The sequence below is a fragment of the Megachile rotundata genome, chromosome 9, assembly GCF_050947335.1.
Source record: "Megachile rotundata isolate GNS110a chromosome 9, iyMegRotu1, whole genome shotgun sequence".
Taxonomy (NCBI): Eukaryota; Metazoa; Arthropoda; class Insecta; order Hymenoptera; family Megachilidae; genus Megachile; species Megachile rotundata.
In genome coordinates this window covers 5,742,380-5,886,558 of record NC_134991.1, presented here as the reverse complement: position 1 = coordinate 5,886,558, position 144,179 = coordinate 5,742,380, and the positions used below count along the sequence as shown (strand labels likewise).

The window sequence follows — 144,179 nt, the reverse complement described above, 5'->3', positions numbered from 1 at the left end:
ACGATGCTCTTGGAAAAGAGAGAGAAAAAAAGGAGCTGTTGCGACGAGCAAACTGGAAAAGAAGGAAGACTTATTCCCGAGGAAAGAAGAAATGAAACCTTTGAATACTGCACTTCAGGTCGGTGCTACGTCGGAGCGAATTGCCGGAAATCGGCGGCTCCTGGGCGACGTCAAAGTCGGGACGTCTCGAACGTCGTCAAACGACGACAAAGACGTCGGAACGGAGGAAATCGAACGAAATGGGCGAAGGGAAACAACAACGAGGCGACGATGAATAGAAAGAAGACCGGGACGAGAAACGCGAAACACGAGGAAATAAATAAATCAACGACTACCGTGGCGGTCTCGGGGGGAGGGCGAAAATTGGGAGAAAAAGGGGCAAAAGAAGGAAAAGAGTGCGTTGACGGTAGTTCGCGCCAACGAATTCGAAACACGACCGTGTTCGTTCGCTCGCAACTTCCCGTCTACTCTTCTCTGTCCTTTCGGCTTCATTCAAATGTAAAAACTCGAAAGGAAAGCGCATTTTCTCTCGACGACTAGCGATCTCTTGTGCCGCGAGCGGAAATGGAAAAGAGGTCTTCTCGGGGACGCCATCGAGATACATCGCCAAATAGGCCGGGCTTCGGAGATATTTCCACGCTGATACTCGAACACGCGATATCTCGCCGTGCTCCTGCCTCACGACATGCACGATATCGTAAATACACGCATGGATATTCAGAATTGGTAATAAGCTAATATCTTACACGACAGAATTAGATGTAGCGTTACGGTAACCATACTGAACATACTTACACAAACATTACTATTTGATGTATTTCTATTTTTCATATCTTGTGTATTTTAGGTTAGGAATATTTTAGGTTAGTTTAGGTTTACATCATTTACAGACATTAATATACAAATTTTTATATATTTATTCATAGCACATAGTAACAAATAAAATTAATTATTATGAATGATAATAAAACAAAATTGCAAAAGTATACAAGTACCAATAAAGTATGCAAGTGTAGAATGTTATAAATTATTACAGAAGTTAAAATTACAATACAATGTGAAGTTCCATTATATTTTGGTGTTTTCATTATACTGTTATTATTATGTCTCCATAATTTCGTATAATATAAGACAGGTCCAAAGAAGGTCGAAACATTTTATAAGATCTTTTTCTTCGACTCACCAAAAGTGATCACATCCTTTCATAATATTAATACCGTTGATTATAACGTGTCATGCACCCATATTTCCAGCATGACAAAATGGTACACAATGAAGCGTGAAATACGATGAAAAAATTAGCCATCGAGGTAATGCACTACTTACATATGCTCTCAGTAGATGCGAACAGTTTGTGGTCAGCCATGTAAGGAAAACTGCGTGTGGTGAGACCGGAAAACCACATCGCGTGACGATCGTCTACAAAAATATATCTACTTTTGTAATCACCCGTGTTCTTTGTGCAAGAGAAAGTAATGAAAAGAATTAATTGCGCAATCCATTAACGATCACGCGTACAGATTACTGACTATAATCTACCGTGACTTTTATTAAGCGTCAGGTGAGTTAATACGAACAAGCCGATTTATCGTTGGGTGATAAGCTTGGGGAAGCGTGCGTTGACGGAGAAAGAAGGGATTTGTGGATGTGGGAATTTTTGGGATTTGGAGGTTAGGGGTTAGGGAATTTAGGAATTTGGGAATTTAGGGATTTGGAGAATTAGGGATTTGGGAAATTAGAGAGTTGGGAAATTAGGGATTTGGGAAATTAGAGAGTTGGGAAATTAGAGAGCTGGGAAATTAGGGATGTGGGAAATTAGAGAGTTGGGAAATTAGAGAGCTGGGAAATTAGGGATGTGGGAAATTAGAGAGTTGGGAAATTAGAGAGATGGGAAATTAGAGAGTTGGGGAATTAGGGATTTGGGAAATTAGGGATTTGGGAAATTAGGGATTTAGGAAATTAGGGATTTGGGAATGTAGGGATTTGGAAGTGTAGGTATTTGGGAATTTAGTGATCTCAAAATTTAGGAATTGTGAAATTTAGAAATTTGAGAGTGTAGAAGTTTGGAAATTTAAGGATATGATAATGTAGGGATTTGGAAGTATCAAATTTGTGGGTGCAGTAATTGAGCAAATTAGAAATTTAAGGATGTGGAAATTTAGCAATGTAGTGATACGGAAATATTGAAATTTGAAGATTGAGTAATAACAAAGTTCAGAAGTTTGTGGTTGCAGAAATTCCATAAATTAAAAATTTATATATTAATCCGGAAATTTAGAATCTTCAGAGTGCAAGAATTCGGAAGTCTATATTATTTGTTTGTGGATGCAGTAAATGTTTGGAAATTTGTAAATCTACATATTCAGATATTTCACTAATTAATTATTCAAAAGTTTGAACATTTAAATATTTAGAAATTTGTAAATTTAACAACTTCATGTTTAAATTCAGAGATTTTAATATCTGATCAACTGAGATTTAGAAATTTAAAAAATCAATAGTTTCAATATTTGACAAATTTTTTACCTTGAACCCGACGATTAGCCCAGCTAAAAACTTCCAATCGAAAACTAATAATTCGCATGAATGTCGTGTGAATGGTTAATACGTAAACGTTCTCCCGCGAAATCCGCCAGCAAGAGCGGTAATCGGGGCACGCTAAAACGAACTGGCCGTTATGTCAGAGGATTTACATATTAGAACTCAAGCCCCCGAGATTACACGAAATTTCGGGAGAACTAATTTCCATAGCTTACGGGTATTATTCGGTTATTGATTTCCGGGTGAAAATTTCGCGACCGAGAACAACGAGCGTTATTTATGCAACCCCGATACCATGGTTACGAATCTCTCTCTTACCTTTTTTTTTTTCATTTTTTACAAACACCGCGAAACGAGAAAACATATAGGAAACCGTGTAATAATCATTGAAAAATAGACATTCAATTTATATGCCGCTGTTAACTCGAAAAAACATTTTGGTTATCGAATTTCCACGAAGAAAAGAGAACCGATAAAAACCGAATGTAGTTTTATGGAATTTAAACGGTGGTAAAAAAAAATACTTTCGTGTAATTCGCTGGTTGGTTGATTAAATAATTGTTTTCATTGAATTTTACTTTTGTTTGTTTTAGAGTGACACATTTTTTAGAACGTAATTCGAACGGTGAAATTTCAACACTGACATCGGAGCGATGGCAAACAACGAACCTCTATCAAGGGAACGCATTAGGGAACAGCATGTAAAATTCAGAAGCCATCGAGCACTATGACGTCAATAAACTACAGTGTAAACCTCTGGTGATTTATCCTCCGTAGACACGCCGGCCATACACCTGGCGAGTTTAACGGCTTATGATCGGACAACGAAAATGTGCTATATGATCTGCGGCTAGAACCACTTTCTCGTTATATGAATTATATGTATAAAATAACAAGGTTATGACGGATTACACGGAATATTTTATTATGTAGATTTCTTTTTAATAATTTGAATACTTTCTATTAGTTTATGGAGGTTTTTCAATTATGAGGTTCTTGAATTATTTTTGGACTCTCAATTTATTCTTGCATCTATGGATAAGTTTTTTGGGGGTTCTTTTTGGATTCTTAGTGGATACTTGGATTGTTCGAATTTTGCGTAAGTAGATACTTTGTGGGATTTTTCGATTACACTCAAATTGCATCGTTTGAAAAATTCATAGTCTCCAAATTTTTACATCCCCAAATTCCACCATCTCCAAATTCCTATATCCCCAAATCCCACATTCTCCAATTCCCACATTTCCCAATTCCCACATTTCCCAATTCCCACATTCTCCAATTTCTACATTCCCCAATTCCCACATTCTCCAATTCCCACATTTCTCAATTCCCATATTCCCCAATTCCTATATTTCCCCATTTCCACATTCTCCGACTCCCACATTCGCCAATTCCAACATTCTCCAATTCCCACATAACAATTCCATCATCTTAAAATTCAGTCACCCCCAAATTACATCGTTCCGAAATTCCCACATCCCTAAATTCCAACGTCGCAAAATCGCAACATCCCAAAATTCAGTCACCCCCAAATTACATCGTTTCGAAATTCCAACATTTCCAAATTCCCACATCCCCGAATCCCACCATGTCAAAACTCTCCCACACCCAAATCTCAACGCCCCAAAATTGTAAAACCCTTCAAACTCTCTCCACCCTAAACCCTCCGCCCTCCAGACCCTAAAAATCCATCACCTTTAAATCCCACCCCAAAACCCAAACTTCCATCATCCCCAACCGCAAACAGCCTAAATTCCCAAAGTTACAACAAAACAAAAAACAGCAAAATCCTCTAAAAATCCCTTCTCACAAGCCCTTTATCAAGTAAATCTCCCCGAAACAGAGCAAAAGCGAATAAGAGGAAAGGAAGGCTTCGTTCAATGAAATATTCAAAACTCGGTTTTCCGATAACAAAAGCTTCTCGATAAAATCGCCCCGGTTCGAGTTATTCTCCTAAAACAATTTAGGAGAGAACTTCCTAAAACATTACTAAACATACTCCCTAAATTATTACTAAACATTTTCATTCCTAACCAAATCAGCGTCTCCAGCGAAATCTTTTTTGTACCGGTTGCTCGGCTAACAAGTACAGTTGCGTCTAGAGCTCATGTTGTCATTCTGTTTACGGGCTCTACGCACTAACTAGAGCGGAAACCGGGTGGCCAGCATTGTGTATCCGGGAGTGGCTTAACCCGTGCTGGCCAGCGGATTAAGTCGCCGCCGTTGCATACTCGCCGCGTCCGCGTTTAGCGAGCTTTCCGCTCGAGCCCGCTCGACGATCCCTCTTCCCCTGTTCCAGGCGAGTTAAGGGATCCATTCTTTTCCCTCTTCGTCCCGCCTCGTGTCTCTAAAAAAGGTAACAGGTGCGGAACGCCGCCGCGGTTTGTGCCACGAGAATCCTCTCCCTCGTTCGCTCGCCAACAATGCTAATTTATTGAGCGACTCGCGAGGACGCTTTTAAAGACGCCGATCCTAGACGAACCACAATACCGAGCCGACTTTGATATCGATGGTATTCTTCTCATCGCTCGATTCTTTTCAGATTGCGTTCGATTGAAACATTGGTAATTGAGTCATTTTTTTATGAAGGTTTCTGTGATGATACACCTGTGGTTTAAGGTGTTAGGTGGGTGCTTTGGATTTTTAGGTGGCAACGGTTTGGGATATTAGGTGTGGATAGCTTAGGAGATGTGGGTACTTTGGATTGTTAGGTGGGAACCGTTTGAGGTATTAGATGTGGATAGTTAAGGAGATGTAGACACTTTGGATTGTTAGGTGAGAACCGTTTGGGATATGAGATGTGGATTAGGAGATGTGGGTACTTTGGATTGTTAGGTGGGAATCGTTTAAGATATTAGATGTGGATGAGACATTGGGTGTAGTTTGGGAGATTAGTGAAACCTGTGGCAGTTGCACTCATGGAGGATGCTTAAGAAGGCAATAAATTATAATCACCGTTGACACAAGTCCTCACAAGTTAATTTACTCAAGAAGTAAGAACATGACATTTCGGAATTTAGAGTTCAGACATTTAACAATTTGGACGCTTACATGGACCAGGTAAAGAAGGGGTTACTTGTGCGGTTCAGCAAGTTTGGGGGTTTGAGAATTTAAAGAACTATGTACTTGCAATTGAAGGTTGAACACAGAAATATAGAAATAATAGGAATGTGACAATTCATAAACTACTGAATTGTAAATCTACACACCTGCAAATCTACAAACCTACAAATCTACAAACTTGCAAATCTCCAAACCTGTAAATCTACAACCCTGCAAACTTCCAAATCTGTAAACTTGTGAATAACCCTATCACCCAACCCATTACCGCTAATCACAATCGAAGTACCTGTACAAAATGTCTCCGTAAGCAAAAGATCGGGAGCTTTCATACCGTCGTTGTATTTTTTGCCCAGACACAATGAGACTGTGCGTGCAAAACGCGGCGGGCTGCTACGCCCTCGCGCATTCACAATGCGATCCATCTGGCTCGGTTCACGTCGGCAGATGCGTGAAGCTTGCTCGGAATGCGTGCCACCAGCGTCCGAGTGAGAGCTCCAAGGAAAGGAGAAATAAAAAAGGATATTTGATTGATGAAGTGCACAGCGACGAAAAAAAAGGAAGAAGAGGAAAGCCTCCGTCCAGCGCAATTACGCATTCGAACTCGCCATCAATCTTAATTACCGGTCGCGGACCAAAATAGTTCGTTAGAATATATTAAAAGCGTGCCCTTTCTTCTCGCGGGATAATTAAAAAGCGACGTTGATCGAGGGAATTTTTGGGATTATTGGTCGATGTTGATGCGTTCGACACGTTCATTGATCCTAATTTAATTCGGTCGATATTAAGGTTAAGATGGTTATTAGGGTTATATTGAAATTGTTGAATAATTACGGCAATTTCTTTGCAATTATATTTGCAATATTCTTTATGCAGGATACATATGAAGGATACAAGAAAGAATGGTACATAACCTCTTATCGAACATAACTTCTTATTGTTAGGTGTATAAGTCAGAATCATTTACAGTTACGATTTAAAAACGAATAAACAAAAATTATGCAAATTGTGATTGGCATTAAACTTCAGTATAAAGCATATTGAAAATTTGAATAAGATTATAATATATATAATAAATTATATGTATACATTATATATATACATAATACATTATCTAATGAATATAATATTAGTCATATACATACATAATACATTATTTAATGAATATAAAATTAGTCATAATACATACATACATATAATGAATATAATATTATACATATACATATATGTAATAAATATAATATTACACATATGTACACATGTACTCAATTATTACGTCAAACACATGTGTATTTCATTACATAATATTTGCAGACTATAACTATAGATTATATGTATTAGTAGACTATATACATCTTATGCAGTCATTAACACTTTCATGACCGGTGACACCAACGTGGTGCCATAGGCAGGCCAGTCGTTGTTGGCCGGTGACACTTATGTGGTGTCATTGATAGGCCGTTATTATTAGCCGTTGACTTGCACGTGATGTCAAAAATATTGCCGGCTCAAGGCGACGTTCCACTGCGCAAAGATGCGGTCGTGAAAGTGTTAATAACAAAGCACTTAAAACTACATTTTGCAAAGATCATCAGATAATTTCTAGTAAAATTGCAAAGAATCAGTCTCGCCGACGGTGCTCTAGACAATTGAAATTTACAGAGTAGCATTCTCCGAAGGTATATTTTCTCACAGTAGCATACGGTACAGGTGGCTATCCGCGACCCACATTTCCTATTTCGCGCAAGAATTTCCACGGCACGATCGCATCGACGTTATTATGTATGCGCATCGATGTATTTACGCGAAACACGTGTACACGTCGGGACTCGTTATTGGAAGAATTTAGAAAGTAAGCAGCAAATATGGCACCCCGCGAAAGAGTTCTGGCCGTACGCGGTGGAAGCGTGGCAATGCCGAATGTCGGCACTTGAAACGAGCTGAACGACGATAGTAATAAATAAATTCCGTATGGAATAAGCATGGAACGCTATTACGGCCTCTTTGTGCGAGAGTACCTCGCGATTGGTATAAATTAACGAACCCGGGCTGCTTTCAGCCCCGCGGAACACCGTGTCAACGTAAGATTTATCGGTTACCGTTGAAGAGTTGCACGCCAACCGGAACGCCGGCCTATCGAATTAATTGCCGGTTATCTTTCGCGTAATTTCCTTATCGAAACCTTAGAATGATATCGATTCCCGAAACGTTGCGGTTGGTTAATTTAGTGACGAGTTTCGTATCGATTTTTGTACTTGTATGGGAGTATTTCAGTAGAATTTAGAATTTGGGAATTGAGCTTTTAGAAGGGTAGACTTTTAAGAATGTGGAAATTGAACAAGGTGGGAATTGGACAATGTGGGAATTGGACAATGTGGGAATTGGTCAATGTGGGAATTGGACAAGGACGGGAATTGGACAATGTGGGAATTGGATAATGTAGAAATGGAATAATGAAGGGATTGGACAATATGGGAATTGGACAATGTGGGAATTGGATAATGTGGGAATTAGGGAACGTAGTAATTGGGAAATGTGGTAATTGGGGAATGTGGGAATTGGGGAACGTAGGAATTGGAACATGTGGCAATTAGGGAATGTGGGAATTGGAAAATGTGGAATTGAGGAATATGGAATTGGGGAATGCCGAATTGGGGAATGTGGAATTGGGGAATGTGGAATTGGGGAATGTGGAATTGGGGAATGTGGAATTGGGGAATGTGAAATTGGGGAATGTGGAATTGAGGAATGTGGAATAGGGGAATGTGCGAATTGGGGAATGTGGAATTGGGGAATGTGCGAATTGGGGAATGTGCGAATTGGGGAGTGTGGAATTGGAGAATGTGGAATTGAAGAATGTGCGAATTGGGGAATGTGGAATTGGGGAATGTGGAAATTGGGAAATGTGGGAATTGGAAAATGTAGAAATTGAGAAATGTAAGAATTGGGGAATGTGGGAATTGGAAGATGTGGGAATTGGAGAATGTGGGAATTGGAGAATGTGGGAATTGGAGAATGTGGGAATCGGGGAGCGTGGGAACTGAGGAATGTGAGAATTGGGGAATGTGGGAATTACTGAATGTTGAGATTTCAGTATGTGAAAATTGATAACATGGAATAATAATATGTAATATGTATTCGTAACGAAATATGTATTCTCAATAAGAACAATGTAAATATACCAGCAATAATTTCCACCAGCACGATTAAATTTTCCCTACCACCTATTAATTTGCTCCCAAAAAGAAGTAATAATTTCCAAAACAATTTAAGCATTATCGCAGCGCTTATTTCATACCCTATCACGAAACACCGTGCAATTGTCGTTAAATAAAACCTCATCGTGTAACGATCGCAATGGAGGCACCGTTCAGGGAACAGGTTCCAGTGGGTTCAGGATCGGCAGTTAAGTTGTACACTGTCGAGTGGAACACTTTGTACGACATGTCGCGCGTTCTTGTTCCGTTCTTCGATTCCGATAATTTCGATAATTCTTTCGACGAACCGGACCATTCAAACCCTCTTGTCGGTGACTGTATAATGCCCACGATAGTGGATGTGCTAACGATCCGTTAAGTTCGACGGCTAATTAGATCAGCCGCTCGGATGTAACTAATACGAACGAGCGAATGCAAATGATAGCTAACGAACGACTTCCCTCGACCGTTCTGACCAACGACAGAACGAAAATAAAGAAAAAAAAAGAGAGACGGAAAAAGGGTCGGTCGAAGTTTTTTCGATTACCGATTGGATTCGTGCGATCACGGACCCGCGGTCAAATGAACCTCGCATTTCGATTAGGTGCTTCGCGAGAGGTTTTATACATGCATTGTGGTCGACCGAAACAGTCCTACGTAAAAGTTTTTACTCGCTTTGTACAATTTACTTTACGTACGAATGTACAAGTGATGGGAAAAATAATTGGAGAAAATTTTGTAAATATAGATTCGATGTAAGCTTTTTTTTTAATAAAGTAGTTGATTAACTAATTGTAATGAGGGATATTATAGCTGTGCTGTGTAGGTAAAATTTTGGGACACGTGATGCAGGTGATTGTAACCCACAGCAATTGTAACGCACGTTGATTCTAACGCACGTTGATTCTAACGCACGGTACGACGTGCGTTGCAACGCGTGGCGATTGTAACACATGATGATTGTTACGTAGGAGTGTTTATGATGCGCGGTGATCACGACGCATAATGATTGTAACGCACAGCGATTACGTACGGCGATTTCAACGCGCAGCGAATACGACGCAAGGCAATTGTAACGCGCAGCGATTATAACGTGTGACGATTGTAACCTAGAAGTTGTAACGCATAGCAATTATGGTGCAAGTAATTTGAACACACAGTGGTTATTAAATGCGACGATTACGACGCACCGTGATTATAACGTACAGTGATTTGAACGTACGGTGATTCCAACGCGCGTCGAATACGACACAAGGCAATTTTAACGCACAGTAATTATAACACTCTGTGACTGTAAGAGAAAATTATACTACCTGGTAATTATAATGCACCGCGATTATAACGTACGTTGATTATTACAGGCGGCGATTTTGACGCACCGCGATTATAACGCGCGGTGAACATAACACGACGATTACGACGCAGCGTTACACAATTACGACACGTAATGAACCAAACACATGACAATATAACGCATAGTTATGACGGTGTGCGAGAAACTTGCAGAAATTATAAATGGCGATTATAACCTATAACGCATGGCGATATAACAAATGGTGATATTCCAATGTCCAAGTATTTTTTCATCTCCACAGATCTTCATACCATATTTATAGTCTTCATATACATTTCAATGATTAAATACATCAGTATGTAAATCAGAAATGTACTAATGCATATGAACACGTAAATCAGAAATGGCAATATAACAAAGGTGCACTATAATTCGTTCTATACACACCATGAACAACTCCAAAGCACATCAATTTTGCTCTACATCACGATTACACTCATCACGACAAATATTTATAACATTATTAATATTTTTACATATTTCACGTCCGTCCAACAAGCTATCTTCGGCAGATATCGAACTAGTTAACAGGGCAATTAAGGTGTGCAAGAGTCCCAAGAATAGCAATAAATAACGATATAACAACCTGTTGCAAATGAAGGACAAAAAGTAATTCGACAAACGAATCCTTACTTTGTCACGATCTGCGCCGCCCTAAATAACGTTGGTCTTGATACTTATTGGTCTTAACTGGTTCGTTATCTGGAATCGATCGATTTAAATGCCCCGCGTGAATTGATACGGCTACGCACGCTGGCAAGCTTCTCCGTAATGAGTACAATTATAGCAGTTATAAAGGTGGATTGTATTTTAGGTGTACGCGGCCCCAACGAAAGTCATTATGTCCCGCTGTCCGACAGCTACATATGTATAAATGCTCAATTTGCGCGCCAGCGCGCGAAACATTAATCTTATTATTTTAATTACAAAGGATTCGGAGGAAAGGGAAGAAGGGCTCCGTTCGGCGATGCCTTATAAATATAGATGTCGACCACAGGTTTTTAACCGCGTACAGTCCGCGAAAGTAGTTTCCCCGCTTCTTTCTTTCGTCCATTTTGCTCCGAGCGGGTCTTTTTTGCGAGACTCGGGTGCCGATACGCTTCTGTACGTGGATACATAAATTGCACGGCGAAGATCGATTACTGTAATAAGTCTGATTCTTTGCGAGATTTTTTAATTATTGAAATGTTGGTACATGAGAGGTACATTTTTGCTTCGACGATTTGTACTGAGATTTTAATGGAGGATTAATAGTGTGTCGTACTTTAGGATTACTATCAGTATTTTGGAATCAATGATCACAAATTCGTGGATCCACAAATTGCAAATGGAAGTTTTTGAATTATTTAATTTTGAAGTTCTCGAGTCACCTTTCATCCCCTAATTTTATCCCTAAATTCCTTAAAAATCGAGTCACCGTATTCTGAAAAGTGACTGTTGACAATATTTCAGTATCACGAATATCAACAGTGTATTTGTTCTATGGACTGTGGTGAATGCAGCATGTAAAATGTGATTTCCTACGGTGTATTGCGAAAAATGGCGACCGCGTTCGAATCGGTCAACTCCGGTGTGCGGTTTGCGAGACAATCCGCTTCGCAGCTGCGGTTTTGACGTAGGCGGCCTGGCGAGCGTATTACGAGCTGTCCGCTTCCTCGTAACCGCAATGAATATGACCGAGAATTCTACGAACGAGCATTCCGCGTTCTCACGCGTTTATCACCCGCTGATGAAATCGATCCGACGACACGTTGATCTATTTGATTCTCTATTGAGAAATGCGATTACACATTCTACAATTTCAACATTCCCCAATTACCATATTTTCCAATTCCAACATTCCCGAATTTTCACATTGCCCAATTCCAACATTCCCCAATTCCAACATTCGCCAATTCTCACATTTCACAATTCCAACATTTCCCAATTCCCACATCCCCGAATTCCCATACTCCTAAATCTCTACTCCCCAACTTTCAAAGTCTCAAATTCTTAAATTATCAATTTTAATTGAGATTTAAAACGTGACGTGAGTTTATATCAACCTTGGATTTATGTCAATCTTGGGTTTATGTCAACCTTGGGTTTATATCAATCTTGGGTCTATGTCAACCTTGGGTGTATGTCAACCTTGGGTTTATGTCAACCTTGGTTCTATGTCAACTTTGGGTTTATGTCAACCCTGGTTCTATGTCAACCTTGGGTTTATGTCAACCTTGGGTCTCTGTCAACCTTAGGTTCGTGTCAACCTTCGTTTTATGTCACCCTTGGGTTTATGTCAACCTTAGGTCTATGTCGATCTTCCGTTTATGTCAACCTTGAGTTATAGTAGTGTTAAAGTGTAACTGGTTTTTGTTTCAACCTATCGGTCGGTTTAACACACATAGATTTATAAGGTGGTACACGATAGCAAAGATTGAGTTTAATTCGCACGAAACAATGCTAGCTTCTTTTTTCCCGCGAAACCAGCTCGTACTTCTTCTTTCCTAACTACTTTACGGCATCCGGCAATGGGGTCCGTTCTCTCGACGTATAATAATCCTGCTGGTCAGAAGAATAGGTAACGCACTCGAGACCCCCAAGTGCTATTGTTCTAAAAGCCGCTCTTGCCCGTTAAAGTGCACCCGGCAATGCGGGCAAGTCCCTCGACCGCCCTTCAGTCGCGTCTTTCACCCTTTTTCCGTCTCTGTCTCCGCGGGGGGAGGAAAGTGTCGAAGTCTTGAAATCAAAGGAGCAACCGTGAGAACAGTGTACCCCGTGAACCACCAAATAATTGCTCCAGAAGTCTCTGGCTGGCGATATGACGAGGGTGGACTACCTCAATTTTTAAGTCTTTCGGAAAATATTCTGTTAGATAAAGAATCATATTTAGCCACGTTACGAAGGACATTATAATTTTGAATACTTTACATGAATCTCGAACTTGTATATTTTATAAAAATTTCAATCGTGATTGTTCTTAAAACAATCTCAATCTTGACTGTTCTTAAAAAGCTCACGATCCTAAACATTTTTGGAAACGTCTTAATTCTAAATATTTTTAAAAAGGTCTCAATTCTGGACATTCTCGATTTTAACCGTTCTTAAAAAAATCACAGTCCTGAATATTTTTAAAAATGTCCCAAATCTGAATATTTTTAAACAGCTCTCAATTCTGAACATTTTCAAAAAATGTCCCAATTCTGAATATTTTTGAAATTGTCTCAATCCTAAATATTTCGGGAAGACTTCACAATTGATTATTCAAAAGCACTGTCAATCTCGAATATTCTTAGAAACGTTCCAAACTTGAATATAGCAATGAAATTTAAAACTTGACTACTTTAAAAAGATCTCAATCTTGAATACTTTTATAAAAGTGTTGATCCTGAATATATGATTAAGATCGCGAACCTGAATATTTTAAAGCTGTCAGCCAGGGGTGAAATATTTGTTTTATCTCGAAGATCGTTTAGAAACTAACGTAGATTAATTTCTGCCGATGTTGCTGATGCTTCACGTAGCTTCCTGTCCTTCCTGCGTGCTATCTGAGCAGCCATGTCGTAAAACTATCTTTAATGACTGCGCTACGACGCGGATGCTTTTAGAGTTGTCCTCATCCAACTATATTACGACGAACCATACAGAATTGGACGGAGTTGATGGCTGGCCTCTACTTCGACCATGAATCGCCACTGAATCGAAGAAAAAGCTCGTTCGCCTCGAACAGAAACGCATCCGTTATCCGATGCGTTTTCACGAATTCTCCGTGGAAAACAACTTTACCTTGTTCGGAGGAAACCATAATGTTTCCGGTGATTGATGGCAAGATGGGGTGGGTGGGAACTCCGAGAAGCTCGATTGTGGGAAGTTAGGAGTTTCAAAAGCGAATGAATCGCTTTCGTAGTGTAATTATTGCGTTCGGAAATTTGAAAATTGAGGACTATGTTTCTGGATTCACTCAAGTTATGAAGGTAAAAGTTTTTCAATTTTTTAAAGTGCTGCACTTCTGGTGGGATAGGTGAAATGATTTGTGAAATGGCCAATTGCGTTAATTTTCAAATTCACCAATTCCACATTCCCCAATTCCCACATTTCCCTATTCCTACATTCCCCAATTCCTCATTTCCCAATTCCACGTTCCCCAATTCCTCATTTCCCAATTCCTCATTTCCCAATTCCACATTCCCCAATTCTACATTCCCCAATTTCCACATTCCCCAATTCCCACATTCCCCAATTCCCACATTCCCCAATTCCCACATTCCCCAATTCCCACATTCCCCAATTCCCACATTCCCACATTCCCCAATTCCCACATTTCCCAATTCCCACATTCCCCAATTCCCACATTCCCCAATTCCCACATTCCCCAATTCCCACATTCCCCAATTCCCACATTCCCCAAATCCCACATTCCCCAATTCCCACGTTCCCCAATTCCCACATTTCCAAATCTCAAGTTCCCAAATCCTCAAATTTTCAATACTCAAAGCAAGTATCTAAATCGCGAAACCTCCTATTCCCCAACTGCTCAAATTCCAAAATTCCCAAATCTCAAATCCTCTACAAAACCTAATCTCCCAAAATGCCTACCACATAGAACTTGACCCAATTCATATATCAGTATCTAAACATTTTCACTTACCAAGCTGAACGTGTTCATATAAAATGCAAATTAACGTATATGTATCCATGTATCCTCCATTACCGTCTTACAGACAAGCAGTAAAACGACTCGGTGAAATCAAATATAGTAGAATAATTCACGTTCCAACTAAGAAACCCATACAGAATGATGAACGAAAGGAGCTAACAGGTCAATTAGATCGCCAATGAAGATTTCAAGAAACGAACGCAAGCAGGATGAATTAGAGGATCTAAAAGTAGGCGGTTGAACTAGGTGTGCACGCGAGTTGAAGCAGCCGGGTTCGCGAACTCGCAGAGATTAAACCAGTAAAACGCAAGTGCTCATAAAACCGGTAAACGTTGCGCCCTCATCTCCAGGGCGCCGAGACGTCAGTTTAATGACGGAAATAATTTTACTTGTGACCCGACCGACCAGTCGCGACCAGGAAACCGGTTTTGCTACCGCAATACGTCAATAACGCGGTTCCGCTTTGGCCAAGACGAAATATGAGACAATACGAAATACGGGTGACAATTACAAGTGCGAAGAGCTGTTCGAAGCTGTTTCTTGGCTTCATAAAAATAAAATAAATCGAGGATGTTCATTAAAGATTGTGTACCAAAACAATTTTCTTGCTATATAATTTAACTTCGCATAAAATGCGGATATGTTCTCTGAATATGTTCGTGGGATCAAAATGAATTAATGAACTTCATTAGTTGTACTTCACATCAATTTTCATTGTGATGCTGCGATGTGTGATGGTGTGATGTGATTTTACTTTGTGAGGATTGAAGATTGTAAACGACTTCATTATCTTCGGCAAGGTTAGACGAATCGAGGATCTTCATTAAATATTATTCAGCGAATCAACTTTTCTTCGGGTAAAGTGGTTGTAACGGAGTCGTACTTGAACATCATCTTAGGGATAATATAGGTGGAGGGTCTTCGTTAAGGATCATATAGTACAATTATTTTCCTTGCACAATATAATTGTTCTTCACATAAAATGAAGATTAAAGCAGGGTCACACTTGGACATCATTTTAGAAGCAAATTAAGTCAAACTCTTCAGCCATCGACCATCAAAATGGTTTTACTTGTACAATATAACTGTACTTCACATAAAATGAAGAATGAAGCAGGGTCACACTTGGACATTATTTTAGAAGCAATATCAGTCAAAAGTTTTCATCTATGGACCATCAAAATGATTTTCCTTATACAACATATTTGTCCTTCATATAAAATGATGACTGAAACAGAGTCACACTTGGACATCATTCTAGAAGCAAAATAAATCAAAAGTCTTCAGCCATCAACCATCAAAATGATTTCCCTTGTACAATATAGCTGTCCTTCATATAAAATTAAGACTGAGATAGAGTTACATTTGGACATCACCCTAGGAGCAAAATAAGTAAGAAGTCTTCATCCATTGATCATCAAAATGATGTCCCTTGTGCAGTATAATTATCCTTCATATATACTGAAGACTGAAACAGCGTCACACTTAGACATCATCCTAGAAGCAATATCAGTCAAAACTCCTCAGTCGTCATCCATCAAAATAATTTCCCTTGCACAATACAATTATTCTTCACAAAAAATAAAATCTGAAATAGAGTCAAACTTGATCATCCTAGAAGTAAAATAAGTCAAATCTCTTCATCCATCCACCATCAAATAATCTTCCTTGTACAATTGATCTCCACATAAAGACCTCAACAGTCACATCTGTACTCAAAAACAAAACAACTAAAAACATCTGTTTATCCATCACCCACAAATTTTCCTTCCACAAATTATCCACATAAAACAAAGCCTATGGCACCAGAACCTTGCCACAAAAGAAATGGAACTTTAGAGCACGTTTAACATCCCCAAGCGATATGCATTAAAATTGAGCTCGTTAACGAACAGTCGATGCATCGAAAACAGCATCGAAGATAAGTCGAAATGTATAGACGGCAATGTATTAGAGGTTCATTAGCCGTGCGATCACCGATTGGGCTGGCATCAAACATTCAGAATCGTTTCCACGTAGGAGGATGGTTAATCGCAAGGGGGAGGCTCGATAAATCACAGATCGGCGCGGATTAGCCGACATTTCATGCGTGCGATTCGACATCGAATCGAGCTGACCGGCTGGAAGCGCAGGAAGCTGCGTAAATATACATGATTCTTGTAGGCAGCCGGGCGTACGCGTACAAACATCAATCCCCGTTGCTGCTTATGCCGGCGGTGAGGTTCTCTTCTGGTATCGGGCATCGATGCCGGCGTGTAATGCCGAGAGAAATACATTCGGCGGGCGTCGCGCACCGCCAATGCTCGATCGTGCATCCGGGCCCGGCATTAATGCTCGAATCGATCATACAAGCTATCGGTATTACGGGGTAAATCATTTGCCTTCGCCGGCGGTTGGCTACGCGATAGAAAGTTGTTGGCTGCTGGCTCGGTTGCTCGTGCACCGCCGGTGTACCAAGTAGCAATTGCCGCTCATTTGTCAGCCACGCCACTGAAATATCAGGCCTGAAATAGAGGCTGCACACCAAACCGACCGCGTTTCCCCGCTTGCCAGTATCGGTCACTTTACGCTTTGATCACCGTCCTGCATCCTGTACGAATTTCCTTAATGGCCAACGCCGTATCACCGACACTGTGTTTCGGCGTCAACGTACAATCGATTGCAACGTTTATTTCCTTTCGATATGCCATGTGGCACACCACAGGATGCCGATTTTGAGGGATACTTCAGGGTTTTCGGATCTTTCCAGGTATCATTTTCAGGTGTCTTCGAGTTTTTGAGTGACAAAGTTTGTCGGTTTTACTCTCAGGTCAACGAATGTGGAAGTTTCTCAACTTTACAATTTTTTTCATTTTCATGGTGCCAAATTCCTAAATCCACAGTTTGGACTCTCAAATTACTAAATGACCAAACCTGTAGATTCCCAACTTCATCAACTGCCAAATTGCTAAATACTCAAATCTCCAAATTCCTTACAACTTACACTCCCAAAATGTTAAATACCCAAATCCTTCCAGTTCCAAATCCTCAAAATTCCAAATCCCTCAAATCCACCAAATCCCCCAAATCCCCCAAATCCCAAATCCATCAAGTCCCAAATCTCTCAAGTTCCAAATCCCTCAAGTCCCAAATTCCTCAAATCCTCCAAATGCCGCAAATCCCACATCCATCAAATCCCAAATCCCTCAAGTTCCAATCCCGCAAATTCCAAATCCCTCAAGTTCCAAATCCCTCAAATTCCAAATCCCTAATGTTCCAAATCCCTCAAATCCCAAATCCCTCAAATTCCAAATCCCTCGAGTTCCAAATCCCTCAAATTCCAAATCCCTCAAGCTCCAAATCCCTCAAGTTCCAATCCCTCAAATTCCAAATCCCTCAAGTTCCAAATCCCTCAAATTCCAAATCCCTCAAGTTCCAATCCCTCAAATTCCAAATCTCTCAAGTTCCAAATCCCTCAAATTCCAAATCCCTTAAGTTCCAATCCCTCAAGTTCCAAATCCCTCAAATCTCAAATCCTTCAAGTTCCAAATCCCCCAAATTCCAAATTCTCCGAATCTTCCAAATCCCCCAAATCCCCAAATTCCCCAAATTTCCCAAACCCCAATCAACAACTTTTAAATAGCCAAAATATAAAAATTTCCAAACCTCAAAATCAATATATGAAGAGAAAATTTCATCAGCAAATTCTTATTCAAAGCACCCCTGAATCTTATTTTTCTCATCGCCCTTTAACATTGCGTGTATTCTTCAAGTGGCCTCTACTCTGAGCCCACTTTGACCAAGTCCTTATAGAGCTCTAATCCGTAGATAACTCTCCATAGCACTCAACCCTGAAGAGGACGAAGGATTTACCGTCAAGGTACTGAGTGTACCAAGCAGAAGGGAGAAAGACAGCGCAAAGAGAGAGGCAGAAAGACCCGAATGCCGTGTATTATCGCTTCAACTAAAAGGCATTATAGTATCCTAAGAAGTATTTATTCAGGCACTCTGGTAAGTAGTTTCATCTTCTTGTTCCAAGCCACCATTTAGTGGCGAATCTTCTCTTTGAACAGGATCATTTGTCGGAACAATGCGAACGATGTACTAGGAAACACTCCATCGTCATTAATATTCAAAATTAAGATGTTCAGATATCTATCTAGATATCTAGATATTCAGATTCTTGAAAGTCTATTACATGTAATTGAGACCTCAAAACACTTAGTTTCTCGGATCACGAAAACATTACATTAAATTCCAGTTCAAAGGAAATTCATCATAAGATCAACCAATGTCACCATGCTTTAAATAGTGATGGTCCAAAATATGAAATTAAAAAGTTAGGAGCTCATACTTGGAAAGTAATTATCTACGTCCACAATTGAAGGTGCAACATGTTTTGCTGCGTACGCTTCGCAACAATCGAGTATCAAAAACCCGTTTCTTGTAATTTATAACCACACAAGTGTTCGAACATTGTAGCAGCTCTGAAGGTCCAGCACATGTCCGGAGGTAGCTGGAGGGGCTCGAAATCAGGATCCAGGTTCCATTCCTTCGCGTCCAGGTAAGAACACGGTGATGGCATTTTGTTCAATGGAATTCCACCGTCGGATTCTTGGCCAGCAATTTGCCAGTTGCATTCGGATTTCGCGAATTCCTAGGCCGTGTATCAGGCCGAGAGGTAACCGCCATAGTCGATAGGTAGAAAAACGACTGTATAGACGCACGGACCACCCCACTTGACCGCGTCCCCGTTCATCCGTCTCCCTTTCCACGTTGCCCTGGACGAGGGCAAACGTTGCCACGATCTAGTTCGGCATTAACGTTGCAAATATCGAGAGGACGTATGTACGCGCGTGGACGCCGGATAACGTCATTGATTAATCGGTTGCCCGAGTCCGAATTATACCGCGTTGTTACGCGATGAACAGTGACGCGACGTTGATCGTCGACGTCCTCGTAAAGCACGCGACCCGATCGATCGTTTGTCTTGCTTGATCCAATTGCAAATGGAACCAGATCCGGCGAGCTATCGTTTCCCATAAATACAACGCGGCCCTTTTTTTCGCTTCGACAATGGTAGACGGCCAAAACAAAAAGCCTCCGGGCATCCAGCAACGAAAGTTCGCGACACAGAATAGCGTCGGATCGATTGTTTGTACCGTTTGATCCAATTTCAATCAGGATCGTGCTAGCCACCCACGGTCGTTTATCTTGCAAAGTTCCACTCCAGTTAACCGGTAACACGAATTTCACGATGAAACTGCTGTTCATATTTTACTTTCGATCGTGCTTTTAATCAAATCACTTCGGGGAGACATTGTGGCCCGCTAACTATGCTCGTTTGCAGAAGTATCCATTTTCTAATAACTATTCTGAACAATCGTTTATAAATAACCAACTGGAAGAATTAAAACATGAACCTAACCGCAAGACATTAAAACCTCGATATTTTCCTGCGCACGGGGCTTCAGGAGCGGGACAGAGTTACAGATCTTATTTCTTCTCGCGACTTCCTGAACGGAAAATTTTTCATTACTTGTGGAATTTTAAGTCCGTCAAATTTTAACTATGACGAATGCGTCACACGTGTGAATAACCCTTTTGCAATTCGAAACTTGTTCTACTTTCAGCGAGGTTAGAATCCGCGAGTCCTTAAGCGGCACAGGTAGAAGCACGCACACGCAAGCAATCGGGAGAACTAAGTCGAAAGGGTTATGATACGCGTGTCAAATCTGGACGGGGCCCCAAGAGACCGCCCACGCGGCCGAATGGAGAAGAGTGAAAAGCTGCCCCGGCCCGATCGGGGCCCAAGCGGCTCCTCGCTTAATTATCGTACCTACGCCACATTCGTGCGCGTAAATCACTTGACGATACCTCGAGACGTGAGATGCTTCTTCCCCTCCTAGCTATTTTTCTCTTTCGCTTCTTCGTCCTCTTTAACTTTACGCTTGTTCCGACTCCTTGGATTCGTTTTTTCACCCTTCTCGACGCTTCGTTTCTGCCAACTCGTTTTATTTCCATCTTTACCCCCTTTTCACAGGCTCCATGTCGAAATTTAAATTCTAGTTTCGAACTATCTGTAGATGTGCAACATAACTTATCGCACATGCTTGTAGATTATTATATCTAGATTGTAGATGGTCAGAAATGATTACGGATGATTGTCGATGATTGTAGAGGGTTGTAGATAATCATATATGGTCATAAGTGATCGTAGATTGTTATACGTAAATAATCATACTTGATCGTGGAGAATTATGGTTGATTATAGATGATCGTAAATCCGCGTAGATGAACGCAGATCGCACATAGTCGATGATTCTACACGTATTGGTGACACTAAATGATCCTAGGTGGTACTAAATTACTTCAGAATATTTTAGATGATCCCAAATGATCTTAGACTGTGCTAGATGATCTCGGATGGATCAAACTTTCCTCTAAATTGAATACAAAGTCATTTACAGGTAGCTCTAGTATTATAATCGCCCACAATCTATTTTCAATTATAAGGGAAACAAAGTACAGTAAAAATTCATGGAAGTCTGTCGGTGAGATCAGAAGACCAAGCACTGCTATTACAGCAAAAAAGTATAAAATCAAACGAACATAACTCTCCGGAGCGTCAAATTAGAATTCATATTTCGATCAGGGTATCTCCTACAATCTTCTCCCCTTTTGCGCTTTAAAAACACTTTCCCCCGTCCTCCCCACGAGAGCGTTTTCTCGCGGGCCGCGGCCCTAAAATATGAAGGGCCCCGAAGTTAATACGGCATTTAATCGGAGATGTGTAGGCACAACATCGTGGCGTAGCATGACGGAGGGCGCGAGTGGACACGAGGGTCCCACGTGTGCACAACGAAGATCGAACAGCCCGCGTGCTCGCACGGATAAACACGAGCGTGTGTATTCACGACGTACGGGCATCACAGCTAATTATGAAATATTGCGGGACCATTGGCAGACCACCGCCAGTCTGGGGTGCCCTCCGAACGTCCGCGCGTGTGTATGTCACGCGCGTGACCTCCGCGCCGTGCCCTCGCGAAAGCGTACGCGATTCGCACGCGAACCGATCCAAAGATGGCACCTTGTTCTTTTTTACGTCGAGCGACCATTTCTGCCCGTGGTGACTCCGTGCACAGGGTACTTCTCGGAAACTGTACGGCTCCTTTCCGGCCAGATACGAAACCAGCCGAGTTATAAGGGATTAGGCACCTACTTTGTTGGCCCGCGATATTTATTGGACTGGCGATAGCGAAAGCTCTTCTTCTTATTTCTTCTCACGCTCGTAATAACGATAAAACTCGATGCACTTAGCTCCGTCCTTTCGGGACCGCGAGCGTGATTTAAATGTGACCGCAAATTATCGAGCCGTCCCTTCACGGTTAATCAGAATTGTTGCTTGAAAAATCGTTAAAAGCGCGTTTAATAATTTATGTTCCACCCCGAGCTCCTTTTTCGTCCCTTCTTGCCCCTGATACGAAGAAGCGGCCTTATAACCCCGTGAATGGCACACACCGCGGAAGAATGATTGGGAATGTCGCCGCGGAATCTCGTTTGCGTGCGTGGAACGCATGCTTCCCAGAGAGCACCGTTTCGCGGAACGAATTTGATTTAACTCGGCCCGCGCGTACGCTTTATGGCCCCGGCGAACTTTCGGGGATAAAGTCGGATAAAAGCCAACCACGCGGCATAGCGGCGTATCTCTGCCTCGCTTCTTATTGCAAATTCTCCCCGTACTACCAAACGACATCGGTATAACGCTGTAATTGACTGGCGTCGACCGTCTTTCAAACTGACCGCCCGATAAACAACTGATTTTCTTGTGAAAACCGTGATTCACTAAACTATGCCTCTTCACAGTTTTTGCCATTTTGGTGGACTTTGGTGGGAAACTTTATTTTGGAGGGTCTTTTTGGTGGACTAATTGTTAGGTTATGTTTAAGCCTTCTTTAGAGTGTATTCATCCTTTTTTAAATTTCTTTTTAAATTTCTACTTTTTTAAATTTATCCAAATGTATTAGAGTTTGCTAGACATCACCTCCCAAAGTAACTGTCTGGTCTCAAACTCGAGTCACCGCTATTTTTATTGTTTATTATTTTACCAGTTTGGTATTTTCCTATTCTACCATTTTCATTAACCAGACTTAATCTATCTCCTTAGTAAGCTACCCCTTCAGTGTTCTCCCATTTTGTTATTCAAGATATTTAAACCACTCAGTACATTCAAGAAATCAGAACCATTCAGTATATTTCTTACTTTGTAAACCTATCATAATGATTTCAAAACAGCCTAATTGACTTTCCTCAACAATTATCCACATCTCTATGATACAGGTCAATGACAATTGACCTCAGAAAAATAACATAAATTTCAGACCTTAATGAGAATCCTCATCAGAGCTAATAATTAAACTTTTCACATATTAGACCATCAGCTAATTACAAGCTGCATCGAATCTCTGCTATTTGAAGATAAAAAAAATGATTATGACCTAAACGATGCAGCTGTACTTAGCAGGTGCGGTTGCAAGAAAAATGAGGTCGTAAGAGCATAATCCTTCTTATGGTATTCAACTTTTTCCTGCGCCACTTTTTTCCGTCATCAACCAAACAAGAGACACGATTCGCGTGACCCACTCTGCATGCGATTTTTACGATGGAAACAGCAGCGTACCAGCCGCAGCGTTGAATATTAACGACCACATACAAATGGCAGGAGGGGATCCGTCGTTCAAGATGTGTGCAACACATTAGTAACTTTCTTGCTACGTCTTTTCATTACCATAATGCATCGTCGTTTTAACAATACCATACATCTCCAAGGGAAAAACTGCGCTTCAATTACCGGCAATACGTTCAGACTATATGTGATAGGTCCTGAACGAATCGTATTCAATTATTCAAGGTGTGTATTATAACATACGAACCACCCAAAAATATATGGTCTCAAATTCGTATTCACAGTTTTATGAGATATATGTGTAAAATATACAGGGTGGGATACTTTTGGTTACTATTGATAGAAAGAATGGTAATTAATGAATGATATGAAAAAATGCTAAACTTGCTTGGAATCTAACCTTTTGTCTAACCTTCTGATCTATGTGTCTACAAAAAGACTACATCAAAGTATGCTTTAATGCCAAGTACATCGTTTAATGTACATTAATGTTTCCTATCATTAATAGCCATGTTTGGTCCGTTCCTACACATTGTAAGTGCACCCTTACAGACCCCATAAGCCGGCCATGGCTTTTCGAAAAGGTAACACGGCTGAACCGCAAAGCATTCGTTTGTACGTCACCGCGGCGACGATGTACGCGGGTTTGGTACGCACCGCAAAACCGCAGGTGGCACGAAATTTTCGGTGAGGAGTATTACTAAGTAATTTGTTCCCTCTCCGTGCTAAAGTCCATGGCGAGAGGGGATCTCGCGACGTAAGCCGCAACATAATCTCTGCCATACTCTTAGGTCGGAAAGAGAAAGACGGAGAGACGAGGAGATCCGTTGTGCCTCTTCGCGGCCACCTTTCGTGGCCGTTGGCCACCATCGACGACCAAGAGTAGGTAATTAAAGCGGACAATGTCTTACACGCGGAATTAAAAGGGCCCCGGCACCCCCCGGGTAGCGAGAAATACGATACGCGCGAGTTTGCACACGCGAGCTCCTACGAGGGCTCCTAACAATAAGTATACGCGAAATATCGCGTGCGACCCTGTACACGAAGAGGAACACGCGTGTACGAAGAACAGGGTTATTTGCGGGTAGGTGGCTGTCGAAAATCTGGTGATTAAAAGGTCAATGCTGATGTTTGTTTGGTCTCGTATATTGGTTACTGGTGGATAGTCATCTGTGCTCATATGTAATCATATGTTACTCATATGACTTCTAAGTTGCTAAGTTTTTATGGACTCCTATATTCCTAGGTAATAAATTCGTAGATCGCTAAACATACACGTCTCTAGATCCTTCAATCCATGTACCACTACTAATTTAATCTATGTTCTTCCTATGTGCATATGTGCTCATATGACTCCTTGTGTAGCTGAGTTCACCTGGATACACATATGAGGTCCCTGTATAACTTGGCTTCTATATGCCTAGATCCATATGTATATGCCTGAACTCCTATGTGCTCAGATTCCTATATGCCCAGATCTCTATATTCTCACATATCTACATGCCCAGATTTCTACATGTTCAAATTCCTATATGCTCAGACGCCTTATGTACCCATATCCCTATATGTCCAAAGCTCTATAATAATTAGATACCTATGTGGCTACATATCTATATGTGCAAAGCTCTATAATTCTTAGATTCCTATGTGGCTGCATACCTATATGTCCAAAGCTCTACAATACTTAAATTCCCATATGGCTATATCCTTATCTACTTCCCCGTACTCTTACATACCCACATACATATATTCCTATACCACCCATCATGAACCAGTAATCATTTGAACAACTCAAAATCCTGCCTAAATTAGCAAAACAGTTCTTCAACAAGTTCATCTTTGCAAGTATATCAGACATTCATCATCAAAAAAAAAAAACACAAATCGCTTAGAAACCGGCCCCTGAAAATCGAAGTTCTGTGCAGCGTATTAAATTGGATCAACGTTAAAGTCGTCAAGGTTCGCTTGTATCGTGTTTTCTAAGGAGGATCGTGTGTGACTTAGAAGAAAAAAATACGCTATGCTTGCCAACGAGAAAACAACGTCAACGCGTTACGAGATGTCGTTATCTGTTCCGAGTGCAGTAAAAGGATCTCGCCGGGTATACTCCTAACCACCATTATCGGGGATTAACGTCACCCGGCCAGACTTAAGCCCGATTTTAATTGCACGCTGATGTTTCGGGATGCCGTGAAAAAAGGACAAAGTCGATTACACACACGCAGGTACATGAGCTATCGGTGAACCGGTTTATCGGTCGAAGTTGAAAAGATGTCACTCGGAGGCAATTTCAGGACACTTCGAAAGCTAGCTACCGTTATCGAGGATTAACGTCATCCGAGAGGATGCGATTCAAATTAGCTTCCAGTCTTTTATAATTTTTCTTTGTATGACGTTCACGTAGTTCCAACATTCCAGTGGCTCTACGTGTTTCTGAAGACTTCAGAATTTTATCAGTTATGTGGACTTAATGATGTACTTTGGCATCTGCATATATGAACTATTTATATGAACTATTTTATTACTCTATTACAGTATTTCAATTTAATGTAAGATCAAAAATCTATAGCAACTGAAAATATTCATGACCGAAGTCATCACCCAAATTCGATCTTGAAGTAGCAACACAAAATTGAATATTAAAACTTAAAATGTTCAGCAATCTATCATCGTATTGTGATGTGAAAAGGTATTGTTGATGGGTACATAATTTCTTGAAGTGTCGAAACGAATATCGAGCGTCCCATTACCGGACATCGATGACCGTTCCCCGCAATTACAGACACGTCTCCCAGAATACGGAGTGAAGAAGGAATCATAGAAGACCCGCGGTCGGCTTTCATCTCAATCGACACAGTGGCGCGGGATAAAGACATAAAACGTAACGGGCGTCCGTGAAGAGAGTGCATAATGGTAGCTCGGACGAAACGGTCGAAAAGCGATTGGAAGGAAGGAAGGAAACATGGAAGATCGGGAAGAAGGTGCACGCAACGAGCACGGAGACGTCGAAAACGGTGGAGCAAAGAAGATTTCTCCTTTCCTTGTCCCTCTTCTTCTTCTTCAGCACCCTCTTCGACCGTTTCCTTTCCTCCTTCTTTTCGCATCTTCCCGTTGACCTGTTTCTTTCCTTTCTCCTTGTCTGTTGCCGTTTCTCCCTTCGCGACGATGTGTGTGGTCCGTCGTGGCAGCCGCCAGGGTCGACTCGCTAATAACACCCCCCCGGCCCTTCCGACCCCGCTCACCTTCTCCCACCCCTAGTCTGCTCATTCTTCCCTACCTCCCTTTTCGCCGTCATCAAACTGCGTGTATTTCAAACGTATGCTTATTCAAACGCTTTACGAAACTAGCGAAATGGATCCAAACGTCTTCCAATTGACAGGACTCACCGTTCACGACTTTGAACATTTTCAGTACACTATAACTGCATATTGTTGCAGTAGAATTGAAATTTTCTAGTTTTCAAATGTCCTAATTTCTTTATGCATTTTCATACGTATGTGTATCTCATATATCTCATACGTATAACATATATATACATATATGTATGTATGTGTATGTGTATGTATATGTATGTGTATGCATATGTATGTGTATGTATGTGTGTGTACATGTATATGTATGCACATGTATGTATATGTATGTGTATGTATATGTATATGTGTGAATATGTATGCTATGTATATGCATGTATGTATATGTATGTGTATGTATATGTATATGTATGTATATGTATATGTATGTGTATGACTATTCTTTGCATTAATCAATTTTATAACACATCTATTGTGTTATAAAATATAACACATCTATTGTGTTATAAAATATCTATTGTCATGCTACATAAAAAGAAGCATGCTAGTTCAATTCAGTAACTTGTGCCTACTATAATCCTACAAAATAATTTTGATAACATAAATAACATAAGTATACACATATGAAGTAACCAATACCTAATACCTAATAAAATACCCTCCTACCTAAAACTGTCTAAACTAAAATAAAATTGAATGAACATTTAAAACATCCTTTAAATTGTCATTACTTCAATTTGACCAATCCGCTATAAATAAAGAAATCGTCCCAATTTTTATTTTTAATCAGCAGCATTTCCAGATGTCCGGACTAAAAGGATAAAAAGGTAGCAAAGACTCAGGGCCGCAAATCGTCTTCTATGAATGCCTCCACGGAGTAGCCCGAGGCCCCATTGGCTTCCACGCAATTCGTCATCCTCGTCGTACCTTCGAGCGTGCCTCCAATCTTCGCCGTTCAGTCTTCCTATCCCTGGACGTAGCTGGTTTCGTGACTCCCTTTTTACAATGCGCTCGAAAACGTTCGAACGCGCGTCCACTTGTCGAGCTAGCGAATTTTTCGCATTCTATCGCTTCATTATAAAGACCGGGCTACCTTACACCGGCTCCCGATTTCGGGGGATCAAGACACTGGCCATGCAGTCGGATCACGCCGTCCTTTCAGAATGTACGAACCTGTTCTCGGGTGCCCCTTTACCCTCCACAAAGGGTACGGTCAACCTGTCCTTCGATCGTTCGTCTTACCGCGTATCGACACACAATTTTGCCACTTTTCTGCAACCAGGAACCGTTTCGTTTTTCGACGAATTCCTTGTTAGGGGCCTGTTGTGATTGAACCATGTTCAAGCTAATTAGCTCTGCATTTACTTATATATTTATATCAAATATTCTGTTATCGAGATTATTTGATCTGTTATTTTGATTCAATAACTGAGGTGAATTGGACTTACAAGTATACAGCTGAGGTGTGATTTTAACATTCAGATATATTTTTGTTCAATTTTCTTGAACCTAAGGACAATTTTAGAAGAAGTAGTATTTTGTAAAAATAACGAATGTGTGAAATTACGGCACGTGGCGTATCGGTGCGTGAAATTACGACGCGTGGATTAGCCAATGCGTGGAATTACGTCGCGTAGAATAGCCAATACGTGGAATTACGGCGCGTGGAGTATCGGTGCGTGGGATACTCAACCCGTGAAATTACGGCGCGTAGAATAACCAATGCGTGGAATTACGGCGCGTAGAGTATCAATGCGTGGGATACTCAACCCGTAAAATTACGACGCGCGGAGTTCCAACGCGTGGAAATTACGGCGCGTGGATTCGCAACGCGTGGAAATTACGGCGTGTGGAATTACGGCGCGTGGAGTTAAAACGAGTGGAATTACAGCGCGTGGAGTATCGGTGCATGGAATTATGGCGCGTGGAATATCGGTGCGTGGGATACTCAACCCGTGAAATTACGGCGCGCGGAGTTCCAACGCGTGGAAATTACGGCGCGTGGATTCGCAACGCGTGGAAATTACGGCGTGTGGAATTACGGCGCGTGGAGTTCCAACGAGTGGAATTACAGCGCGTAGAGTATCGGTATCATGGAATTATGGCGCGTGGAGTATCGGTGCGTGGGATACTCAACCCGTGAAATTACGGCGCGTGGAATAACCAATACGTGGAATTACTGCGCGTGGAATAGCCAACGAGTGGAATTACAGCGCGTGGAGTATCAGTGCGTGGAATACTCAACCCATAAAATTACGGCGCGTGGAATAACCAATGCGTGGAATTATGACGCGTGGTGTAAAAGCGTAAAAAGCGGAAGAAATTCGCGAAGAACAATAATTTATTGACAGCAGCCATTTTGAGGTTAGGTAGCTTAAAATTACCAAAACTTCAACTTTATAAGTCTAAACAAACTTATACCTCAATACTAAAATTTCCTAATTAGATAAATAATATATGGACTATTTTTCTCTTTAACTTGAAACGTATGTCTTTAATTGATCATACATGTACCTGCACGTTTACCAACATAAACGTGTACAAAAAGAACATTGCATTCAGTAGAGAGCGCCACAGAAAAATGATCGATTGATCAAAATTCAGATTCCATTGTTAAGTTGTCATCGATGAATCGTCCGTTCGCAAATGAAAGAACGCGAGATGGTTATGGGGGCTTCAAAGGTGCCGTTTCACGACGGCCATTTATACTTTTCATCGTTCTCCATGCAAGGACAAAGTAATAGCCGATTGTTCGCTGCCCTCCAAAATTTACGCCACGGTTTACGAGAAGTCTTCTCCAAAACGTTCTGACAGAACCCCGTTGACTCGAACGTCCTAAATAGAAGAAAATAAACGATGGTAAAAACGTTCGCCTTCGACGATTCCCGCGAACTGCCACCAAGCCGAATTCTAAGATCGAAATTTAAGACCGCAAGCTGTAATTTACTAACCTGTAAAGCATCTCGTTCGAAAACTTTTACGATTACGCATTACGGCTAATAAATTAAATTAGAGGTAAAAGGCTCGAGTTCCAGTTACCTCCCAGCCAACTCCTTTATTAAATTCGTTTTTTCGTACCAAGGTTCCCAGGGTTACCGACACGCTATTAATTAATTTTAATCGTAACCATGCGTGAATTATTAGTTTTTGATGGCTGTTTTGTGACTGGGTTCGCTCCTCATTAATTTATACTTTATTACAGTTCTAAATGCAATTTACATATGAATTTTAGACTATTTAAAATTAAGTTGACAAAAGATATTCACTTTTAACATTCCTTTGTTTTCTGATTCGAATAGTTTGAAATTTTTGTGTCAACAGAGTTTAACTCTAGTCTTGATTGAATTATGAACAACACATTTTTATATCAACTTCCCCAAAGTTCTAAATTTTCAAAAGTTTGTGGACTGTGAAATTCGTAAGAACTTGCTGCGACAAAAGTCTCGCAAACAAAAATGATTCGATATAAAAACAGCGTTTAATTTGTGGTGCGTCCGCCATATTTCTCCGTCGATTTCTCGAGGCAAACGTAATAAAAATAAAAAAGCCCGGTTGTAACGCTACGTACATCTGTCCTGTCATTTAACGCGACAATCCGTGAAGCACCAAGTTCGTTGCAACAAACGCTGCCAATCGGAAAGTAAATATAAGCCGCGCGGGACGATTTATGAACGATCGTGCACGCGTATCTATTTCCGGTGTTTTCACCGACGACAAGTGCGATCTGCGCGAGACGCGCAGTTGCCAGGTGAAAAAAAATGCATTCGAACGTTTCGAAAGGATGCGTTTAGAAATAAAAAAATGTTGAAAAAAAAGAGAACGAAAGAGAGAAAGAGAGAGATTACGTTTCACGCGACGTCGACGCGTCGTTCATCCTCGACGCAATCGTTCGATTCTCGCTCGTTGTACTTTGTCATCATAGCTAGCGTTTAACGATTTGTCCCCGCATCAGGTTTTACCTCCCTTCTCGCTTTATTTTTCCTGCTGCGATCCTGCGCCCAAAAAGCTATCGTTAGCGCAATATTTTCGCACGGATCGGTGACGTAAAAGGAACAAACTGTCCGTACGCGTTTGATGGCGCGAACAATAGCAGGAGATATCGATACCCGGGGAAATCGATAATACATTTTTCTAGGACTTTGATCGGACACGGTTGCCTCTGCGACCTCACTGGCCTCACTTTTATTCCTTCTTCCGAATGGTCACACGAACTACCCCCGGTGTTCATGGTGTCGTGCTACGCCGTCGATACGTGTCAGTGATGAACGACTCGCGTCCAAACGGATTACTTTCTCGATATGACGAGTTTCTGGGTCGCCGATATACCTGTATTTTACTTTTTTCACCTCGCTCGTATCACTGTCACGAGTCGCGTTTAATCCGCACTGCCTGCCGCCATATTTTGTAAACTGGATTTGTTAATACAATATTACTTCCTAGTCGATATCGAAAACTATATCAACGTTCTGCTTTTAACTTTCATTTAACAATTGATTTTTTCCACTAAAATAAATAATTCAAATTTATTTATCATCTAAACAATTTTTTTTTTTTCATTAACAAAAAGAGTTCAAATTTAAATTCAGTTTTTTTTTCATCAACAAAAAGAGTTCAAATTTAAATTCATATTTATTTCGTGTGACAATCTTTGAATAATTTTTTTCATTAATACAATTGTATTTTCTATAATCACCTAGTGGCTACAATTTTCTATATCGAATATTTTCTGCATCAAAATTACTGTCTCCTTCGAATCAGTACTTTCTGCAATAAGTTTCCCTTAACCACCTTTCCATATCTCACATTTCTGAAACACAAGAAACAAATTCGAATTTTGTATTTCAATGTCCCTTAGTACACGAGCAGTAAATCTAACCAGGTAAGCTAGGGAATAATAGTATAAACCTCTTGCCCTCGATTCGAGCTCGTGCCAATGGCAGCACGCGCGCGATCGCGTTAATCGTGCGTGAAAATACCAGTCTTTACCGATCGCTTACAAGGTCCACCTGTCCAATTATTAAAGACCCAGTACCGGTATAACACACTTGAACATTTTTGCGGCAACACACACAACATACTGTTTCAGCTAGAGAAATACGTGTGTGTAGCGGCAGCTTTTGTTGTACCGTGAGAAATGGCCGCTGCAAGTGTCTCGTTTTGTACGTGAGACGAAGGCAAACCGGTAGGATGAAAAGGTAGAAAAGTTTGCACCACGTATACGACCATGATTGCATGGTCAATGATATCGATAGTGATTTAGATTTACGTGATTCAATTTAATACGAATCGGAGTGAATTTATAGGAAATTGCCGTTTTTGATACTTGGACTATTTTAGAAAAAGTACTATACAAATATTGTTATTGTCTAGGATCGTTTATGTTAATTATTAAGAGTGCGCTCGACAGAATTTAGAAGCAATGAATAATTTGCAAAGTACAATTAATGCAATATTAATTGACGCGTTGCAATTACACGTATTATATTTCCACGCGCCGTAATTCCACACATTGATTATTCTACGCCCCGTAATTCCACGCGTTGGTTATTCCTCGCGTTGGCTACTCCACGCGCCGTAATTCCACGCGCTGTAATACCACGCGTTGGTTATTCCACGCGTTGACTATCCCACGCGTCGTAATTCTACGCGTCCGCTATTCCACGCACCGATACTCCACGCGCCGTAATTCCACATAGTGGTTATTCCACACGCCGTAATTTCACGCGTTGGCTATTCTACGCGCCGTAATTCCACGCGTTGGTTATTCCACGCGCCAATACTCCACGTGCTGTAATTCCATGCGTTTGTTATTCCACGCGTTGGCTATTCTACGCGTTGTAATTCCACGCGCTGCAATTCCACGTATTGAATTTCCACGCATTTTGTTCCCACGCACCGTAAATCCATGTGCTGTATTTTTACTTGCTGTAATTCCATGCGTTATAATTCCATATATTGTATTTCCAAACATTGACGTTTCAACAATGTGCATTTAAGAACGCACATTCAAGGTGTGTCACCTGCATGAATCACCCTGTACATGTACGTACATGATTTTTTCAATTTGTTTAAATGCACTAATTATAGTACTGTGCTCATATGAACACATGTGTAGATTTTACGTTTTATGAAAGTCGATGAATGCAAATAACACTATGAAAATGGGTTAATTAATATAAATTATTAAGTGACGTTAAAATTCACCAGTGAAATGTAAAGTTTGTAAGTTTCTCTAATGAGGAAGCTCAGAAGCGTATTTTACAGGGTACATAAAATTGCTCGAACGATCGTTTGAGAGTTTTTACATTTCACAGCCCGATGTTCGCTCTTAAATATTCTTTAAAAGATTATTAGAGGTTACACGTAATGACTAACGTTGAAAAAGTAATTAAAGAGAATTTTAACACGACTTTCATCCCGTTTAAATACATTCTACATATTCTGTGCCGCACACTTCCGCATCGAATATCCGCAAAGAAACACTAAAACGTGTATTCATACTTTGCCGATTTACGGAGAAGTGTTTGTACTCGAAAGAAAACAGAAAGGAAGTGGGTTTCACATAGGTATCGAACAATGGAATCAAACGCTTTTAAATGCATTGCAACAAACTATAATACCGAAGCTTTATTTCTGAAAGGAGAAAAAGGAGTGTAACAATACGGCACTCGTTATTTATAATTCGATTCAGGCAGCCAGTCGCGCAATCAGATTTAATTATGAATATTTCGTTCGCCCTTGCACTGGAATTACAATGAAATTTTTACCATAGTAATTACCGCTTTTCTTCTTTCGTATTCCGCGTCAAAAGCACAAAGGTACTTCCACGAGAAAAGGAGAGCACGTCGTGTATGTTAGTGGTAACAGGAATAAAAATAGAGGGACGGAAAAAGTAGAATGCTTTTTAACTTGAAATTGTAGGAACACTTGACACGATTTTATTGGAACTTGGGGTTATGGAAATTTTTTGGTCTTGGTCAGTATTTTCGATATTTTGGGATTTGTGGAATTTCCACTTCCCCAGATTCTAAATTTCTCAAATTCCCAGTTTCATAAATATCCGATTTATCAAATTCCAAATTTCACCAACTCCGAATTCCTCAAATTCCCTATTTGAGAAATTATCGATTTCCCAAGTTCCACCTCTTCAGAGTCCCACTTCCCAAATTTCCAATTCTTCAGAGTCCCACTTCTCCAAATTCCCAATTCCTCAAATCCCCAACTCCTCAAATCCCCAAATTCCCAAAATCAAAATTACCCAAAACCTCCCTCGAGTCTAAAGTCCCTCTCCAAAACCTCCCAACCTAACCTCCAAACTTCCAAGTCCCAAAATTCACAAATTTCCTCTTCAGATCCCCAAACAAAATGTCCTCTCAACCAAATTTCCTCTCCCAGTATTATCAATAAACAAGCATTCTAAAATAATCCCAGTAATCGTGTCACCAGAATTAATTTCACGGGTGTTCGCCCGTTAAGTCGCTTATTAAGCCAAGTTTCCCAGCTACCGTCAGATTTTTCCCGCGTTAATCTCGTTATTTCGATCGTCGATCTTTCCAGGGTTTTTCCTTCGTGCCCGGATTGATAATTCAATTATACGACTCACACAGTTGATTTAACTGCCGGCTCTTTCTGTACCGACGTTCTAGCATTGGGATTCACAATTCAATTAGAAGTTAAACGCCGCTAGACTCTCCCTGTACAAGGTATCCGAGTTACACCCCGACAACTCAGGCTTCCACCTAAGTACTCGTCTCTCTCGTTCCCTATCACGTTGTTTCATTCTGTCTTCGTTTTCGAGTTCCTTCTCCGTGTTACGGTCCCTGTCCCTTGCTTTAACGCCGTCAAGGGTGAGACCAGCTCATAATCTTGCCGCGTATGTCTTCGTCCCAGCCTAATAAAGTATGCAGTCTGAATAAGCAATGAGGCCGCGGTGTCACTCGTGAAACTAACTCTTTAATAATCGCGTCACTCTGATCGTTCTACGGATCCTTTCTCCTCGTTCATCATTCTATGCTTTTCTAGACTAGTACTACCCTTTGGAACATTTCACCTGGGGAGGAACTTAGATCTTCAATTTATATGCGATGGATAAGAAACGGGGTATTGTTTGGAAACGGAGGTGAGGAGTTTGGAAATAGATTAAGAGTTTTGGGAGAATTGTAATTTCACGCTATATAATTACACGTATTTTATTACCACGCGCCATAATTCCACGCACTAATACTCCACGTGGCGTAATTCCATGTGTTAGCTATTCTACGCGCCGTAATTCCGTGTGCCATAATTCCACGCGTTGGTTATTCTGCGCACCGTAATTCCACACGTTGATTATTGCACGCGTTGGCTATTCCACGCACTGATACTCCACGCGCCGTAATTTCACGCGTTGACTATTCCACGCGTCGTAATTTCACGCGTTGGCTATATCACGCACCGTAATTCCACTCGTTGGCTATTCCACGCACCGATACTCCACGTGTCGTAATTCCATGCATTGATTATTCCACGCGCCATAATTTCACGCGTTGGCTATTCCACGCATTGGCTATTCCACGCACTGATACTCCACGCGCCGTAATTTCACGCGTTGATTATTCCACGCACCAATACTCCACGCATCGTAATTCCAGGCGTTGGTTATTCCACGCACCATAACTCCACGTGTTGGTTACTCCACGCGCCGTAGTTTCACGCGTTGGATACTCCACGCGTTATAATTCTCAGCGCTGCAATTCTACGTATTGTATTTCCACACGCTGTAATTCCACGCTTTGTATTCTCACACGCCGTAAAGCTACGTGCTGTAATTCCACGTACCGTAATTCCTTGCGATGTAATTCTACACGCTGCAAATTCATATATTTAACACTAGAACTATCAACCACTCAAAATGACTGGTTTCTAATTTCTCATTTTATATTACAACATATTATTGTCGTGATTTTATGGAAATGTCTGTCATTTTTCGTTGAGGTAAAAACTAGTTCTATATGTTACTTTAGTATTTATTTATTTCCCTTTTCATTTTATTTTTCATTCCTCGGTAAATGAGCATTTAATGCCGGTAGTTCTAGTGTTAAATTCCAGGCGCCAAACTCTAGTTCCCCAAAGTATAAAAATAATTCTGCTCACTATGAAAAACGAAAAATGAATCACAATAAAAAATTGATCACCACCAAACTATTATTAGAACAGAAGATAAAGTAAAATGGAAATTAAATTGAAATTTTCTCGAAGTTAAACGTCTGAGACAATGATATCGATCGTTTTGAAGCAAAAGCGTCTGCATGTATGAATCAGACGTACGGCGGTGTCGTTATTAAATTATCGAACAGACGTAGACGCAAGCTTTTGTAGAGAGGATACGCGTCCAAAGCCACTGTAATTGTAGTAACTACTACTACTGAAACGAAGTTCAGCCTCAATTTACGATCGAATGCCGGTTTACGTACACGCCCGTCTAACGGTCGAATTGGTACAGCGGCAACTTACGCTTCCAGGTAATTAATCAAATCTGCACGCGGCAACGACAGGTAAACTTTAATGAATGAACGATACCAAGCTTCCCGTTAAAACCTCTTAACCGCAAATATGTTGCTCGAAACGTACGCTCATGATGCTCTCTAACTTTCTGAAAGAGCAATCTGATCCCCCTTATATTGCAAATACGACAGATAAATTTTTTATTAAATTTGAAAAGGGAAGGTAAATTTCGGTATGCCTCATATTGTGTGCCTTATGAAAATATTCCGAAATAAAATACTCTATTTTGCATTCGCTTCTTCGTTTTAAAAATGCACCGTTAATTTATACCACATTGGAAATACAAATATTCCGGAAATTCGAGATGTACAAGTTTCGTATTTATCAATGCATTTGCATATAGAACACGAAATAAATGTACCATTTCGTAATTTAATCTGTCAAATTTAATTTAACGAAACAGTTCATTTTAATACAGTTGATAAATAACTTGTATAATTTTCCCGGGAAAAATAGTTTGTGCTAGTAATTTACGGGGGCTCACATCGTACGCGTCCAAAAGAGGAACGAAAAAAGTAAAACGAGCGCAGTTTCGCGTTCTCGAGCATACGAAGTAGATTTCGTGGAGGCAGCCTCGCAGAACGAAAGCGACAGTCGGTGCACAAACTATTCGCCGACATCAAGTTCCACGAAACGCGCCCTCGAGACTTCGCATTCTTCCGTGTTCCAGTAGCGTTTTCCTCTCGAGAGCATACCCACCGGAAACGGGTTCCGGCGTCGCGGGGTAACAACGTTTAACGCCTTTGTCGGAAAAGAAGCTTGATCGACTTCTCATCGATCGAGAACTGCATTAACCGAGGTTTAGATTCAATTCACCGATTTGGGAATTTGGGGATACGTTTTAGAGAATTAATAATTGGGGAGCTTGGGGATTCAAGAGCTCCATGTTTAGGAAACTTGCGAGTTTAGAGATTTGGGAATGTGGGAAATTAGAAGGTACAGAAAGTACCACCTTCCAGAACTTAAATGTAATGTGGTTTGACACGTGACACCACACTTCAAATGTGATGAGTCAACCTCGTATGTTCACTGCAATGTTATTGCCTTAAGTAGCAATAATCAACTAGCAGTGAATGTCGTTACCTAGAAAATTGTACATCAAGCTATTGAAAAATTGACAAACACATTTTGAAAATTAAAATACCATAAATACAAAATACCACAAAAACGACCGCACAAGAGAATTAACCCTTCACAGCCAAATTTCGCAATTAAACCTTCGAGCAACGTTTATGCAAAGAACTGGCAAAAGTAGCCCATTTGATTCGACTCACGTAATCGTTGATCGAGATTTTTTCGCGTGGAAACTCTAAGGTCCGGAGTTCTCACGGCCTCCTAATTAAGCCTTGGTAGCCTCGCATAATCACGACTATCGGATGATCCCCGGTTTAGGGGGTGAAAAGGTGGACGTCGGTGGATCGTCAAGAGCAACGGATCGGGTCTCGCGATTATTTTTAATTCAATCAACGTCAACGGGTTTCGCTCGCGGAGGAAGCATCCTTTTCCCTTTTTCTGTCGTATCTGGTGAGTTAGGGGAGCCGAGTCGTCCGGGACGGATTTGAATACGCACATGCCAAATGTCTCCGGTCCGTGCGCCGTTCTACCCGTTCTGGCCATCGATCCGTTTGTCCGGCTCGCTCGTGATCCCGCGGCAATAAATAAGGGGAGACGAGACGCAGTAGGACAGTCGCGATGTCGTGCGGAATGCATCGGCTTCTGTCAAACGGGCGAGTGCTGCAGAGACAACGACCACGAAGACGGGGATCAGCACGGGGAGGCAAGAGAGTAGTAAAAGGACGGAGGGACCAGAGAAAGAAAGAGGACCAGAAAGACGACCAAGACAGCAACGGCGACAGGCCATTGAACGCCCAGAGGGGCACGTTATACCCATGCGCTGATCCGAGTCTAGATTGCATTAAGGCTTTTCCAAAATGAGCGATCCCTTCGCCTGCAAAGACGACTCGGAGAGAAAGAGACGGACGGAGGACACCCTCCAACGGAGATTCCTACTAACGACTCCCAAATGCGGACAAGCCGAACGGTCCAAGGCACGTAGACCTCGTCACCTTTTCGTGCTTTCGGCTCAGATTTCGTGATATCGAACGACACTGTGTGGAGCTGCCATTTTAACGATGCAAATCGTTCGAAATACGCCACGGACCCGACCTTCACTCGCGATTCGGTTTCTGAATGTTTACGATGGAAAATGTGCCACACTTTTCCACTTTGATGCTTTGACTCCATGGCCTATAGGCTGACTTTGAGATACGTTCATAGTTTAATAGGCTATTTATACATATGTAACGTCCCTGCGACTAGACTCAGGTATTTTACAGCACTTATGAAGTAAAGAGCGGTTTTTGCCTATTAAGCGACTCGTTTTTACTATAACTAATTCTAAAAGAATGTGGGATCGTGGTGGCATGTGGTTAAAGAGTGAAATTTACAGGTTAATACCTTTCATTAATTAAGTTTATTCAAATAATGATGAGAAAAAGAGTTATAATTAACAATTTCTTTAGTAAATATAAAAATGTATATGTGACTGGATTCTATAAGCAAATTGGAGTATAATAGACTTGTTGTTGTCGCAAATCGCAGAACGGTAGCTAACTACTACAATTACGCGGTTTTTATAATGATATACATAACGCAAGAAAATAACGCAATTTAATAATGGATCTAGATCCTAACAAAACTGACAGAACAATATTTGGTTAATTACAAAAACTCTAAAATTTGTATTAGACGTGGAACAGTTACTCCTTGTTTAACTCTAAACTAATTAGATTCATGGCCCTTTTTGTCAGAGCACAAATCGGCACCCAAAACCTGATCGCTTAATTGGGGAGCCTGCGTTAGCTAGCTGCTAGAATTACCCAACGATGCAAGAATCAAGTGACCAACGTGTAACCAACAGGGTTGCAAATAAAAATGACTCGACTTTAATTATTTATTGAAGTTACCGAAACGCCACCCAAAAGACACGGGCTTCAGAGACCAAGCCGCTCAATAATGGGGAGCCTGCGTTAGCTGGCTACTAAACTACCCAGAGCAAACTCCGAGAATCCGACGGCGAGTTAATAACTTAGAAAAATAAGAAATATATATATGAGTGACTGGAGAGCTCTCGTTTGATGTCTTAGTTCCTTCTGGGGCTGAGCATAGCACTCTCCTTACGGAGTTTCAGATGCAAGACCGTTTGAACGGGGAGCCTGCATTAGCTGACTACTAGAACTACCCAACGATCGAGTATCCAAATGGCTGATACCTGCTGTCCAGTCAAAACTAATAATCTTGTTAGGCTCTTAACAGTTAAAACTGCTCCAGTTCGTTGCTTCCTAAGAGGTCCGGCACGTAGTACTTCAAAGATTGTTCTGCCCTCGCAGCCGCTGCTGCACACCCTTTTATACCCAGAGAATCATGGGTTTTTCCCGCTCAAAAAGTATTATTATTTTATTACGCTTTATTTAGTGACAAATATATATTAGTTTGATTAATAAAAATACGCTTTGATTTATTATTAATTAGTCTTTCACAAGTTTTCCCGTTAAATCGTATTTTTAATCATTTTTAGATACGCAAATTATAAGTGTTTTAATAGAAGAAATAATTAATCGCAAACAATACATAAAATAATAGTTGAAAATATAACGCAATTTATAATGAGTGAATAATTAATAATATATATAATATAAACATTTAAATGATAATTTATAATAACTCTGTTTCGAAGTATATCTCCTGTCTCTTTCTAACTAACGCGCGCGCCATCGATCGGTGATCTACTCTAAACAATGTTGCACGTGTGAGCTACCCCATCCCATTACCACGCGAATTTTTATGGTGCAGTCGGTAATAGAATAGAAAAAGATATACGCATTAGCATGTTTATTTATCGACAGGATTTAATGTGATGTTCCCGGGGACGTTACACATATGGGGGCACTACCTTCACTTACTATTTAAATCCTGAATGTTTATGGTGGAAAAGGTACCACACTTTTGCAGAGAATTCTGATACTTTGCCTCAATCCATAGGTAGACGTTGACATCTCATATGCGTACATAGCCTATTAGACTATTTATGCATATAGAGGCCTAATCTTCAATTGTGATTCACATCCCCAATGTTTACGATGAAAAATGTGCTACACTTTGTCACACAATTCTGATACTTTGCCTCGACGATCCATAGGTAGACGTTGACATATCATATACATACATAATCTAATAGACTACTTGTGCATATATCACGGTCTGGAAAATTACCATATAATGTGATACACAATTTATAGATTAAATGAAATGAATGTTCACTGTGCAAAGACACATCATAAATGCATATACATATACAGTCTAATGATCTATCCTCCACATGTCCTACCCCTATAGATATCAAATATGTCTCTCGATACCAAGCAAATTAGTCCAACTTCTTCCTATCATTAACAACGTATAATCATATAAATACATACAATTACATGTCCCATATATCATCCGTTCTGTAATAGAACACAAAGAACACAAACGAATAAAAATTGAATGAAATCAGATCCTCCGTAAAAGGTACGAATAAATTAGTAAGATTTTTTTGCGTATTTTGCCAGTGTAACAGAGGTAGAACGTTTCGAGTAATTAAAAGATCGCGCCTTTGTGCAATTGATAAAGGTTCTAATAAAATGGAGGAGGAGTCGCTGGCGGAATGAAATTACGGGACGCTGAGCAAGCACGTAGCACTTTTCACGAGCGTGTCCGTTCGAGAATCCTAGAGAAATGTAGGAATCCAGGGATCAACGTTAACGAACGGATATTGCATCAGACGGCAATCAAGGAGTTAGTTTCATTAGGCCGTTTAAGAGCACTCGGCCGGTGATCAATTTGAAAATTGACACGTTTCAAAGCACCATACGAGGAAAACCAGACGTCGAGTGCACTCTGACGAACTTCAGCCGATGCCCCGCCGCGGCACGGCGCGGTGTATCGTTGAATTTATCGGAAGAGGAAGATATATCAAGTACCGATAATTTAATTATTTCGCTACCGAACGTGAAGGACATGGGTGGACCATATAACGAACCGATCGAATTCCTCGCTTTCCGATCTACCCATTAAATTCCTTTGAAACGTGAAATGTTCCCCATTAAAGAATCCTGAAATTGAAACCCTTCCTCCTTTTGCGCCTGCCAATTTTTTTGGAACGGTTCTTCATTATTTTATTAATCGACTCATCTCTCGATCTAGACAATACTCAAAGCTGTGCGAAAAATCTGTGCAGGTTGGAAAAGCATTGTAGATTCAGGGATTTGGAAATTTGGAATTCTGCTGATTTGGGAAGGAAAAATTTGATAATATAAGGACATGAAGATTCTTTGTAATTATCCCCAATTTTTCGAGACCGTATCCTAAATATCCCAAATGATAGAGTAGAAGAAATCTGCTTTGAGAAGTACACAGCGCATCGAAATACATAACCCTCGACCCCTCGGGTACAAATCTGATCGTCAGCAGATAGCTGAATCTATCGGCTCAAGTGGATATGGGAATCGGTATAGAAGAGGGCGCGATGTCGCGATCACCGTCGGCTCGGTCCTATCTCGATTTATACTTTCCATATATTATCCCCTGGACGTCCGTCGTAAAGCGATACTCTACCTGTGCTGTTTGTCCGGCGAATAAACACATTGCCACGGCTGACAAAGCCCCCCGTGTATTCACAGCCACCTCTAAACGCATTACATTTCCCTTCGCGCCTTTTACTAACCAGCCACCGTCCCCTTTTCACCGACGATCTTTCTGCTGCCGCGAATGCAAATACGCGTAAACGTCTGTAACTATCCTTGCTTTCCGCCTCCGTGTTCGCGCGTGGACCATCGCATGGGACGCAGACAGTTGATATTCGAATAATAAACGAACCGCGAAAATATGTTTGTCCCTTGTGGTATCAACTTTTTCTTTCTTTATCGTTTAGTCGATAGAAGTTGATGACGGAGGGTGAGAAAATGGAGGGATGGATTTCACTCTGTGGGGACAAGACGTGACCTCGACATTTTCTTTCTGATATTAGGAGAGGTTGCTTCTTAAAGATGAAATTCGATTGTTTTTTTTTTAAGTAAGATCAGTGATAGAGAATGCACGTTGAGAGTCTAATACAAATTCATGACATAAAAGTATTGCCAAATGTCACTCATGATACATCAATTTGAAGGGTAAGACTTCAGGAAAATGGCCACATGTGTGCTTTATTGATATACTTAACATAAAATGAGTGATGGTGTGTTGAAGTGAACAATGAATATCAAAACAATCATTTTTATATTAGATGTCATATTAAAAGTCCATGACAATTTCATGACAGAAAAGTATCACCAAATACCACTTATGCTACATCAAATTAAAGCCTGAACTTCCACAAGAAAAGCTGCGTAAACGCTGCATCGATCTTCCGTATATAAAATGGCCGACACTAAAGAATACCTATCGATGTAACAATATTTGAATAAATAAGTGTATTTAAATATTTAAATATTTAATGTGTGAATAAATCATAACGTGTGAATGGCATATAAGACGAGAAAATGGCATATGATTTTTTGAAAATACGCAAAGAAGTTGAAAATGTTTGGAAGGATCGAAAGAGCAAGTCTGTACACACACGCGGTCCAGCGCTCGTTAAGCGCAGTGCGATTCTCCGAGATATCGTGGCGGCTTTAAATCAAGCCCCTCTGCCTCTCAACTGCTGACTGACTTTGAGCCAAGTCCACGGGCGTATACGTAAAACAAAAGAATCGTTAACGTCCGCCGCGACGATGCACGGAACCGCGGCGCATTCAAATGAGCTATTGGCCATTGCAAAAATGACGACGAGAACGAGAGCGACTCGACTACTCCGCTACGGAACACGAGAAACCGATCTGATGAGAAATAAGCCCTGGCTCGACGATTCGTCGTCCCTTCGAGGGAATATTTAACGAAACGGAAATACAGAAAAAAAATACAAGAAAACGACGCGTCAGTATGCTTTTCGTATTTTGTTTTCGACGTACAACAGCATTGTCCAATCGCCCCGCTCGTTTTGCTAAGGGATCAATCGTACCTTCATGCAAATCGATAATGAACTGTTTGGAATTTCTAATTTCTTTCGACTTTGTAATTATGGGGACAGGGAATTAGCTGACGATAAGGAATGAAAGAAGGTTTGATTTCGCAAATTTTTTAGTTTGTAAATTTCTGTTTATTATTGTGAAAGTTTGCTTCTTAAATTCTCAAATTTCTGATCTCTGAACTTCCTAAACTTGACTACCAAATTTTTAAATAACCAAGTTTTGTAATTTTCAAAAGTCCTCAAATTCCTTAAATCCCCCAAATTTCCACGTTGTTACCTAGTGTGGTATTTCCACGCACCGTAATTCCACGCGTCGGTTATTCCGCGTGCTGTAATTTCACGCGCCGATACTCCACGCGCCGTAATTTCACGCGCTGATATTCCACGCGCCTTAATTCCACGCATTGACTATTGCACTCGCCGTAATTCCACACGTTGATTATTCCACGCGTTGGCTACTCCACGCGCCGTAATTCCACGCGTCGGTTATTCCGCGTGCTGTAATTCCACGCGCCGATACTCAACGTGCCGTAATTTCACGCGCTGATATTCCACGCGCCTTAATTCCACACATTGCCTATTCCACGCGCCGTAATTCCACACGTTGATTATTCCACGCGTTGGCTACTCCACGCGCCGTAATTCCACGCGCTGTGATTCCACGCATTGGTTATTCCACGCGTTGGCTATTCCACGCATCGATACTCCACGCGCCGTAATTCTACACGTTGGTTATTCCACGCGTTGGCTATTCCACGCACCATAATTCCACAGGTTGGTTTTTCCACGCACTGATACTCCATGCACCGTAATTTCATGCATTGGCTATTCCTCAAATTCCCCAAATCCTCCAATTGCCCCAAATTTCCTAAATTCTCCAAAGACCCCAAATCCCCTAAATTCCCCAAATTCTCCAAATCCCCGAAAACCCCCAAATCCCCCAAATTCTCAAATTTTCAAAACCCCCCTAATCTTCTAAATCCCCTAAATTCCCCAAAATTCCCCAAATTCTCCAATACCCAAATCTCCAAATCCCCAAATTCCTAAACCTAACCTAACCCTATTCAAAAGCAATCACTCTATCCCATCGCAAACACCGCCGACAGATCGTTAGTCATGAAACAACTCCGTTAAACAAATTGTCAGTATATATCGCTAATTAATTGCCTTTTAGCTCTCAGTTTAATCGGAACCGGTGTCCGCGGAACGATCGCCGTAGCAGTTAACGAGTACTAGAAAAGCAATAGCAAGAATAAGTATATATCGGCCAGCAGTGTCCCATGGTCCGACGAGAAATGAGACCGGTTTGACGATGGAGCGAGTTCGCGTGTCGTCTATTCGTACAATAAATTTCAGTCGGTGCTATTTGCGTCGAAACGGTCAAAGAAACCCGGAGCTTTGCTTTTGTATCCGCTTTTGCTTTTGTTGTCTCGTTGTAACTCGTCCGTTTCCCACGAGGTTAAATTGCGATACTTCTGTGTTACGTTGCTCCATATTTCCCCAACAACAATGTCGATTGTTCGGCGACAAAAATATTGCATTGTATCTCGAGTAAATCACGGCGGTAGATTAATCCGAAACATCTCACCGTGAAACGATTCGGCTTCATAATATCGTGTTTCGTACAACCGGTTAAAACATTTCGACGCAACTTCTAATGAGTTGATATGTCGTAAAAGTTTGTGCGCTGAAACTCTGTTTTGCGGTACGTAAACAATTACGAAAGTATGTAATTATATTATAGCTCCAATTTCGGAAAATCGTTGACTGTGTTTTATTATTCTTACTTGTGGATTATGGCGGAAAATATTTTCAGGTTAGATAGGTTGTTTAGGTAGTTGCTGTGCATTGGTGATTTTTAGCTTAGGAAATTTTGGGGTATCAAAGATGGATTCCAAAGTTGCTATGTTTTAAGATTCTGAAATCCTAATTCTAACATGTCAACGTCTCACTTAAAATTTGAAATTTTGTTGAAATTTGATTTTGAAATTAAAAAGTTAAAAGATTTCAAAATTTCAACATTTAAAAATTCCATAACCTCAAATTTTCAATATTCAAACCTTAATGTCCCAAACTCTCAGTTCCTAAATTCAAAACTAACAAAGTCTAAATATCCCAAAATCCGAAGATTACAGAATTCCAAATTCTGACCCCCCCCCCCCCCCCAAATTTCAATGTCACACAATTCCCAAAATTCCAAATTCTGAACCTCCCCAAAATTCCAAAGCTCCGAAATCCCAAAATCCCAAATTCTAAATCTAAATCAAAATCTCCCAAAATTCCAAAGTTCCGAATTCCCAAAATTTCAAATCCTCAACTTCCCAAAATTCCTGAGTTAAAAAATTCCAAAATCTCAAATTCCGAACCTGCGAAATTTCCAAAATCCCAATCTGTCAAAGCCCTAAACTCCCAACCGTGAAATGTGAAAATGATCGTAAAGCCAGCCCCGAGCGCAGGGAATTACTCGTTGCAGCAACAATCTAAAACCCGAAACACGCTCGATAGTATCTAATTTAACGAGAATTCGCCATTCTCCTGTATGTACTCTTAACAAATGATAGCCGAGTTTCCTCCCTCGCTATTGGCCCGATCTGTTTCGCTTCAAACGATCCGAACGCGTGCTGGCTCCGTCACGAAATCAAAAGGCACACGTCGCCACAATCGCTTTGAAGTTGCATCCAACCGAGATTGATCTTTGAGAAACTCGATTTCTAACGAGGACCACGCCATCGCATCGATTCGAGACGGGAATAAAAGGGGAACGAACACAACCGGGGAGAGCTTGGTATTTCTCTTAGCGAGTAAACGACGTTTCAAAAACACGTCCAACGTAACCAGTATGTCGGTAATTGGCAGGCCAATGGGGACAGATGAGAATGTTGGTGATCAAAAGGTCGCGGGACAGGATAGGCGAGAATGTCTTAAAAGTGAAACGTCGCGAAAGACGAAGATGAATTGCTCTCTTCTTGTCGAATCTTTGCGGGGAATAGTTGCCGAGGAGCCAGCTTTCAGATCTGGCGATAAACCTGAAATCTTGCATCTTGAAAATCATTTTCTGCTGATGGTTGTCTGATGAGAATATCCAGAACGTTTCACCAGTTCATGATTGCAAAATCAACACCTTTTTATATATATTGATTTGATGAACAAAATGAAGTTTTAAAATGGCAATTATGGTATACGAATATCAAAGTCGAGGTTCAAAAATGACTGCAACAGTGTTTAGTTTTTGACATAGAACGATCAATGATATGAACAATGAACAATGAAATAATGATTATGTTAGGTTACATCAAAAGTGCGACACATGTGACGCTGATATGAATGCATGAAATGCCGCATGTAATATATCAAATTAAAGCTCGAAGTGAATGGCTATATAATCTTAATTGTCGCCCAAAAGGTTAATAAATACCAGAGTTTGCGAATGCGAAAGAAGCTGTCTACTTAAAAATTGGGCACAGCATAAGGTGGTCGACATCCTGTAGCAATTTGCTCGATAATCGCGGCAGTTCTTCGCAACTATCATCAACGGCCCATTTAATTTAATCCACCTTGCAATTCGACGACGTTCCAGCGAAGCGAGAGGAAAGAAAGGGCGCGCAGACAAATACGATCGTGTGCGAATAAGCACGCACACATATGTTTCCGTGCACGTAAAAGAGGGATAGACTAGTCGATGGCGAGGCAGAATTGGCCGGTGCTCATCTCTGCCTAGAAGCCAGTGCATCTCCGAATATGATTAGCATATGCATGAGTCGACCAACCCCTTTCCGCAGCCTCGAACGACTGACCGCGCATGTCAGCGTCAGCGTTCTCTGTTACCATCCCCCTTCAACACACACAGGAATGCGAGTATATGGAAGCAGCGTGCATGTACGTACGCATACCGAGACGCGTAAACGTTGCTGCACACAAACAACTCGGGCTGCCCCACCGCCATCAGAAACTTCAATAATACCTTCCACGTTCCTCAATTACCTCCTATTTAATTACACCGCCGCATAATTAACGTCGTGAGAGCACCCTCGCCTGACGTGACATGGCTTGACCGAACCGACTCGCCTGGCCCACCGGAAGGCCACATTCTGTCCTGTATTCAAGTTGGTACGCGGCGGACACGTAGCTAGTGATATGAAACCTTGGTTTGGGGATGTTGGGGAATTTTTTAGGGAATTGTTTCTTTTAACTGCAATGGAAATTTTGATGTAGGTGATTGATGGATGTGAGAAATTAGTTGTGGAGTATTAGAGGTCCCAGATTTGTGAACTCTTACCTGCAAAGGAAATTTTGATGTCAAAAGGTGATACAGTATTGGTAGATGTTTAGGTTGGATATTGAAAGGTTATGTTGTAGAATATTATGCATGGTGCCAGATTTGTGAACCTTGGAATATTGCAAGATTTAGAAATTTTTAAGTGTCGAGGTTCTAGAAGCCCTAAGTTCTAATTCGTGAGGATTAAAGGTCTAATGATTCGAAATCCTTTGAGTGTCACTAAATCTCAAGGTTCCAAAGAAGGTACCAATTTCCATGATCCTAAATTTCTAAAGGCCTTAGAGATCCTAGGTCACCAAAGTCCTAAATTTGCAAAGTCTGCACGTCTGACATTACCAAGGTCTGAATTACCAAAGACCCAGAGTTCTGAATTTCCAAAATTTCCATGTCCAACATTACCTAGGTCTCTAAGTCCTAAGAAATCCTAAGTTTCCAAAATTCTAGTGTCCCAAAATCCCAACTTCCCAACATCCCCATGTCCCAAATTATCAAACTCCCAAAGTAAAAAATTTCCAATATCATCCCCAGGTCCCAAAGTCCCAAAGCCTGAGATCCCCTCAGATCCCAAAATCCCTACACCCCAAATTCTAAATCTGTAAAACTTCCATGCTCCAAAATCCCAAATTTCCAAAATTCCACTATCCCAAAGTACCAAATCCCAAAAGTCCCAAATTGCAAACTCTCCAAACCCCAAATTGACAAAAACCCAAAGTCCCATGTGGTGTTGCAAAGAAACACCACAATACCACATATCATAAAGGAATTAACAAAATGGTTCCTAAACAGAGTAACCAAAGTACCCATAATGTAATTTGTACTCGAAAAACATGGAGGCAAATCGATCAACGGATCAATGAATAATAATGGAAACGGTCTCTGTAGGAGAAACTACATTACTAAGCTGAAAGCGTACACAAATGGGAGGAAGAGGCACATAATGGGAAACGATTGGTCTTTAATTGGCCACATCTGATTGGAAACGACCCTTCAGCTATTCGGCGTTTCGATAGGCTGATGTTAAAGCCTCTACTAGCTACGTGAAAAGAAACATCGTTACGTTATTTTATGGCTATCTCTCCGAAAAGTAGAAACGATCGGTTTTGATGAAATTGCGGATTAACGCTTTTGCAATTTTTAGTCGATCTCCGAATCAACAAAATTTAGCCTACGGTTAAACATTTTTTATTTTTCTGAATTTTTACAAAATTTTGAAATCCTCAAATTTCAATGTTGCAAAGTTTTAAAATTCTGAGATCTTCAAATCCCAAATTTTTATTTTTTTAAAATTCCAAAGTTCAGAATTTCCAAAATTTCCGAACTCCCAAAATTCCAAATTCCAACCCCCTGAAAATTCCAAAATGCTGAAATTCCAAAATTCCAAAACTCCGAATTCCCAAAATTCCAAATTCCAGCTCCTTCAAAATTCCAAAACTATAAATTCCCAAAATTCCAAATCCTAAACCCCTTAAAATTCCAAACTTCCAAAATCCCAAAACCCAAACTTTTCTAAAACAATTTTTCCTGTCTCCACGATAACCGTATACGGATAAAATATTTAAATAAATTGATTGCGCGTTAATTGTTCGATGAAAAATATTTTGTTATCGGGTCCGTTCATTTCGACCGGGATATTCGATTTCGAACGATCGCTGCCTTTTATGTGCGCCAAATAGACCACTTGAAAAGGTAATCTGCACTATTGCGTAAAAGCGAGGTCGATGCGAATGGAAAACTGATTGAAAAGTGGTACCTTAACCGTTCTGATAGACTATCGATCGGCACGACACGCAAAGATACCAGGGTTTTGATCTGACTGCACGCGTAATTGTCTTTTCCGGGATTGGCATACAATTTCCGGCCAAAAATGCCTCTTCCAGAACTAGAATGAGGCTATTTCGCGACGACCTCGTTGTTTAACCTTTTGCTAAACTGCTCAGGCTATAACGACGGTTTGACGTGCATCGAGATCCAATTTCCAATGCTTGTTAACTCAAATAAAGTTTCCAATGCGGGGTTTTGTTGCATGTATGGTTTATGAGGGTGTAGGAATTTGGGTAGAAGGATGTGGAGATAGGAATGTGTGGAAATAGATTTATAAGAAGATGAAGATATATGGAGGTTCATGTGGTGAGGGTCTAGGTAGTTTTGGAATTTGTAGATGTGAAGAGGATTTGTAAATGCAGAAATTTGGGAGTATAAATATTTAGAGTGCAAACATTTAGAGATTAGAAATTTGGAGATGTAAGTGTACAGATAGGACATCAGTGTTCAAGTGGTCTGATGATATACGAATGTGGATATACAATATGTATAAGCATATGCATATGTGGATGCAAAGATCTGGGTATACTTTGGAATATAACGATTTGGAGAGGTAGGGATCTGCAAGAGTAGATATTTGGGAAGTCCTAAAGACATTACAAAGACATTAGAAAAATTAGAAATTTGAGAATTAAAAAGGAAATTAGAAAAATAGTTCATATAAGTATTTGGACACATGGAAGTATACATGGAGGTATTTGGAGACATGGGTACAGAAATTTAATAGATTTAAATACCTAGAAATATAGAAACTACTAAACCACAAGTCCCAAACTAGAAAATCTTCCTCTCAATAATTGTCCTCCGATAAACCACTCAAAAAATAAATTAGTGAACAAGAGAATATATTGCCAGAATGGACCAAAAAATAATTCCAGTGTCATTTTCCTCACTGAAAAACGAAGATGATCAACGAAAAACAACCTCACGTCAACTTCCAACGCAGCGTCGACGGACTTAGATTAACTTAGGTAAGAGGTGGAAGTTCAAAGGGGTTGCAAGTATTCGAAGAACGGAGATTCGGCAATCTGAATCGGAGGCGCGGAAGCAACGTCACGGGAGCGGAATTTTAACAAATTTACGCTGCAGGAAACAGAGAGGGTGGCTCTATCGAAAGTTCCTCGTGTGTCGCTGCCTGTGACACTGAGTAAAAGGCAGATTTTCGATTAGAGATTAGGGTGGAAAGACGGAAGCATTCTCCTATTTATGTTAACGATTTCGTTTATGGTGCTGGATAGATTCAAACGTTTCATCTCTCGAAACGCATTGGGAATACAAAATTAGATGCAAGGTAATTGATCCTTTAAATGAACATCTTGGGGGAGATCGTCCGGTGAATTCGCGATGAGGCACTAGTGCGAAACGGTGTCGTCGTTAACACTTTGTAGGAAGGAACTTTATCTGGTCCCTTTAATGAAATGCCTTAAGTTTATATAACACGCGAGATGAGGACTTATTCTTGTACGAGAGTCGAAACTTTGAGGGTATTGAGAAAATTGAGGAGCCAATGGAAAATCGAGGAGGTGTATTCAGAGTGATGTATGTTGACAATGAACAGTAATGTATGTTTTAAATATGAACAGTCATGTGTAAAATTGAAAGAGAGTTAAAAATTACGTGATCACCGAAGTGTAAGATTTTATAAGCTTGCAATGATAATTGTTTTATGAGAATTGTATTAACTCTTTACACTCTTTAATTTATGAAATAAACCAAGAAATAGATTTTCAATAAAATATATTGCAACAGGGTGGAGTATGTGACAAATACATTTTTATATACATATACATAACACATTTTTCTTTTACTACAAGTAGTAAATAAATGATAGTATATTCAAGCAATATTTATCTGAATTTATAAGACCCAAGAGAAACGCCACATAAGAGTGCAAATGTACAACAAATGATATATGGATAATAAACATAAAATAAAGAAGTACAAGTAAATAGCAGTAAGATGTATAATTGTGCACAGCCATCAAGGGTGTCCGAAAATGAAATAAATCCGTGAAAATCAACGTCCACAAGTGCACTCTATGCAAATACGCTCATTAGAATGTTAAAACATTTGCATTCTCAGCATCACACGACGGCACTGTCCGGAATATACAATAGCAATTTATCCTCGGCAATCTTCCATACATTTCCACTGTTTAACAGTTCCAACGAGCTTAAAATATTCACGTACTTTTAAAAGCATGCAAGCATTCAAAGTTCACGGTACCGTTGCATGTATGGGTTGTCCGGAGGGTCGCAGACGTGAAAGCGCGAACGGTGCATCGAATTTCCGAAGTGATATCTAAACGAGAAGATTATGGAAAGTATCGTAAATGTATTCGGCCACTTGGCGAAACGTGCGGACCTGGCTAGCACACGTGTCGGTCCGCTGAAAGGGTGTGCAACGTAGACGGAGAGGGCCGGCGCCATTTAATAATCAGTAAACTAGTTAGAGGCTCGCATACATTCATGCAGCAGGGGCCTAGCTCCGGTCGCATGTGCGCCCTGAATTATTTACACGTAGGATGACCGCTCACCAAAATGGACTTAGAATTCGCAATTAAGGTTGCACGGAGCCATAAGCCCGAAACGCATTATCACATTATTATTAAAATCGAGTAAAGCCGTCGCGACCTCGCCCCACGCTCCACTTCGCCTCGTGTCCGCTAAATGTAAGACCTTCGTTCGCTTAAGCGTCCTACCTGTCACGATGAAAACGTACACGCTCTGACCAGAGGGAAAATTCGTATAACCGGGTCAAACCTTCCCACCGAAGGAAATTCTATTTCCACAAAATACGGGATTTGTTTGTACAACAATTTTGCCAACGCTGTCGAATAATCGAAATTCGATCGAGGAGTAAAAAGTCGGAACTCACCCGGGCGTAGAAATGAAAAATTCCTGAATTAAGGTAGAAATTTTTAACTCTTTGAACCGAGCTTTAATACACCGTCAGCATTATTCCTGCACTAAATTATATTGCTTTTATTTAACTGACGGGATGCACATTTACTGCTAAATAAAGTGGAATGAAATTAAATAAATGGTAGATTTAAATTTCGTGTAGAGATTCTTTCTTTTGCTTGGAAAGCATTTTAATAAAATTCATAACTCGAAATGGAAACTTGAACTGCTCATTTTTATTAATTTTTATATTCGTTGCATTATTTTCTGCAGTATAATACTAATAAAAAAAAGAAACCTCTAAGAAAAGTCTGTCAATAGAAAATGATTATTGGAATGATTCAATAGAACACAAATTGACAATATTGTGGAAAGATACAAATATCTTCGATGATCTCAAAATCTGCGTTTATGTTTGACAAAAGAATGCAGAAGTATTCTAAATAAAAAAAGTAACATTTATAATATAAGTTATCGGAAAAACGTTTGTGAATCATGGTACCTTTAGGTTTATTAAACCGCAGAAACGTTTGCTCATTTTTCGAGTATATACAGTGGAAACGTGGTGGCCTGTGGGCATGCAATAACGGGACAAAAATATCCTAGAACGTTTCGCGACACAAGTGCAAAGGCTTTTTATTGAAACGTCAAGCGAATAGGTCGCGCACACATTGGAGCCACAGGCCGCGCCACAGAACCGTGCATGCAAATTTTATAGGTTAAATAGGCCAACCGACCAACCACGGAAATAATTATCCCAGTCACCCTGTATTCAGTGCCTTACTCATGTCTGTCTAATACAACGCCATGCCACGTCGCGCCACGCCGCGTGCCAATATCGTACGACGTGTTACACGTACACGCGTGCATCGCGTTTGTACCAATTTCAAACTACAGTAGCTGGTAATTCTATTGCAGGAAATTCGCGGCAAATTAAGGACCTTGATGTTGGCGGATAGAGGAATCAATCAACGACGGTGAAAAGAATACGTTTATGGCTGTAAATCAGCGAGTAAATTGCTAACTTGAAGTGTTGGATTTTATGGATTTTAGGTATTTTTTATATGGTGATTGTGGCGAGATATGTTGTAGAAATGAAACTTTGGATTTTTAGAATTTTAAGATGCAATTTGGTGACTTTGGGATTTCTAAGTGGGTTGTGTCAAAGTGGAATGTGATTGTCCCAAAGTTTGGATGTCTCAAAGTACATTTGTCGACATATCTAAGTGTTCTGACAGTTACATGTTCCAAAGTTCATATGTGCCCAAGTCAGAAATTTCACTCACCTACATGTTACAAACTTCACATGCTATAAAGTCCACATGTCCCAAAGTTCACATGTTCCAAAGTTCATATGTCCAAAACTTCACATGACCCAAGATTCAAATATCCTAAACGTCATATGCTCTAAAATTCACATATACCAATGTTCACATGTCTCAAACTCCATATGACTCGAAATCCAAACGCGCCAAACTTTACATGCTCCAAAGTCTGCATGTCCTAAACTCTATATATCCCAAACTTCACATATGTCTACCTCCACATGTCCCAAACTTCACATGACTCGAAATCTAAATGTCCCAAACTTTACGTGTGCCCACCTCTACATGTCCCAAACTTCACATGTGCCCAACTCCACATGTCCCAAACTTCACATGTGCCCAACTCTACATATCTCAAAATTCACATGTGCCCAATTCCACATGTCCTAATGTTCACATATCCCAAACTCCACATGACCCGAAATCTACATATCCCAAACTTCATATACTCTAAAATCCACACATGCTAAACTCCACATATCCCAAACTTTACATGTGTCCACCTCCACACATCGTAAATTCCACACGCCCCCAAATCCACATATCTCAAATCTAAACGTGCCAAAAACTAAATATCCCAAAATTCCACCGTCTCAAAATATTCTAAAGTCTCTATATCCCACACTCGACTCTAAACCTTTGAACTCCCCAACTAAACGAAGCATACGTTATCTACGTTACACAAGAAAGGCAGTAAAGTCGCTATAGAAAGTCGTAGCAAGTATGTATCATCACATCGTGCAGCCTGCTACCGTGGAAGTGTTAAGCGTCCCGCGAATCGTGCTAAAAATTATCAAGACATTTGAACCCGGCGCAATATTTAAGGATCACGTCGTGGCATGTTGGGCGAGCCGGTGAGCTACGACACCGACCGAACCGTCGCTAATTCCCAATTTCATACACGGTAAACTATAAATCGACGTGGACGGCGCTTAAAACGGCAATAGGCAAACCGATCGGCTGCATAAATTCGCCTTACGTTCTATCCAACTTTGTCCTACGATCGGTCCGCGTGTGGGCACAAGCCTCGTCTTATTGGCTCCTCTTCCACAACAAGTTGGCAGAACTGACCGGCAGAAAGTCCACAAATTGTCGGCTACTTGAGCAAAACGAGCGTGTTAAACCGAATCGTGTAGGGGAACCTTTCTTGTGCGGGAAGGGCCTGTCTAAATTAATCATTCTTACACGATGGCTAACTGAAACCTTGTAGACCTCGGAGAAATTACCTAGCCACGATTTAAATTCAATTTTAGACTCCGTTCGCTTTCAATCTTACTTCGTATTACTTCCTCGGGTATTTTTCTAATATATGAGGCTCGTTGAAAGAATTTAATTATTAATTTTGAAAGATATGCTATTTTAAATGTAAGTGTCTATAAGATTAATCATCTCATAAAATTTTCAATTAACAAAAGCCTTAAAGTTTAAACGAATGAAACAGCAAATCCTAATTCTATCCTCAAGGTCAAGTTTGCATAAAAACTATCCCCTGACTGAAAGTAAAATATGCAAGAAATGTCTAATAAAAAATTCTTCACCACGTATGAAAATTAAAAGAAAGATTTTTATTTTCTTTTGTGCAACAACGCTGTAACTGAAATTAAAAAGCGCATGTTTAATGAGAGTCAAGATAATATAAAGCATGTTGAATACAAAGAAAAGCATTATGGTTTCGTGTAATTGTAATTCATGGTAAACTATTAGTTAACCTCATGAATATGCGAAGAATGTGTTGATGTTTCGAGAACAGCCATTTAATAGATACAATAATCTCGTGCCTTGTGAATCCCATTGGATACCTTCATTTTAGCCACCACCTAGGAAGTAATTAAACGTCCGATGATTATCTATTTCCTACATAGACCTCCAACTACCGCCTACAACTTCGTCCTCCCTCTAACCCCTTGATTCGTTCCTCGTCGCCTTTACACAATAATGCGCCACCGGTTGAACCGGAAATTGCCAAGGGAATCAGGGTTAGCCTGTACGATCGTCACGTATCGACGTTATGCGATATCTGCATGACTATTGGAATTCAAATAGAAATAGTATTTGTAATAAATATATTAGTGTGACTGTTAGAAATATCAATAATTGTTATGTTAGGTAGATTTACAGATTTGGAAACCTTTAGGAGTTTGCAATTTTGGAATGTACATTTTTAGGTCCTTGACTTTGCAAGTTGCTAAATTTCTAGGCTTCTAATGCCATGAATATTTCAATTTTAAATGTTTGAATGTGCTTTCATAAGTTTCTAAATTTTCAAACTTTCAAACTAAAGTATCAAATTTTCTAATTCTCAAAACAAATTCTTAAATCAGCCAATTTGTGAACCACAAATTTTCAAATCTTCCAACTCTCAAATCTCCAAATTCTCAAGTCTTCCAATTCCCAAATAGTCCAGCACTCAAATCTCCTAATTTCCAAACCCCAAATTCTCAAATCTCCCAACTCTCAAATCTTCCAATTCCCAAATCTCTTAATTTCCAACCTCCAAATTCTAAAATCTTCCAACTCTCAAATCTCCAAATTCTCAAGTCTTCTAATTCCCAAATCTCCAAATTCTCAAATCTCCCAATTTCTAAACCCCAATTTCTCAAATCTTCCAACTCTCAAATCTCCCAATTTCCAAACCCCGAATTCTCAAATCTTCCAACTCTCAAATCTCCAAATTCTCAAGTCTTCTAATTCCCAAATCTCCAAATTCTCAAATCTCCCAATTTGCAACCCCTAAACTAATCTCCCAATTCCACATTACTCAAATTTCCACTCCCTAAATTTCAAAATTTCCAAAAATCTCCACAAGTCCTCTCATCTCCAAATTTCCAAATTTCCAAATTCCCACATACCCATTCCCAAATTTCCCCCCCAAAAAAACCTTCAAATTTCCATCGTTCTCATCTTACAACCTCTCAATATTTCAAACAACCCGTCTCTCAAATTCCAAAGTAAATATTTAACTCCAAAGTCCATCAAAAATCGTTAAAACGAAGGGATAAATATAACCCGATTAATACAAAACAATCGCTCCCTTTGAGGTCGATGAGTATAATTTAAACAGCGAAACAATAGTGGAAAAAAAGGAACAAAGGGAGAAGTAGAGAATCGAGAGGATAAAATCGACCGAACGCGGTGCAAATATTTAACCGTTCGAAGCGGTTCGATTTTAGATATTTGACTTTCGAAAAAAATCCAGCCGAACGTGGGAGGAATTTAATTTCGCCCGTGCCACGGCTAGTCTTTTTTCCTCCCCCGACGTCCGTCGACGAACTTGCGAACTTGTTCTTTAACTTGAGCCGAACGAACGTGAGAAAGAAAGTCAAGCAGCGAATACTTCCATCAACTCGGAGTCCGCTTTAATTCCACGCCTCTCTTGTAATATAATTCACCGTGTAATCAACCGAAACATCGCAGTGGGTTACCTCGTCGTAGCTCCGATGATTTTCCCGTGATAATGCAACGTCGAAATGATGCCGATGTTTCATCATCGTTTCGATAACGCCACGTTAATGGTGCACCGTTGCGTCGGTATGCACATAAGCGACGACTAGCCGCTGTATCAATTCTCAAACGGCCGAATTCGCCGAAAATGAAACGCGATCGTTGTATCAGTTGCATGCGAATTACCTATGCAGACGGATCGCGGAAATGAATTTTTTTTCATCCACGTTTTGCGCGAAAAATGATACGCCCCGACGTACAATCACCAAAAAAAGTATTTACCCTCTTTCGATGTGGGAACAAATGGTTCAAATTTTCTATTCTTTGTGAAGTTCAAAAAATTTCTTTTAAAAAGAAATAAAATCAAAAAGAGAGGTTTTGTCTCACAATCTGAATATTGACAAAAAATTTGAAGAATGAAATTTAATTTTAGTGAATGAAATTTTTTTAAAATTTGTCAAAGATCATGGAAAAATTATTGCGTGTACTTTTTTCAGATACTGTACGTAGGTATTTGATGAAAATTTTGAACCCCGAATCGAACGATCCTCCTCTTTTACCCGGAATGAAACGTTTTTGTTTCTCCATTTTCTATCGGTGTAATCATTTTGCAGGGAGATACAAAACACAATATTTGCATGCGGTATTTTATTCGTGCCTTTTCGTCCTTCTTGGAGAACGAAGTGCTTCGAAGTACATTCTTGGACTTCTTGAAATCCTAGCTGACCATAGCCGGACGTCGGTGAATTCTTGTTACTGTACAAAGAAGAAATAAATTTTGGAAATTTCAAGAAATACAGTTTTGAAAATTTTTGTACAAAGAAGAAATAAATTTTTGAAATTTCAAGAAATACAGTTTTGAAAATTTATGTACAAAGAAGAAATAAATTTTTGAAATTTCAAAACATTTTTGTACAAAGAAATAAATTTTTGAAATTTCAAAAAATTTTTGTACAAAGAAGAAATAAATTTTTGAAATTTCAAAAAATTTTTGTACAAAGAAGAAATAAATTTTTGAAATTTCAAAAAATTTTTGTACAAAGAAGAAATAAATTTTTGAAATTTCAAGAAATATAGTTTTGAAAATTTTCGTGATGGACAGCTATGTTTTATGTTATGGAGAGTGCATTGTACTTGAATTGCATTCAAAGAGGATTTGAAAATTTCAAATTTCAAAAGAGGATTTGAAATTTTTATTAGAGCTATTAGAATTTTTAAGAACTGCGTAAAATTTGGAGTAAATGCACTCGTCGAATATAATGTGAACATCGAAGTATAACATAAGAGTCTGTTCAGGGAAACGGAGCAATCATTTCGACTCACCATTGTCATTCCTTTGCGACGCTCCTTTACGTGCAAGCACATATTATGTAGAGCGAGGCGTGATAATAGATTATCCATATGACGACGCATATCAGATACAGAGCCGCGTACGTGATCAAGATTCGAAATATCCAGATGACTAAATTGCTTTGCGAATCGACGTCGCTGAACACCGCCTTCCACTTCAGAGATTGATTCATTTTCACTGAGAACTTTTACTGTAGAGACAATCATACAAAATAATTGCCTCAAATCAATACAAATAACCACGTGTCACTAGATATTACTAAATTATACGAAAACATTGATCTTCTTCTATCGATATTAGTCGAAACTAACCCCTTTTCGCAGTCTATCTGCTTCCGAGAGAATTTTGCCACTAAAATCCGTGCAGACGTTCTTCGACATCGACAGTCTAGACAATAACTGCTTTTCGCGAATACGTGTCGCGGAGCGTGACAAAACAGCGGAAACAAGCGACTGTAAACAAGCGAGAATCTCGCCCTATGCTGTTTCGAGCATACTTTGAATTTGTGGCCCGTCACTCTTCTCGATTTTACAACAGAAGAATATGGAGATAATTTCATGGACAAAGTTTATGTTATTTTGGACGTTAAAAATTGTATTGTCATCGATCATTTTTAGACGTCAACTGCGATTCTGCTCTAATTAGAATATGTTGAAGTTCGTGTAAAATTAGGGGGGGTTTAAGTCATCATTTTGCAGGTTTCGAATTTTTTAATAAATAACAAGCTATCGGAGTTTGCAATTTTTGCTCATTTTTATGAAAGTAGACTTCACTTACGAATTTTTTTCTCGGAAACTACTGAACCGATTTAACTAAATTCTTTTTCGTTTTATTCACAAAGGATCGGGCTATTTTAAAATATTTTTTTTAGTTCCCTCAATTTGTTATGAAATGTCGACAAATTTTAACAAAACCTTTCTTTACATTTTTTCAATGAGGAGCCTAAAGGATTTAAATTAAAAAAAATATTGTAACATTCTCTGAAGCTACCCTTTTAAATTGTGCCTTTCAGATGAAGACGCATTAAAATTAAATTTTTGAATTTCTACATTTAAAAATTTTAAACAACAATACGTAAATCTAAAATCTTTACCCGCACGATATCGACAGCTGTCAACGAAACTGTTATAACAAAATCAAAGTTCCAAACCAGAAACGAAAGAACATTGTTTCCCATAAACGTGAGTTTTCTGTCACCCCGTAATTTCCAGTTAAACGATCATTAGTTCATTAGTTGACGATGAATATGCAACAGTTGCCTGGATGCATATAGTAGTTGCATATGTTTGTTATTAAATTAGAGGGCTCGTTGGAGGCAGAGTACACAAGATTAGTAAGCGTTTGTCAGGGGTCATACGTTCGCATTACCGCTACAGGTCGGTCTTCTTCGCCGGAACATTCCTCGACACGAATCCATTAATAACACTGATTTATGTGAGAATCCCTCGTTACACGACACACCGGCACCACCCACCAAGAATTGACAGTTACCCCTCCGGCCGACTTGCAATAACTTCCACCCGGTAAATTAACGAATGAGGTTGCACTTTGTACTTTCGAGCAACCTCGGATAGAGCTTTGACGAGTTCCGACAGATACTCCGTTTTTCAACGTCTTACCTTGTTGCATATCAAATAACGCATTTATAAATGCTGTCTCTTGTAATTTTATTATGTAAGTATCATAGTTTGCTGGATTAATTTATGGCAGGATGATGTGCGCGATGATATGGTGATTATTCATCCCAACTCTTTCAAATCCTAACTCTCCTAAATTCCAACTCTTCCAAATTCCAACTCTCTCAAATTCCAGCTCTTTCAAGCCCCAACTCTCTCAAATCCCAACTCTTCCAAATTCCAACTCTCTCAAATCTCAAATCTCCCAAATTTCCACTCTTCCAAATCCCAACTCTCTAAAATCCCAACTCTTCCAAATTCCAACTCTCTCAAATCCCAACTCTTCCAAATTTCAACTCTCTCAAATCCCAACTCTTCCAAATCCCAACTCTTCCAAATTCCAACTCTCTCAAATCCCAAATCTTCCAAATTTCCACCCTTCCAAATCGCAACTCTCCCAAATCCCATATCTCCCAAATCCCAAATCTCTCAAATCCCAAATTTCCCAAGTCCCCCAAGACTCCCCAATTCCAAGACCTCCAAATCCCAAATCTCCCAAATCTAAAATCACCCTGTCCTCCAACACCCCAAATTCCATATCCTCCAAATCCCACATTCCCCAAATCCCAAATGCCCCAAGTCCCAACGCTCTCAATTCTTCCAAGTCCAAACCCCCAAATCTCCACATTCCAAGTTCTCCCAACGTGATCGCAGCGATTTAATTTCTGAAAAATAAATTTACCAGAAAATCCTATCGAACATAAAATAATCAGGAGACGAAGAAAGTACAAGAGTCGTTGAAAATAATAATTAGACGGCGATCGTTCTTGCAGCTATCATTAACGACGCAGAATATTCTACAAGCATCGTAATCGTATTTAAAACTGACAAATTCGTTGCATCTCCTTCTACGAATCTCGATCGATTCTCCGTTTCTCCGGTATAATTTATCCCCAGCGACCGAGTTTGTTAACGACGAGCAATTTGTTCGTCGAGTGTTTATCGGAACGCTCGTTTGAGAAAAAGTTAATGAGGTCTGAAAAGAAACAGCCGGGACAAAAGTATCGGACTTCTTTGGCGACATCGTTCTCCCGTTTTATTATTAATATGCATCTCGCGCTCGATTTGTCCCTCTACTCTCGATATTACGCTAACGATTGCTATTTAACGAGCTAAAAAGAACGTCGACCAAAAAAAAGAAACGAAGCTTTCCAACGGTCCAAGAGATCCAGAAGAGACCACTCGACGAGCAAGATAAAATTTCGGTCAGGGTATAAAAAGTCAGAAGCAGAATTTACATTCACGTGAATATTAATTCGGGTACGCTGTAACCACACGTGAAAACGTTTTCAAGATAAACGCGACAGTTTAAAACGTGGCTTTTCCCTTCTCTTGAAACGAACGAAACTTTTTAATCTTTCAATGCAACCGTTCAACGTCACACGCACGGAACAGTTCCAGCAAGTAAATCGTGGCTGGAAAATTCTCTCTGCATTTCGTTTCGTTTCATTTCATTCCTGCGTAAAGAGAAGTTGGCCCGGGCCGCTCGTGCTGCTCGATTTAAGCGGAAACGAACAGCGGAGGAGTTCGAGCAACGAACACACAGATGCGTTCGCAAAAGCTCAACGAGTTAAACCACAAACTCAATTGGACGTCAGAAAGAAACTCTGCAACAAATGGGCGAAGTCTGGTCCGGACAGAGCCAGGCCTTAGTCATTTGACGCCTCATTTCTGTTGCCGCAAAAACCGGCTAACGTTCAACGATTCTCTACGCTGCCGGCATACGACGCTTCTCTAGGCAAAATGGCGGCTTTACCGCAACACTCGGTCACTTTCTTATTAACACATTTTGTAATTTACGTTTGCATATTTGAACAATTGGATTTTTAGGTTTTTTCAATTTTGGACATTCAGAAAATTTAAGGATTTTAATATTAATTTTAAGTGTTAATTTTGTATAGTCTGCCGAATCGATACGCCTCTAAAATAAGCGGTACAGCCTCGTGTTTCCCCTGAATATTTAATGTTGCACTTAACTGGAACAACAGTAAATTGTTGAACGAAACTGAACATATTCTTTAGACAACTATATTGAACTGAACATATTCTGAAACACTGAATATTTCAATAAACTATCACTTCTCACCGTTTTATTAATTAAGAACATCCCAAATCCCGATGAAATTTAGCACAGCCTAGGCATCGTTAACGAGCTTCTACTTCTACAGAAGTGGATCCCTTCTTAAGATTCAGCTGACTATCGACGTTCTTAGATCATAGTACACATTACGATCTGCATTTTTAAACGTCTTGAGGGCTACTAAGCGATACTTGTACACTTGGTCGATGACATGGTTCTGAGATTAAGGTCGACGGTAATTCAGCATCTCGTATTAACATTTTAAAGCGCCACAATTTTTGCCTTTCTTTAAGGCACCGTGCATCCGATAATCCCATTCGACTTAAGGTTCTCGAACCTCGTCAATTTTATCTCGTCTATTGAATAGCTCATCGATTATGAATCGAGGACATCACTTCGTAAGTGTCATTTCGGTGACACTGTTTCATTCGTTAAGACTCCAGTTTTCACAATATCTACTGTTCCCTCAAAATTCAAGAAGCTTCAATTTTGAATAGTTACTTTGAAAAGTTTTGAATAGTTTCGTAAACTTACATTTCAAAATTTAGATGACACCTTGAGAATTTGTACATTTACAAGTTTTTATTTTAAGGAAATAGAAAATCAATTATTTTGAAATTCGAAGATTAAGTTAAAGAATTTATCGTTTAAAAAATTTATAAATTTTGAACATTAGTGAATTTAATTTTCAACTTAAATATAATTTCTACGCTTCCTACTGCAATAAACTCAGAGTACAAAAGCTTTGTAAATTTTCAAACATCTAAACTTGAAAGTTTAAGCTCTCGAATGCAGAGACACGTGCCCAGCAGTAAAAGCGGTACTAACACGTGGTATTACCACGCGTTACATCAGCACGTGACAGTAATTCTGTACAGGGATCTTTCCTTTATTTACATACTCCAACATCAAAGAGTCCATCACAAACGTCATCTGCTGCGGAATCAGCGATGCATTCTGACGAGGATCGATAGTGAATAGGTACTAATTAATCAAACGAAAAAAGTGATTTAATTAGCGCAAAAGATAGCGTATCTAATTATCCGGGAGCCCTCGCGAATTCGTTTCGTTCTTATTGCGAAAGCAGGACTAATGATCGCGTTCGAGGACGCGTTTCCCAGAAATTCCAGCAAGGCGAGTAACATCAAGGCTACGAGTGTGCATACACGCATGGACATTTCGTGTAACGCGAGTACGTGTCAGAGAGTTATGCCGATCGATGATCACGAGACCGGTACGCGGTGTACAGTACGCGACAGATAGACCAGGTGTACGTGTGTGTGTGACAGTTTTGCATGTAATTTATTATGTGCATAATTAGAATAACGAATAACCGAACAACTTTCTGCGAGCGACTAACGAGCGGGTATCGGGAACGCTATCAGCTCTCGAAGATACGAACGGCAAACACTCTAAGCGGACGTGAGAATGGTATTCCGTCGAGGAAGTCGCTGGAGGAAGCTTAAAGGTCGCTCGTTATAAAGGATTTCACAACCTTGGTTACTGTGTGTTTTCAGCAATTTACTGTTATTAATAAAGACATAAACATAGTGGAAACCAATCATCTAAATGAAAAGTCTTTACCAACTTGATAATCATTGAATCTAACTCTTGTATAATCTGAATCTTGCAGAATCTATGCATAGGAATATATATATACATATATAAGAAAAATATATAAAAATGTAAGAATATACATAGATGGATCTTCATATGTGGTTCACATGTAGATCTACATGTGAATATATGTATACATAGATATATGGATCTTCACACATATATGAATGTATGTATATGTATATAATGTAGATGCATATGTGAACCTATCCACGTATGAAGATCCATATACGTATGTATATATTCATATGTAGATCCACATATGAACCTTTCCACATATGAAGAACCATATACCTATGTATATATTCATATGTAGATCCACATATGAAGATCCATTTACCTATGTACCTACATTACTATATGCCTACATATTCATATGTAGATCCACATGTGAACCTATCACATGAACATCCATGTACCTACGTGTAGATAATTTAGCTCACGTTAATGATAATCTGCAAAAAATTGGAGCGCATTCCTTTGATAGATGATCGATAGCGTTCATCGCGAAGACGAATGCCCGAAGTAATTAAAATATCATTTAACCGTTTGACGAAGATTATCACAACCGTTACTTAAAAGCAACCCGCCCGGAGGCTTCTCGAGAACGTCAGATTCCAGGTGTCTGCACTCGTATTATTATCGCGATAATAACAGCAATTAAGCCGTTTCCAGCACTTCGTAATAACACTTCGCGCATAATATGTGTTCCTAATCCGAAGCAGCATATGGTCCAACATGCTCACCCATCGCGACTATCCTAGCCCTTCTTCGCCAGTCGCTTAAATTCCCCATTAAAATGTGTTACAACGTTCACCATTTACAGCTCGTAGCAGATATTCCGCGCGGTTATCGATCAGTCATTCCGACTGGCGAGGGGTGAAGTTCAATTTATGGACCCCCTGCTTCCATACGCTTCCTGTATCATTTCGATGCTTCATAAAGCAGAAAAATATTCTGTTCGGGCTTAGGTCTTAGACAATTATGTCGGTCGCGATTTATTGATGATTGCAATTAGGAAATTTTATTATGAGACAAGTCCTTCAATTAGAGAGAGTGAGAGGGAATCTTTTGGAGGTTAGGATACTTATGAGAATATATGTAATAAGACCTATGTTGTAATATTTCCTCCAAAACTTGGCTAACATTTACATGAAAAATTGTACAAAACCATATAAGTTGGCAATGAATTATTAGAAAACATTTGACAAAATCGCCCATCAATTCTTCCCCGACATTTTCCCAACATTCCGCGAGCCACACGATGGTCACACATATTCCCGTATTCTCCTGCACGAGATAAATCAATTTAAAAGCGCGTACACGGTACATTTACGTCCGAACGGTGAACGATACGACGTAGCTATCCCATTGACAGACGAAATCGATAAATAAGACTTTACGAATGGATACAACGGAGACGTTCCTCGAGGTCCCCTACATCCCCGGTATAATGCACGAAAGTCCACCCCTTTAGGTTCGGCCCTTTCTCCCTCGTGATGTAATGGATGCATAAATTATACAGTCTGAAATATGCTAATACTAGGCTCAACTGGCATTGCTGTATCGAGGTAGGTAATCTACTTGAGAAAAAGTCGATGTTCTGAAAGAGTGGTCGAAGGAAATAGTAATGTTCGTAGGGATAAGATCTGAGTTGTGTATTGGGCTAATTATAATTGGGTTTGTTAGTTGAGAATGGTATTGGTGTTCGGGAGATATGTTGGTGTTAAGAAGTCTCTTGAGTCTCAAATCAGACGGGTTCACCAAGATAGCCAAGTTTAAAATCCTTCAAATCCTGTATTCATTGAATTCCAAATCCTCCAAGTCTCACATGCTACAAGTTCCAACTTACAAATCTCAACTTCTCCAAATTTCCACTCTTCCAAATCCCAACTCTCTCAAATGCCAAATCTCCCAAATTTCCACCCTTCCAAATCCCAACTCATTTAAATACCAAATCTTCCAAATTTCCACCCTTCCAAATCCCAACTCTCTCAAATTTCCACCCTTCCAAATCCCAACTCTCTCAAATGCCAAATCTCCCAAATTTCCACCCTTCCAAATCCCAACTCTCTCAAATGCCAAATCTCCCAAATCCCAAATCACCCAAATCCCAAATACCTCAAATCCCAACTCTCCCAACTTCCAAATACCTCAAATCCCAACTCTCCCAAATCTTCCAAGTCCTCTAAGTCCCAAATCTCCCAAATCCCAAATCTCGACATCCAGAAGCGATAATCAAAAGAAATAGCACTGTTCGTCTCTCACCAACAACATCATTATTTCTAACCCGTATCGCGCTAATTACGATCAGTTTAATTAATCGAAAATAGTATCATATCCCCGAACGTTAATATTAACGCGTATCGCGGTTTATTAAGAGCGTAACGCCGGCCATTTCGCGTTCAACAAGAATGTGGAACAATTATTTAATCGTCCCAGGATGCTCGGCTATCAGAGCAACCGGTTTAGCGTAAAATATCGTTACCGTGCCGCGCGAGAAGTAAGACGTTCATGAATATTTAAGAGTGGACGCTTTAATATTCGACAAACAGTTTCTCAATGTGTCACGGCCAACGTGGCCGAGCCGACGTTCCTTTAACGCAACGTAAATAATCTCTTTGTATGGATATTGCCTCTATTAAGGCGCGCCCGGTTTTTTCATTCGACCGCTAAATAACAAAGCAATTTCATCCATGAGGGGGGAGTCGAATTTATCGCGCCAGCGAAACAAACCGATCCATTATGTATCGCGGCGAGATGCACTCTCACGTTGCAGACGTCTCTTCTTCTCGATGGAAACGTCTCTAATCGCGGGAACAACGATGAAACGGATGCTGACGCAGATGGAAACGTTAATATTACAAACTGCATCGACGTAATCCGCTCACAACCGGATAACGGCTCTATTATGCGAATTTAACGGCGTTTGTGCGAGGTTCTGAGGAATAATTGTTTAAATGTAGGGAGTTTTGTGTTGCACTTTGTGTAGGGGTTAGTGGAGGTGTGGGTGAGGGTTGTAAGAGGTTCTTCAGTTTTCGGTTGGTTGTTAGAGACTTTTTGTTGTTAAAGATTTTTTGTAGTTTGAGGTGAATAGGATTGAAGTTGATTGGGATGTGGTTGGAGATTAAAAATCCTGATACTAAAATCACCACATCAGAAATTCGCCACATCTCAAGTCCTACTAATAACAAATCTTCCAGGTTACAAGTTTTGTACATCAAAATATTTCAAATTCTAATTCCCCTAAATCTCAAATCTCTCAAGTTTCAAATCCTGCAAGTTCTCCAGATTCCAAATCCGCCAAATTCTACCTCTTCTAAGTCACAAATCCTCCAAGTCATCCAAATCATTCAGGTCATCAAACTTTTTCAGATTCCAAATCCTCCCAATTCCAAATCTCCCAAATACCAAATCACCCAAACTCCAAATCTCTCAAGTCCCAAATCTGTCAAATTCCAAATTTCTCAAATCCCAAATCCCCCAAACACCAAATCTCCCAAATTCCAAGTCTCCCAAGTCTCAAATCCCCTAAATCCCAAATCTCCCAAGTCTCAAATCCCCTAAATCCCAAATCTCCCAAGTCCCAAATCTCCCAAGTCCCAAATCTCCCAAATCCCAAATCCCCTAAATCCCAAATCTCTCAAGTCTCAAATCTCCCAAGTTCCAAATCTCCCAAATCCCAAATCCCCTAAATCCCAAATCTCCCAAATCCCAAATGACCTAAATCCCAAATCTCTCAAGTCCCAAATCTCCCAAGTTCCAAATCTCCCAAATCCCAAATCTCTCAAGTCCCAAATCTCCCAGGTCCCAAGTCTCCCAAATCCCAAATTCTCCAAATCCTAATTCTCCCAAATCCAAAATCCTTCAACCTAAAATTCCAAATCCCCCAGATCCCTCAAAACCCTCAAATCCCGCAAATCCCCCAAATTCCCGAAAATCCCCAAATTCCTCAATCTCCCCAATCACCAAACTCAGAAATTCTTGCAGATTCCCACAAATTTTCCTATACATATAGAACGTTAAGAAATTTGCTCAGCGACGTTTTTGGATGCCTTCCAAGCACTACACGGCAGAACACGATACATCGTTACACGCTCGCCATTGTTTCATCGCGCTTTCATTCCCGCGAGGAACTATTTGTCGTCTAGGCCCGCATAGAAATTCTCGCTCGACTCGACCGACGATGAATCGTGCTTGAACATCGTTGAGCATGCACCATTGGCATTAGGAGAAATACTGTGCCGAACACATTAACGTCCTTCAGAGAAATGACAATCTAGCGGAAGAAACATTGACGTAACTATATTGGAACTATGGAGGACTTCATTCTATTCGAAATTTAAATTGAGTCTCAATGTAAGATACTGGTGCATACAAAAAGTCACGTGTGACGGGCTTTCTTCTTGGACTTCTTGTGTGCTGCGAATAGAACATAGGATGCATTTTAATTAGTATATGTATAACGTGTAGTGTTCATAACTCGTGTAAAATAGGTGTAGTTCATATTATTTGTGCAGAGTCTTTCAACTCAAGAATGTACCTAAAATTGTTATTATACCTGGCTGTTATCATACCTGTAGCTTTATTATTGCAGCTATAATTGATACAGTATTTAAAAGAGTTTATTCATTACAAAGGGAGAGGGTAAATAAAATAATAAGAGTTAAACTAATAATGTAAATTGCAAATGAAACAAACTATTTAAAATATCTTCCTTGTCAGAGAAAATCATGTTCGTCTTAAAAAGAACAAACTAAACTGCAATTTTTCTTCCAGTCAGACAGTATAATTTCTCCAAAATACCTAGTGTTCATTTTACTCTTCGCGGTTCAGTAAGAAATGAAAGAAACAATGATGAAACAAAAGGGGCAAGGTGTGCATCCAGCAAAGCTACATTACATTCATTTCACTGGCAAACGACCGATATATCTAATCATTAGAAATCTACATAATGGTCTGTTGGCGTGTTTTGTACACCGTGTACAGCCAGCCCTGAAATGGCTACCTTTTCTGCATGGGTAGATAAAAAAATTCCTAGCCCCCTAAAGTCGATCGACGTACTACAGAATTACGGCAAGTCGCCATTAGCAGAGGGAGCAAAAAGCAATCTGAGAAAAGTACAATAAGCAAAAACATTCGGAATTGTGATAAATGATTTGTCATTTGAATTGACTGCTTTGAATTCAATCTTGAACTCCCGCTGGAATATGAATCGGTGGTGACATCTGTTTGCTTCGTGCTGAAACGTATCGATCTCTGAGGGTAAGTAGAAGAACGCTATAATTGTAGCGTTGTAGAAAATGGTCCCCTTATTCGTTGATTTATAATTAGTTTATAAAGTATAAAATTTTTAAATATTTTAAATTTTTGGATTAAGACTTTGTATGTTTTAGAATTTGGAAGGCTGAGAATTTGGAAATTTGGAAATGTAAAGATTCGGCAAAGTTTAAGAATTCATAGGTGCACAAATCTCGAGGGGTTGAAATTTTTAATATCCAAAATCTTGAAGTACCGAAATGTCTAAAATTAAAGTTCTGTAATTCTAAAATCCCAGAAAGTCCTACTCAGAAGGTCCTATCCAACCACAGGGCCCAAAATCCCACAAATGAAAATTCTGTAGTGATCACAATGTTCCAAAATTAAATTTCCAACACTCTAATATTTAAAAACTCTAAAATACTTAAAATCTCAGTATTCGAAAAATGTAGAAACTCTACACCCTTGTGAATCCAACATTTTGAAGGTCCTAAACTCTGAAAATTCCAAAATTCTAATATTTGAAGGTCCCACAGTTAAAAAATCTGGAAGTCCCATAGTTCCAAATCTGAACACACCAAAATTCTAAGCTCCCAGGATCCTCAAGTTCCAAAATCCCAGAACCCCAAAATTCTAAGCTCCCAAAATCCCAGAATCCCAAAATTCTAAGCTCCCAAGACCCCAGAACCCCAAAATTCTAAACTCCCAAGATCCCAGAACCCTAAAATTCTAAGCTCCCAAGATCCCAGAACCCCAAAATTCTAAGCTCCCAAGTTCCCAGAACCCCAAAATTCTAAGCTCCCAAATTCCCAGAACCCCAAAATTCTAAGCTCCCAAGATCCCAGAACCCCAAAATTCTAAGCTCCCAAGATCCCAGAACACCAAAATTCTAAGCTCCCAAGTTCCCAGAACTCCAAAATTCTAAGCTCCCAAGATCCCAGAATCCCAAAATTCTAAGCTCCCAAGATCCCAGAACCCTAAAATTCTAAGCTCCCAAGATCCCAGAACCCCAAAATTCTAAGCTCCCAAGTTCCCAGAACCCCAAAATTCTAAGCTCCCAAGATCCCAGAACCCCGAAATTCTACAGATCCATTCCTCCATCGCAAATTCCTCGCATACCAAACCACAATCCTCCACCTCGCAAAATCCTCGGAATCCAAAGACAACCAAACGCAAAAAGCATAACGTACCGGTTCTCGTTTGAATACCAGCACTCAATTCATCGATAATCGTTTCGACACCTGCTTCTATTCACCAGACCACCGCCTCGCTGCCGTTTCCCATAAATTTCCTGAACAGTTCGCCGGAACGCTACATATTCGATAGGGTCAAACAAATAGGAGGACGAAACCGTACGGTTGACCCAACGCCTCCTGCTTTACATATAATGGGACCCCATAAGTTACAATGTACCGAGGTGGTAATACAGCAAGGCTGGTGTGTACGAGACGACCGTTCACGGTTGTTGGCGCAATTGTACACAATGGTCAAAACCGGAGGTCCGATTGAAAAATAAAAGAATAAAAAACAAAGAGTCAAAAAGAATAAGCAGAGGAAGTGGGGGACCAGTGTCGAAACATTTTGGATGCCACTTACAGGGTCGAACACAATGGATTGATTAATGAAAGACATCAAGACCGACACGAGGTACCCGCTAAGAATTTAATATGGACCAACACCGTGTGATGCCGTCCGGATGTTTTACTAGCGTATTAAGCCTGTCTAACGATGCTTCGGGTGAGACACGAACATATTTTCGTGTTTGATATACGTCCTCTTGTCAGGGATGTCAGGTGGCGGATCCGACGAGAATGATTGCTAATAAAGAAGAAATAATGATCCTATTTCTTTCCCGCGGTTACCTTTCGGTAAAAAATTGTACGACCTAAGTCGAACGATGTTGCATACGATAACTTAATGCTTCATTTCGTACATTCGCGATGGGGAACAATTTCGATTCAATTTTACTTGTTGGTTCCTTGCATTTCTGATATGGTTAACTTTACCTTTGTAGAAACTTTTGACTGAATGGACATTTAACTGAACAATATTTAAACATTTAACTAAATTTTCAAAGGAACACAGGCTTTTAGCAGTTCAAGGATAACATCTGACTGAAAATTTTAAACGAACATTCACAGCAATGATGCGTTTTTCAACAAACACCACTTGCAAGCCCCATTCACTCCGTTCATACTTCAAGAAATAACTATAATCGTTAACGTGTCGCACATATAATACAGAACCAACGCACAAACCTTCGATGGCAATTTGGGAAGTTGCTTGAAATTTTTTATAAAAATGAAACAATTTGATTTATTGTCTCAAAGTCGAAATTAAACGATAGGAGCTACCCCCTGTTATAATCCTTATCCATAACCTTACATTGCACCGAAGTGCACATATCGCCCGAAAACTTGTCAACCCCCTAAATGGCTTAACTTCGACGATATATTTCGTCGAGTTCCTAAATCGCAGTAAGTTCGTAAAGCAGGTCAAATCTTGAAGAATTCTCCTAAAAGTAGTAATTCATTTGCCCGGATTTTTCGAGCAAAACAGCGAAATTCGTATAGGTTCGTCGGTGATCGATAAAATTAATTGTCATATATTTCAGACATTTGCATAGATAATGGCGATTGGTGGGTGTGACCGATTACCGTACGTGATCCTGCGCTCCTCTGCCGGTGAATACTTAGCAAATGAAATTTCATGCGTGCGCGTACACGCGTCGAAACGTGATCAAAATGTTCAGCGCTTCCTGTCTGGTGATCGAAAAGCGATCGGTATTTCAATCGTGAAAAAAAATGTTACACCGTTTCGTTACACCTGGCAACGCACGAAACTTCCATCCTTCATCCGAAATTACTTAAACTCCCGGAATTAATTCAAACGGGATTTCGAATCGCTTTTATCAAACTTTAAAGCAAACGCTCTGAAAAAAATGTAATATGAACTTATGAATATTCTCTATGGCTCTCTTGCTCCGCGCTCGATTTCGGAATACGCGGATCGTGAACGAGCGCGGAATTTCTACGAATTTCTCGGAATTTTTCCAGTCGTCCGAGCAAACGAAGTCTTCGTGATTATCTCGAGCGATTTTCCGCGAGCGCGTGAATAAAATTAATCAGTGTCGGAGGTAGTCAGACTTTCAAGGCGTTTTTATTACTTTTACAGAGAAAAGTTGCCCGACCTTTTTCACTGACCACTGACGCTGGGTCCATCATTTACCGTTACGCTGACAACTTTCTGTTCGTTTATAAATTCTGTTTATAACATTTATAACATCCTGAAAAATAAACTATAAATTTAAGAAGGTAAGTTCGGAGCGGGCCCAAGTTAATACTAAAACTACCGGCATGTAATGGGTACTTAATTTGAAATTAAAAGTGAAGTTAAAAAATAAATATACAAACGACAAAACATAAATTAGTACACACATTTATTCTTTATCTTGATGAAAATCAATTATGATTTCAAAGAATGTATAATACTTTAACGAAATGAGTACCTTATAATAAGAAACTTGTGGAGCGGTCATCTGACCGGTTTGGTAGTTTTAGTGTTAAGTCAAAATAAAATGGTGGACGAATAAAATGGTAGGATTCGAAAGATTTGTCTGTAGGTAACAAAACAACCAGAGTAGTTAGAGATATTAAAAATTTTCTATTGAATGATAAAACCAATATAAGGAATATAACTGTCATATAGATCGTTTTGAGTTGTTTCGTTATCGCATTTCCGTCGCGTTAAACGACCGACTTCCGCACACGAGGCACCTTTTATAGGAAGGATAAAAGAGGCCGGGAGATTTCATATAGATTGTCTGAATTACAAAGCTCGCCGAAGCGCAGGCTGGTAATAAAAATCGGCCCCGTATCTGTCCGTGCACGCGTCCCATCTCTTCTCCGCCCTTCGATCTCTCCTAACTCTTGCTATTCATCGAGCGACGATCGATTACAGTGCTTCGCGGACAATACCATTCAAAACAGTGCGAATTTCATTCTTTCGTTTCGTGCCCGCTCGCGGAACAGCCCCGACAAAAGCTCGCCAACAGAGCCCGATGCTTTCACATGTATTCCTCTCTTACTAGGCCGCGTAAGTCTTGCGTGAATTCGCGAACCTATCTGCCAACTTATTCGAACGTGGCGTTATTGCAACGTGATCTTTCTCATTGTTTCCACGTTCCGATGTACTGTAATTTATCGGGACCTGTTAATCCATTTCAATAAAATTCGAATTCATCCTCTTTCGAGTCAAACAACGGTCGATTAATGTACGAGAAAAATGGTCATTGGCCGCCATTTTGTGAACGCTACAATCTTAACATTTGTGTTAACTGTAAGATACTCAGGACCTTTTCTATTTTACGTTTCTTCTTTTCTTTTACGTAAGTGATAATATTGAGGAAAACATCGTTGGCCCTCATTCCAGAACGCGTAAAGAATATTCAGTAGTTTTTTGGCTGTAAAATAATAAATAGTTTAAACGTGACGGCTTGAAATTCTGGAGTGTCGCGCCACATGTGTACCTTATGAAATTTGTATGCAGTGTGTATACTAGCGGTATTCTTTCTAAGGTGCGACTTTTTTTCAGTTTAGAGAAACTAATCCAGTTTTCTGAACATAATTATATGACATTTTAAATCGAGGTTAAGTAAAAATAATTTTGAGAACATTAGTAATACGTTAGAGAAAGACAATGTCTGTGTATGTGACCACTGGTTGTTATAGTAAATGTATACTTAGGAAGGTTCAACAAATGAAACCAGTTTGAAACATGCTTCTTATGAAATTAGGTAATAACTAATTGACTGAAGCTTATTTTAATTTTGCTATTCATTGAACTTTGATACAAGTTCCGCAGAAAAATAAAGGTGGACGTTTAACGAAGACAGTAAACGCATTAAACAAGTACTTTCTGTCAGCTTTAAACCACGTTGGAAAGAATGATACACGTAAGTGCCTGTTCCTCCCCCGTGCAGGGTGGGAGAAAAGCAATTTTTCGGTTAAAAGTGAGTTCACGCAGAGTCTCGCGAAAAGTTAGATTATTAAAGTCTCTGAATGGCCGTGGAAGCTGTATTATCCGTGCTTTGGTTTACTTCGGATTAAGAAAGTTCGGCCTTAAGGGGTGGCTTTCGCGTCGAAGCCTCGGAGAATTATATAATATAACGATCCACGAATTTCCCGCGTATTGCGCGGGTAAAACAGAGAGACAAAATAAGATTATACTTCAAATTAAGTGGAAAACTTTTTCCATGTCAGCCGAATTAATAGTGTAGAGAGACTCGTTTCTGCCGGACGAGCTATCAAGGAGAAGCTACCGCGAGAGCGTGTTCCCAGCTACGTTCCTCTCGTTATATTTATGCGGCTCGAAACGTTGCTTTCCCACGCGAGGAGAATTACTCGCGTATCTCACGCACGCGCCTCTACAACGGCCAACAGAGGTGATCGACGAAATATCAGATCGTAGCCGATAAAAATGTCCTGCCTTCGCGGTACGTATGTAGCTACGTTTGTTCTCTCGCGTAATGGAATTATCGTTCCGCGGCAACCACGCAGCACGCGATACTTCGATTACGCCAAATGCTCCCTTTCGCGGCTACAACCCCCTACCTTCGCCACGTCTCGACATTGGCGTAACTACTCCTCCTCTATGGGGTGCGGCTCGACTTTTCAAATCATTTAACTTCTGCAAATTTGAAAATTTCGAGTTTGATCACTCTGAGATCACTTTGACATCTTTTGATGAATTCTGACGTTTGAGTATTTTTAAATTTTTGAAAAGGGAGGTAGGTTTAAAAATTGAGCCAGTTGGTAATTTAACAATATTGCTATTAGGGGATGTAGAGACTTAGGATTATAGGAGGTGAAAGACTTGGAAATTTGGAAATATTGAAATTAGGGGGAGTGGAAATATTAGTGTAGAAATTTGAGGGTGGAAATTTAAAAGTGTTAGAAGTAGGAGATATAAAAATTTAGATACACTGAAATTAAGAAAAGTGGAAATTTGGGATTATTGAAAGTAGGTTTGAGAATTTAGGTGTATTGAAATTAGGGGGTGGAAATTCAAAAATATAGAAATTCGGAAATTTGGAAACTTAAGAATGTTAGAATTAGAGAATGTGGAATTTTTGTTCATAAAAATTCAAGAACTTAGAAAGAGAATACCAGAAAACTTGAGAATCTAAAAATGATCAATACATTAACATCAAAATTTGTAAAGATGTTCACATGAAATTAGGTAATGATCCATCCCTAATCCTAACGTAAGTACGCCACTGCGTACGTCGTTCAATGCATGTAATTCGTGTACTCGAACGTGGCTGGAAACTTAGGTTGGTCAATTATGATCGACGCTTAAGGGGAGGAACTAACGAGCGGTAATAAGGGAAAAAAGATTAAAGGGAAGTCGACGAGTCGATTTACATTGTAAATCTGCTTTCCTACGTTACGTTTCTCATTCTCGTAGGAGATCGACCACTTTCGAAAGGTAAATCGTCGTCGATTTGCTCGCGAACGAATGAATCGTGAGGGGAAAAAGGAAGCTCGCCTTCTGTTGAATAGAACGCCGGGAGCTTGAATGACTCCGACTATTCCCGGTCGCCGAGAAGGAATTTCGTTCGGAAATCTTTCGACGCGAGACGACGCGACGTACGGACGCGTGCAAATAGCACCGGGTCCGAGTGCACGAGACACGAGTATCGTCTGGAATGACGCTTTCTTCCATTTACATGCTACCTAGGTTGGGGGACATTTATAGATCTCGACGTTAAGAAGCGTCGCTATGCGAACTTCCTTTCCTTCCTATCTTTTGCACGAGTCACCGAACATTATGTGTATATTCAGTGTTTAATAAAACGGGATGAGTCTCAATATCTACTTTTTTACCCTCTTCGACAACATAAATTATTATACCTTTCATAAGCATTAAGACACTTCTGATCTATTTGTATCAGCACATTTACATTTGCAGTGGAAGTGTAATATCTTAACACTAAAACAACCAAACCGGTCAGATGACCGCTCCACAAGTTTCTTATTATAAGATGCATATTTTGTTAAAGTACATTCCTTGAAATCAGCATTGATTTTCATCAAAGTAAAGAATAAATGTGTGTACTAATTTATATTTCGTCGTTTATTTATTTATTTTTTAACTTCATTTTTAATTTCAAATTAAGTACACATTACATGCCGGTAGGTTTAGTGTTAATAATTTGTTACATATTATAAAGAAGTGATAGCTCGTTTAGAATATAAATATGTTTTGTGATCTTTATAGATATACATACATATTTATATATGTAGTTTAGTTGCACACTGCTCTTGGTTATGCTAATACGCTTTCAATTAATTTTCCCATCTCAAAAAACAAGAGCACATCCCGGTGTCACCACTTGTTTAAAGCGCGAATTTTTGCCAGCGAATACCAGTGATCCTCGTGACAAAGAGCGATCAGCGTAGCAGAGTATGAGAACGTGAATATCATACGGAAGAATAGGTGTGTCGCCCGAAGGCAATTTGTCGCGAAAACCTTGCCGCTCAATCCGAAAGCAAAACACGAAGCTCGCAGAGCAACGTCCTGCAAACGATGTGTACGCGGCCTTTTTGCGCCCTTTCTGTGCGTGTGCTTCTCGTCCGCGCCGTGAAAATATTTCACATATTTTTGTTAGGAATTAATCCAACCCGTAATACTCGTTGGCCAGCGTGTTCACCGCTGAAAATTCTCTTGACAAACAACCCTCTTGGCTGCATCCCGGCTTACTGAAGGGCGCGACAGGGTGTTTGTACCTCGCGTGTGTACGTGTAGAAACGCGGGATCCGACGAAATGGTCAACCTCGACAACCCCTTCAGCCCTTTAAACACGCGCGCGCGCGCGATCCGCAGAATGGAATTCCTCAAGTTTGTCCAGGGTAGAGAAATTAGTTGGAGCGACGTAATTGCTCGAATGTATGCGTTCGGTCGTTAACGTTATGGCACCTCTCATTACGCTCCTAACAGCAGCTGACACAAACAGCGGACGAGTTTATCTCGCGTGTTCGCGGCGACAAAAATTTAAACGGTGACCTGGGAGATCCCAGAAAAATTCGGCAATAAATTGGTGTCACTTTAGGACCGAAAGGTGGGTGGTACGAGTGTAACTTCAAGCGGTGCGAATAGAGGGTGAATTAGTGCAAGGAGTTTTGATTGTCTTGATTTTTCTACACAGTGTTTATGAGCATCTATTTAACTAACTAACTACTTGTAAGTAAGTATAAGATTCACCGTAAAATATGGACTAGTCCATCTCATAAGCCTGATACAAATTTAGAAACTTTCAAAGTTAGAAAATTGTAAATTTTTATATAATCATGTTCTCTATGTTCATCACAGTAATATCAGATTTGTGCCATTCTGTAGCTTAGTTCCGAATGTGTTAATATTAGAATTGAAGGAAGGTAATATTGATTAATATTAATGTTATTGTACAGAAGCAGAATAATTTCGCAATGGTCAAAATTTCGTAACGATCGTTACTCGAGATTGACACGACCAATGAACACCGGCAAATTATTGTCATTCCATTGGGTCATCCCGTTAGTCATGATTAAGCAAATTTCATACCCCGGCTATTAATATTAGAGCGGTTGACCGCACGATGTCCACAAAATTCCCCTGGCTAGTATAGAATGCATATACTGACCCGACAACTACCCGCCACTAGCAAACTTCCTGAAGTTGATTAAACCGGAAAAGGCTTCGGCTACCGGTGCGGCGCAACGCGTTGAGACGGCTTTATTTCGGCCAATTAAATAATTATTAATCCAATATAGACTGGCGTGACAAACTACTGTTAGATGAAAAACTGTCAAGCTACATATAATGTCAACCTTTCGAACAATAGCAAATAGCATTTGCCAACAACATTTGATGAATATACATTTAAGCAATTTTTTATAATGGAAGAATAGTAACATAAGTATAAATGTAGAATTGAATTAGGTCTAACTGCATCATGTTATAATAAAAATTAATTAACTTCAAAATTTTTCAAATTTACGTATGAATCGATACACTACTGACAATTTTGATTAAACAACATACTGATCCTCATTTGCCTTCAACTTCTTAACCATTAATTTATATACAACTAACAATCAACCCTCTTTTATTAAAATGAACTAATATGTAAAAGAAATATTAATTTGAAAATTTAGATTATTTTTAAACAAAGAATTTGTGTAATAGATTATTTTTTAACAAAGAATTTGTGTAATAGATTATTTTTTGAAAGTATTAGAATTCAAATCGAAGACTCATTTCAATGCGTAGGCATAACCGGAAAGGGTTTGTAGATTTATCGAAACTATCTTCAGATACGTTGGAAAGCTAGATCTCTATAACATCGACAATGTTAAACATGCTTGAAAATACGAACAGGAGGTCTTTGCATACATCTGCCAGGAAGCCTATGTTCTGTTTCAAGGAATGGCGCTTGCAATAAAAAGTTTGCGGCACTTATATAAAGTATACAATGGAAGTAGAGCAAGTGTATATTCGGCACTTCGCGTGCCGATCGTTCGAATATCAGTTGCTCAAACGACACAAAGGCATTATTATAACACTGAGAGTAAGTAAATGCGTGAAACATAACCTTTCAGGATGGAAACATTCGTAGTTCCTACGTTCATTGAGATAGAATTTTTGAATTATTATATTTTGATAAAAGAAAACTTAATTTGATAGTCGTGGCATTAGTAATTTGTTGAATAACAAGATTTTGAGCGTAAAGTTTATATTTGTTGGTGTAATGAAAATGATTAATAAATTAATGTTTTTATAGCGCATAGACCAAAAATAACAGGTAGTTTAACAAATATACAATCTGCTGGAGGAACTGTACAATCTCTAACACAAGATGGATTAGATAGTAGAAAAATAGACGAAGAACAAAAGGAAGAAGCAGAAGAGAAAGAAAGACGAGAGCAATCACAAAGGCTACTTAAATATAGTTTTACATTTTTGGGAGTATTCACCACTGTCGGATTGTCCTATATAATATATAATTTAACAAGGTCCAAATACGATGAACATGGAAATATTATTGAAGATGAATTTTCAAATTTACCGTTCTATGAAAGAATTTATAAAATGCTCAGAAGAGAATTTACTTATTACTCTAAGGTATCAACAATCCCTATTTATTAAATTTTATAGTAAATTTAAGCAGAAGTTTTAAGTTGCTTAATTTTTTTATTGGACTAATTATTTCAGATGGTTCAAGAACCTAGTAGAGATAAGTTACTTCCAGATCCCCTCAAGTATCCTTACATTCAGCCACCATACACTTTGGTATTAGAATTAACAGATGTACTTGTGCATCCTGATTGGACAGTAAGTAATATATTTTTTGAAATGTATCTGATGTTATTTCATACAAACATTTATTTGTATTGATTGATAATATAGTATGAAACTGGTTGGAGGTTTAAGAAACGACCTGGAGTGGACCAGTTTCTAGAAGCAGTAGCTCCACCACAATTTGAAATTGTTGTATATACAGCAGAGCAAGGAATGGTGAGTATTCTTGATTATTACTGAAAAATAATTTATATTATTTTGATATATTATTTATTTATTAAATTTTTAGACTGTTTTCCCTATTTTGGATATCTTAGATCCTAATGGATATATCATGTACAGATTAGTGAGAGATACAACACGTTTTGTAGATGGTCATCACGTTAAAGATTTAGATGCTCTTAACCGTGATCTCAGAAAAGTAAGTAACTTAATTTATGATTTGTATATAAGTTAAATACATGCTTAATTTAATACTTCACAGGTGATAGTAGTTGACTGGAATGCGCAAAGTACAAAATTTCACCCTGAAAATACGTTAAAATTACCCCAGTGGACTGGAAATGACGATGATACAACAATGTATGATTTAGCTGCATTCCTAAAAAGTATGTTTCTTTCAACAAATTTATATTTGCTTTATGCATGCAAATAAACTATTACATAATCGGCCTCACGGAATAAATATTTTTCAGCTATATTAGCAACGAACGTTGAAGATGTACGAGAAGTTCTCGACTATTATAGGCAATTCGATAATCCATTACAAGTTTTTAGAGAAAATCAACGAAAATTATTGGTAACAATTAAACTGATATTTTTTGTTAGTATTGCATAAACTAAATATATTTATAAATTATTCAATGTTTTTAGATGCAAATGGAAGAAGAAGAAAGTAAAGCACAACAAGAGAGTACTAAAGCTCTTACGTCGAAGTGGAAACCATCTTTCCGCTAAATCGTATCGCAAAATGCAATGTTGTAGATTACAAAACTTGTAAATTATTATTAACATGTTCATTCATTTTGTCAATGCATATTACATGTAATTATTGTACAATTTTTACTATAAATAAATAAACAAGTAATACGTATATCGAAATACTGTATATACTTTTATTTTTTTCGTATATTTCTTTTTTTAGATTGTGTTGTAACTTTAGGTAAGAACAGTTCTTGTAATGCATTACTGTCATCTAGCTGAGTTATGTCTACTTCTTGAGACACGCTTATTAATTCTTGGCTATTCATTGGCGTTGCCACGTTATCTAATTCTTCTTGCGATAATATTTCTTGTTTTGTGTCAGCAGACTTCAACCAACTCAAAACTTTTTCATGAGGTGCAGCCGTTAAAGGCAATGGAACTGTTTCACCTACATCCCACACAACTAAAAGTTCAGGTGCTAACAAATCCGTGTAAGAATTTAATTTTTCAAGAGATTGCTTCCAACTCATTTCAACGTCATCTGAGTCATGATCTGTACATTTTAACTTTAATTTTTTATTGGTGAAACCTGCAATGTTAATACATACATAAAATACACAGAATCACTTTTGATAAAAGCATTATTTTAAGGATTACTTACATTCAAAAATATGTTGCATATTCGATTTTTCGGACATAGTAAGAGGCACTATAGTATCTGGTTGCACTGATATTGCTTTTTCCCAAGAATTCAGAATGCAATATGACTTAGAGTTTACACAGGAGTAAGAGTTTAATGCAGTATCATGCGTTATACATTGATAAAATATATCACCTAAGAATATATTTACATTTAATTTTATACAAATAAAATACATAGTACTAAGATAATACACGTACCAACAGAATTTTGAAAAAATAAAAATATATCTCCCACGCTATTTTCAATCATATAACAACCACTATTGCATAATTCAAATCTATCTCTTAGATATGGATTCAGGCACATTCCCTGCATTTGAGATTCATTCAGCGTTTCCATAATATTTGGAGGGATAAATGGAAAATTAAACGAATGTGTAATTATATCGCTCGCCCATGTATTTAAAATTATTGTACTTTCACCAGATATTTGACTAGATAACATAAGAAACTCCTTGTCTTCTCTGAAAATAGTTATTATGTGTATTTCTTGTTTTAATTATATTCAAATGTATTTAAACAAATAGCTAAGTAAATTTTTGTACCTATTTACGGTATGACCCATAAGTGGCGGCCCTTTGAATTGATGTGTCCATTTTTGTTGAACGCATTGTTTAGGCGAACGACTATCACACATTAAGACACTGTGATAAGTTCCAATATATCTACAAAAAGTATTTCTACTGGCAACATCTAATGACAGACTTTCACATTTTTCCAAATGAGATTTTGGACATAATGTTAATACTGGTCGTTCAAATGGAAGCTATAATATATTGTGTGCACTTGTTATCAATTTGAATCAATATATCGTGTAGAAAATGTTTGAAGAACAATTAATAAAAATGCTTTTACCCTAGTATCAAGATAATGAAGACAACATCTATCTACATATAAAATAATATCTGGATCAATTAACTGAAACTTCACATTTGCCCATACATCATCTGTTACAGTAGTTTGCTGTACAGAATGACAGCTTATACCTTTCCTACAAAAATAAAAACAAATATGAATCTTATTTCTACACAACACATATACTCACATTACTATACATACATTTTAGTTATATCCCATAATATTACAGATCTTTTTGCACTTGCTGTACAGTAATGGTTCTTATTAATTAAATGTAGATCTGCACTAACATAAGGAACTTTTGATGGTTGCATATGAATCTCAGTAAGATTGCATTTATTATCATATTCAGATAGTGTATAAAAATTACAATGATGTTTGTATCTGCCCAAAATCATACATGTATCTTTATTAATAATGTGTTTCAATTCATACAATGTTCCATCAAGTTCACATTTTGCTCCCTTTTGTAATAAAGGTTTCCATAAAAATTCTTCCACATTTTCAATAGGTGCACTTACTGTAAATATATCATAATAAAATTACAGCATAATTTATATTTTCTCATAATTTATATTTAATTTATGGTAGCTATACCTAAATCTCCCATAAATGGAAAAAGTAAGATATTTTTATCATGATACTGTACATAATCTAGTGTGCCACCAGAATAGTACCAATTATAAACCTAAAACAATTTGTTTTTTTTACTGTAATATAATAATTTTATATATGGAGTTACCTTACCCCTTCAAAATAAGGGTCTGGATCCTTGTCCATTGTTCCAGCTAGATCTGCTAGATATTTTGGTACTTTAGCAGTATCTGTACCTTTATCATGTTTCCATTGTACATCTTTTTTATATATTAACTTTAAGTCTATGCAAATATTTTAATTCATGATCACAGGATTTTTTGTAAATTTCAATATGTTCACTAAAATATAAAATACCTTTCTCATGCTTAGAATAATAATGTTTCATTCTTTTTATGTCATCATTTATATGATTTTTAACAGTAACCAATTCCAATACTGGGTCTTCTTCATTTAGTACTGCATAATTTATATATTCAGTTATAATTTATAATTCAGTTATTATTTGTCCTATTGAAAACTTAATAAAGTATTATGTTGAAAAATTAAAATGCTTACCACTTCTTGGTAATCTAGCAGGAGGCAATAAAGGTTTAGGTAAATCACAGTGGTAAGGGTAATCTCGATACTGTTCTACAATAATTTCTAAATCTGCCTCATCCACAAACAAATTGTTGTGTAAATTATATCCTGGTACTAAATAATGAGGATAATGCTTTAAAAATGTTGGTTTTAATTTGTCTTTTAAATTTGCCTCTGCACGTTTATATGCTTTTGATGTTAAAATACTTTGTTCCTCCATTTCAATGATTTTTTTTTAATATTCTATTTCACGGAAATAAACTTGTTTTACAAATATCATAATAATTTCACATTTATGTAGTTATTTTTATTACAATTATCATTGTTGTATTTCTGCAACTCCACTTTACTAACCTATACGCTGTTTACATTATACATTATATATATACAAATAAGAAAATATTTCATTCTTAATTAACACTTTGTCGTATATTATTTCTACAATATTAAAACAGTAAAATCAGTTTTGGAACGATTGACAATTCATTATTAGTTCTTATAGTATTTTCAAAACATGTTACAGTTTCACCAAGGTATATTAAATTCATACTCAAACTATAGTAAGATTCAAGAAATATATTCGACTATGTATTTGTACATAATAATTCACAATTACATGGTTTTGATATGGAAATAAACACAATGTGATTTTCAAATACATTCAACATTTGCTTTGTTGTTTTCTTTAATTATTTCATTTATGTAAAGGCGTGCAATATACTGCCACAATAACTACAATGTTGTAAACAAGATAATACATACATGTATAAAATTGACATACGGTACAATTTAAAGTAATAGCAAAGTTGAGTATTCATTAATTTGTAAATTTGATACAAATTGGTTGAAATATATAAAATAATAAATACTGTTGATGGCATAAAATAGCTATCACAGGATTAACTTCAATCTCACACCACATTGTCTTACACATAATATACGTACAAATCTCTACATTTTCGTTGTTCAAATGAAACACTTATTATTGCTTCATGTTTAATATGTGTATGTATTTTAAATGTAGAATTCAAATAGATGATGTAATTGCGTGTTTAACAAATTATACATACTATAGAATTCAAGCAATAAAAATTATTGGATTTACACAAAATGTTATAGTACTACTGAATTTCATTAAAGATATTAATGAAATAAAATACTAACTGTTTTTATTTCACACTGTTTAAATACTGACATTTACCATAAAAAATATCTATAAGAAAGTGATACATTTTCTTTATTAAATAATTTAACTAATGCTTTTTATGTGCTTCAGCTATAAATGTTCTGAAAAAGTGATATAAATATTAATAAGTTATTAGTATTGCCAATGACTTAAGCACAACTAATACTTACTTAATGATATTAGGTAATTCCTTATAGCGGCATATATATTTATGACCGAGACCATACGAAGCATCTATTCGTATTAATTGAATACAATTTGTACTATTGCCATGATAATTTATAGCTGCTTTGTATAACTAATAACATATACATATACATCAAGTTTATTATAATATTAATATTATAATGTTTTGTAAACTTGTATCCAGAAATAATATTATACCTTTTCACCCAAAGAAAATGGTACAATACCATCATCTTCTGCATGTAATATCATTACTGGACACTGAATCTTTTCAATATGTTTATCTGATTCAAATCGAAGAAAATTATTGTAAAATGGTTCAACAATTACCCAATGGAACCATGGTAAATGTTTAAACACCTTTAAAATTTAAAGACATATTTTCAACATATTTGATATAACAGAGTTATTGAAATGCTATTTTATATTTAACATCTTAAATACCTGTGCCAGAGGATGTTCACTTAATTCATCAGCAATATTATTAAATGGTGATTCTAGAAACAACCCTGCAGGCTGTATATTTTCAATTGCTAATAATGCTAATACATGAGTAGAAACCCTACAAACAAGAGACAATAAAATTTATAAATATTACTACTATAAATATTACTCTATTATGAAATAAACTCTCACCCAGTGCCTAAGGAATGTCCCCATACAAAAACAGGAGCTGTATTATTCACTACTTCTAGCAACCACTCAAGGATAAATTTGCTGTCAATAACTACTCCTGATTCAGAGAGCTCTGCTTCTTCACTATCACCATAACCTGCATTTATAAATTATACAATTATAAGTAATTATAATTTTCATTTTCTGACCCTAAAGTTTTATATGCCCACCTCTATAATCAAAGCATATAACATGGTAATCTAAAGACTGAAATAGTTTATAAAGTTCTAACCGATGGTTACTTGCTCTGTTACCACTATTACCATGCATGTATAGAAAAACAGGTCGTGTAGCATTTCTTAAAACAGCTTCATAATCATCATCAGTTGTGATAGCAGAATCATTTAATAGGGATTGAGGTAACACCTGCCTAAAAATATATTTTACATATTACTATCATGTAACATAGGTAACATTACTTACATAATTTTAAGTTAATTGTATGTAATTACTAACCATAGTCCTATTTTTACTTGCTGATTTGTTGTTAAATAAAAATTTCTTGTTCCTTTCATACCAACTGATTCTGGGTTTGAAAAATTTACATTAAGTGGCCATTGCACTGAAAATATAAAATTAATGATGTTTGAAAAAAAAGTATTAAATATTTTACATTTTATATTTCTTACAAAATTTTTAAAAATTTGTTTACTTACCAAAATTTAAAAACAATATCTTCTTTTGTATAGCACAAGAGTAATGAAATATAATAGGCAAAATTCCAAATATTATAAAGTATATAATTAAGGACACTGCCATCACCCAAATTAGGTGTCTGTAATCAGTGTTATATGTTTAAAATTTTATATTATAAACAAACCAGAAAAAATAATGTATTATTTCTTAAAATTTGTATTTACCTAAAAAAAAACTTTTGATTTTGCTTACTGTAGAGAAAATTAATTACAAATCCAAAATACAAAATTTTAAATATACAAATGCTTATCATAGACACAAGCATATATAATGATCTCTTTCTAACATTTATGACCATTAATAAAGTATAAAAACATGATAAAATGTATAAGTTTATACCTTATTAATTTGATAGGAGGTTGACGTGTATATTTACAATTTAAATGATGATTACTGCACATTATTTAATGCATTTACTTTAATAACTGCTCATGTAAAATGCAATTCAAAACTATGTAAATTGAACTTTGTATGTATAGAATATTCTTTTTTCCATATACTCAATGAAAAATATCAAAAATTTACTTGTTATTTTATAATGCATTTTCATATAAGTTCCATTATTTTATTTCTTTTGCAACATCTTGTGTACTATAATAAAAAAGTTAATAACTTAAAAGATTAAAACATAAAAAAAAAACTTAAATAATGAAAATATAAATTCAAAGATATTTATCACGCATTCTATACAAAATATGCAAGTTCTAAATAAAATAGTTCTACTCAGTTATGAATATTTGATTCACTAGTTATTTTTGTTAGTCTAATTATTAGTTTATTTAATATATAAATATTTAGAGTACAGTTCACTTATTACTTATTCAACAATAAAACTACTTTGTTAAAATATTAAAATGAGGGTACCTTCTCTTTGATACAAAGAAATTTGAAAGTTTCATTGCATTTCTTAGTTCTACATTTCCAAGAGATTTTTAATAAGTTTGTGATTTTATTTAGAATATAAAAGAAAATTCACAAAACAGACATTAAATGAAGTAACTTACATTCCAAAATACCAATTATCAAGAATGGTGGAAGCAGGCAATATTGTTGATAGTAGAAAAGTTGATTGCATATTTGTTAGTAGCTATCAAACTTACAGCACCTTTTTAATATCCCCTTTTAATATAATTTACTTGTGTTAAAGTCCTTGCAAGCTATTATTATATACAAGTGGTCAGATGCAATATAATTATTTATTATATTTACAGAAGTGTAATTATATCCACATATAGAAGTTACATTTCACAGCAAAACATGTTTATTCATACTGATAATGACATATGTCTATATCAGTAGTGACAAGTTATAAACAAATGTTAAATCATTACATTATATAAGTTTATACAAGTATATAAAATTAAGTTAAATAAATACTTTTGTGAAACATTTATACATACCATATTCTGCTAAATGCAATACTTTATTCTAATTTTAAAATTTGTTAATATAAATTAATATTTTTTAACATAGTGGTAATAATTACACTTTATTATTATATTAAATATAGTTTAAGCTTAACTGATAATACTGGTTTATTGACAATCTTAATATTGTTTGGTGTCCTAAGTATTGTGTCATAAATGACAAATCCAAAACAAGAACAAAGAATTAGATAAATAAATACCGAATACCTTTTTTTAAAGCGTTTCTTTGGTAACCAATACAACATAATAATAATAAATTAATAAAATTCAATTTAAAAAAAGTATTCCCATCAACGAAATACGGAGACAGCGATTTATATAATTGCACTTGTCGTAATCACAAATCAAATAAATAAGCCGTTCTCCACTTTCTCTTCAGGGTGGCAAATCTTTTAAAACTGTACATTTTCATTCCAAATATTGCAACAACGAAAAAACTTTATCTAAATTGTTTGTTTTCATTATACTGAATGTTTCGCGATAAATGAATACACACAGTTAAATGTAATGAAAGAATATTATAAACTATCTCTTTGACATTTCTGACGTATAATATTTAATGCGAATATTAAAGATGTAATATAGTCAAAATAATACATTATTTTACGCAAAATACAAATTATTGTAACGATAAATGTTTGAATTATATATTTGTATACAATATTGTAATTTTGATTTACTGTTGTTTTCGGTATTTTCATTAACAAATATGATTACTAATCTTTTACAGACATAATAGAATATAATATGATAGAATAGAACAGTGGAATTCTATCTTTTTCTTTAACTCACGAATTGTATTTGCAATTTGATTGGTTACTTACTTCAATAATAAACAGTATTAATAAAATGTTCTGCAAGTACAGATGCGTTAACAATGTTCTTTGTTGATACATCTAATGTATCAATGTAATTTAATGTTTTCAATGTAATTTATCTGATAAACATACATGTCATTTTTAACATATTCATGCAATTCACTGTTAATACACTTGCAGTACTGAAATCTGCCAACAGTAAAAAGTTATAGCCGCTTTCAATTACTGTTTGTAAACAGATAAAATCGTATAATTTTAAAACGTGTGCAGTGTATCAAATTTTACAAATAAAGTATTGTAGACGAGATTAAAATTTGTAAGGTAAAGCCTAGTTACTCTAAAAATAAAAATATCAATCCTAACCTATTTTTGAGAATATCATTTCATACATGTATTAAATATATACTTTATTCTCATTATTTTTTCATTTGTAATTACAGATGAGTCGTAAAGAGGCATTATCTCAGTTTATTCAACAAATTCATGGACGTCCTGTTGTTGTAAAACTAAATAGTGGCGTAGATTATAGAGGTAAAAGGTTTAATCCTTAACAAAATTTGATGAAATAACAAACATTTTATTAATAAGTTAATCATTATTTTACAGGTGTTTTAGCTTGTCTTGATGGTTACATGAACATAGCACTTGAACAAACAGAAGAATATGTAAATGGTCAATTAAAAGATAAATATGGTGATGCTTTTATTCGTGGAAATAATGTATTATATATCAGTACACAAAAGCGTAGAACTTAACTAAAAATAAATATATAATTCGTATAAAGTTTTATTTATTTTAGGTTAAATAAGTCTCTTTAGTTTTTAATAATAAATCATTTATTAAACATGTCTCCTAAATTCTACAATAATACTTAGAAAGTCTTTTCATAATCATATTATAAATCGTATAGTAATATTCTTATTTCAAGATCCATGATTTTCATTTATTTGGGAATTAATCTCACATTCTTTGCTTTCTGAATTTTGAGATATTTTAGATGTTTGTGTGGTAAATGAATCATTTTCAAATTGCGAATCTTCTGCATCTTCTAATTTCTTTTTCTTAGCTTCTTCAATTTCCTTAAGTCTTGAAAGTCTCCTTTGAATAGCTTGTTGCCTATTTCGTTCTATACGCTCTTTCATCTCATCGCTCAATTGTGAAGCAGAATTCACATTTGCTGGTTGTGAATTCTTGGTGACATTAGACTGTGACAATAATGCATTAAATGTATCTTCATTATTAATGGATGTATCAGACAATGTTGATTGTTGCATAACTTGTTTTTGTTTCTCTATTTGCTCAGCAATTAGCATATCAAATTCATCAATAGGTTCATCTTGCTCTTTGTCTTCTTCTGCATCCATATCATCCTGAGTAGTCAGATTATCATCTGCACTTATCATATCTTGTCGATATTTTTTAATAAACACCTGAAGATCTTTTTTAGAACCCAATTTCTCCACTTTTTCAAGAAAATCATCAAAGTCTAATTTAGGGAATAGTCTATGTCCCCAATGCTCCATCCTTTTCATGACTCTATCTAAATCTAATTTCTCATATCCTTTTCCATGAAATTTAAAACCTTCAAAATACTTTTCGATTGTATGTATTCCTTTAGGGCCTTTCAGACGTTCTGTATTTAATTTAGGTATAGGATTTCTTACAACATGTTTCACGGATGTTGTTGGATCAACTCTTCGGGCAGTTTCTTCTTCATTTTCTGAACCAATATCTTCATTTTTTTTAACATCAACCTGATCTTCATCAGAATCTTTATTTTCATATTCAGCTAATATATCATCTTCATCTTCATCATGATCAGAAGTATTCGACAGCATTGGCATATTCAACAAATTGCTCCTCACTTGTTTTTTATATATAAGAAATAGTAATTGTTCACTGAACAGTAAAATTCTTCAAAAACTTTTGTGAATATAAGTGTATGAGTACAAATTTTTAAACCTAGCTTTTCCTCTTTCGGCAGTATTTGTGCGTAACGGTATCCCTGACCGTCAATAGTATATTGGTTATGTTTTACAACAAATGCATTTGATACTTTACTTAAAACTCGTTGTCATTTTGAGAATCATAACTGGTATTAGCTTCTTCCATAAATTTATCAAATTCTCCGCTTGATTTATTCATTCGTTCCAAAAGCGACACCAATAACTTTTTATTCAATCTATCGGTTTGTGTAATTTCCCGTACAGCAGGTTCATGGTTTGTTATCGGAGGACGTTCTATTGTTCGTAACTTTTCCAATGTGTCGTTTTCTTCTTTTATTGGTGTGCCTGGCATTTTGATTAATCGCTCGAAATGTCAAGGTTTTAAACTCTTAAATACGACTTTCTTTTAAACAATTTTGCGCGATCACCAGTAATTACTCGTATCAAAATTGTTTAACCTATAGGTGTACTGTTATCCTCTGCGCATGTATAGGTATCATAAAAAATTGAGATTCTATGCGCGCCATTCGCCACTTCAGTTTAAATATTATGATTTATTTAATAACTACAAGTCACTTTTTATTTTAAATATCTACATTTGCTTTAAATTTAAAATAAGAAACGTAAAGGAGTAGATACATATTTTTAAATGCTACAATGTATATCTAAATAATTATTTTTCTTGAAGTACTTTATTTACGAACATAATCGTGCTATTTTGGTTTGTCAAGCGGGGTTGTGCATAACACGATAGAAGCAAATCTTGTGCGTATTATACCAAAACATTGTAGTTAACTTAGGTTGGGGTAAGGTTAGGTCTTTTGTTCATGAACCTCACAGTGAAAAGATTTTAAAATAATCTTGCTTACATTCCGAAAGATAAGCGATGAGAGCTCCAATTTTAAAAGAAATTCTACATTTTTGTTCCCATTATTTAATTAATTTATTCTACATATTATATCTATATATACACACCCTATTTTGAAGGAAAAATAATTTAATACCGATATTCTTAATTAATTCATAATAAATTATGTAAAAATAAGCTATCCAACGGCATTCATGTCATACTTTTAAAGAACACGGTAAGGTTAAGAGGTTATGTCACAAACAATTGAAACATAGGTAAAAAGAGACTTATGATTGAAAAAAGAAACGTTATAAACTTCTTGTGTTATAAAAACATGGTATTTACATATTTTTACATAGCAATCGATACATCTTTGTTTCGTAAAATTATAAATGTGACTTTTGAATCTGTTTTCTGTACTTGTTTAAAACGGTACGTAAAAAGTTTTTTCAAATGACTTCTCCGATGACCGCGGTATATTTCTGTAGCGTTGAATCCCGGCCACACGTTACACTATTACTACCGTTTGTTTCATACAACAGATTCCAAGTCTTGTCGGTTCAACACAAGTCTGTGGATTAGCGCGGTAAACTCGGCATATATCGTCAGTATCATAAGAACATTCGTGCCACGCGGAGTAACCGGGTGAAAGACCAACAGTTACAACTTTATAACTCGTACACTTTTGAAGATACCATAAAATACCAATTAAAAAACAATCAGGTATGTTTTAAACGAGACAACAAACTGCGTATAAAGAATTAAATGGTGAATTCCAATTCAAGACCTAATAGAACGACGATATACATTTTCGTCGCGTTAGGTTGAACGTGGAAAATGATTATTTCGTATAAATTATTTACATATTTAAATGTATAGTTCGAACGTTTTCACTGACTTAGAACCTTGTTAAACAAACATTTTTATTAACAAATAGTTTTACTTTTTTTTCTATAGTGTGTCTAAAATATAGGCACACACGTATATATAAAAATTGAAAACTCAGTAATACAGAAAAATTGTATTTACTTTAAAATATTGTATAGATTTCGGTAACGACATGACAGGATGTAAGAACTCTTCTCGTTTTTAGGTGATTGTTGTTCGTATGTTACGGTTTTGAATGTTAAGACTTTTAAGGTATAATAATGAAATCGTATATTCAATTGATGTACCGGTCAATAAAAAAATATAAAATCTAACGATATTACTCAACTATTTCATTGTTTACCTTTAAACATAACGCGAGTCATTGATTGGTGCATTTGGATGTTTCACGAATCGTATGTTCGTTTCGTCCGGGAGGCGGACCAATCACGAACGTTAACGTCAATGGAAAAACGCAATGATTCTACCTGTCAGATACCGCTAATATTCACTATAGATCACGTAGTATAGCATCATCAGATGTTCGGCGTCGAATAATTGTCAAATGTTACCTTAATTTCTACGTGTTTATTTTTTAACCTTTCTACTTTTTTATGTCTTGCTTTCTATTTTTTCGTTCTTTCAACCACTTCAAATTTGTCCCGGTATAACATGTATGCTTTTTTTATGTAATAACAACAGGTATAGAATTTGTCTTTCAGAAAATTCCGAAAATATTATATACGTTAAGAATTTCAAAGAATTTTTGAATATCATTTATATGCGCATTAAAAACAACCTTTAACTTGAATGCCATTTATGTATCTAAAAGATCGATTTGAATAGCAAGTCATCAAAATAGGTATATTAATCGTATGATTGTACGTCGTGGTCTAACCAAAAATAGTTGAACAGCGAACGGTAACAGAAGCAGATTTTCTTCGAGAAAGAGCATTTGTTAGCCGGCCAAATAATTAGCTATACATTATACAGTCAATGGTAATATCTATGTATGTACTTACATCTAATTCACTTCATTATAAGCGAAATAGTATAATTTATAATTCTGTCAAATCTGCACAAATAACAAACGAAAAACATTAACATTAAAAAATCATCAGTACCTCTTGTCGATTGTATCTTTTCTTTATTAATAAAATAAATATCTTAACTGAAACCCAAAATCATTATATCCATAGTAGAGGGTGATAATGGTACGATACTTAATCGTGTAAAATTAAGTAAAAACAACGATTTAACCTTTGAAAACAAATACTGATTAAAATATTCGGCGTTATAGATAATTTAATCCGTGGACAGATTAAGTATTGCAACATTTTTTTAATTAGCGCTTATTCGCCTTTAAATGTTTACCCTTAACGGTATTAAATACTTACAATGTTATAGACAAATATTGATCCTGACATATGCGCTGTTGGCTAAAAGCAGTTCGTATCGTAAGATGGCACACGCGATATCGCGTGATGCAATATTTAGAGTTGTTAATTTAATTGGTAACAATAATTAAGCGGAGTAAAACATGTTAATTATTCACTTCATTCGATGAGTTACTTTCGTAATAATTTTATAATTATAAAATCTCGTTTTATTTATATAAAAATTAAAAATTATGTAAATACAGTTATTAATGAAAGTTTATAGTATTTATTTATCGAGACGTCGCATGATGGATAGCAATGAAAATCGTTTTCCTTCAATAGATTTATAAAGCAGATTATTCGAGCACAAAGACCCACTTTCCGTCTTCGAATGAAACACTGGCGTTTAACGGTATCATTCTGAATAGAATGCGGCGAAAGAAAACCACAATAGAAGAAAACTTCCGTCACGATGTTATCACACCATCAATTGGAATTTTTAAACCGTATCACAAAGCAATTAAGCTTCTTGATTACTGCCGAAGTATCTACTATACTTCTCACAATTTTATAAGCCGAGACCTACTTTCAAAAATGCTAATTTTTCATGACTCACTGCGTGATGTACTATTTTTCGAAATCATCAAATGAACAAATTCCAAGGTCCCCAAATATCAATATTCCACTTTCAGATTTTAATATTAAAGGGCTTTGATTTCGAATGCTACCTTAACATTTTTTACAATCAATAAAGTTTACGAACAGCATTAGAAAGTCCTGTAAGTTTTTTTATGCAAATTTTAATGCGATTAACTTTTGACCGGGCAAAGTACAAAGTAACCTAATTTTAATAACTAAGCAGATAGCGTTCGATTATTGTATTATCTATGATTTTTTTTTAGGATAAATCGTGTTCGGTACATTTGGTTGATTTATAGTAATACACAAAAGAGTGACGTGTTTCAGAAATGAATATTTACTACGGTTTTGATTTCCTGCGTTTCATTTTCGAAAATTACTGTACTTACGGCGTAACACGTATTTGGAATTAATTGCATATAAGACCGGCACTTTTTGTTATTTGCGCCTTGTCAATTGCGTAACATCAAAGTACTGTTTACGATTCCGATGTACAGAATTTTGTTGTTACCTCTTTTCTAAAGATACACTTTGGACGCGATAAGTATAAAATTACATAACTTATTGGACTTCATTTTTTTCTTAGTCGCCCGTCATTTTCATGGCATTTTAGTGCTAGTGATTTATGGACTTATGTCATTTTTTTATCTTCGGTTAAATGAAAATAACTGTGTTAAAAATTGATTGTCGGTAGGTGTTAAAATGTTTGTTATTGACTAATCAAATTATACAACGTCGCTCAGGTGCCTTACTTACATACGTTGAATGAGAAACTTAGTATTTGACGATGGTAAAACACGTGATATTGCAAAGTTCTTACGAAATATTGTGAAACGATCCATAGTTTATACTTATGGACCTGATAATGACGGTACAGATATAAATTAGGTAGACTGGAATTTAGGGATATGGGAAATCTTATATACAAGGGTTATACTCTTTACTCATAAAAATATGGGGAGTTAGAATTCGGAGTTATGTAGGAAAAAAGTATGTAGGAATCTACGTCTATGGGGACTTGGGAATATAGGGACCAGACACAGTTAGGGACACAGCATGGAAATTTGCTAACAGAAATGTTGAACTTCGGAATTTGGTAACAGAAGTGTGGAACTTCAGAATTTGCTAGTAGAAGTGTGGAACAGAATTTGGTGAAAGACCTCAGAATTTGGAAATAGATATAACATAGACTTCGTATTGTGACGACATAGATATCTGCTATCTGAAATACTTAGATCAACCTTTAAGCTCCTATTTCTGAAAAGAAAGGTCATAATCAGTTAGGAAGTATCATTGAATTGTGACGGTACATTCAATGAAGCATTTCTCATGATATCAAAAGAATGCAAATGTCAAGGCAAGTGATCGCGTGACTTCAATTTAAGTAAATCTCAGCGAATTACGATACTTGTTCCAGTACAAATAAACACCTTTTAAAAGCTTTTTTTGGATCTTAAAACCTGAGTAATTTATATTGGCATTTTAGCGTTGGAGTGATTGAGGGTTAAGTGCACTTATGCTATGGAGGGAGACTGTATACGATTTTAATAATCAGATCGTTATAAAAGTTATACATAATTACTTGAGCTACTGGTTTTAATAACAGGGTCCAATAAATGATTGCAGGTTTTTGTTATGAATACACAATTACTTATTCAAATATTATTAATGTGCTAGAATCGCACTTTGACCACCGGTCATACGATCTAATAAACCAAAAAAAATGACTGTTTATCAAGATGTATATATCATTAATCTGAATATTTAAATAATTCTTTACGTAACGATAAAATGACTGATAACGCTAAATGAACGTGGAATTTAATATACATCATCAGGTTAAAGGTGAAGAAATTCATACGAATGATAGCATTCGAGTCTATAGAAGGAATACATATTAGGAAGTTCAATTTTTCAATCTTACAAATTCTTAAGTTTCAAATCTTGCTCACATAAAAAAACTGATGGAAATTTTAAGTGGACGAAAAATTTAAGTGGATCGCACTTTGTATTATGCAATATAGCATGCAGTTAAATGCAGTATTGTTCTCGTGAATGACCTAAAATTATCTCCACCAGTTCCTGCAATGACTTCAGCTGACTGGGCGTTTGCATTATCATGGAGTCATGACTAGTGATATGACACTAATCATATATTATAATTGGAGGAATATGTTTCTTACTTCGTTTTATATACTCGCAATTCCGAATTTCTAACATTCCTAAATCCTTTAAATTTCGAGGCTTCACTGTTCAAGAGTCCTTAAAATTCTTATATTTTTATAGAAATTAAATTTCTATTAAATTTAAATTTCTAGGTTCCTAGATCCTAGCGAAGCAAAGGTAAGATACTTTTCTGTTTAACCCCTTGCACTATTTTGACGAGTCAGACTCGTGACGCATTCGTACTTCGACCGTGATCAATTTTACTCGCATTTTTAGTACGCTTCAATTTGAAGTTCAAGTCCAATTATAATTTGCATAGTCAATGATTGCATAATAACATATTGACATAACATTTCACATTTTTTTGTCTGTATTAATATTGTAGCCCTAATTAGTCAGTTTTGACTGACGCACCTGACAAATAAGCCATAGTGCAAGGGGTTAAGTAAGGGTACCATACTAAACATGCCATTTAACTCAAGCTGAAAATTGTCAATTTTAATAATTAAAAAATGATTTATGAGTAAGAAGTCGCGAAGGAATTTTTTCGTTGTAAATGTTTGTCAGAGGATTAAATATAATCTGTTAAACCGTTGCAAGTGTTCATAATTCAACGACACTGTCCAGTGCCTTCTAGAAAAATTACGATTTACCTTTAAAATTTTAGGGAAATATATTATAACATTTAGGGTAAAACGAATTTGCGATTTCAATTGAAATACTAATCGAACTAAACAAAGTTTACTTCAATGTATTTTCTTGGAGGGGTTGCACCATGATTTTTAATATACGACATTGCTTTTTTTAAAAGAGAAATAATATGTTTGTGAGTAGCAGGTGCAAGACATAACAAAATTGCAAATTAAGTCATTTTCCATCTCTTGGTATTTAGCACCAATACTGATCGGTGCCTCTCTTAGATTGCCTCAAATTTCAAATATTTCCAAATCTCTCAAACTTCTCAAATAACACTTATAATGTTAGCAATGCTACCATTATATATGCGGTATTTCGAAATATACAATAAAATTGGTCTAAACGCAGTTTTGGTCACGAAGACCCTTAAAGCACGAGTCTGACTCAAACACAATAAATCTACTCGAATGATTAATACTCCAATTTAAAATTTACGTCCAACTATAATTTGCAAGATCAAAAATTGTTGATTAAAAAATAGACGTAACATTCTCACTGTATAGACAGCTGTGTTTAATGCATCTGACGAATAAATTACGCAAGGAGTTAGTAATTCTAACAGTGTTACAAAGAACAACAAATAATAGTCTTAAACTGACAAATATGTTGTCGAAGCTATTAAATATTCAGTCGTGAACATTTGCATGCGTTGAACCATGATAAAACATTATTTTCGAATCATGAAAGAAGTTTAATGACTTTTTTTTGTATAAACAAATAATTAAGTTATTCAATAAAAAACCTGAACATTCTTGTGCTGATAAGAACTCGTGTAATGCAAGCGTTGCACGTGTGTAAATCTTGGATGACTAAAATGATAAGAAATTTTATTCTGTTTTTGTTGTGTTGATTTATTATATAATTGTAATTGATTCATTATATAATTAATCAACTTCTACATTGTATTTGAAATAATTATTTATTTTAAAATATTATTTCAGACAACATGACGGAGGTGCAACCGACTCAAGCCAACGGAATAGCAAAAGGAGTTACTATAAATAGTAAAGTGAGTAAATTAAAACTAAATAACTATTAATTAATTTTCATTGTACTTTATAAATAAAAGTGCTCAGACATTTTTCAAATTCTATTGTAAATTACCTATGTTCGATAATGGAGTAAGGGGATGGGGTTAATTATTTTTTTTAATATTACAGGAGTTAGAGGAAGGTTTATATTATGCACCGAGTTCTGAAAACGAACTTAGTGGTGAGTAATAGAAAAAAGTTTGAAAGACCGCAAATTTTGATTTATTAATATTTCTAATTTAATAATTTTTTATTGCAGGACCAAATCAAGTACTGCCGGCTGACAGCTGCGTTAGTACGGAACGAAATGGCCGAGTGAAAATAACGTTGACCAAAGGAGAAGAACATTGGGCACCGATCATGTCGATTCCTGGAAGCATGTCTCAAATGGCTAATAGTTATCCAGATCGCATGGCACTTATAGCGAGACCTGATACGAAACAAAAAAAGTCTTACACTTTCAGGTTTGTGTAATAGCGAAACGACGCGTAATTTGTTTGTATCTTGAAAATCTCCGACCTGAAGAAGTTGATACGTTAAATTTTAATTTCTCTTAATTTTGTAGAGAATACGAACAGGAAGTGAGAACTGTGGCCAAAGCATTTTTAAAATTGGGATTAGAACGATACCACGGAGTTGCTATTATAGGATTCAATACTCCGGAATGGTTCGTTTCAGATCTTGCTGCTATATACGCGGGGTAAAGATTAACATATTTTTTAAAGATCATCATCGGACTTTACCAAAGAACCTAAATATTATTCCATTTTAGAGGATTTGCGGTTGGAGTATACACTACAAATACTCCTGAGGCATGTCAACATTGTATTGAAAACAGCCAGTCTAATATCGTAGTCGTCGAAGACGACAAACAGTTGGAAAAGATATTAAAAATAAAAGATAATTTACCATTTTTGAAAGCGATCGTCATGTATGACGATGTTCCAAAAGAAAAAGGTGTTTTGAGCGTAAGTAATCTTATAAGCATCTACATGAATTTATCCAGACTATGTTTAATAATAATTACTTTTCAGTGGAAAGATTTGCTGGAAATCGGTCAGAAAGAATCTGACGACAAATTGAACGAGGTTTTGAAGACAATTGCGGCGAATGAATGTTGTACTCTGATTTATACGGTAAAAATAATGTTTTTCTCTGGTTGATTAAGTCTATGCAACGAGTACGGGTGAAAATTAAACCATATTTTATTTGCAGTCGGGAACAGTTGGAAAACCGAAGGCTGTGATGTTATCCCATGATAATCTTCTACAAGATGCTCGAAGTATTTTACGTTTTACAAAATTCTCCATTGACGACAAACATGTTCTGATCAGCTATTTACCGTTATCTCACGTCGCTGCACAGGTAAAGCCATATAAACAATTTATGATAAATTTATAGAACTATACAATTTATACAATAATTTCTTAATGATTTCAGATTCTTGATATATATTGCACCATGCTTTTAGGCGGCACAGTATATTTCGCTGCAAAAGATGCCCTTAAAGGCAGTTTACTCAACACTCTACTTTTAGCGCGACCTACAATTGTTTTAGGTGTACCCAGAGTATGGGAAAAGATTTACAGTAAAATGCAAGAAGTTGCACGTAGCAATGGATTTGTTAAAACACTGATCGGTTCATGGGCAAAATCACAAGCTCTTTATTATAATACGAATAAACTTCAAGGCAATGATACCAAGAATTGGGGATACGTATTTGCTAGATGGCTAGTTTTAAGTAAAGTAAGAGCAGCACTTGGTTTAGATAGGTGTCAAGTGTGTTTTACCGCTGCTGCACCTTTATCCAGAGAAATTAAGCAATATTTTATGAGCCTAGATATACTTATTCTAGAAGCATACGGAATGTCTGAATGCAGTGGTGGGCACGCCTTAAATTTGAACGAATGTTACAAGTAAACATTTAGTCAATTTGTTATTTATTATCTTTGCTTTGATAATTATAAGTAACATTTAAAGAGTGATACGATCCAAAATTGATATTCAGGTTAGATGGTGTTGGTGTAACTTTACCCGGCTTTCATACGAGACTAGATAAGCCGGATAGCTCTGGCGAAGGAGAAATATGTATGCGTGGTAGACATGTATTTATGGGATATTTAAATGAACCAGAAAAAACCAGAGAAGTCATAGACGAAGGAGGATGGTTGCATTCCGGCGATCTAGGCAAAATTGATTCAGATGCATTTTTGTACGTGACAGGTAAATATTTTTTTATAGAATAAATATGCATCTATTCATTTCATTAATGTTGTTTAAATAACACATATTTGCCAATGTACAGGAAGGATAAAAGAATTAATTATTACTGCTGGTGGAGAAAATATACCACCAGTTCCTATTGAACATTCAGTATTATCTGAATTACCAGCATTAAGTAATGCTATATTAATTGGAGATAAAAGAAAATATCTTACTATGTTGGTTACGCTAAAGGTAAAATGCAGTACGAATTTTCACGTTCATTGTAAATTATATCAAATTTCAATATTAATACTACTTCTACATTTTTAGACTGATATGGATATCAACACCGGTGAACCAAAAGATACATTCACTCCAGATACCTTAAAATGGTTAAAGTCCATTGGTAGCACAGCAAAGACGGTCACGGATGTTTTAAATACACGCGATCCTCTTGTAAGTTCAGTAGCATTACATGAAAAATTTACTTTAAAAAGTTCTATTAAAAATAAATTTAGATGTTAAATACGTATTGTCTACTGATACATAAATTGTGCGATTTTGTTTCAGGTATACAATGCAATTGATGCTGCTATTAAAGCAGCAAATACTAAAGCTTTAAGTAATGCACAAAAAGTACAGAAATTCAAAATATTACCTCACGACTTATCAATTCCTACTGGAGAATTAGGACCAACATACAAAATTAGGAGGAACATCATTTATAAAAAGTATGAAAAACTGATAGAAGAAATGTACAATTAAATGTATGCAAAAAATTTCAATCACACAAGGAAGATAATAAAGTGGCAGTTGGTATAAGTTTTGAAAATGCTCTAATACTTAAAACAACGTGACTTCGTACAATTTAATATTTACAGTACCTGTGTAATTAGCAATTTTCTGATTACTCAAACACAAGATTAAACTTAACTAGCAACAACTATAACGATATTTCCAATATACATATACATTATTTTTTCAAGTTAATATTAAATAAGTAATGTACATAAAATGTATATGTTGAATATGTGTAGCATAATACAACTCTAAAGTAGAAATTTTATATACCTTTTGGTACAAAGTTTTCTGACTTGTTATGATAAAGTTGTTTGTTATCAATGCGAACATTTTTGGATAATAATATTTACACTATTTACTGTTCGTTATTGAATTGATTACGAAATTTTAAAATTGTTGAATTTATCAAAATGTAATAAATTAGTGTCTTTATATAGGTATGAATGTGTTGAATGAGAAACATGGGAAATTATACATTGAAATATGAAAATATAAGTGATATTATATATACATATATAAAATATTGTATATTAAATGTATTCTATACTACTGTACTGCTTATAATTATATTTAGGTACACATGACAATATTCAATACAACAATCAAAAACAGTACTTAAACATTACTTAAGTTAGATAATAAACATTAAGTTGTATAATTGTATAATTAATATATATATATATACGAATGTTAAAATATGTAACTACTTGAGTACTTGTTTAAATTGTTATGTGTAGATTATATTATTAAGAAATAAAAATAATAAAAAAAATTTTCGAATGTGCTTATAAATATATTGTATATAATCTATACTGTATTGTTAAATACTGTTTTTAAGTGCATATTACTCTAACAATAAATGTAGGTAAATGTATTATCAAATGCATATTTTATTATTCATACAACAAAATAAATTTATTAATATTTTCATTAACTTCAACACACATATTAAAAATAATTATAGATGGTTAATACGTAGAAGGTTATTTAAAAAATTATATTTTTATTACCAAATATAGTGGACAGGTAACTAAATAAATATTAGTATGTTCAAATTGCATTATATTACTAATATAGTTTACAATAACCAAAACAACTGCTATATTTAAAATTGTTTTATGCTACATACAGATTCTTATGACAATTTGACATCTTATAAGAAAATAGTCTTACTAAGCGCATCACAGCAACTTTGGAAATGCAGATCTGTATAATGTCTTATCCTGAAACTCTATTGCATATACAAGTGGTTACATTCACGTTATCCTCTTTTGTTATTAATTGTAGTTTTACCTTGTATCACTAATTATACAATTTTATTACTTATTTTTATAATAAATTTTGAAATTCTACTTTCATGTTTATGAATCTAAGGTGCAAATTTATTGCTGTTTCTAAAAAGTAACTCAGATAACAAAACAATATATCTATATGTATGCTGTTTAATACTCTCAATTTTGATAAACGAAAATTAGAATTATAATATATTGTCATAAATTACTGTAACATTTTTAGGTGCCAAAAGTTTTTTTGAGTGTAATTCTCAAGAAATGCTTTTATGGCACACAGTATACTACAAATTATATGTATTATCTTGGTCTCAAGATTTTCGCAACAATGCATCAGTCATTGAACAAGCACTGAAGAAGCATTATAAGAATTCAGTTTTTCAAATAATACCATTCATACAATATAGGCTGTTTAAAATTCAGATTGAATTATAACCACATTATATCACTGGAGTTGTAATACTTTGAAAACGTTATAAAACTTTAAGAAGTACTTGTTGTATTGAATTTTTGTTGAATAATGGATGTTTTTCGTTGAGGTACAGTTTCTGGTGTAGGTATAGCATCACCTGTTGGCAAAACACCAGCTGGCTTTGGTTTCGCTGTATATTTTTGTTTTGCCATTTGATAATCCCCAGAATCGAAATATTTTTGCTGCAAATAGTTGATATGCAATTTAGGAAATTTTAATCTTATAGTATAATAGTATTGCATTTATGTTTACTTAAATATTACTAATTTATATTTTTACCCCTTTAGCTAGCCTTTTCTGCAAAAATGCAGAATGTCCACTTATTGGACGTCCAGTATTGGGAAACTTTGCTCGCAACTTTGCTTCTTCTAGTTTCTCAATATCGTTTGAGGACAACTAAAATAAAAAATTTCTTTTATTTAACAATTACATATTATACATGCAAATATATTTTATGTATAGTATGAACCATTTACAGTTACGTTTACAAGGCGAAATCAGATATAGCAAATCACTAAACATTAGTATTTCTTTGTTGAGAAATTGGTCAAGAAAAAATAGACTTGAAAATAAATTTCATTCCTACTTACCTCAACTGTTTCACTCAGTTCGTTTGCCTGATCGTCACTCATTGTTGCGTTCTAACCACTTTTTTTCGGTAATTGTAGTTAAAGTTTGATGAAATTCTCCTTTTGATATCACCGTGTACGTGTATACAGTGCGATGGCACTGATACTTGTTGGTTTCAGTTATTTTTGAGTCAAATAAATTTATTCATTCAGGGTTTTGTAAACGTTATCCTTACGGAAAACAAATAACTGTCAATGGAAGCGCACACTTGAACAACAGCAACAGCGTTTCATACACAGTCATATGTTTCCAGGCGGCCGTTACCGGAATTCGGTCTAGGTGCGAATTTTCATGACGTATAGAGGCAATAAAAATTGTGTGTTTAAATAACGATTTATGAATACATGCTACTGTTAACTTATATAAGCTAGCTGTCATCAGATGTACTAATACCGCGATGCACATGTGCATTTTCCACTGATAAATATAGTTACTAAGAAAGTTGTTTCTCCTTCATTTCTTTGAAGTTTGCGTGAAAACGAATCCTAAATTCGCGAAATATTTAAATATTTTAGAAACTTGTTTCATAATGGATGTTGCGACAGTTTTTGAAAGTGAATTTTACTTTAATGTTAAATTCATGAAATAAAAAACCTGAGAGAAATATTTAAGAATTAATGAATAGCGTTTTAAATGTAATAAGAATCAGTGTTTTGAATTTAATATGGAGAACATCAGCGAGGTAAATTGTTTTAATAGTTATGAAATTTACATCTAAATAAATTATTGAAAGAAAAACATATCATATTACAGTAATCTTTAATAAATTTTCAACAACAGGTAGAATCATTTTCACAGAATGATTCTGTTTCAAGTACTGCTTCAAATGTAAGGTACCGAGATGTTATTTTACCAGAAGAGCAGTCATTACTTCAAATTTTACAAAGAGCAATATTAGAAACTAATGAAGAACATATTGCATTTGGAAAAGAAATTTTACCATTGTTGGACAAATTGAATTTGGAAGTACAAACTTTACCTAATGATATTAAAGAAGGATTAAGAAAGATAGCTTTAATTATGAAGTTCGCAAAACTGTCTGACTTTAACGATGTTACATTAAATATAGTAAGGGAAAGAGAAAAAATAGAAGAGAAGAGAAAACAACGCGAGGAAAAACAATTATCATTATTACATGATGATCTTTTTAGGAAACATAATATATTTACAAAAAAACTTAACTCATTACAAGAAGCTGTAAATTCTGTTGAATCCTTCATTGAAGATGCTCGTAAAGAACAAGAAGATAATTATTGTAATCGTGTTTCATTAATGGTAAAGTTAAAGGAATATGAACAAACTGCAAAAAAATTGGAAGCTGAGTTAATGGATATGCAAATTGAAGATCTTTATCCACAAAAGATATTAAATAAATATCATAAATATTTAGAAATGTCAGGGGAATTAGCAGAACTTAATCAATATCTTAGTCAGTATGGTGATTTGCCACCAAATTTACTGCAAGCTAAAGCTTTACTTGAAGTGAAACGAAAAGAATATGAAACCTTAGAAAAAGCATTTCTAGAGAAAACAAGTTATTCTTGAGTGATAGTTATAACTATTGCTATAATGATAACTACAATTATGTACTCCTATTTTTCATTTTTATATAAAAATAAAGACAAAGTGTAATATATTTGTTATTGTACAAGTCTTTTTATTTAGAAACCATATTTCGATTGTGTCTGTTTTCTTGTCAATCTATTTTGCGCCCACTGATTCTTTAATTCCATTTCCATTGCCTTAGCTTGATGAGCCAAATATGTTATTTGGTGTTTCTTTTTGGACTGAGAATTAACTCCACCACCTTGCATAGAAACTGGTCTTTGAACAGGCTCCTCTGTTAATGCTTTTACTAGCCATTCTCTTTCATCTGGTTTAATGTCTTCTCCATTTATTTCAATAATATTTAATTCTTCAATTTCTTTTGGTTTTCGTTTTACTCCTCTTCTTCCACAAAGGTACTCAATAGCTTTGTCATCAAAAGCCACATTACCTTCTGTATCAATGTTATATTCTTGCTCAGGTACAGGTAACTTTGGACCCACTTCTGCTTTATTTTTAAGTAATATTTCTTCTCTTGGTAAGTTCATAACATTACTCACTAATGTTTTCTGGGTATTATTAGTACAAACATCTTTTGAATCATGCTTTATTTCTGAATCACTGCTACGTGATGCATGTTTTAAATCTGTCTTACTTTCAAAAGATTCTGATACAACAGGATCAAGTATAGTATCAGTTGCTGACAGAGCAAAGAAATCAGTAGCAGAACTACTATTACTATTTACAGTTGTATCATCTTCACCCTCAGAATTTGAGTCAGAATGTATATCCATAGAAATTTTTGTTGCAGGTTTTGCTATCTTTTTTGTAGATGAATCATTTCTTGTTTCCTCATTGATACTAACATTTTCTTTATTTATTTTTGCTGCTGTTTTATTAACAATGCTAGGTACTAAGTTACTGGTACTTTTTAATTCAACTCCTTTTGGTGGTGGTAACAAAGCAAAAAGCTTGGTACCTTTCTAAAATTTTAAAGAAAAATTAATTTTGTTATACATGATACATAGATATAATCATAATACACTTACATTTGATGGTTTAATTCTATTAGCTTTTTCTTCATTTTCCTCTTCAAGATCTTTAAACTGTAATGTAAAAATGATATAAGATTATTATATATTAATTCAAAGTTTTTAAAATATTTATATTGGAAAATAAAGTTGTATCGATAGGATAATAACTATTCATACATCAGATAAGGAAGGAACAGTTATTTTAACTGGTGCACGATCCCTCTTTATTGGCTTTTCAGGTTTCAATTCAATCTCTTTTTTCAAAGGAATATCATCCTCTTCTATTATATCCTCTGCTTCAGTTATTAAACTTTTGGGTTTGGGTAACTTATCAAAATGTATTTTTTCAGAGCATGTGTCATCTGAATCCGTAGTAACATCATTTTCATTATTATTTTCTACAAGTTTTGGAGCAGGTAAACATAATTTGTCACTTGTTTGTTGAATGGTTGCACTTTCAATTACAGTTATGTTTTCATTATTGGTGTCAGAATTATTTTCTTCCTCGTCTGAACTTTCATCGCTACTCCCATATGCAACCAAACTCATTTTCGAAAGGTAGAAAAAAGTAATTTATTTAAATAAAAGCACCGTTTCAAATGTCATACGTGTTAAAATTGGAACATCTATCTGAAGTAAAGTGACAACTGCATAATTTGTACACTCAAGTGCAAATCTGATTTCCCTAGGAAAAGAAAGGTCAAGAGGGAGGGATTTTCACCACTAGTTACTGCATCAAACTTATGCCTAGTTCACAGGAATCGATAACAATTTGTTATTAGTTTTACTGCGGTTGTTATAAAATGTAATTTTCGTTGATGCTTTTAGTGGATTGGGGGAAACTTTGGAATATTGTTATGTTTCGATTTTGGCTAAATTTTGCAGACAAGGTTCTTTTTTAAAAAGGAATGTTTCCTATATTATCGACAAGGCATAATATAGAGTGCGACATGTTCTGAACACATAATGTTCATTTTCAGACCGTGGAATATATTGCTATATTGCATAAAATCGATATTAATAAATATGTAATAAATGTATAGGATATTAATTAATAAAATCAATATTAATTGAGCTTTTAGAAAAGTATAGAGAGTGTTTTTCTATATTTAAAATAGTCAATTAATTAATACTTTCAAAAATAACTGATTTATTGAAATTGATTTTGAAATATGTCGTTTTCAATTCAGATTTGATTATGGAATGAATAACGAACGATTTGTTTTTTAAAATACAATTGAACATAAATAAAATTGAATATCAAATACAAATAAAATTCTTCTTTATCGATGGCTTGAAAATAGAATTCCTCTTGATCGACGACAACTCCGACGATCACCACAAAAGTGTAGAGTTCTGCTTCGGGAAATAGGAATCTCTACTTTACCGACGTGCGAAGGGGTAAATAAGTTTCACTGCGTTTAAATTTAATAACAATGATTAACGATTATATTTAATAACAATAAATGGTAACAATATCAGTGCGGGCTAAATAGTCTGTACACACGTTTCGCGCACTATTACAAAAATCGCAGAGTTAAACTAAAGCTGTATAACCGTAAAAATGCGTCTGCTCGCCTAAGCGTTCCACGAGAGAATGGAAGTCCTACGCGCGGAAATGCACTTTCCGGCGCGCTTTCAAGCCGGAAATAGGTGTCGCCACAAAAATTGAACAAATGGCGCCATCTCTCCGGCGAACAGGATGAACTACACGTTTTTGAAACTGTACTTTAATTAGTTCTCATCTCTTACCGTTAGATGGCGACATTATGCAGAAATATTCCGTGGATCCCAAGATATGAATTATGTCAAAAATCATTCTCACATGTATCATTTTTTGAAAAAAAGAGTTTTCACCACAGATTAGAATGATATTATATTAGTTTAATTGAAAAGTGTAAAGATTGCTAAATTTGAGGTACATTACAATTTTTTATTTTTTGGTACCATCGCTAACCGCTCGATGGTGTTAATAGCATCATTTTTAAAGAGAAGATGCGCGTAAATGTGGATTTTAAAAAACATATAATAATAACGTTTACAAAATATTTTCAACTCTTTAAAATGTACACTTTACAATAAACTATCTTTCTGCATATAATTTCTTCAACTTAGATTGTTACTCTGCCATAATTAAAGATTGAAACACGAATGAAATTTCAGTTATAAAACAATATATATTTACACAAAATTAATGCACAAATATATGCGATGTTTCTAACAATAGAAAAAGGCAATAAAAAATTTCAGCGACAATTATTACAACTGATATTCAAATTATAATTACAATTCCCTGATCATTATAATTATCAATTTAAACTTGAGAGAGGAAGACTTATTTATAAAAAACTTGTAATGCAATTTAACTCGCAAACAAGTTAAATTACTCAGGACGAGTAGAAGCAAATATTTCTTCAAGTTTTATAACCCAGCGGCACCAATTCTTAAAATATAAAAAGGAAGTAAAATATGGCGCTGTAACCTTTGGCCACGAGGAAGATCTCACGACTTTAAAATTAAAACGAAACACGTTCACATTAGTTATTCAGGAAATAAATGAACACATAATTTTTTAAATATAGCAATAAATATATTTAAAAAAATCTTTTATGAAATCAGTCGTATTTTTAAAGTTAGAAAATTTCGGTGGAACTCGCAAATTTTTCTGCAAAATAATTTATTCTTCATTTACAGATTAAATAATTTTCTTGACTGCAAATGTGTACACTCACTTTAAATGTTATGTGAAATATTAATGAGAGTTACGAAATAGATTATGAAGAACATTTTAACTTTCTATACAGATTCATAAAAAATCATGTCATTAACATTAGATACTTGTTACCTTTAAATATTCGCAAAAATTTGCTAAAGTTACTAAACTAACTTGCTAAACTAATAATATAAATTGTGTAAAGATCTCAAACGATCCAGAGTTGACTTAAAGAACAATCTTGAAGAACAAAATAAAGTTTTGCACCGTTTTTACAGAAGTCAGTTTAGAAATTGTTTCACGTGCAACCCCATCGTCAGTTACCCTTCCTCAGAATTAAAAAAGACGAGGGTACATTCGTCTACATTCCTTGGTAAACAGGATTCGGCTCGCGCGTGACGAGAAGAAGAAGAAAAAGAAAGGAAAAAATTGCAATTCGGCCCCGAAGCAACTGCGGATGAACTCTTGGTCCGTATGTATACGCGGAGGCCGTCGACGAGGAGGGATCACCTCCCTCCTACCCCCGATCCTGATTTGCTCGTCTGAAAACCTTGCTCTTTTACGCAATTTTAGCGTTTATTAAAGTTTGCTCGCAAATGAAACGAAGCCCATATAACCTACCTAATTTAGCGAGTAGCATTTTCGAGTGGGGGCCACTCCAGGAGAGGAGGAGAGGCCGGGTTCTATTGACAGCGGTTATTGCCTAACTGCGTGCCTCCACCTAATATGCCCGCTCGGGGATTCGCATGCAGGGCCGCTCGAACGAAAACTGCGAAACACGCCTGTGAATCTTTAATTCCGCCGGTGGTAATCCAGCATCCCTCTCTTCTGGCTGCTACCCCCATCCCCCGTGGTCTCTCTCTCCTATCCGCGCTTGATTTTTTTTTCCCTGGGCTCACGAGGCGAACCGTGTATCGTATGGGAATTCTTTATCGTCCGTTTTGCAAACGAGCCCCCGTTTGGCATCCTGCTGACTTTTCATTTATACGATCGTCGATACCGGCATTACGCATTGATTTCTCTTTACCTTTCACCGTACCTCTTTGGCTTTTCGTTTCTTCTTTCGTCTCTTCTTTTTGGTTTTTCGCGTTTAATGATCATGTTGTATCGCTACAAAACGCCCGCTGTTTTTTAACCTACGATATTCTACTCTACGATATCTCTTTTTCTAGCATTCATACAGTGTCATCGTATAAATTTTCGTGGAAAGTGCTGTCAACGAGAGGTTAATTTAAAATTATCAGTTATGGAGAAATATTATTTAAAAAAAATTCGTGCTCTATGGATAGGCGCCCTTTTTGAACGAGGACGGAATAACTCGAGCCCTCAGTTGTGATCGAGTGGACATTGGCATGAATGCAGGACTCAAAATAGGGTTTCGAACTTGGGATATGGGAATATAGAGTATAGCTTGTGTTACAAATTTAGAATTTCAAAATCTATTTCCTAGATTCACAACTTCCAAATTTTCAGTTTCAAAATTTTCAGATTTCTAAACTACATTTCAAAATTTTCGATCTCTTAAATATCAATAATTTGCAAGTTTTTATATCTTCAAATCCTCAAGTTCTAAAATTGTCACATCCCCAAATACTCAAATAGGAATATAGAGTATCGCTTGTATTACAAATTTAGAATTTTAAAATCTATTTTCTAACTTTCAAAATTTTCAATCTTTCAGATATAAAAATTCACAAGTTCTCATATTTCCAAACCCTCAAATTCTCAAATCCTCAAATTGTCACATCCCAAGTCCCCAGATCCTCAAATTTCCAAGATTACAAATCTCTACTTTTCTAAGTCCTGAAATTTGCAAATTTGAAAGTATTCAAATCGTCAAATCTTCAAATTCCCAAATCCCTAAGTTCTTTAATCCCTAAATCCCTAAATTTCTAAATCCCTAAATTCCTAAGTCCCCAAATCCCCAAATCCCCAAATCCCCAAATCCCCAAATCCCTAAATCTCTAAATGTCCACATTCTCAAACTTCCAATGTTCCAAGTCCCCAAATCCCCAATTCTCCAAATCCCCAAATTCCCAAATTCCCAAATTCCCAAATTCCCAAATCCCCAAATCCCCAAATTTCCAATTTTCCAGTTTTCCAAATTTCTAAATTCCCAAATTCCCAAATTCCTAATTCTCCAAAACCCCAAATCCCCAAATCCCCAAATTTCCAAATTTCCAGTTCTCTAAATCTCCAAATCTCCAAATCTCCAAATCTCCAAATCCCCTAATCCCCAAATCTCCAAATCCTCAAATTCCAAAATCCCCAATTTCCCAATTTTCCAGTTCTCGAAATTCCCAAATCCCCAAATTCTCAAATTCCCAAATTCCCAAATTCCCAAATTTCCAAATTCCCAAATCTCCAAATCCCCAAATCCCCAAATCCCCAAATCCCCAAATCCCCAAATCCCCCAATCCCCAAATTACCATTCGTTAAATCCCAAAAATTCCCAAATCTCTAAATCTCTAAATTCCCAAATTCCCGTTCGTCAAATCCCAAAAATCCCCAAATTCCTATATCTCAAACTCAGTAATTCCAGGGTACCCAGTTCGCCTAAAAAAAATCCTAGTTACGCCTGTAAAACATACGAGGAAAAAGTTTTCATGGAATCCCTATTTTTTGCATTTTATTCAGTACATATTTTTGATATATCCTTCGATACCGATAGTAGTGTTGAATTATTGGAATTGATCGATGTGTATCGTGAAACGAGACGATGATCGAACCCGCGAGCGATTTTTCTTTGTCTAACCGAACGCGGCACATTCTCGCAAGCGGATGCGAGCAAATGACGGCCCTGCCTGCATTTGAAACTCTGTTAACTCTCCGAATATTAGCTCGTCGAGCGAGATTAACCCCATTGTACCCCGTTGAAAATGATGACATCACCATTAAACTCCCGTCGGCTTACGGAAATTGATTAAACTATCAAATTAGCTCTACTAATATCAACACATCAACGCGGAACGCCGTGTCTGGCTTCGGAGGTTTAAACCCCGATGACATGAATTTACGTGTCTAACGATCGTTCGACGTGCATTCATTGGTCTGATTATATTTCCTAAGAGGTCCGCAATCACGAGTCTGCTGCATGCACGTTGGATTTGGAAACGGCTTAATACCAATAACGCCACCACCCCGTGTTGAGGGTGCGTACCATTCCGGCGATACACGCGAATTCTTGCTGGATAAATAAACCTGTGCAATCGTCGTGACGATTTCGTTTCATTCGACAAAGTAGCTTATCGTCTACCAGTTGTAATGTCTATACTGGGCATTTCTACTATAAAATGGCGATATTTTATGAACGGAGGAAGACTTATACTCCAAATTTACAAAATTCTGTTGGCCCAAAATTCTTGGATCCATTCTTAAATTCTGAACTCGCAAACCTCAGGATAATTTTAGGAGTTTCAAATTCCTAAAATTACTAAGTTCTGAAGTTCTCAAATCCAAAACCGCAGCCTCGAACTCCAAAAATTTTGAGATCTCAAATTACTGAATTTTTAATGTTCCGAAATATTGAAACCCCAAATCTTTAAATTTCTAGTCTCCCAAAATTCCGAAATTTCAAATTATTGAATTTCTAAAGTTCCGAAATTTTGAAACCCAAAATTTAAAATGTTCTAATCTCTCAAACTTCCGAAATTTCAAATTACTGAATTTCTAATGTTCCAAAATCCTAAAACCCCAAATCTTTAATTTTCTAACCTCCCAAAATTCCGAAGTTTCAAATTACTGAATTTCTAAAGTTCCGAAACCTTAAACCCCAAAATCTAAAAATTTCTAATCTCCCAAAATCCCGAAATTTCAAATCACTGAACTTCTAAAGTTCCAAACTTCTAAAGCTCATCAACTCAAAATTTTCCAATTCCCAAATTCCGAAAGTCTAAGTCCCGAAAGTCTTCAAATCCCGAAATTTTAAAGCAGAAAATTTTCCAAACATTCCAAAGCCAATGATCTTCTCAGATCCCGTATATCGCCGTTTTCCCGGAAAATCCATCACATTCACCGATACAAGTCACCAACACAAGCGTCAAAATATCCCATCCCCGGAAATGTCAACTCGTCAAACATCTATGTTTAAGCGGCGAATTATTGGATAAGAGAATTAGGTAACGAAGCAAATGGATTAATTGTGAAGCTTATTGCGTCTGATTCCAGTATCTCTATCGCTTCTAGGAATATTTGCCCTGAACACGCATCGGGAATTCTAAAACCTATTAATATGATTTGAAAGCGTATTGTTCGCGGACTACGTAAGACTCTAACAGATTCATTCTTACGTGGATAGTTGAATGACGTATTAACTCGTGCCTTGTTAGAAGATTAACCCTTTCTTGCAAGCAATTAAAGGCAGGTGACCGTAATCGTTCTTAGTGGTCAACGTTCAACGAACGCTTAATGAGTTTTTAAATGGAGGACGAGGATTAATACGGTTAGTATGGAAAGAAGATTTACTCGTTTCTGTTAGAGGATTATACATTTTGCAATTACCTACGTTTATATTGTCTTACGTTCTTCGAATTTAATTTTATAAAATCTGAATTGTTTCGAAAATCGACTTCCAACTATTTCAAGTTTCTTGTTTCAAATGCTGAGTCATATCAATGTAGATATGTATATTTATATATACAAAATTATTAAAAAAAGCTAACATTTTAACAAAAGCTAATAATCTCCGTAATTAAAAGCCCGCCATTTTGACGTGTACCGTAGACCAACATTAGAATCAGGAATTGGTCCAACACACTATTTTGTACTTCTCTCATGATTTTTACTATAAGTGAGTACTTCGTGCATGACATTTTGATTGAAACCTAAAAGGATAGTAAAAACGAAATGGGTAAATGGATGCGTGGTAGCGTTCCCTTAGAAGTAAAACGCACGGTTGTTGTTATCGAACGTAATTTTTCACCTGGTCGAACACTATCAATTCGAACGAAACGAGTCGACCCTATCGAAGGGGGTGTGCACAGGGAAACGTGTCTCTGTGTCGGAGCATCCCTTTGCATCCAGCATCCAGGAACTACGGAACGTTAGATGTACTGTCAAGGGAAGTGTGAACAATTTCGTGCATTGTCGAGACTATAATATGGATGGCTGGCAGGATAATTATTGGAGGCCGTTTGAATCTAACTGTTTCCTTCATTAGCAGTCTCAGTTCGCTCTGGCTGTCTCCTTCTCCCTCGCTCCTACCCTCCCCCCGTATCCCTCTGCCAACCCCTCCTCGAACCCCGCCACCCTGTCACTTCGCCGCTTCGTCTCTCTTTCTCTCTATCTGAATTTTGTGCAGAATTACCCACCATTATCATAATTGCGCTATTACCGATAATATCTGCGACTCAGCTTCGAAACTGTACCTCGATGCTCTTAATCCATTTTCTATTTGGACAGCGGGCTTTCGGTGGACGAGAAGTCGCAAATTCCGTTGCGTAATTTCCGTCCCATTGAGCGTCCCTCTTAGGTATGGAATTATGTGTTTCGCCTCTGGAGCCCGACCGGATTGCCGGGCGAGAAACGCGCGTGTTGCAAATCGGCGATTGAAAAAAATACACAACTTGACCAATTTCACAAATTTCCCTGCTGCTTATATCTCCCTTTGTTCTCTTCTAACCCCGCCGAAAGTAATTTATGAAAGCTACACAATTTTTTAGACCAGAAAACATGGTTGTTGTCAGATAGGTCGCGAGGTTAAGATTACTAAATAGGTTAGATTAGGTTTATCTATACTGGTCGAAGCTATCTCCTTTATTTATCCGTCTTTTTCATTATGCTTTTTAATATCACAAGATGGAGTCGATCGATCGTCAGGATCTTCGACGTATCGATTCCTCCTGTTCCACGATGGCAATTAGGAGGGACAGCAGGTGGTAAGCTGAACGTGACAGTTTTTAGTGGGGCGGAAGAATGGAGGGTTACCTCAATGCCGCAAATAAATCCCAACTCTATTATTGTTTGCGAGGACACGCGAACCGCAGAGCAGCTTGTAACGTTGCAATTAGTCATTTTTGACTCGTGTGTATTCACCAAAAATATACTCAACTTGAACCACACAAAACTTAATTCTCTCAGATGCATCACTGAAAACTTATCATTGCATAATTTTTTAGTGTCAATTTTCTCTAATTCCGAGATATTTAAACTGTAAACTTTGTTAAGTCTTAAGGTCCTTAAGTTCTAAATTTTCAAAGTTCCCATTCTAAAATTGCAATGTCACAAATCAACAAAGTTCAAGAATTCTGAAATTTGAACAGTAAAAGTATGTTGCCCGAATCTAAAATTATTTCATGAGTGCACACATTAAAAGGAGCTTATCAACAAAAAGAGCAATAAAATCAACAGTACACCGTATTCCACCCGTTACAAGGATCCTTCCTTTAATCGGATCGGAAAATTTGCATACACCTCATCGTCCCTCCGCGGCGAGCATCGTCGAGAAACGAAATGAAAAAGAATTAATACCTTCCCGATTGCAACTTATCTCGTTAAATCCCCGTTTCTTCGGACTACGAAAGTAACCGTAGAGTACGAAGCATCGGATAGAAAGCGGAGAGAGTTGCGGGAGGAGGGGGAGGGGTTAGAAGTGGAGCGTAGGTAGGGATGTGGCATAATTACGAATATTAATTGCGTTTCCAACGAGCTGCTGGAACCGGGGGCTGCTGAGTGCAGATGTCAACCTATTATCATCCCTTACCTTACAATGGGTGAGATCTCGCTTTCTGTGTGTCGCTTTATCCCCCCACCCCTTTCCGCCCACTCTTCTCCTTCTACCCCTTCCTCGATGTTTCATCCACCCCTCCTCGCCTCGGTCCTCGCCGTCCTCTTCCCTGACGGTATCACCCCCGCTTTATTGCAAAGTTAACAATGTTACTCGTTCTTGAATAGCTGCGGAGTATCATTATCAACGTGTCATCAGCAGGACGAGGATCGTCTGCTTTTATAAAGTAAGATGGCACGGGACAGGAAGGAAGCCGGGTAGACGATGGGGTTAACATGCACGGGGACAGGTGTTTCGTTTATTTCTGAAACGGTCGCTTTCGTGATCGAACTTCTTTGGGAATATCCTTTCTTCTTCGTTCAAATCATGACAATTTTTTATAAACTGTATAGAGATCAGTTTTAACAAACCTCATTTTTAGACACTTTATTTATTTTGTATAATATTCATTTGATCGATTCCAGACGTAGAATATTAACACACTACATAATACTTTAGGATAAATGATGCTAATAGTTACAGGTACTCTGGTGTCAACGACCATGTATCTCGAACGTGCATAAGTAATTATATTTCTTGTGCATATGTATATTTCTAACATGTAGGTTTCGTGTACATTCATCTAACATGTATATTGTTCCTATAAAAAAATCATATTGATATGACATTAAATTATTGACAACATTAAAACTATGTTACATCGTTGTTTACATCAGGCTAATATGTAAATCATAGTTTTCATATGTGTAGTAAAATGGTATAGATATAAGGAAAAGGTTACAAGTTCCCCGTCGAACTATCGATCTCGAAGTTGTTTCGCGTAGGTGTTTGAAGTTTATCGGTGGCGATAAGGGAATCACGGTAGCGGATAATACGTAGAGAATTTTGTTGAAGCACCACTCCGATTTGTCATCGATGTTAATAAAAGCGTCGTTCCTCCTTCGTTACTCTCTGAATACTTTCGAGTCCCCAATTCCGATGGCACGTTCCACTTCGCCCCTCTCCGTTACCGAACGAACCAGATCTAATGAAATTTCCTGAACTGATATCCCGAATCTTGTGTATCGGTGACGATTACGAAACCGCCGTGAAATCGTCGGAACTGATTGTTTAAGCGATTACACCGTAGACATATCGTTATTCGCATCACGGGTAAAAACGGTGGTGGTGTGGGAGGGGGTAATTACATTCTCAGCGATTGGCAACGGTCTGGGCGCATCCTCGACCGGAAGAACAGCGGGATAAAATAGTAGCAGAGGGCTTAATTTGCCGTGAGTGCCGACTATACATCTCCGATCGGCACCGTAGTGAAAAAGGGTGCCAGCTAGAGGGGTAGGCGGAGGATCGGACGGGGTACGGGGAGATGGAGAATGGCAGAAGGAGAGAGAACCGTTTAATAAAAGTATGAATATCGCCAATAACTCGTCGCTCGTTCCCGAATAATTTCCACTCTATCGGAAAATAATTATACTTTATCGCGGCGGTCCTCTCTCCACCCCCTTTTCTTCCTTCGTCATCCGCCACTCGTTCGCTCCTCTTTTTCTCCCTCGACGACGTCTCAAATCGCTCAATTATATTTCCTCTTCGTTCCTTCTGCCCATTGTCTCCTGAATCCTGCCACCGACCGATCCAACGTCGCCGTTATCCACCGGAGAAATCCTTTCGGCGACGATCATTTCCTCGTCTTCTACGCTCGTCGTCGATTTTCAGCCAGATATCTATCCGGTCGTCTCTCTATAGGGTAATCGTCTCGTTTCTCCGTCGGTGTCGATGTTTCGTTAATTCGATCATTCTTCTACGTTCTATTCCATCATTCTTCTACATACTATCATATGATCAATACAAATATCCTTTTCATATTTTATTCACGTCTGATTAACACGATCGTTCTTCAACATTTTGCTGACGTTTAATTCCATATTATTCTGACAATGTACAGTTTGATCATTGTTCCATATTCTGACATATTTAACAAAGACTTACATCTGAATATTATACATATCAATCATATTGTACACATGAAGTACAATAACCTGAAGTACATGCCCATAAAATTTTGTAATGTGTACATGTACTTATAAAAGATTTAATTTTTCCTCCTCAAAATATCATGCAAAACTGATCATCAAGAGTTTTATATAACAGCCAGATTTATGAAAGTAGACACGGTCAGTAGCATGCCATTAACCTTAAAATTAGCTCGATTCCGGACATGATCGTTTCCCCGGTAAAAATGAGCAAAAGAGAATTCCATACGAGCCAATAGATGCTCGTCCGACAATCGTTTTCTCCCCTTGGGGCAGGCGTTCATCTGCGTCCAACGTGGCGTGCACACGTCGCAAACAAAGTGCTGCTTCTCTTTCAGCTCCTTTCAACGAGCGATTAACGCGCGATAATCGAGAGAACGCGCGGTGCGCGTCCAAGTTAATTGACTAAGATAATTCCCGATCGGCTCTCGAGGCAGACGTTAAAAGCCGTGGTGAAAAAGAAGGGGGTTGCCACCCTGTTACGCGTATGATGGTCTCCATCGAGGGTTTGATCGTTCGGTGGGTTAGAGAAGGAGATCGAGGCGGAACGAGGAGGCCAATGAAGAAGGATGCGAAAAAGGAAGCCGGTGAAATGACGACAGAGAGCGAGAGAGAGTAGAATATAGAGGTCCTTAACGTGCGTAGGGGTGGATCGTTCGTGGATGGCACGCGTGAATGCGCCTTTATAAAGAGCAGTCAGTGAATTGATATAAGTGAGCGGTTATTTCGCGATCATTTGGAATTCCTCGTGAATACAGGGTCTCGAAGGAGAGACATGGTGGGGTGACCGGTGGCGGGATCTGGGGAGCTTTCAGCCACGTGCTACGGTAACGGATCAAAGCCAATGGCCCTGATCGGACTTCCGAATGTTCCAATGCCGTCCTCTCCTCCTTCTATCCTATACTCATCCCTGCACGATTACACGACTATGTCTTTTATGCCCTCGATCGACTCGTTTATACCATTCCGTGGCCGATCTACCGATATCATACCTTCGTTACGGACCAGGTGATGTTAGGGTAATTGGCGCCATCGAACGCTCGAATTAACTGTGATCCGCTGATAGGACATTCGAACTTGTTTCCGATGAACTTCATTTCTGGATATATTATAGGAAAAACGAACGTTCGCTTCTGCAATTAAAGGAAAAGGCTCATATATTATTTTACTAAAATACACCACATAGTGTCACAAATAAATTAGTCCTCAGAGTGACATAAAGTATATGACGCTACCAATATGTTAACATGTATACTCCCTCAGGGAAATATATCTGCATCCAGGAGTCTATGTTAAGCTGTACTTTTCAAATTTCACAGCTGAGCAAATAGATACAAAAGTAACACAAATTTGATAAAATCTTTAGACTACTATATTAAATACTAAACAAGAACGACACAATTTTAACCATCAGAAATAAAAATACACATTACTAGAGTTAGCACTTCTGCAGCAGATGTACGATAAAAGTAATTTGGTTTTGAATACAGTTAAAAGAAGAGATAGAATTTCACGGACGGAATCTTTAACGAGGCTCGTGGAAACGTGATTCCAGAACGAGGATGAAAATACGATTTCCACCAGGTTAATTAGGGGGCTGCTTTACTGTAAAGAGTATCGCGGTGATTTTTTAAGAAGCAACAGACCAAAGAGGAGGCCGCTGATGGCACGGTAAGAAGAGATTCTGTGAGTGACGAGGGCACGGGCCAACGAAGAAATAAACCGGGCACAAACACAATAATTACTGTCTCTTTATTTGGCTGTTTGTCGGAGCCGAGGTCTCGGCCTTTTCTGTCCCTGTCTGACTCGAGGGAAACGTGCGGCTCGTCGTCCTTGTGCAGAAGTTAATAAAATCCCGGCAGCCGCGTCGGGGTGCGCAGTAACCACCCCCTCTGTCTCCACTGTGCCTTCCCTCTGCCCCTCGGGGGTTAGTTTATTTAGCACAGGCGTAGTCACCGTCTCCAGCTTTCTATCCTTCCTTTTTGTCGATCTATCTATCTATGCGGTTTGCCGGTACATTTTAATCTTACCCTCTGTCTCGTCGACACCCTCGATTCCTGCGAAATACCGACGCCTTTCTTTCAACCTTTTATCATAACATCTCATAATCTAAATTTATCATTTACAATTTGTATTAATTTTACTATGATAGTTTTACTATCTTCAACTGTGCTATAACATTTATAATCTGAACATGAAATAAACGTAACAGAAGAAAATATTTGACTTCAGGTCAAAAGATGAATTTAGAATATCAAGTATAAAACCCGTAATTTAATTATCTACATCCCTCATACTTGTACAGAAATATTTTATTAAAAAAATTAGCTTCAAATTCCACTACAAAGATCACGAATGACGAAGAATGTTCACTTGTGAGTACAGAAGATTAGATCTTAGATCTTCTTAACCCCGTCTTGCTTCCACCCTTTCATTTGTACTCGGTGTACAAACGTGGTTCGCAGTGTGTATGCACGCGGGTGTTCGCGTGTGGTCGGATGCGACCACACAGAGAAGCAGAGGTAGTCTTTACCTCGTTTATCCCATAAAAGTCAGCGGTTCTTCGGTCTCGGTTTATCCGGTACGCGGCGTGCCACCCGACAAAGCCCGGTGGCGCCTCAGGGGCCAATAACGCGACGCCCCTGATATACAACCACGAAAGAGCGTCCACCCCCGACCACCGACCTCTTCGTGGCTGCTCGACCGCGTTGTTATCGCTTGAAAAGGATCCGGGCGTTAACAAAAAAGGAAAGAGGATAGTTTTCGAAAAGGATGCAGTTGTTTTGCGTCTTATACCACTCTTTCTGGTCTTCTTTCGCTTTGTAAGGAAGAACAAAAGTTGGGGGTTTTTTAGTGTTGTGTCTTTGATATTGAGGTGATTTAGGGTGATTTGGGTTACTGATGGATTGGGTATAGTGGTATCATGTGTTTTGGTATTATGCGTGGTGTATTGAATGAGGAGAACATGTGTTGTGATATTATGCATGATGAGAATATGGTGCAATGTCATGTGTGGTTAATCTAACGCGTGAAGAGTCTAATGTGTGCTAATTCTATGCGTGGTGATTCTACGCGTGGTGATTCTACACGTGGTGATTCTACGCGTGGTGGTACTACGCATGGTAAATCTAATGCGTGGCTATTCCACGCATTGTACATCTAACACGTGGTAAATCTAATGCGTGGCTATTCCACGCATGGTGAATCTAATGCGTGGCGATTCCACGCATGGTACATCTAACGCGTGGTGATTCTACGCATGGTGGTACTACGCGTGGGGTGATTCTACGCGTGGTGATTCTACTCGTGGCGATTCTACGCGTGGTGGTACTACGCATGGTAAATCTAATGCGTGGCTATTCCACGCATGGTACATCTAATGCGTGGTAAATCTAATGCGTGGCTATTCCACGTATGGTAAATCTAATGCGTGTCGATTCCACGCATGGTACATCTAACGCGTGGTGATTCTACGCATGGTGGTACTACGCCTGGTGATTCTACGCGTGGTGAATCTAACGCGCAGCGATTCCACGCATGGTACGTCTAACGCGTGGTGAACCTATGCGTGGTAATTCGACTCGTGGTGGTTCTACGCGTGGTAATACTACGCGTGGTGAATCTAATGCTTGGCAATTCCACGCATGGTACATTTAACGCGTGGTGATTCTACGCGTGATAATCCTACGTGTGGTAATTCTACGCGTGGTAATTCTACACGTGGTAATTCTACGCGTGGTGTATCCAAAATATAGCGGTACTACATGTGGTTATACCACCCGTGATAAATCTAACGCATGATAACATTATGTGTGATAAATCCATTGCTTGATGATCATTCCCCTTAGTGCATTTAATGCGTGATAATACTGCACATAGGAAATGAAACGACTGATGATGCCATACGTGGTGAATATCTACCCCGTACGAAAATCGTGCTTGCTAGATGCAACTCGCAACGATACCTCGCGTAGAGATAACATGACATAATCCGTGATACAACGCATAACCGTGGTAGTAACATTCACAAAAGTTGTCGATGGAAAAAACAGAATGAATTCGAAATGGAAAGAACAACGGAATAATTGCAAGATTAAACGTTCGAAACTGCCGATTGATTTCTGTACACTTCCGTCCGATTTCATTTGATTCCGTCCACGTCGATTGCTTAAATATGCAGTCTTTGGCTCGTTTGTCTCATAAAATTCAATGGTTCTCCGGTTCATTCGCTGGGATTCAACAATACGGCCGGTGCCCCCGGGGGATAATAACTGTGTCCTTGATACGGTGACTTCCCTTATAGAATCCACGCTAAACTCGTTCCCCCTTTTCGTTAAAAGAAAGGACGCGCGCCAATTTGAGGCTCGTATTATCTCGTTGTTTTTACACGCTCCAATAAACTGAATTGCAACGCGACGCATGGATAAACGCTTCTTGGCAATTCTTCTTCTGTCTCTGTTTCTCGTTTCGCGATGGCAAAAAACACGTTCATTTGTTCGTCGCTGCAATTACCGCTGCCTTTTTAGCATCGACTCAATATCCTCGCTGCTCATTCATTACCCTCTTTGTCATCAATATTGATATCGTTTTCTTATTAAGAAATGTTAACGCGTTCGACACAACCGTCGCTCAAGTACTTAACGAATTTCATTATTGCGATTGAAATCTGTCAAACGAGATTCCGTATTAAAATTGCAGACCCAATTTCTTGTAACAATAAAGGAAATTATTCTCGAGGACGCTCATTCAGATTTCAGATGTCCTCTAGACCTGTATTTCTTCGATACGTGCAAAGTATATTTCATACATCTGAAAATATTTTTCCTCGTTGCTATCAAGCTAAACTCATTCAGATTTCACAGCTGTCCACATAGACTTGTATCTCCTAGATACGTACAAAGTATATTTGATGCATCTGAATATTTTTACATCCTCATTGTTATCGAGATAAACCACTATCAAACACGTAGGTACCCTCTTATTAATTTTTATTAATTATTTTATTAATTACTTTGCCATTTACATTTGACAATATACAAGAACATGTGGCAATTATTTATGTAGCACATAATAGAGGGTTAAATCACCGAAATTTCAAATACAACCATGTTTCATAAATCATTTTCAAAAACGATCAGCGAAATCAACGAGACGAAGAAACCTATGAAAAATGACAAAATGGAAAGAAACCCTTTTGCATTCGTTCGAATTAAACTGCCAAAATAATTTTCCCCGCCCATTCAGGTAACAAAATACAACGGTCCGGTACACCTCTGTACAGAAAAGGTTCGCAATTTTTGTACCGTCGCCAACCAGTTAGCATATTTCGCGATGTCCTCGTCCAGCAACAAACGAATACGATCCGAACTTTCGACAGTCTCGCGCCGGTTATGGGCGTCGGTAGTTCTTGCAGGGGGTGGCGTTTGATCTTCGAGCCGGTTCGCCGAGTCTATTGTGAATTGTATCTGCTTCCTTTACGACCGATTCCACCCCCGTACCACCCCTCGCCCCGTCGCGCGGGAGAGAATCTCCTCTCTTTTGCAGATTTAATGTTGCCTATTGTAGAACGTCACCTCGCATGCCTTCCTCATCTCTTTCCTGTCCCTTCCCTCCTCGCCACCCTCCTTCTTTATTCGACTCACCCTGCTCAGATCCATGATATAACAATTACACCCACGAGTTATCACCCCTATTTTTGGTAGACCCGGTCGATGATACACTTTAATTTTTTCTGGGTGCTTCAGAGTGGACGTCTGGATGCTTCAGAGTGTTTCAGGGTGGAAATCGGGAGATCGAAAATTTGGGGTGTTTGGATAATTTGGGGATTTTTAAAATTTAAAGAAATTGTTTGGAAATTTGAAAAGTTGGGTGATTTAGATAATTTAAGATACATAACCTCTAATCTGCTGTTCACATAACCTAACCTATAACCTTATACCTATGTCCCTACATCCCTATACTTTGACATCCTTATAACCTTATCCTTATATCCTTCTCTATCAACCCCATTTAATAATAATACATATCCCTTCCAATTAAGCATTCTCCTTCTCCCTTGCCAGCAAAATTATGTTATTTAGAAACGAAGATTTAAAATGAAGGAAAATCCAAGACCGGGATTTTAAAGAGCGTATCCGGATAAACATTAATTATCAGTTCATTTCTAAATATCGCACATATCGACCCCCAGTAAATTACTGTACGGGATACAGTTGTCCCGGCTGAAATTCGCATTTTATCGTGAAAAGAACCGAATCAATTATTGTGTCACTGGTTCGTTGAATTTGCTTGTCGTGTTTATTGCAAATTTTTTATCATTTTTCACCGGATAGCCTACAACATATACGTGGCCCTCAACGTTTAATTTTCTTTTTTCCTCTACCGTATAACGTGTACACGATACAAACATATAAACAACAAAAGCGATGTCCATTTATGAATTTCGGAGGAAAAAAATCGTGCACGTTCGCAGCAACGATTTGCATGTCATTCTTGATTCGTCACACCGATCCAGGTCAAATGATTTACCTAATGGTTGAAAATCGTGCGGATAATCTTCGCTAAGGTCGACTATGCCTAATATTGGGTATTCCCAATTATTTCTGTGAACGTTTATCTGTTAAGTATTAACATCTGCTAAGTATTAACTGTTTAGCTACTATCTGCCTCGTCGGGGATGATCCTGATTCCTTTTAGATCGCGCAGTGGATGCAGCGTGACACTTTGACGTTCCTCCTTTGGTCGTTCGGTCAGATTGCTTCTTTGAACAGGTCATTGTTGTACCCTTAAGAATTTCCCCTATCCAGACGTTTATTCGTTGAGAAGGGTGTATTAACCCTTTGTGGTCGTGTATCGGCTCTAATAACTTATTATTCTCAGTCAATCAACCCTATAGAGACATAATGGACATTTTACGACGCCTTTCAGCTTTTGTTTCATGGCAACAGAATACCGTCTCATCATGTTGTCATTCTTATTGGATTTTCGAACACATGAAGAACATGAGATTTCACAATAAATTCTTATACGCGCTGTAATTCCACGCGTAGTATCGTCATGCGTTAGATTCTCTATGCGTTGTAACTCCACGCACTGTAATTCCACGCGTAGTGTTGTCACGCGTTAGATTCTCTATGCGTTGTAATTCCACGCGTTGGAACTCCACGCGTGGTATTGTCACGCGTTAGATTCTCTATGCGTTGTAACTCCAGGCACTGTAATTCCACGTATTGTAATTCCACGCGTGGTATCGTCACGCGTTAGATTCTCTATGCGCTGTGACTCCGCGCACTGTAATTCCACGCGTTGTAATTCCACGCGTGGTATTGTCACGCGTTAGATTTTCTATGCGTTGTAACTCCACGGACTGTAATTCCACGCGCTGTAATTCCACGCGTGGTATCGTCAAGCACTAAATTCTCTACGCGTTGTTACTCCACACGTTGTAATTCCTTGCATTATAATTCCACGCATTGTAGCTCCACGCGTGGTATCATCAGGCACTACATTCTCTAAGCGTGCTAATCCCACCCAAAGCACAACCAATCTTTAAACTTGCTACTCATTGCATCCCTATGTCATTGGATCTCCCAGATCCTCTACGCCTTCTAACACAACGCATAACATCTCCAAACATTTGATTCTCCACAAGTTTTAATATCACGCATTATATTTCTCAGCATTAAATACTGCATGCGTCGTAATACCAGGCACAATCGATTCGTTGTAACACCACGCGTTATATCACCTAAATTCACGTTCGTTATAGGCACATAGTCCCCGCATAGCGTATTCCACGCGCAAGATGAACGTTTCATTTTTTTAATGGCGTCCAGGAATTGTCCATTTCATCGTGGACCGGGTAATCGGTTTTCGTATGTATGTAAAAACGTGACGTCGTTTCTCGCCGACAAAGCGTTTTGTTTTTCAAAATCATCCGTGTAGGAGATACCTTTTTTTTCGCGCGATACCGGGTCGCGATATTCCCAAAAATCTGGTTTGCAGCGTCACGAACGCGAAGCAGCCAACCCCCTACCCCTTTTTTCTACGGTTTATTTGCATTATAAAGCCCGCGATACAAACGGGGGAGGAACGGGGGCGACATATTGTACGCCCACACCTTTACGTGATCGACGGAAGATACTCCGTTTCGTTAAATAAATCCCGGAAATTTAATATTCAATTGTCGCGTGCCACGTCGTTCTGTAACGATCAAATTTTTCTCAATCCTCCTATAAAATCGAAAGTTTGATAAAACCAGCGAAATTGTTAAATTCGTTTGATGTTTCGCTGGAGTGTTACGTTTTGCGAAATTGCACGCCGAAGTGTACAAACATTAAATTAACTCTTAAATATCCCGCCATTTTGTTTTTACTATGTGTCGATAAAGGTTTTTGTTCACAAATAAATATTCGTAATTGATATTTAAAATTCGTAATAGAAGTATTAAATGCTTTAGATATTTCCTTAATAGTTCAGCGATTTAAAAGTATTTTATTACCATTATCATTTTCATCGGGACATTTTCAACGAGATAATCATTTTCATTAGTTCACCTTAATTTGTTAGAGATTGCTGTTGCTCAACCTTCTCAAGCCATTTATTAATTTTTGCTTCGTCAGATATCATAAATGGATTAGAATATATTTATAACTTCAACGATATTTCTCTTCAGTCACAAAATGGCTACCTAACGCCATGTTTCTTGTATCACTTAAAATTGCACCCGAAACACAAAACATCTTAGAAACTTTAAACTGTTTTTAAACAACTATTTATTAAACAATATTTTAATAGCAGTCGAAATACACAATGTACACAAAATGGCTCCCATATCAGAATTTAAATAAACCAAAACCTCATAATTAACGATAATACAACAGGTTGTTTTCTCTCAACAACCACAGTGAATTAGAGCGAGAATCCCGCAGAATGTGGTCAAAAATAATCATGGGTATTCCTTGGATTAGTAACAGCTTGTCACGGACAGATTACGAGAGATTACATAAAACGGATGAATTTTCGAAAAGTGGTGCTCAGGATTTTGCCTCTTTCGAGCCCATGGTCTTAGGATTAGATTACCAATTCTACCCAGGTAACGTGCAAAGGTGTTGTCTTAGAATAAGTAGGATAATCGTAAGCAAATTTTCGGACGGGCCTATTAGTGAATAGCCGGCGAACTAGGCGACCTCGTTTCTCGCAATTGAAAGCTACGGGGTTCCTCCACTTTCAGGTAACCTCAGGTTGCTGTACTCTGGATATTATCGAGAAAATTTTCTTCGTGCTATATTGCATATGGAGAATATATGCAATAGATTTGTTAGATAGGTAGATTCGAGGTTTTGTGTTTGTGTGTTAGGTCAGGTACTTAGTTATGCTATCACACTTTGGGATATCAGAATTTTAGAGTTTTGGAGCCTGGGAAATTTAGGACTTTGGGAGTTTGAAGTCTTATGATTTAAAAATTTTAGGTTTTTGAGATTTTATGGATTAGAGTGTTTGAATTTTGGAAGTTTAGGAATAATTGGCAATTTGAAATTTTTATGCTACTTTTGAATTTTTACAGTTCAGAGGTTCAGACTTGTGGAAGTTTTTAATTTTGCGACTTTGAGAATTCATAGCTTTGGACTTAACAATTTTGTAATGTAAAAATTTTGAGATTGTAGAGTTCAAGAAAGCGACTGTTTAAGAGACACTGGAATTCTGGAACTTTGAGCAACTTTTTTGTTAAAAAATTGAACATTCCAATTTTTTAACTTCGCTGTTTTAAAGTTTTGAAGTTTCATAACTTCGAACTTGTGCAATTTTGAAGGTTCATACTTTGCCATTTTACAACTATCGAATTTTAAAAATGTCAAACCAACAAACAACATCCCTAATGAAAACAAATTCCAATTCTGTGCTGCTCATAAAAATGATCAAATCTCCCAATCAAATTACATAGAATCTTAACACCATCCTTTAATTAACCCATCGCCAACTCCCTCCGAATCCAAACTTCTCCCCGCAAAGAGTAAGAAAAAGGAACCTGAAAACTCTCAGTTAACGGTGTAGGTAAGATAAATGGCGAAAAAATGCGCGTACATCCGAAGACGCGGTAAATAATGTTGATAGAGAAAAAGAGAGAGAGTAAAGAAATATCCCGTCGATCGAAACCGTGGCGTCAAAGTGAAACGAGAAAACGAAAGACAGATAAAGGGACGGACATAGGTAGATGTACGACGTAGAAGAAAGACAGAAAGATGGAGACTCAGAAGCGAGAGGTTCAGTTAGAAGGAGGAAGAGCGTGGAGGGGGAGGGTAGGAGGAGGTGGAAAAAAATCCGGGGATTTACGCGGAAAGGGCAAAATATTCCCCGCCCAGGCCTCATTCAACCCCCGAGTACGGGGTGGCTTTGGGTGAGAAGCGTGCGCCCTCATTGGCGGGGAGGCTAATATGGCGGTGTTAGGGGTTGCGAGGTGGGGCGGCTGTGTGTGATATTAAGGGCTGCTTTCATGTCCGACGAGCCAGTTCGTGGTGCGCCGTCGATTGACGCATTTTCTTTTCGAAGCCAGAGTCGCGTGGAACATCGGCGCTCCGTCGTTTTTTCCTTTCTCCTCTCTGGTTCTTTCTTTCTTGCTTTCTTCGCCGCGAGTATCGTATACCGTTGACCCTTTCGCGCCAATTTGGACGTTTTCTTCGACGAAGCTCCATCTGTCCGCGTGCGACAGCGGGAAAATACGATTTACCGGGATCCTCGATGATACAGAACTTTTCGCAAGTGATCCTTCGTGAATTCTGCTACGCTTCCGGTTAACACTTGCCTACGCTGTGATTTCCGACGAACAAGCATGGCGCAAACTTACAATCAGAAGAAGAACGTGTATAGCATCGATCAGATATTGGGACACGGCAAGGACGAAGGTACACTTTTTTTATCTAGTGCTTGCGTGTGGAATTTGCATGAAATTCGGGGAATCGCGCGTGATCGCCGATTCTTTCGAGTGTGTACAGTTTTTTAATGTACGATGGTTACACGTGTGGACTCTTTATAACTATACAAACTTAACATGTTTGGAAGTTTTTTTTTTAGATAATTAATATCGTTTTGAAATGAGTCAAATATACAGACAGCTTAAAAATCGGAATTTTTAACCTCTTCAAGGGTACCGATTTGTGTATGTGTGAAACTAATTGCTATCAATTTAAGATAAGTGGAATATAAATGCATAGAAAACTAGACTGTAATTTCCTTGTTATCTCATAAATATCAGTATGAACTTGGAACCTAAAATAAACTAAATATTATTTTTACAATATTTTTTAATTGCTATCAATGTAGAATAAGTTCAAACATAACTGGATTAAAAGTTAGACCACTTGGCAACAAAAATCACTATTAAAATATTTTCGACCCCGTCAAGGACACATAACAATGCAAAATAAAATTTATATTAAATAACCATCGATTTAAAATAAGTAATAACATTGCTAAAAAATTGCATAGTCTTCAAAGAGTAAAAATCATACCTAAAGAAGTTAATAAATTCACAAGGCTGTTATTGTATGCGAATGTTTCTGTTTACTTAACACGAAACGACATATAATAAACTCGACTAGGAAATGTTGCATTATTATCTGGTATCTGGTATCGTTAAATAAACTACAGTCTCATTTACCAGCATTTTACCATTTTTGTATCGATCGAGCCGCGATTGCGATAAAAAAATATAAAGGGAAAAATTTCCTTCTAACTGAAACAAAGTGGGTTATCTATCTTAACCCATCGTTCAACGCGCATCAGATAATCCTCGTAATTGTATGGTAATTTAGCAAATGGCATTTTACCGATTTTCGAAATTACCACCGTCGATCGAGCGACAAATCGATCGATCATACTAATGGAGGAAAATCTGTTTACACACGAATGTACGCAGACGTTCGCGCGTCGTCGGGGTACGAACTACGTCTTTTACTCTGTTTGACTACGTGTGCATCGCTTAATCGGATATTAATTAGCTACATATCATTTCTGAGTTCGTCTACTTACTATTTATATTCTGACAAGTTTTGGTATTTTTAAATTTTCAAACTTTAAGTATTTTTATATTTATAAATTTGTGGATGTTTGAAATTCATAAATTCCTGGGTTCTCAAGTTTATAGATTCATAAATTATTAAAGGTTGTTTTCAATTTTTTAACTTTGACTATTTTTAGAATTTCTGAGGAATTTAATTCCTGGACCTTCTAATCCTGATATTCTGAAATTCCTAAATCAGTAAATGCACCCCCAGAGTCTTATATTCTTATGTTCCTAACTCCTCAAATTTTCAACCCTCAACTCCTTATATTTTTATATTTTTAAGACTCTAAATTCCAACACCCCTAAAATTCATAAATTCTCAAAGTCCCAAAATTCACAGACCCTCAAATCCTCAAGATCTAAAATTTCTATACCCCCAAATTTCTACACCCTCGAATCCCCAAGATCCCAGATTTCTAAATCCTCAAGTTCCCAAACCCCAAATGAAGAAATCCCCAAATTCTCAGACCATGTGAATACTACAAAATTAAATACTATTAAACCCCCCAAATTCCAACACCCCCAAATCTCTATATTTGAAAATTATCCAAATGTCGAAATTTCCAAAAATTCCTAAATCCCCAATTTCCCACACCCCCAAATCTCCACATTTCAAAGTTACCCAAACATCCAAATTCCTAAAAGTCCCCAAATCCTGAAATGTCTCCTACTATAAAAATCCTCCAACATCTTGAAAAATTATTGAAGCGTCCAGGTTTTAAAATTTGTCCAACGTCCGTTTGATTATGAGCACATTACTTAATTGCCGTGAGCGTTTTAAAAGGCTAATTAGGTCGAGGTTCGAATCTGTGTTGACGATCAGTAGGATGTAAATTTACAACGTGACTAGTAGCACGCGAGCGAGCGAGCTGGCGAGTGCATAACACACGTGTGCACATTTGTTTGCGAGCACATTTTCCGCGGAGGTAAACGCACGAACACGCAATTATTTCATTAAAATATTCTACCGATGGATTTCTCAAGAAAGCACGATTACGCTTAATGCCGTTAATTCCTGACCCGCGCCACGTGCTACTGTTTCGCGATAAATTATGGCGTTTCCATGCGGACTCGATGCATACATATTGCCACGCGACACGACATCAAAAGGCGTTTTAAAACGCGACGTGATAATTAACACGCGCAACAGACTGTATCTTTCGTGGAAATTAAGAGGAAAATGGATAGACTTGAGGGGATTAAATGGAGTAGTTTGAGAATCAAGTTTGTGATGTTTTTAGGAGTTTTTTGATTGGGTAAGGAATTTTGATATGGGGGATGACTAATGGGGGGATTTGGGGATTTGGGAGGATGTTTTGAAATTTGTGGATTTGGGAATTTGGACTTTTGAGGTTTGGGTATTTGGGGAGTTGGGGATTTAGGGATTTAGAGATTTAGGGATTTGTGTATGGGAAATTTTGAGATTTGGGTATTTGGAGAGTTGGGGATTCGGCAATGGGAAATTTTTAAATTTTGAATTTTGAGATTTAGATATTTGGGGAGTTGGGGATTTGGGAATGGGAAATTTTTAAATTTGGAATTTTGAGATTTGGGGAGTTGGGGATTTGGGAGTAGGAAATTTTGAAATTTGAAATTGTCAGATTTGGGTATTTGGGGATTTAGGGAATGGGGAATGGGGAATTTTGAGATTTGGGTGTTTGGAGAGTTGGGGATTTGGGAGTAGGAAATTTTGAAATTTGGCACTTCGAGATTTGGGTGTTTGAAGATTTAGGGATTTGATAGTAGGAAACTTTGAAATTTGTATATTTGGGAATTTTAGGAATCTAGAAATTTGGGAAGATAAAATTTAGGAATGTTTGAATTTGGGGATTTGGAAGTTTGGAGTTGGCAGTTTGGAAATTTGGAAATTTCTTCGTTTAGTACTTCAGGAGTTTGAAAGTTTGAGAATGTAGGAATTCAAACAACAGAAAATTCGGAGATTTAGGGATTTGTGTACTAGCATGTTTCAGAATGTAGAATTTGGGGCTATGAGGATTTACACTTTGAAAATTTGAGGATTTAGGAACTTACAGTAGGCAGGAATTTAGCTATTCAGAAAATAGAAACTTTGAAAAGTAAATTTGTTAATCCCTCAATATAGGGATTAATAATTTGGGAATTTCTGTGTAGGGAAGAATATAATTTAAAAATTAAGAAATTCGAAAAATTACAAATTTAAAATTCTACAATTTTGAAATGGACTTGGAATGACAAAGATACCCTAACCTTTGCTATACTATTTCAAAATATCAGTTATTAATGAAACCACACGCCGTGTTAACAATTAAAATGGAACGGAAATAAAATAGTCTAAAAATGAAACGAAATAATTAACAATTAGCTTTAGACAATTAGCATTTATTATATCGCACATCCTTGCGTACTTCTTCGAATCCTCCCTAAAGAAATATACACACATAATTTTATCGACAGTCATCGGTCGTTTTTGAGAAATGATTTCGTTCATCGTCCACTAAAACACCATGAAAAATTAATCAACTCTCGTAAAGCTACACTTATTAAATTTCCACGAAGATACTCGTTGCACGGCAATTTTTTTGCTCGAACGATTATCCGGACGAGTTTAGCGGTGAACGTATTACCCGTAAACCCTCTTAAGGATTTTATTAGATTTTCAGCGTAAAGCCGGACCTTGTGTAATCCGTTCTAGCGAAGTGTATCTTGTCCAGGAGGATATACGGCACGGCTTGTTCTTAACTCTTTACACTCGTATCCATTGGTGTAACAACCATAACCTTGGAAGTGGAGATGTAACTCGTGGCGATATAGCGAAAGGTACCAAATATGACGAGACCATGTGTGGATATTCAGTATGCGACGATCTAACGTGTGCTGAATGTTATTTAAAAAAGATCTAATGCATGGAGAATCTAATATACGGCGATATAACGCGTGGCGATATAGCGTGAGGTACCAAGTACGACGAGACTATGAAAATATTTAATGTGCGACGATCTAACGTGTGCTGAATGTTATTTATAAAGACCTAATGCATGGAGAATCTAATATACAGCGATATAACGCGTGGCGATATAGCGTGAGGTACCAAGTATGACGAGACTATGAAAGTATTCAATGTGCGACGATCTAACGTGTGCTGAATGTTATTTATAAAGATCTAATGCATGGAGAATCTAATATACGGCGATATAACGCGTGGAAATTTAACATGTGTATAATACATGAAAAAGAGTTTAGGATGTGACGTCAAGGGTTTAGGAATGTTGTGTTACTAAGATGTGGAGAATTTAACGCGTGAAGATTTAAATAATATATGGGAGAACTGGGGCGCGGCGATAAAACACGAGGGTAAACTGACGGGTAGGATATTTTATGCGCGGAGAATCTAACACGTGGAAAATGTAATGTATGGCGATAAAATGCATGGAAAACTTTGTGTGTGGCTATATATCGCGTGGTAATCTAACGAGTAGGATATTGAACGCGTGGAGAAACTTATAGGTGACGATAAAACGCGTGGCAATAGAACGCGTGGTAATTTAACGAATAGAAAATTCAGCACGTGGAGAATCTAATTTGTGAAAAATCTAACGCGAGGATAAGGCAATGTGTGGAGTCACAACGCGTGGAAAATCTGATAGGTGGCGGATATAACGCGTGGTGATATAACGAATAGAAAATTCAACGTGTGGAGAATCTAACGCGAGAAAAATCCAACGCGTAAATAATCTAATAGATGGCAATATAACGCGTGGTAATATAACGAATAGAAAATTCAACGCGTGGGGAGTCTAACGCGAGAAAAATCTGACGCGTAAATAATCTAATGCGTGGAGACACAACACGTGGAAAATCTAATAGGTGCCGATATAACGCGTGGTAATATAATGAATAGAAAATTCAACACGTGAAGAATCTAACGCGAGAAAAATTTAACGCGTGGAAAATATAATAGGTGGCGATATAACGCGTGGTAATCTAACAGATACAAAATATAACGCGTAGCAAATTTAATGTTTTGAAAACCAATCGCATCGAACGATGTATAGAGAATGTAACACATACAAAATCGAACCCACAGAAATCTACCATATAGCAAGTCGTAATTGCATAACATCTGGCAATATATCGCGTGGCAATCTAAAGCTATTTCGTGTACATAATAATCCTAATTACGTCAATGCCGGTATACTTATGATCCCATGATAGAGAACATCATAGGAAGAAGGTTTCTTAGCGTCGTGCCAATTAGCGTCCGGATGATTGGATTTTCATACAGGCCGAATTGATTACGAGGTTACGCGTGTATGCACGTTTCATGATACATATGGGTACACGGGTAGGAACACAGTCGATGATCACTGTATACAGCTGGACCGATTATTGGCCCGTCCCGATTGTGGCGTACAGAAATCAGGATGTGTTTGCGGATTTCGATCGTACAGTCGTCTAACATAATTAATGCGTCTGATAATACCTGTGCATCGAGTGTCCATTGATACGATTCGCTGAGTATCGCTTACAGATCGACGCGTTCACGATTATAGATTATCAAGGGAGCGATTCACTTTTGCTTTATGCTGTGGGCCAAAAACTTTCGTCTTTCTATGATGCACCATTGTCATAATTCACTTTTTTATGTTTGAGTTCATTAACTCTTAAATTCTTTAAAATGACAGATTTTTAAATTCAGATATTCTTCAGTTTTTTACATTTTCAAGTTCCTGAATTCTTCAGATTTTTTTATTTTCTTTATTCTTCAGATTTTTCAATTTTCTTAATCCTCAAATTATTATATTTGTTAAATGTTATTAAACCTCAAAATTTCAACTTGCGAATGTACCTAAATTTCCAAATATTCAAATTCACGCTTTTCTAAATTCTCAAACCCTCAAATACCCAACATTCCAATTGCAACATCCCTGGTATATGCAACCACAAATTAAAGATAACACAAATCCTAAATTCCTAGATCCCATATTCTCAAATTCTCAACACTCTAATTTCAACATCCCTTATACGCATTCACAAATTAAAGATTACTCAAATCCCCAAATTCCTAGACCTCAAATCCTCAAATTCCAAAAACTCCAATTGCATCCCCATCACATGCAACTATGAATAACTATGATACAATTAAGCTATCCAAGCCCACCCTAAAGTCCTAGTAACGAATGGTATTCACAGACCAAAAAAGATCCACTGATCCGTCGATATTAAAGTCGTCGCAAATGGAGACGAACTCAATTAAACGCAAAATGTTGTCAACAAGTATCGGGCAAAAAAGCGGGACATGTGGTGATCGTAGGGCACGGTAAATAAATCTTTAATTTCGCGGCGCGACTTGGCTTTACGGGCCACCCTCTCGGGCGCAACCCCATATCGGCGGGGGTCGTAGATTTAATAGAAAGAGCCGGAGAGTTAGGCATCAAGTGGGTGCCCCATTGTGCCCTAGCATGAAAACATAAAAATCTCTCTATTCATCGTGGATTATCCGAACGTTGTTTGCGTAAATGTTAGTGCGATTACGCGCACACGCACGCGTGTATTTCTCTCTCTCTCCCTTTTGCTCGTCCATTTGCACACGCAGCCGACATGCGTACCGGTCTGAACGATTCGCTTTATTCGCAACCTATCACAATTGCCGGTTAGAGCGGCATCGAAATGTAGGATTAACGTTATTTCGCTCGAGTAGCAAATGCGCGTCTAATTAGTTCAAGGAAACGTGTGTAAGGGGATGATGGGAGCGGATGGGGTGAGACAGATATTGAAACTTTGTGAACCGATGGTCGTTATGGCGTTGTTATTTAATTTCATGGCCAATGCCGGTTACGTTCAAAAGCGTACTATCTCTAATTAGATACAGGCGGAAATTAAACGATTAACGACGCGTTAATGGACTTACGATTTTCAGCACCGTGATGGCTTTCTAATTGTACGATAAGCGTGCAAAAGAGAAGTCGATGAGCTTACGCTCAATTAGTCACGTGATTCACCTTAATTATTGTCTTCTTACCTTAATTGCCTGTATGTTCTATCAGGGATTTTTTCATTTTTTAATTGATACCTCTAATGGACATCTTACACGATTTTCATTCGTGAGGACTCTTAGAATTTACTCATAATGCTGAATTATTAAAAATATGAATATATAAAAAAATATTAATTTTGCATTAATGTATTGTTCATTGTAAATATAGGAATTTATGGACTTTAAAAATATTGTTCAATTTTTATGTGCTATATTTTACAAACAATGTCGAATTTGTCCACATTGTCATCATTTTTAAAATCTTTATTTTTGCAATGAAGTATAAAATTAAATAGGTAAGGCTCTTAAAACAGCCCTACGTCACTCTATGAAATGACTTTTTCATGAAATCGTGCAACATTAGTAAAAAACGCAATATTCCGTGCGTAGAAAAAAGAGTACATTCCGCGTGTAGTTTGCTCTAATGAGCTGTTTAAGCCCGCACCGAGGCGGGAAGACGAAAGAATTGGCGGGAAAGAGATAGCTACGAGGGAGGGTCAGAGAAACGAGAAATGCAAGGGTTGCATCGGGCACCGAAGGGGGCACGTTGTACGACATGTACTTGTGATATTTGCTAATCACTGACGGCAACGGTTTTTAAGTACTATCGAGCGTGTACGTATAATGTACAGGCTCGCATCGATGCGTCATATTTCATACATAGCCGGATATACAAAAAATGAAGCGCACCGGGTGAGGCTTAAAATTGGCAAATCCGCCGATCGGACATCATCGGCGTATCGGTTTGTATATCGGCGCCCGGTTCGTGGCGCGGCTTAAAAACGAAATTGCACCCACACCGGCCCCGCAGCATCTACACCCCCCTAACCACCCCCTTGCGTCCTCGCGTTTGCTGTCGCTTGCGTACCAGCGAAACGTCAATTTCGTTTTGGCAGCGTGGACGATTTAGCTTAATCGCCCCGATCCTCTCTTGCGCTCAAGTATCGAAGGCCCACGTCGATCGTTTGATACGCGTTTCTGTCCAAACTTCAATACCTGTCGCGGTCCTATACCACCGTTTCCCTATCTGTATTTTTTCCATGGACTATGGGGTTCCAGGAACGGTGGCGATCCTGGGCTTCGGTTCGAAATTTTTGGAATTTTGGGATTTAGGACTTGGGGTTTGTGCAGTTTGGGGATGTGGGGATTGATGTACGGAAATTTGGGGATGTAGGAATTGGGTATGTGAAAATTTAGGGATGTAGAAATTGGGTATGTGAAGATTCAGGGATGTGAGTATTAGGTATGTGACAATTTAGGGATATGGATATTGAGTATGTGAAAATTTAGGGATATGGAAATTGAGTATGTGAAAATTTAGGGATGTGGAAATTGAGTATGTGAAAATTTAGGGATGTCGAAATTGAATATGTGAAAATTTAGGGATGTAGAAACTGAGTATGTAAAACTTTACATATGTAGAAATTGTGTACGTGAGAATTCAGACATGTGGATATTACATATGTAGAAATTGAGTGTGTGAGAATTCAGGGATGTGGGTATTAGGTATATGAAAATTTGGCGATGTAGAAATTGAACATATAAAAATTTAGGGATGTAAAAACTGAGTATGTGAAAACTCACATATGTAAATATTACATATGCAAAAATTTAGAGATGTGTAAACCGGGTGTTTGAAAACGTAGAAACTTGTATCTTCGTCCACCCTCATAATCCACACGAATGTTTAAATACAAAAAATCGAAGGCTTCGTGTACACAGATGCACGCCACATGCAAACACGATAATGTTGTTTTTGATCGTTGATAATAATTAATGTAACGTATACGAATAAAAGGAAGTAATTTCGATAGATTCGGGAGATAGAGGAGAAATGTCAGTGATGCTCGAAATGAATTATTCTTTTTATCCTTATTTCCAGATCACGCGACCTCGTCCGATGTGATCGGCGATGGAGGAGATACGGAACTCGGTCATTTGAGCGATCATCAGATAAACGATGCTCTGCACGATCCCTTAAATCTAGGAGAGTCAGATAGACCACGCAAGGTTCGAAGGTCCCGTACAACCTTCACCACCTACCAGTTACACGAGTTAGAGAAAGCTTTTGGGAACACCCAGTATCCAGATGTGTTCACCAGGGAGGAGCTGGCGATGAGGTTAGACCTGTCGGAAGCTAGGGTACAGGTTAGTTTAACTTTACTCAAATTAATAACTGCGATTATATTCCAGTGTAGATATTTTAATACATGGTATAGAAATCACTGTTGAAATGTGATGTCATTTTTGGTGTCCCTTGAGTTAGCGTTTGTGTCATTGATGTAATAGCAATATTATTACAAATTCTACTTTTTAAAAAATTCTTATCAGTATCTAGGCTTTGGTTAAGGAATGTAAAAAGAATTCCACTGCTCACTTTATTTGTACATATTCTTCGAAGAGGGTCCATGTCTCCCCTAAATTTCAAGGTTCTTGCAAGATTGGAGACAAATAATGCTCCCTACTTTCCTCCTTAACCAAAGGACCCCTGCACCCCAGTGAAAGATGAATTCTTCACGTATCATTTCTCAACAAAATCAATAGTTTAACTTTTCACCCCCACATGCATGATTAATACCAGGAAATGAAATTATGCAAATTATAAGGAAATTTAAAAATGTGAAGATTCATCCACTTCATCCAAAAGGTTAATACCGGATCACGCAAATGCAAAAACTCATAAAAAAAGTTGAAAGTATTGAGAGCGAAGGAAAATTTGGATTTCACGGATCCTTAAGGGTTCGAAATTTGAGCAATAGGACGATACTCTAAATTGTCTTTAAAGTCATGCATGCACACCAATAGCTTTCCGGGCTTGATATTCGAACTGGGAAAGCCGTAGCTGAATGAGCCACAACCTCAGTGTGGGCCTCTCAACTAATTACACACTATTGTACCGAAAATCTGCCGCTCTTCGACGTCTGCAATTTCACGAAAGACGCGCCAGACCATCATACTCGTGCTACGAGGATTAATTTCATACGAGCCAGTTGAACGGTAAAGAGCGTGCGGGGTCGTAATCTGCTTTGAAATTATTTGCCAGCCGTGCCTTTTAACGGTCATGAGAGAGCACCAGGTGTGCATATTTTGACGTCGATAAAAAAAGAATCAAATGGGATTTACATGGACAATTGTAACTTTTAAACTCTTCTTTTATCTCAGTAATTATTTTACCCTTTCAATCTTTTTCCAATACCAATATTTTCAAATTTGATAAATATTGTCGAGTAATTAAATATTTTGACAACTCATGTGTCATTGCTGGGTATTCTTAACTATCAGATTTGCTCTTATCTAAAGGTCACTCAGGGTTACTATTACACTACATAGGTTACTCAGATTGAATATAAGATTACAGACTGACAAGATGTAAGATTGAATATAAGGTTACTAGTATTTCCCAATGTAGTGTAATGCATGTTAATATAAAATATGAAATGAAGAAATGGAAAGTTGTGAAATGAGAAAGTAAATGTGGAATGACGACCTTGCAATTGAATGATGGAGCAGCTGATGCAGGTGAATATTACGATAAATTACGTGAATTTGAAAATCTTTGATCGCGATGATTTGATCACGATTGCGATAAATATCATCCCCATCCACACCTATTATCACTTAATCGTCCGCGAAACGAGCCGGGTCTACGTGACGCGGAATCGGCGTGCAGCGACGACAGTGTCCGGGTATTGGCGGGTGCTGCCATAAATTATGACTTTTCCATGGATGGAAATCGGTTACTCGATTAGCGTAACCATCCTGACACCCTCTACTAGTACGAACAGAGAGGACACGATCGCGCGAGCGAAACACGGAACGAAATTGGAGAGAGGAGAGACAGTGGTAGAATCGCGAAAGCAGGAGAAAGAGAGGGAGAAAGAGAGCGTGTACGTGTATACACGTGTAGATATCTAGGATGGGTGTGTGTGCAGGGTATAGAGAAGGGTCGTGGATAGAGCCGTCGTCGAAGGGTGGCGTGCAGCTGAAAAGAGACAGAGAGCATTCCGATTGGCCCATTGTGGTACAGCCAAGCGACAATGCCGGCAATTGGCCGTCGCTCGACAAAACCGCTAAATGATCCGCCGCGGCGCAGTGGTGCCACGGCCACTTTATTTCAATCTAGGAAATCCTCCGCTACTCCTCCTCCACCTCCGCCCTACCCCACCTACCGCGCCACCCCACAATTCCAGATGCGAAATTACCCATTTTTCGGTATTAATGGCCGGCCGATGTATCGCGTTCGATCGACGATCGGTCCCGATGGTAATGGAATCACGAATCGTTTCTGCCCGCTTCCTATTCCCGCGGACGCTCCAGGCTCGCTTTCGCTTTTTCCCTTGCGTCCCTGTTTCGATTTCACGGGATTTTTCAGTTACCACAAAAGACGATAATTATATAGAAATGCGTACGCCCACAGTTTCAAGGTCCTTCAGATATCAAGGCCTTAACCCTTGCAGAACCTTCATCTCAGAAGTGGATACAAGTTTGTCTTCGATGTGATAACTGTGGTCGATGTTGGGACCAGAAATGTGGTCGATGGTAAGCCGTATACTGTCAAGGTGACTCAATCTTTAGATTACCCAGTAAACTCATTTTGTACTCATGTTATGGACAGGGAAGATTGTTAATCATGTAATGGCTTAACATCATATTCATCAGCCGATGCATCCACATATGTGAAGTCTAATATTTATTGTATCATGTGTGTACATATACTGAATTCGACATCATGTGTATATCAAACTGTGCATATTAAATTGTCACTATTAAATAGTATATTAAACCGCATTAAATTATATTAAATCATAGGTACATTAAATACAAGTAATATCTAAAAAGATAGCCATCGCCTGACAACGTATTTAAAGATAAAAAGAGTTCTTAAAAATCCTTATGTATAGTTATTCAGAAGGGGGATAGAAAAACCCTAAGAGATGAACCTGCACCGTCAACTAGTTTCATAGTAGATACATGGAACGTAGTACTTGCATATGTAAAGTGTAGGGGTAGAAAGAAATTGTAGTCGGTTAGTGCCGGCAACAAGCAAGAGGGTAAGCAGGAAATTTGCGGCGGAGACGGTGGAAACGTTACACCGAGATTGTGTGTGGACCGAGACAGGGATTGAAAGTTTCGGGTTCGCGTTGGGTCGCTTAAACGACGCGCAGCAACGTTTGCGAGCACTTTGGCGTTAGCGGGGTATTCAGGGGCGATTAAATAATTAACAGCAATTAGGCAATTGAATTTCCTGCCCCGGCCTCGCGACGTTCAACCCCTTTCCCTCGCTCCTACGTTGAACGCTTCCAGTCACTTTCAAAACTTCCCTTCTCCACCTTGGCATCGACCAACGATATTCCTAATTCCTCCTTGCAAGTCCTTCGACCAAATTTAATCATCCGATTAGCGTTACATTAATTATGAGTTATTCTCTTTCTTTTCGGATCGTTAGTTATCTTTCTTTAATGAAACTATTTCGAATGTCTTAACTCTCTCGTAATAATATAGGGATGCAAAGATATATCTTGGAACTTCGAGATATGGGGATGTAGGACCTTTGGGGTAGGTATAAGAAGAAATATAATTCTGACATGGGAGTTTAAGGAGACATAAATCTAGAGGTATAAAAATATAGAAATTATAGAAATCAGAAGGTAGGAATATTAACATATAGGTATCTGGACATATTGGTACCTGTGGAACCTGGTACTTGAGGATCTGAAGGGCTTTAATAAAGTGGGGAATTTGAACTTGAATTTGGAGTTTGATGTACAAAAATTAGAACCCATAATTTTCATGACACAGAGATCCATGTACACAAATCTTAGAAACACACGTTTCGTCATAAATACTGAATTTAAATCTCGAAGAAGATGAAAGAAAAGTTGACCAGACAGCGTTCGAAGAAGTAGGTATCACCGAACGATCCACGCGTATCGGATCGATGTCGATGGATCGGCTGAAAAGCACTGGATTTCCTACACAATAGAGGTAGGATGTAAAATGCAATCTCCCTCTTTCTCTGTCTCTTTCGCGGGGTCTGCCGCTAGCCACGAAAAATCAGAGCAGCTCAGGCGGAAAGCGAAAGCATTTATATGGCAGTAACGGGGTCTGCAGAAACGGCGTGCCAGGCTTTCGATGGGGCGGCGAGGGACGAGGGCAGGGGTTGCTGCCACTCAGGGGTACGGAGGAAATCAGGATAATTGTTAACAATTAGCTTAATCAACCTCGAGAGCAAGCTTTTGTTGGGTGGTTCTGATACGGCTGCTTGGGGTTCTCATGCGTAGCTAGGCGTATTTTCTTCCCAGAAATAATTCGATGATTTCGCGCGATAAATGTTCTCTTAATTTGGAAGGACACCGGGAGCAACTGTGTCGTCAAGCTGAAGCTTCTTGAAACAAAATTTATTACTGTTGCAAATTGCACGACACTTAACTTTCTGAGAGTCCCATTTTCTTGTTTATTTTTTATTCCATAATTCCTGTTTAGGAATAGTATCAAATTTTAGTAACAATGTATCTGTAGTGTGTTCAATTTTTATTATAGTCAAATGGCAACCAGAGAAGCGAATTTCTAACTGATTATAATTAATATCATAAATAGACACCAATATAAATTTCAGTGTTAATACAATATAATATCGAGTTTTATTAACATTTTTCAAGATTGATTCAAGTGTCATTTTTCTGTTCTCAGGTCTGGTTTCAAAATCGCCGCGCAAAATGGCGCAAGAAGGAGAAGGCTCTAGGAAGAGACACCAGTTTCATGCACGTGGAACAAAGCGGTAAGCGACTGTTCACATATCTTTTGAAAATTCGTCGCCAATACTGTTTGTTAATATGCGAGGAATCGAGCCACGAGGAAAAGTTACGGAAGGGTAGATGCAATCGGCACCAATTACATCTAATTTCAGTGTCGGCCATCGTGGCCATCACACGCGAACGATGCGCGACGGAAGCTTGACCGTTTAATTTTTCATGAAAGGCACTATCGGTGCTCCGTGGTTCTTATTCCTATGCGAACAGCGATCTCGCAGACAAGCGGATAAATTTCTACCATTCGAACTTCTCTAATCGTTTCTCGATGATACGTGTAAAATTGTCACGGAAAGAAATTATCCGTTTATCATAGGATTTATTGTACACCTTATGTTGGATCTATGTGCTCATTGCATTTTGTGTTAAGTGTTTTTAATTTTATATGAAAAATGTAGTAGTTGTAGTTTCAAAATGGCTGCTGGAGTCATACATGAAACATGAATTAGGGTTCAATATGAAGTGTCATTTAAGATCACTGCGAGTGAATGTCACAAAAATATCTGACATAAGAGGTACATTCATACTTGATCATTTTTATACATACAATCCAAAGATGTCTTTTGTTCAAAATAAATTGTACAGAGTCGATTTCTCAAATGATTTCAATCAAAGTGAAAAAACCAGGTTCGATATATCTAATGTAAAGAAGCAACCAAACGGTACCACGAGTTGAGAGTGGCCTTGAGCTAATTGATTTTGGACAAAGAACACAAAGCCGCAGCTGGATCTCTAAACGCTAACCAGCTCGATCTTGTCCGGGAACCCTTCGCAGTTCGTCAAAAACAAAACCGACTAAAATCCCTGCAAAACGGTGTGATTGCAGGTGTCAACGAGTTGTCCCTTCACGCCCGCTTGCTCCAAACCGCCGGCGGTGTGCCAGGTGCGGATCCATCGGGAGGACCAGCGGGTGCCTTTCCCTGGTTCATCCCTCCGGTGTTCCCACCACCGTGGCCGGCCAGTGCACCGAAACTACCCCCTCTGCACGCGATCCTGTCGCAATACATCGGCCTACCCCTTCCGCAGAACCTGGCGTCTCTTGGTACAGTGCTTCCGGTCGGACTGAACCCGGCTTCGTCCCTCAACCACAATAACGTGAACGGACATTCGCTCGGGAGTCATCTGCCGGGACATTCGTTGAATCTCGGGGTGCAGAGTCTGCCGCAGAATTTGAGTTCGAAGCACGACAAGGAGGAGGATTCCGCCTCGTCTGACGACGAGATCAGGAGACAAAGCGCGGAGGTCCTCAGAGTGAAGGCTGAAGAGGTTCTACGCAAGGTGGATAATTAACTGTGAAGATCTCGATGGCCTGATGTAAATAGCGGTGCCGAGGACTTTGCTGGTGTGATTGTATATTGTATGAAAGGTTCGATTAGGATGTAGGGGTTGAAAGAGTTCTGTTGAAGTGCAACCTAGTCTATTCGGGGCGGCTGTGGACGACTGAGATCGTTACGAAATTTCGTACCGAAATTTTTCTGTTGATGCGAGAAGCCGCTGGCGGTTTTCCGATGTCTTAGAAACATTTTATTGTAAAATATTCAAAGTTTCATGTTTATTATCATTCGAGAATACGTAGAATTTGGTTAATTATGGAATATTCGAAATGAGCATTTTTGGTATAAATTTTAATTTGTGGAACGTTGAAAATCTTAGTTGGAGTATTTTGTAGTCAGTTTAGAGACGATCGAAGCGAACTCATAGCGGACGAGCAATTTTTGTAATATACATGTATGATACGCAAACATGCATATACATATATATAAATATAGATCACGTACAATATCTTTTCATGTAAATATGTAGCTAATTAATTACATCGAGAGAAATATATGATACTATTAACATCTACCAGTTTACAATTCCCTATCCTCCCTGACTCCGACAGTTCTATCATTTCTAATATCTTTGGGGATCTGGGCAATCTGGGTAATTTAGCTAATTTTTGAATGAACATTTGGAAAATTTTTCACTTGAAAATCTGATAATCGAATTTGGAAATTTCAAACTTTGGCAATTTCGAAATTTGAGAATGTACAAATGTGAAAAAATTCATGTACAAATTAAAATTCCTAAATTTTCAAAGTTTTTAATTTTTAATTTCCAAGTCTTCAAGTTCACAAACTTTTCAA

The 144,179-nt window shown here is 37.7% G+C and overlaps 11 protein-coding genes and 1 long non-coding RNA gene across 22 annotated transcripts; 5 read left to right on the top strand and 7 right to left on the bottom strand.

Moving 5' to 3' along the window:
• Window positions 1-57,734: 57,734 nt before the first annotated feature.
• Window positions 57,735-59,038, bottom strand: LOC143265183 (uncharacterized). Its single transcript, XR_013039385.1, has 3 exons — window positions 58,844-59,038; window positions 58,505-58,722; window positions 57,735-57,937 (listed from the first exon to the last, which is right to left on the bottom strand). It is a non-coding gene; the product is annotated as an uncharacterized LOC143265183 (long non-coding RNA).
• A 19,519-nt stretch (window positions 59,039-78,557) lies between these two features.
• LOC100883187 (mitochondrial import inner membrane translocase subunit TIM50-C) lies at window positions 78,558-80,606 on the top strand. The gene is made up of 8 exons (XM_003706356.3): window positions 78,558-78,774; window positions 78,988-79,328; window positions 79,419-79,538; window positions 79,614-79,721; window positions 79,795-79,926; window positions 79,990-80,113; window positions 80,201-80,304; window positions 80,379-80,606. Exons 1-8 carry the CDS (start codon window positions 78,633-78,635, stop codon window positions 80,460-80,462), a joined length of 1,155 nt encoding a protein of 384 aa, XP_003706404.1. The 5' UTR covers window positions 78,558-78,632; the 3' UTR covers window positions 80,463-80,606.
• Window positions 80,601-83,658, bottom strand: TAF1C-like (TATA box-binding protein-associated factor RNA polymerase I subunit C-like). Of its 2 annotated transcripts, none has more exons than XM_012292475.2 (11): window positions 83,520-83,658; window positions 83,142-83,408; window positions 82,941-83,042; window positions 82,737-82,867; window positions 82,587-82,677; window positions 82,191-82,509; window positions 81,987-82,122; window positions 81,677-81,897; window positions 81,330-81,595; window positions 81,091-81,264; window positions 80,601-81,018 (listed from the first exon to the last, which is right to left on the bottom strand). In XM_012292475.2, exons 2-11 carry the CDS (start codon window positions 83,383-83,385, stop codon window positions 80,621-80,623), a joined length of 2,082 nt encoding a protein of 693 aa, XP_012147865.1. In that variant the 5' UTR covers window positions 83,386-83,408; window positions 83,520-83,658; the 3' UTR covers window positions 80,601-80,620. The 2 variants fall into 2 exon arrangements, with proteins under 2 accessions (XP_012147865.1, XP_012147864.1); XM_012292474.2 differs by having other exon boundaries at window positions 83,480-83,606.
• A 68-nt stretch (window positions 83,659-83,726) lies between these two features.
• LOC100883074 (lysophosphatidylserine lipase ABHD12) lies at window positions 83,727-88,694 on the bottom strand. Of its 9 annotated transcripts, none has more exons than XM_012292480.2 (10): window positions 88,160-88,299; window positions 86,913-87,065; window positions 85,869-85,987; window positions 85,669-85,774; window positions 85,383-85,582; window positions 85,174-85,309; window positions 84,982-85,099; window positions 84,736-84,897; window positions 84,522-84,649; window positions 83,727-84,452 (listed from the first exon to the last, which is right to left on the bottom strand). In XM_012292480.2, exons 2-10 carry the CDS (start codon window positions 86,981-86,983, stop codon window positions 84,419-84,421), a joined length of 1,074 nt encoding a protein of 357 aa, XP_012147870.1. In that variant the 5' UTR covers window positions 86,984-87,065; window positions 88,160-88,299; the 3' UTR covers window positions 83,727-84,418. The 9 variants fall into 9 exon arrangements, with proteins under 9 accessions (XP_012147870.1, XP_012147869.1, XP_012147871.1 ...); XM_012292479.2 differs by lacking the exon at window positions 88,160-88,299 and adding an exon at window positions 87,543-87,845; XM_012292481.2 differs by lacking the exon at window positions 88,160-88,299 and adding an exon at window positions 87,543-87,845 and having other exon boundaries at window positions 86,913-87,027.
• On the top strand, window positions 88,332-88,936 carry LOC100877815 (U6 snRNA-associated Sm-like protein LSm6). Its single transcript, XM_003706391.3, has 3 exons — window positions 88,332-88,474; window positions 88,594-88,684; window positions 88,760-88,936. The coding sequence occupies exons 2-3, from the start codon at window positions 88,594-88,596 to the stop codon at window positions 88,906-88,908; spliced, it is 240 nt and encodes a 79-aa protein (XP_003706439.1). The 5' UTR covers window positions 88,332-88,474; the 3' UTR covers window positions 88,909-88,936.
• Window positions 88,710-89,997, bottom strand: LOC100882966 (TIMELESS-interacting protein). Its single transcript, XM_003706354.3, has one exon. The coding sequence runs from the start codon at window positions 89,995-89,997 to the stop codon at window positions 89,077-89,079; it is 921 nt and encodes a 306-aa protein (XP_003706402.1). The 3' UTR covers window positions 88,710-89,076.
• A 99-nt stretch (window positions 89,998-90,096) lies between these two features.
• LOC105663470 (uncharacterized) lies at window positions 90,097-90,998 on the bottom strand. Its single transcript, XM_012292473.2, has one exon. It carries the CDS (start codon window positions 90,449-90,451, stop codon window positions 90,215-90,217), a length of 237 nt encoding a protein of 78 aa, XP_012147863.1. The 5' UTR covers window positions 90,452-90,998; the 3' UTR covers window positions 90,097-90,214.
• A 197-nt stretch (window positions 90,999-91,195) lies between these two features.
• Window positions 91,196-100,754, top strand: bgm (acyl-CoA synthetase bubblegum family member 1). 2 transcript variants are annotated; one of them, XM_012292465.2, is made up of 13 exons: window positions 91,196-91,672; window positions 97,638-97,705; window positions 97,857-97,908; window positions 97,987-98,191; window positions 98,293-98,427; window positions 98,500-98,695; window positions 98,762-98,863; window positions 98,943-99,092; window positions 99,168-99,643; window positions 99,736-99,950; window positions 100,033-100,184; window positions 100,263-100,388; window positions 100,503-100,754. In XM_012292465.2, the coding sequence occupies exons 2-13, from the start codon at window positions 97,643-97,645 to the stop codon at window positions 100,695-100,697; spliced, it is 2,067 nt and encodes a 688-aa protein (XP_012147855.1). In that variant the 5' UTR covers window positions 91,196-91,672; window positions 97,638-97,642; the 3' UTR covers window positions 100,698-100,754. The 2 variants fall into 2 exon arrangements, with proteins under 2 accessions (XP_012147855.1, XP_012147853.1); XM_012292463.2 differs by lacking the exon at window positions 91,196-91,672 and adding an exon at window positions 95,149-95,191.
• A 1,024-nt stretch (window positions 100,755-101,778) lies between these two features.
• On the bottom strand, window positions 101,779-103,227 carry endos (endosulfine alpha). The gene is made up of 3 exons (XM_003706389.3): window positions 103,085-103,227; window positions 102,774-102,890; window positions 101,779-102,676 (listed from the first exon to the last, which is right to left on the bottom strand). The coding sequence occupies exons 1-3, from the start codon at window positions 103,124-103,126 to the stop codon at window positions 102,506-102,508; spliced, it is 330 nt and encodes a 109-aa protein (XP_003706437.1). The 5' UTR covers window positions 103,127-103,227; the 3' UTR covers window positions 101,779-102,505.
• Window positions 103,228-103,669: 442 nt separating this feature from the next.
• Window positions 103,670-104,760, top strand: LOC100882854 (uncharacterized). Its single transcript, XM_003706353.3, has 2 exons — window positions 103,670-103,806; window positions 103,905-104,760. The coding sequence occupies exons 1-2, from the start codon at window positions 103,789-103,791 to the stop codon at window positions 104,667-104,669; spliced, it is 783 nt and encodes a 260-aa protein (XP_003706401.1). The 5' UTR covers window positions 103,670-103,788; the 3' UTR covers window positions 104,670-104,760.
• LOC100877483 (uncharacterized) lies at window positions 104,759-106,405 on the bottom strand. Its single transcript, XM_012292461.2, has 3 exons — window positions 105,881-106,405; window positions 105,719-105,775; window positions 104,759-105,652 (listed from the first exon to the last, which is right to left on the bottom strand). Exons 1-3 carry the CDS (start codon window positions 106,250-106,252, stop codon window positions 104,786-104,788), a joined length of 1,296 nt encoding a protein of 431 aa, XP_012147851.1. The 5' UTR covers window positions 106,253-106,405; the 3' UTR covers window positions 104,759-104,785.
• Window positions 106,406-127,676: 21,271 nt separating this feature from the next.
• On the top strand, window positions 127,677-143,898 carry hbn (aristaless related homeobox homeobrain). Its single transcript, XM_003706387.3, has 4 exons — window positions 127,677-128,068; window positions 137,124-137,389; window positions 141,932-142,019; window positions 142,877-143,898. The coding sequence occupies exons 1-4, from the start codon at window positions 127,996-127,998 to the stop codon at window positions 143,338-143,340; spliced, it is 891 nt and encodes a 296-aa protein (XP_003706435.1). The 5' UTR covers window positions 127,677-127,995; the 3' UTR covers window positions 143,341-143,898.
• The last annotated feature ends 281 nt before the right edge of the window (window positions 143,899-144,179 follow it).

What these genes read in the sequence shown, in the direction of transcription:
- endos (XM_003706389.3), bottom strand. Translation starts at nt 103,126, where the DNA reads ATGAGTGACGATCAGGCAAACGAACTGAGTGAAACAGTTGAG. An exon ending in AACTGAGTGAAACAGTTGAG is followed by an intron (nt 102,891 to 103,084) that starts GTAAGTAGGAAT and finishes TTTTTATTTTAG; the next exon opens with TTGTCCTCAAACGATATTGA. An exon ending in AGAAAAGGCTAGCTAAAGGG is followed by an intron (nt 102,677 to 102,773) that starts GTAAAAATATAA and finishes AACTATTTGCAG; the next exon opens with CAAAAATATTTCGATTCTGG.
- LOC100883074 (XM_076535716.1), bottom strand. Translation starts at nt 86,206, where the DNA reads ATGGTCATAAATGTTAGAAAGAGATCATTATATATGCTTGTGTCTATG. An exon ending in GGACATTCCTTAGGCACTGG is followed by an intron (nt 85,100 to 85,173) that starts GTGAGAGTTTAT and finishes TCTTGTTTGTAG; the next exon opens with GGTTTCTACTCATGTATTAG. An exon ending in CATTTTCTTTGGGTGAAAAG is followed by an intron (nt 84,650 to 84,735) that starts GTATAATATTAT and finishes ATATGTTATTAG; the next exon opens with TTATACAAAGCAGCTATAAA.
- bgm (XM_012292463.2), top strand. Translation starts at nt 95,164, where the DNA reads ATGATATCAAAAGAATGCAAATGTCAAG. An exon ending in GTTGTACTCTGATTTATACG is followed by an intron (nt 98,864 to 98,942) that starts GTAAAAATAATG and finishes TTTTATTTGCAG; the next exon opens with TCGGGAACAGTTGGAAAACC. An exon ending in AATTTGAACGAATGTTACAA is followed by an intron (nt 99,644 to 99,735) that starts GTAAACATTTAG and finishes ATTGATATTCAG; the next exon opens with GTTAGATGGTGTTGGTGTAA.
- LOC100877815 (XM_003706391.3), top strand. Translation starts at nt 88,594, where the DNA reads ATGAGTCGTAAAGAGGCATTATCTCAGTTTATTCAACAAATTCATGGA. An exon ending in TAGTGGCGTAGATTATAGAG is followed by an intron (nt 88,685 to 88,759) that starts GTAAAAGGTTTA and finishes ATTATTTTACAG; the next exon opens with GTGTTTTAGCTTGTCTTGAT.
- LOC100877483 (XM_012292461.2), bottom strand. Translation starts at nt 106,252, where the DNA reads ATGAGTTTGGTTGCATATGGGAGTAGCGATGAAAGTTCAGACGAGGAA. An exon ending in CTGTTCCTTCCTTATCTGAT is followed by an intron (nt 105,776 to 105,880) that starts GTATGAATAGTT and finishes TTTACATTACAG; the next exon opens with TTTAAAGATCTTGAAGAGGA. An exon ending in ATAGAATTAAACCATCAAAT is followed by an intron (nt 105,653 to 105,718) that starts GTAAGTGTATTA and finishes TTAAAATTTTAG; the next exon opens with AAAGGTACCAAGCTTTTTGC.
- LOC100882966 (XM_003706354.3), bottom strand. Translation starts at nt 89,997, where the DNA reads ATGCCAATGCTGTCGAATACTTCTGATCATGATGAAGATGAAGATGAT.
- TAF1C-like (XM_012292475.2), bottom strand. Translation starts at nt 83,385, where the DNA reads ATGGAGGAACAAAGTATTTTAACATCAAAAGCATATAAACGTGCAGAG. An exon ending in TGCTAGATTACCAAGAAGTG is followed by an intron (nt 83,043 to 83,141) that starts GTAAGCATTTTA and finishes TAAATTATGCAG; the next exon opens with TACTAAATGAAGAAGACCCA. An exon ending in TTATTCTAAGCATGAGAAAG is followed by an intron (nt 82,868 to 82,940) that starts GTATTTTATATT and finishes ATATTTGCATAG; the next exon opens with ACTTAAAGTTAATATATAAA.
- hbn (XM_003706387.3), top strand. Translation starts at nt 127,996, where the DNA reads ATGGCGCAAACTTACAATCAGAAGAAGAACGTGTATAGCATCGATCAG. An exon ending in GGGACACGGCAAGGACGAAG is followed by an intron (nt 128,069 to 137,123) that starts GTACACTTTTTT and finishes CCTTATTTCCAG; the next exon opens with ATCACGCGACCTCGTCCGAT. An exon ending in CATGCACGTGGAACAAAGCG is followed by an intron (nt 142,020 to 142,876) that starts GTAAGCGACTGT and finishes GTGTGATTGCAG; the next exon opens with GTGTCAACGAGTTGTCCCTT.
- LOC105663470 (XM_012292473.2), bottom strand. Translation starts at nt 90,451, where the DNA reads ATGCCAGGCACACCAATAAAAGAAGAAAACGACACATTGGAAAAGTTA.
- LOC100883187 (XM_003706356.3), top strand. Translation starts at nt 78,633, where the DNA reads ATGGCGCTTGCAATAAAAAGTTTGCGGCACTTATATAAAGTATACAAT. An exon ending in TTGTGCATCCTGATTGGACA is followed by an intron (nt 79,539 to 79,613) that starts GTAAGTAATATA and finishes TTGATAATATAG; the next exon opens with TATGAAACTGGTTGGAGGTT. An exon ending in TTTAGCTGCATTCCTAAAAA is followed by an intron (nt 80,114 to 80,200) that starts GTATGTTTCTTT and finishes AATATTTTTCAG; the next exon opens with CTATATTAGCAACGAACGTT.